General features: G+C 43.9%; 2 protein-coding genes, 1 long non-coding RNA gene and 1 pseudogene across 4 annotated transcripts in view; 3 read left to right on the top strand and 1 right to left on the bottom strand.

The window, feature by feature from the left end:
- Nucleotides 1-46238: 46238 nt before the first annotated feature.
- On the top strand, nucleotides 46239-104518 carry tecrl2a (trans-2,3-enoyl-CoA reductase-like 2a; the record flags this gene model as incomplete). The annotated part of the gene is made up of 13 exons (XM_079489472.1): nucleotides 46239-46357; nucleotides 63528-63578; nucleotides 72735-72786; nucleotides 76515-76559; nucleotides 77024-77127; nucleotides 81664-81779; nucleotides 88278-88383; nucleotides 88565-88637; nucleotides 92730-92773; nucleotides 93983-94040; nucleotides 94285-94376; nucleotides 95738-95783; nucleotides 104391-104518. Exons 1-13 carry the CDS (start codon nucleotides 46280-46282, stop codon nucleotides 104516-104518), a joined length of 993 nt encoding a protein of 330 aa, XP_079345598.1. The 5' UTR covers nucleotides 46239-46279.
- Nucleotides 104519-114391: 9873 nt separating this feature from the next.
- LOC306912744 lies at nucleotides 114392-120406 on the top strand. The gene is made up of 3 exons (XR_013788435.1): nucleotides 114392-114718; nucleotides 116209-116353; nucleotides 118927-120406. It is a non-coding gene; the product is annotated as an uncharacterized lncRNA (long non-coding RNA).
- A 10876-nt stretch (nucleotides 120407-131282) lies between these two features.
- Nucleotides 131283-144179, top strand: part of LOC306912810 (uncharacterized protein) — a gene marked incomplete at its 5' end in the record, with an annotated part of 51206 nt that continues 38309 nt past the window's right edge. Inside the window, one exon of the mRNA XM_079489266.1 lies at nucleotides 131283-131424. Coding sequence (XP_079345392.1) covers nucleotides 131283-131424 — 142 coding nt within the window. The remainder of the gene's footprint in view (nucleotides 131425-144179) is intronic.
- The window catches only part of LOC306913596 (tetraspanin-3-like), a 7472-nt pseudogene continuing 3164 nt past the window's right edge, over nucleotides 139872-144179 (bottom strand). The window contains exon 2 of the transcript in view: nucleotides 139872-141090. The product of the transcript in view is annotated as a tetraspanin-3-like (transcript). The remainder of the gene's footprint in view (nucleotides 141091-144179) is intronic.

Genomic DNA, 144179 nt, shown 5'->3' with positions numbered 1-144179 from the left:
TCTAGCGAGACATGTTATCATTTAGTGCCTTAATGGCATTAGGTATGAAGGAATTTTTTTAAATGTTACGGTTAGCTCTTGGCACTTTGTACCGTCTACCAGAGGGAAGTAGCTCGAACTCCCTGCAAATGGTATACAGACGGACTTTCCGTCGGAAACGTCCGTGCTGCGCTGTTTGAGTAAACCTCAACGAATTTTCCTTTGGCGCAGAAGCCGTTAAGTATTTTTGTTTGACCGTTTTGGCTGGTTTTTCCTTCCTTGACTTCCTTATTGACATCCCATTGTACCGCCTCCCGCACCGACGCTGGCTAGCTGCGACAGAGCAGATCAGAGGCAGGAACGTAGGGACGCGCAGCTAGCCAACCTGGTTATTTTCACCATGCAACCAAGTGTACTATTACTGGATCTCTTGTCCACCCTTCCTGACTTTTTAGTCTAGTTTTTATTTGTTGACGAAATTGTCAGTATATTTAGTCTTAGTTTGAGTCATCATAGCTTAGTTTTCATTTAGTTTCTATTTAGTTTTCGTCAGTGGAAAAAGGTAGTCGACGAACATTTTTCGTCTTAGTTTTAGTCGACGAAATCCACACTGGTGCAGCCTTGGATGTGCACACTGCAAAGATATAACATGCTTTAATGCCTTACTTTCTTTTTTTAATTTATTTATTTTTCTTCTGGTGAGGTACGTTACGGGGTGATGCAATTCGAGGCAATCTTAAGAGTCGATCTTTATATGTTCAACAAAAAAGTGTGGTAGGCTATAGAATTTGTCTGCTGGCTTTTTTTTTCTTATTTGAAAATAGGCTACTTTTGAACTTATAATGAGGTCACCAGGGGGAAAAAAAGTTTAAGCAATAAGAAATAAGTAAGAAAGAAGTAAGTATAGAAGTCTCTCAGCCACTTTGGAAGACTCTGCGATTTGCAACCTCTCTTGACCTAAAAAAAAAAGGTGCTTTGAAGTGCTCAGGGATGAGGACTGTAGGATAATTACTGTCCAGGCAGGCACTATGTACGATGTACATTACACCACAGTGACACTATGTACGATGTACATTACACCACAGTGACACTATGTACGATGTACATTACACCACAGTGACACTATGTACGATGTACATTACACCACAGTGACACTATGTACGATGTACATTACACCACAGTGACACTATGTACATATTAGCTCTGGTCCATAGCCAATGCTTCTATGATTCTGCCCTGCTTTGTCTATGCTACTTTCGCTTTTAATTCTCACATGGAACTCAGACCAGCCTCTCCTCTTTAGCGTAAATAAAAATAACGTTTTAGCTACTCACCAAAACAAAGGCGGGTTGTGTCATTAGAAAGCCTACTTTCCTTAGTGGACGCACTCTGAGCCCCCCACCACACATATGAACGGTACTTTTTGGCCAAAAAGGGATTGTGTTTCCACCGGAAAATAAATACTTTTAGTTACTCCAATGTGCCCTCTACCGATATTGCCCAGAGAACTGCCTCATAGAGAATATTTTTCCTCTGGTGTAAAAAATATCCCTTTCTGGCCAAAAAGTACCGTTTATACGTGTGGTGGGGGGCTCAGAGTGCGTCCACTATAAGGAAAGTAGGCTTTCTAATGACACAACCCGCCTTTGTTTTGGTGAGTAGCAAAAACGTTATTTTTTAAATACGCTAAAGACGAGAGGCTGGTCTGAGTTCCATGTGAGATTTAAAAGCGAAAGTAGCATAGACAAAGCAGGGCAGAATCATAGAAGCATTGGCTATGGACCAGAGCTATGTACATATATGGTGATGGACAACATGACACCACAGATTGACTCTACGTACATATATGGTGATGTACATGACACTGCAGACAGTGACTCTATGTACAGGTGATGTACATGACACCACAGACATGGCCCTTATTTATCAAAGCGGTGTACACCTAAAATTGGGTGTACACCTGGTGTACATGACACCACAGACAGTGACAGTATATATGTACATATATGGTGATGTACACGCTTCATTTCTGCTCCTCATCCGCCTCTCATTCAACATATGAACGCTTTTTGGATCATATGGTATAAATTAAAACCATAGCAATGTAAGCTAGCAAAGTAAAGCAAACTATTGCTCCGTTTTTTTCCCTCCGGGTTGTTTCCGGGGGGTGGGTTTCAGAGTAAAAGCGACCATGTCTTTCCGGCACCCCAGAGCTCCTATTTTGAAGGACACGTGCATGGCGAACGTGCCAGGATTTCAGTCCTCGCTGACAGATTGACCTCCAGACAATAGAACTATAGCGCCTTTATTCTGAAAAAACTAGAAGGCTTTCTTACCTTTATTTGTAGTTGTTACGTCCCCACCAAAGAGGTCCAGGTGTTATTTGTAGTTGTTACGTCCCCACCAAAGAGGTCCAGGTGTTATTTGTAGTTGTTACGTCCCCACCAAAGAGGTCCAGGTGTTATTTGTAGTTGTTACGTCCCCACCAAAGAGGTCCAGGTGTTATTTGTAGTTGTTACGTCCCCACCAAAGAGGTCCAGGTGTTATTTGTAGTTGTTACGTCCCCACCAAAGAGGTCCAGGTGTTATTTGTAGTTGTTACGTCCCCACCAAAGAAGTCCAGGTGTTATTTGTAGTTGTTACGTCCCCACCAAAGAGGTCCAGGTGTTATTTGTAGTTGTTACGTCCCCACCAAAGAGGTCCAGGTGTTATTTGTAGTTGTTACGTCCCCACCAAAGAGGTCCAGGTGTTATTTGTAGTTGTTACGTCCCCACCAAAGAGGTCCAGGTGTTATTTGTAGTTGTTACGTCCCCACCAAAGAAGTCCAGGTGTTATTTGTAGTTGTTACGTCCCCACCAAAGAGGTCCAGGTGTTATTTGTAGTTGTTACGTCCCCACCAAAGAGGTCCAGGTGTTATTTGTAGTTGTTACGTCCCCACCAAAGAGGTCCAGGTGTTATTTGTAGTTGTTACGTCCCCACCAAAGAGGTCCAGGTGTTATTTGTAGTTGTTACGTCCCCACCAAAGAGGTCCAGGTGTTATTTGTAGTTGTAACGCCCCCACCAAAGAGGTCCAGGTGTTATTTGTAGTTGTAATGTCCCCACCAAAGAAGTCCAGGTGTTATTTGTAGTTGTTACGTCCCCACCAAAGATGTCCAGGTGTTATTTGTAGTTGTTACGTCCCCACCAAAGAGGTCCAGGTGTTATTTGTAGTTGTTACGTCCCCACCAAAGAGGTCCAGGTGTTATTTGTAGTTGTTACGTCCCCACCAAAGAGGTCCAGGTGTTATTTGTAGTTGTTACGTCCCCACCAAAGAGGTCCAGGTGTTATTTGTAGTTGTAACGTCCCCACCAAAGAGGTCCAGGTGTTATTTGTAGTTGTAACGTCCCCACCAAAGAAGTCCAGGTGTTATTTTTAGTCGTTACGTCCCCACCAAAGAGGTCCAGGTGTTATTTGTAGTTGTAACGTCCCCACCAAAGAGGTCCAGGTGTTATTTGTAGTTGTAACGTCCCCACCAAAGAGGTCCAGCTGTTATTTGTAGTTGTTACGTCCCCACCAAAGAGGTCCAGGTGTTATTTGTAGTTGTTACGTCCCCACCAAAGAGGTCCAGGTGTTATTTGTAGTTGTAACGTCCCCACCAAAGAGGTCCAGGTGTTATTTGTAGTTGTAACGTCCCCACCAAAGAGGTCCAGGTGTTATTTGTAGTTGTAACGTCCCCACCAAAGAGGTCCAGCTGTTATTTGTAGTTGTTACGTCCCCACCAAAGAGGTCCAGGTGTTATTTGTAGTTGTAACGTCCCCACCAAAGAGGTCCAGGGGTTATTTGTAGTTGTAACGTCCCCACCAAAGAGGTCCAGGTGTTATTTGTAGTTGTTACGTCCCCACCAAAGAAGTCCAGGTGTTATTTTAAAGTGTGCCGCTTGGGATACTATTTACATTTTGAAGAGAGGGATGGAAATAAGGGAAGTAGCACTAAAACCCAATGCCCCATTGAGGGCTTATGGTAGAGGGAATAGCCAATAATGCATTTTTGCACAAAATAACACCTGGACCTTTTTGGTGGGGACGTAACAACTACAAATAAAGGTAAGAAAGCCTTCTAGTTTTTTGAGTGGTGCAACCACTCCAAGGAACAGCAATGTCCGTGTTCACCCACCCACCTATGTGACTATGTCACTATGAGCACGAGTACCAATGACTACCAAAAGTGGCGCTGTTGTGCCTGAAACAGAGAGAGAGAGATAGTGCTGCACTGCTGCCTACTAATGAGAGACAGAGAGAGAGAGAGAGAGAGAGAGAGAGAGAGGGAGAGAGAGAGAGGGGAGGGGGGGGCGGGGGCGGGGGGAGTTGCACCACTCAGTTCACACGGGTGTGATTTCTTTCAGAATAAAGGCGCTATAGTTCTATTGTCTGGAGGTCAATCTGTCAGCGAGGACTGAAATCCTGGCACGTTCGCCATGCACGTGTCACGGAAGGGAGACCTTCATCAATAAATATAACGCCGAGATGTCTTATAAATAATGTGACTTATTGGCCTATCCTGCAGGATTCATCTCCCCTTCCACTGTGTTGTACAGGATGCATCTCCCCTTCCACTGTGTTGTACAGGATTCATCTCCCCTTCTACTGTGTTGTACAGGATTCATCTCCCCTTCCACTGTGTTGTACAGGATGCATCTCCCCACTGTGTTGTACAGGATTCATCTCCCCACTGTGTTGTACAGGATTCATCTCCCCACTGTGTTGTACAGGATTCATCTCCCCTTCCACTGTGTTGTACAGGATTCATCTCCCCTTCCACTGTGTTGTACAGGATTCATCTCCCCTTCCACTGTGTTGTACAGGATTCATCTCCCCTTCCACTGTGTTGTACAGGATTCATCTCCCCTTCCACTGTGTTGTACAGGATTTATCTCCCCTCCCACAGGATTCATCTCCCCTTCCACTGGATTCATCTCCCCTTCCACTGGATTCATCTCCCCTTCCACTGGATTCATCTCCCCTTCCACTGTGTTGTACAGGATTCATCTCCCCTCCCACAGGATTCATCTCCCCTTCCACTGGATTCATCTCCCCTTCCACTGGATTCATCTCCCCTTCCACTGGATTCATCTCCCCTTCCACTGGATTCATCTCCCCTTCCACTGTGTTGTACAGGATTCATCTCCCCACTGTGTTGTACAGGATTCATCTCCCCACTGTGTTGTACAGGATTCATCTCCCCACTGTGTTGTACAGGATTCATCTCCCCTTCCACTGTGTTGTACAGGATTCATCTCCCCACTGTGTTGTACAGGATTCATCTCCCCTTCCACTGTGTTGTACAGGATTCATCTCCCCACTGTGTTGTACAGGATTCATCTCCCCTTCCACTGGATTCATCTCCCCTTCCACTGGATTAATCTCCCCTTCCACTGGATTCATCTCCCCTTCCACTGGATTCATCTCCCCTTCCACTGGATTCATCTCCCCTTCCACTGGATTCATCTCCCCTTCCACAGGATTCATCTCCCCTTCCACAGGATTCATCTCCCCTTCCACAGGATTCATCTCCCCTTCCACTGGATTCATCTCCCCTTCCACTGGATTCATCTCCCCTTCCACTGGATTCATCTCCCCTTCCACTGTGTTGTACAGGATTCATCTCCCCACTGTGTTGTACAGGATTCATCTCCCCTTCCACTGGATTCATCTCCCCTTCCACTGGATTCATCTCCCCTTCCACAGGATTCATCTCCCCTTCCACTGGATTCATCTCCCCTTCCACTGGATTCATCTCCCCTTCCACTGGATTCATCTCCCCTTCCACAGGATTCATCTCCCCTTCCACAGGATTCATCTCCCCTTCCACAGGATTCATCTCCCCTTCCACAGGATTCATCTCCCCTTCCACTGGATTCATCTCCCCTTCCACTGGATTCATCTCCCCTTCCACTGGATTCATCTCCCCTTCCACTGGATTCATCTCCCCTCCCACTGTGTTGTATTAACCCATTCATCTCCCCTTCCACTGTGTTGTATTAACCCATTCATCTCCCCTCCCACTGTGTTGTATTAACCCATTCATCTCCCCTTCCACTGTGTTGTATTAACCCATTCATCTCCCCTTCCACTGTGTTGTATTAACCCATTCATCTCCCCTCCCACTGTGTTGTATTAACCCATTCATCTCCCCTTCCACTGTGTTGTATTAACCCATTCATCTCCCCTCCCACTGTGTTGTATTAACCCATTCATCTCCCCTCCCACTGGATTCATCTCCCCTCCCACTGTGTTGTATTAACCCATTCATCTCCCCTTCCACTGTGTTGTATTAACCCATTCATCTCCCCTCCCACTGTGTTGTATTAACCCATTCATCTCCCCTCCCACTGGATTCATCTCCCCTCCCACTGTGTTGTATTAACCCATTCATCTCCCCTCCCACTGGATTCATCTCCCCTCCCACTGTGTTGTATTAACCCATTCATCTCCCCTTCCACTGTGTTGTATTAACCCATTCATCTCCCCTCCCACTGTGTTGTATTAACCCATTCATCTCCCCTCCCACTGGATTCATCTCCCCTCCCACTGTGTTGTATTAACCCATTCATCTCCCCTTCCACTGTGTTGTATTAACCCATTCATCTCCCCTTCCACTGTGTTGTATTAACCCATTCATCTCCCCTTCCACTGTGTTGTATTAACCCATTCATCTCCCCTTCCACTGTGTTGTATTAACCCATTCATCTCCCCTCCCACTGTGTTGTATTAACCCATTCATCTCCCCTCCCACTGTGTTGTATTAACCCATTCATCTCCCCTCCCACTGTGTTGTATTAACCCATTCATCTCCCCTCCCACTGTGTTGTATTAACCCATTCATCTCCCCTCCCACTGTGTTGTATTAACCCATTCATCTCCCCTTCCACTGGATTCATCTCCCCTCCCACTGGATTCATCTCCCCTCCCACTGGATTCATCTCCCCTCCCACTGTGTTGTATTAACCCATTCATCTCCCCTCCCACTGTGTTGTATTAACCCATTCATCTCCCCTTCCACTGTGTTGTATTAACCCATTCATCTCCCCTCCCACTGTGTTGTATTAACCCATTCATCTCCCCTTCCACTGTGTTGTACAGGATTCATCTCCCCTTCCACTGTGTTGTATTAACCCATTCATCTCCCCTTCCACTGTGTTGTATTAACCCATTCATCTCCCCTCCCACTGTGTTGTATTAACCCATTCATCTCCCCTCCCACTGGATTCATCTCCCCTCCCACTGTGTTGTATTAACCCATTCATCTCCCCTTCCACTGTGTTGTATTAACCCATTCATCTCCCCTCCCACTGTGTTGTATTAACCCATTCATCTCCCCTTCCACTGTGTTGTATTAACCCATTCATCTCCCCTCCCACTGTGTTGTATTAACCCATTCATCTCCCCTTCCACTGTGTTGTATTAACCCATTCATCTCCCCTTCCACTGTGTTGTATTAACCCATTCATCTCCCCTCCCACTGTGTTGTATTAACCCATTCATCTCCCCTCCCACTGGATTCATCTCCCCTCCCACTGTGTTGTATTAACCCATTCATCTCCCCTTCCACTGTGTTGTATTAACCCATTCATCTCCCCTTCCACTGTGTTGTATTAACCCATTCATCTCCCCTTCCACTGTGTTGTATTAACCCATTCATCTCCCCTCCCACTGTGTTGTATTAACCCATTCATCTCCCCTCCCACTGTGTTGTATTAACCCATTCATCTCCCCTTCCACTGTGTTGTATTAACCCATTCATCTCCCCTCCCACTGTGTTGTATTAACCCATTCATCTCCCCTTCCACTGTGTTGTATTAACCCATTCATCTCCCCTTCCACTGTGTTGTATTAACCCATTCATCTCCCCTTCCACTGTGTTGTATTAACCCATTCATCTCCCCTTCCACTGTGTTGTATTAACCCATTCATCTCCCCTCCCACTGTGTTGTACAGGATTCATCTCCCCTTCCACTGTGTTGTATTAACCCATTCATCTCCCCTTCCACTGTGTTGTATTAACCCATTCATCTCCCCTCCCACTGTGTTGTATTAACCCATTCATCTCCCCTCCCACTGGATTCATCTCCCCTCCCACTGTGTTGTATTAACCCATTCATCTCCCCTTCCACTGTGTTGTATTAACCCATTCATCTCCCCTCCCACTGTGTTGTATTAACCCATTCATCTCCCCTCCCACTGGATTCATCTCCCCTCCCACTGTGTTGTATTAACCCATTCATCTCCCCTTCCACTGTGTTGTATTAACCCATTCATCTCCCCTTCCACTGTGTTGTATTAACCCATTCATCTCCCCTCCCACTGTGTTGTATTAACCCATTCATCTCCCCTCCCACTGTGTTGTATTAACCCATTCATCTCCCCTCCCACTGTGTTGTATTAACCCATTCATCTCCCCTTCCACTGTGTTGTATTAACCCATTCATCTCCCCTTCCACTGTGTTGTATTAACCCATTCATCTCCCCTCCCACTGTGTTGTATTAACCCATTCATCTCCCCTTCCACTGTGTTGTATTAACACTTTGATTGCTACAGGATCTCGGCAGGCCTATTTTGATGTTACTACCGTTTAACATTTGCACAAAGGCAAAATTTAAAATTTTGATTTTACCATGTTCCATTCTGGAGATATTGACCTTTTTGCAACACCTGCATTTGCCTGGAACAGCGAGCAGAGTTATGGATGGTTTAAAGTCAGAGACATTGACAGGCAGATATAAAATTGAACCCAATAAATATCCTATACATCCTATACACCGAATGAAAGCCCTGAATGTGTACTTTTACGAGGAAAACAGTATACATTGATCCCATCTACAGTTAGACAGTAATTGGTTATTGAATGCAGCTTGTGCCCACCAGATAACTTCAGAGAAGACATGGACGTGAACTCCTCAATATTCACAAAATAAGGCCTATAGCGACATATAAATACTATATACCGTATGAAACAGAAGACTCTCTGCTTTCATAAGAAAAAAACTTCTACTGTAGTAATAATAAAAATCACACCCATGTGAAGTGAGTGGTGCAACTCTGTCCCATATTCTGTTCTCTGCTTATTCAATACAGCTCGCTATATACGGACTGAGGCAGAAAGTCATGTAAACCTTTTATTTACAGTTTGGTCTGTAAACTTCTACTGTAATAATAAAAATCACACCCCTGTGAAGTGAGCGTTGCAACTGTTCTGTACTTATTCACTACAGTTCGCTATATACGGACTGAGACAGAAAGTCATGTAAACCTTTTATTTACAGTTTGGTCTGTAAACTTCTACTGTAATAATAAAAATCACACCCCTGTGAAGTGAGCGGTGCAACTGTTCTCTACAGTGAATAAGTACAGAACAGTTGCAACGCTCACTTCACAGGGGTGTGATTTGTATTATTACAGTAGAAGTTTACAGACCAAACTGTAAATAAAAGGTTTACATGACTTTCTGCCTCAGTCCGTATATAGCGAGCTGTATTGAATAAGCAGAGAAAGGAATATGGGACAGAGTTGCACCACTCACTTCACATGGGTGTGATTTTTATTATTACTACAGTAGAAGTTTTTTTCTTATGAAAGCAGAGAGTCTTCTGTTTCATACGGTATATAGTATTTATATGTCGTTATATGTCGTTCATCTCCCCTTCCACTGTGTTGTATTAACCCATTCATCTCCCCTCCCACTGTGTTGTATTAACCCATTCATCTCCCCTTCCACTGTGTTGTATTAACCCATTCATCTCCCCTTCCACTGTGTTGTATTAACCCATTCATCTCCCCTCCCACTGTGTTGTATTAACCCATTCATCTCCCCTTCCACTGTGTTGTATTAACCCATTCATCTCCCCTTCCACTGTGTTGTATTAACCCATTCATCTCCCCTTCCACTGTGTTGTACAGGATTCATCTCCCCTTCCACTGTGTTGTATTAACCCATTCATCTCCCCTTCCACTGTGTTGTATTAACCCATTCATCTCCCCTTCCACTGTGTTGTATTAACCCATTCATCTCCCCTTCCACTGTGTTGTATTAACCCATTCATCTCCCCTTCCACTGTGTTGTATTAACCCATTCATCTCCCCTTCCACTGTGTTGTATTAACCCATTCATCTCCCCTTCCACTGTGTTGTATTAACCCATTCATCTCCCCTTCCACTGTGTTATCTGTCACTATATTAAATTAGTAGTGGAAGCGCTCCGAGGGCACGTGATATCGTTGTTAAATAATAAAATCACACCCGTGTGAACTGAGTGGTGTAAGGTCTTATATAGCCTGATCAGCTGTGGTCTGACGTAATGTCTGACGTAATGAAATCACACCCGGGTGAACTGGGTGACCGTAGTAACCATGCTCATTTTTTGGTACGAACAGACAGACAGACAGACACGTAAACTAACAAAGCCAGTCGTAGGAGTGGTTTACACCACTCAAAAAAGGGCGATAGTAAAAGTAGTATTGGTGTTCTGGCCTCAGTGCTTTGGCCTCAGTGTTTTAGCACCCTCTAGGGGCAGGCCAATGTATTTTGTTTCTGGTTTTCTGCACAGAGTTCTTCCTGTTAATTACTTCAGGTGCTGCCTATTGAGTGTTAGCAATCAAGGGATAATCTGCTGCAGTGCTGCTGTGCAGGGAGTCACTCAGTGTGAATTCAGCTCAGTATGAGAAGCCAGCTACATTCGACAGTCAGGCTTTTGTTTGTGCTTAAAGAGTCAAAGATTGTAAGTACATGTAGAACTTTGGTGTTGTTTGATTTGCTGCATTTGAGTACATGCTTGATGTTTAATACTGTTTGTTTCATACTCAACTGTTTTACTTACATTATGTTTTACTTACATTACATTATGTTTACTGTGTAAAGATATTACAGCATACAGTGATACAGTGATAACAAATATAATTACATCGATGTACGTTCATTTCTGTGTATTGTGTAGTATTATGGGATATTTACACATGCTCTTTTTTCTGTCTTTGGTCAGTTTTACAGTTTAACTTCTATATACAAGATTTGTCAAGATCCACTCCTCTCTGACTGCTTTTTATGGAAGGATGTTTAGCTCGCTGCATAGCCGCACACGCAATCACGCATACGTGTGGCGAGGGCAGAAGAGTAAAAAATCTAGCCATACAGCATGAGCAAGATGTCAGACGTTCCGGATGTCAGCGAAGTATCCCAACTTGGAGGTCAGGTCCGAGTGTGGACATTCTTCATCAAAATCGTCACTTCATTCCAGTAAGAGACATTCAAGCAAGGCATCATCTACACATCATTCCAGTAAGAGACATTCAAGCAAGGCATCATCTACACTTCATTCCAGTAAGAGACATTCAAGCAAGGCATCATCTACACTTCATTCCAGTAAGAGACATTCAAGCAAGGCATCATCTACACTTCATTCCAGTAAGAGACATTCAAGCAAGGCATCATCTACACTTCATTCCAGTAAGAGACATTCAAGCAAGGCATCATCTACACTTCATTCCAGTAAGAGACATTCAAGCAAGGCATCATCTACACATCATTCCAGTAAGAGACATTCAAGCAAGGCATCATCTACACTTCATTCCAGTAAGAGACATTCAAGCAAGGCATCATCTACACTTCATTCCAGTAAGAGACATTCAAGCAAGGCATCATCTACACTTCATTCCAGTAAGAGACATTCAAGCAAGGCATCATCTACACTTCATTCCAGTAAGAGACATTCAAGCAAGGCATCATCTACACATCATTCCCGTAAGGCACATGCAAGCAGCGGAGCAGCCTCACATCGTACTTCTAAGTCACATGCAAGCCAAGTTGCAGCAGAAGCACGGGCGAAGGCAGAAGCTGCACGCACGATAGCTGAATATGCCAAACGGAAAATAGACTTGGAGGTTGAAAGGACACGCATTGATGCAACACTAAATGCTTTGGAAAAGGAGGGCAAAGCTAAAGCTGCTTTAGCTGCTGCAGAGGTGCTGGAAGCTTTTGCAGAAGATGGCAGTTTCAAAAGTGAGGTGGCGTCCATCACCAGTCCCCCTTTGTCACGTTCGGTGTCAAGACAACGCACTGATGATTACGTCAAGACACACTTCAACCCCCAGCAGGAAGATGACAAACGGCAGATTGTGAGTACTTTGCAGCCACAATTGACAGTCACGTCAGGTGCCAGCCACCACATCTTGCAACCTGTCTCTTCTCAAATGCCCCAACAGTCTCATGGCTCTCAAGCCATACACCAGGCCACCCCAGCCACCCCTCACACCACGCATCCCTCTACCTCAGCCGCCCCTCATGCCATGCAGTCTACCTCAAATGCAAAGTATGAGTCTAAATAATTTCGCCCTCACGCCGTGCAACAATCCAGCTCTACCTATCATACAAACATCAAGTCTAGTCCCTACTCACCTTACGTTGACAATACACCAAGTACCCCACATAAGGTAACGGAAAGAGCTACTCCCAGATCTACAGATGTCTCTGACCTTGCTGCCTTTCTTGCTCGACGTGATCTTCTCACCACAGGGATCAAGGTTTTTGACAATCAACCAGAGAATTACATGGCATGGAGATCCACCTTCTGCAATGCAATAGAAGGCTTGAATCTCAAACCTAGTGAGGAGCTAGACTTACTTACCAAGTGGCTTGGCGGGGAGTCACTTCAGCATGCCACAAGAATCAGAGCAGTCCATGTCAACGATCCAGCAGCTGGTCTTGACATGTTATGGCGACGGTTGGATAAAAACTACGGTTCTCCAGAAGTTGTTGAGGCCTCATTATTCAAACGACTGGAGAACTCACCACAAATCTCCAACAAAGACAACCAACATCTTCAAGAGCTTGCAGATCTCCTCCTTGAGATAGCAGCAGCAAAGAATGAAGGTTATCTAACAGGTCTTGGTTTCCTTGATTCACCGAGAGGTATCAATGCTATTGTGGAGAAACTCCCACCAAACCTCCAAGAGAGGTGGGTTACTCAAGGGACTAGCTACAAGATTGATTGATTGATTGAAGAATTTATTAACAGTTTGCAGAATTACAGTACATTTCAAGCACAAACTCAATACAAAGGCTGTTAACTGTGAGTGGACGACCCAATTAAGCATTACACTTGTTTCCAATAGGGTCCACCATGTTCAAATCATCAAAACATTTAGAGACGTACAAATAGACACTTCTATAGACAGAACAGGAATTCATCATAAAGGAGGTAAAAAGGGAAAAGAAACATATACAGTGAGGGAAAAAAAAGGGGTGGGCGGTGGGGGGGATTCACGTTCAGCTCCGTTAATTTGTTTGTTTTCCTTGGAGGAGCTGCGTTGGGTCCCCAAGTCGGCTCCGTGGCCGTACCTTGAGTTGGCTGTGTGGCCGTGACCGTCTCTTGTGTTGTCCTTGCGTTGGGTCCCCAAGTCGGCTCAGTGGCCATACCTTGAGTTGGCTGTGTGGCCGCGACCGTCTCTTGTGTTGTCCTTGCGTTCGTGTTTGAGGGATTCCGATTTTACAGGGGCCAGTTTCGAATTGCAGCCGTCCGTAGGTGCCCTTTGAGAGCGGTTTTGAAGGAGTCAAGGGATTCGCATGTCTTAATGACAGTTGGTAGGGCGTTCCACATTTTGGTGGCATAGGAGCGAAAATAATTTAGTCCCTTGTTTGTGCCGAATCTGGGTTGTACATGGTTCGTTGCACTCCCTCTGGTGTTGTGGGTGTGGACTTCGTTAACATTAAGGAAGTATCTAGACAGGTACATGGGTATCTTGGTGGTGTATCGAATCTTGTGGACCAGACCCATTGCAAGATGCTGTACTCTGTCGTCGACCCTAAGCCATTCCAGCCTGTCGAAGTGGGCAGGGGTGAGGTGGGTTCGGGGGGCTAGGTCAAGTAGGAGCCTGACCAGTTTGTTTTGGGAAGTCTGGAGCCTGGTTTTAAGGGCCTTTGAGGTGCTGTGGTACCAGGAGGTGCATGCATAGTCAAAGAAATCCTGTACAAGGGCTCCTGTTAAGGTCTTCAAGGTGTTTTTGTTGACCAGTGAGGAGATCCTGTAAAGGAAACTTGTTCTATGGTTGACCTTTTTGATTACGTTGGTGGCCATTTTATCACCGGAAAGATTAGCCTCCAGGATGGAACCTAGGTAGGTAATTTCATCTTTACGTGTGATAACATTTTCACCCACTCTAACCAAGAAGCCATTTGCCTTGCTGAGATTACTATTAGAGCCAAAGAGAATGGATTCAGTTTTTCCCAGGTGTAAAGATAGTTTGTTATCAGCGAGCCAGGTGCAGATTCTACCGAGTATCTTGTTCATTATCCACCTTTTCTTATTTTGTTGACTTTGTCAACTATCATGCAGACATGAGGACAGATCCCAGCTTTACCCTTCAAGGCTCCTGCACCGCACCTCCCAAAGCTGAGAAGCCGCAAGCCCAGCCGTGGAAAGCCAGGATTCCTATCTCTGCCAATAAGACTGAGGTTGGAGCTCCCAACTCCCCAAATAGCAATACAACTTCTATGGATCCGGGCAGGCAGTGTCCCATTCATAAGAAACCTCACTCCCTTAGCAAATGTAGGGGGTTCAGAATGAAGACTTTGGATGAGAGGAAAAGTTTTCTCAAAGAGCATTCTATTTGCTACAAATGCTGCACTTCTACGAACCATAGAGCAATTGACTGCAAGACCACAATCCGCTGTTCAGAGTGCAACAGTGATCGTCACATCTCTGCTCTCCATGATGGTCCGCCTCCATGGGAGGAGAACGATCCCGTCACTTCAGAGGATGGGCATGGCGGGGAGCAAGCTGCGGAGAACTCCACTTTAACTACGTCCAGCTGCACAAAGGTCTGTGGAGAAGGCTTGCACGGAAAGTCATGTTCAAAAATGTGTCTGGTCTACGTGTATCCTAAAGGGCATCCAGAGCGTAAGAAGAAGATGTACGTGATGCTGGATGACCAGAGTAACTTGTCATTAGCCAAGTCTGCCTTCTTTAACATGTTCAACTTTCAGGGTACGGTCTCTCCTTACGTGTTCTGGCACAACAGTCACTAGCGGACGAAGAGCCTCGGACTTCATGATAGAGGCTGTGGATGGGGGAATAACTATGGCACTACCGACGCTAATTGAGTGCAATATGATTCCTAATAACCGAGAGGAAATCCCTACACCAGAAGCTGCTACTCATCATCCTCATCTTAAAGCCATTGCTTCCAAGATACCACCTCTTGACCCCTCGGCAGAGATCCTGCTGCTGCTTGGAAGGGACATTATATGTGTTCACAAGGTTCAGAACCAGTGTAACGGGCCACACAATGCGCCATATGCCCAACGCCTCGATTTAGGATGGGTAATTATTGGAGACGTGTGCCTCAGTCGAGCCCACAGACCTTCTGTGAACACTTTCAAGACTAATATCCTGGAGAATGGTCGCACCAGTTTCTTCAAGCCTTGTGAAAGTAGCATCCACGTCAGAGAGAGGTTCACAGGTGAACACCTTACACAACCTCTGGGGAAGCCAGCCCAAGATGGTCTTGGCAAGCATGTTTTCAATCACACCATTGAGGACAATAAACTGGCGCTCTCAGTCGAAGATGAGATCTCCCTCCACATTATGGACCAGGGATTCACCAAGGATGACTCCAACAGTTGGGTGGTCCCCCTCCCTTTCCACTCTCCAAGACGGGCCTTGTCTAGTAACAGGGAACATGCTCTCAACCATGTGCAGCGCATCAGGCAGTCCACACAAGCAAGTCAGTGGAATTATGTACCACCTGAGAGTCTAGCAAACACATTCTGGGATCGCTGGAAGGAGTACATGAGTATGCACATTAACCTATAAGTTAATCTACGTATGCACATTAAGCTATAAGTTAATCTACGTATGCACATTAAGCTATAAGTTAATCTACGTATGCACATTAACCTATAAATTAATCTACGTATGCACATTAACCTATAAGTTAATCTACGTATGCACATTCACCTATAAGTTAATCTACGTATGCACATTCACCTATAAATTAATCTACGTATGCACATTCACCTATAAGTTAATCTACGTATGCACATTAACCTATAAATTAATCTACGTATGCACATTAAGCTATAAATTAATCTACGTATGCACATTAACCTATAAATTAATCTACGTATGCACATTCACCTATAAGTTAATCTACGTATGCACATTCACCTATAAGTTAATCTACGTATGCACATTCACCTATAAATTAATCTACGTATGCACATTAAGCTATAAATTAATCTACGTATGCACATTAACCTATAAATTAATCTACGTATGCACATTCACCTATAAGTTAATCTACGTATGCACATTCACCTATAAGTTAATCTACGTATGCACATTAAGCTATAAATTAATCTACGTATGCACATTCACCTATAAGTTAATCTACGTATGCACATTCACCTATAAATTAATCTACGTATGCACATTCACCTATAAGTTAATCTACGTATGCACATTCACCTATAAGTTAATCTACGTATGCACATTCACCTATAAATTAATCTACGTATGCACATTAACCTATAAGTTAATCTACGTATGCACATTCACCTATAAGTTAATCTACGTATGCACATTAACCTATAAATTAATCTACGTATGCACATTCACCTATAAGTTAATCTACGTATGCACATTAACCTATAAGTTAATCTACGTATGCATATTAAGCTATAAATTAATCTACGTATGCACATTAAGCTATAAATTAATCTACGTATGCACATTCACCTATAAATTAATCTACGTATGCACATTAAGCTATAAATTAATCTACGTATGCACATTAACCTATAAATTAATCTACGTATGCACATTCACCTATAAGTTAATCTACGTATGCACATTAACCTATAAGTTAATCTACGTATGCACATTAAGCTATAAGTTAATCTACGTATGCACATTAACCTATAAATTAATCTACGTATGCACATTCACCTATAAGTTAATCTACGTATGCACATTAACCTATAAATTAATCTACGTATGCACATTCACCTATAAGTTAATCTACGTATGCACATTAACCTATAAGTTAATCTACGTATGCATATTAAGCTATAAATTAATCTACGTATGCACATTAAGCTATAAATTAATCTACGTATGCACATTCACCTATAAATTAATCTACGTATGCACATTAAGCTATAAATTAATCTACGTATGCACATTAACCTATAAATTAATCTACGTATGCACATTCACCTATAAGTTAATCTACGTATGCACATTAACCTATAAGTTAATCTACGTATGCACATTAAGCTATAAGTTAATCTACGTATGCACATTAACCTATAAATTAATCTACGTATGCACATTAAGCTATAAGTTAATCTACGTATGCACATTAACCTATAAATTAATCTACGTATGCACATTAACCTATAAGTTAATCTACGTATGCACATTAAGCTATAAGTTAATCTACGTATGCACATTAACCTATAAATTAATCTACGTATGCACATTAAGCTATAAATTAATCTACGTATGCACATTAAGCTATAAATTAATCTACGTATGCACATTAAGCTATAAATTAATCTACGTATGCACATTAACCTATAAGTTAATCTACGTATGCACATTAACCTATAAATTAATCTACGTATGCACATTCACCTATAAGTTAATCTACGTATGCACATTCACCTATAAGTTAATCTACGTATGCACATTCACCTATAAGTTAATCTACGTATGCACATTCACCTCTAAGTTAATCTACGTATGCACATTAACCTATAAATTAATCTACGTATGCACATTAAGCTATAAATTAATCTACGTATGCACATTCACCTATAAGTTAATCTACGTATGCACATTCACCTATAAGTTAATCTACGTATGCACATTCACCTATAAGTTAATCTACGTATGCACATTCACCTATAAGTTAATCTACGTATGCACATTAACCTATAAATTAATCTACGTATGCACATTAAGCTATAAGTTAATCTACGTATGCACATTAACCTATAAATTAATCTACGTATGCACATTCACCTATAAGTTAATCTACGTATGCACATTAACCTATAAGTTAATCTACGTATGCACATTAACCTATAAGTTAATCTACGTATGCACATTAACCTATAAATTAATCTACGTATGCACATTCACCTATAAGTTAATCTACGTATGCACATTCACCTATAAATTAATCTACGTATGCACATTCACCTATAAGTTAATCTATGTATGCACATTCACCTATAAGTTAATCTACGTATGCACATTAACCTATAAGTTAATCTACGTATGCACATTAACCTATAAATTAATCTACGTATGCACATTAACCTATAAATTAATCTACGTATGCACATTAAGCTATAAATTAATCTACGTATGCACATTAAGCTATAAGTTAATCTACGTATGCACATTAAGCTATAAGTTAATCTACGTATGCACATTAAGCTATAAATTAATCTACGTATGCACATTAAGCTATAAGTTAATCTACGTATGCACATTAAGCTATAAGTTAATCTACGTATGCACATTAAGCTATAAATTAATCTACGTATGCACATTAACCTATAAATTAATCTACGTATGCACATTAAGCTATAAGTTAATCTACGTATGCACATTAAGCTATAAGTTAATCTACGTATGCACATTAAGCTATAAATTAATCTACGTATGCACATTAACCTATAAGTTAATCTACGTATGCACATTAACCTATAAATTAATCTACGTATGCACATTAAGCTATAAGTTAATCTACGTATGCACATTAAGCTATAAATTAATCTACGTATGCACATTAAGCTATAAGTTAATCTACGTATGCACATTAAGCTATAAGTTAATCTACGTATGCACATTAAGCTATAAATTAATCTACGTATGCACATTAACCTATAAATTAATCTACGTATGCACATTCACCTATAAGTTAATCTACGTATGCACATTCACCTATAAGTTAATCTACGTATGCACATTAAGCTATAAATTAATCTACGTATGCACATTCACCTATAAGTTAATCTACGTATGCACATTCACCTATAAATTAATCTACGTATGCACATTCACCTATAAGTTAATCTACGTATGCACATTAACCTATAAATTAATCTACGTATGCACATTCACCTATAAGTTAATCTACGTATGCACATTAACCTATAAGTTAATCTACGTATGCATATTAAGCTATAAATTAATCTACGTATGCACATTAAGCTATAAATTAATCTACGTATGCACATTCACCTATAAATTAATCTACGTATGCACATTAAGCTATAAATTAATCTACGTATGCACATTAACCTATAAATTAATCTACGTATGCACATTCACCTATAAGTTAATCTACGTATGCACATTAACCTATAAGTTAATCTACGTATGCACATTAACCTATAAATTAATCTACGTATGCACATTAACCTATAAATTAATCTACGTATGCACATTAAGCTATAAATTAATCTACGTATGCACATTAAGCTATAAATTAATCTACGTATGCACATTAAGCTATAAATTAATCTACGTATGCACATTAACCTATAAGTTAATCTACGTATGCACATTAACCTATAAATTAATCTACGTATGCACATTCACCTATAAGTTAATCTACGTATGCACATTCACCTATAAGTTAATCTACGTATGCACATTCACCTATAAGTTAATCTACGTATGCACATTAACCTATAAGTTAATCTACGTATGCACATTCACCTATAAGTTAATCTACGTATGCACATTAACCTATAAATTAATCTACGTATGCACATTAACCTATAAATTAATCTACGTATGCACATTAACCTATAAATTAATCTACGTATGCACATTCACCTATAAGTTCATCTACGTATGCACATTCACCTATAAATTAATCTACGTATGCACATTAACCTATAAATTAATCTACGTATGCACATTAAGCTATAAATTAATCTACGTATGCACATTAAGCTATAAATTAATCTACGTATGCACATTAAGCTATAAATTAATCTACGTATGCACATTAAGCTATAAGTTAATCTACGTATGCACATTAACCTATAAATTAATCTACGTATGCACATTCACCTATAAGTTAATAAAGTTATTAATAAAGTTAAAGACTGTTTGTTTGTTTGTTGTTTTTTTGTTTTTGTTTTTTTTGTTTTTTGTTTGTCTTTGTCTTTGTCTTTGTCTTTGTCTTTGTCTTTGTCTTTGTCTTTGTTTTTTGTTTTGTTTTTGTTTTCATTTTAAATTCCTCTTACAACTGTACAATGTATTAAGGATAGGCACTAATAAGCTCCCAGCTTCCGCCTATACCTTTTCGATCATGTCATATGAGTTTAAAACATTCATCTTGTAATGTACTGCATAAGATCGAAATAAACCATTCATTCATTCATCTACGTATGCACATTAACCTATAAATTAATCTACGTATGCACATTAACCTATAAATTAATCTACGTATGCACATTAACCTATAAGTTAATCTACGTATGCACATTCACCTATAAGTTAATCTACGTATGCACATTAAGCTATAAGTTAATCTACGTATGCACATTAAGCTATAAATTAATCTACGTATGCACATTAACCTATAAGTTAATCTACGTATGCACATTAACCTATAAGTTAATCTACGTATGCACATTAACCTATAAATTAATCTACGTATGCACATTAACCTATAAATTAATCTACGTATGCACATTAAGCTATAAGTTAATCTACGTATGCACATTAAGCTATAAATTAATCTACGTATGCACATTAACCTATAAATTAATCTACGTATGCACATTAACCTATAAATTAATCTACGTATGCACATTAACCTATAAATTAATCTACGTATGCACATTAAGCTATAAGTTAATCTACGTATGCACATTTCAAAATGTCTTCTAAATGATTTAGAATCTAAATCATGACAGTTTTCTGAAATACCTCTGTTTCTATATCAGTGGTGCTCAATATTTCATGTCAAGAACCCCAAAACTTATATGTATTTGGCCGCCGACCCCCATCTGAAAACATGTAGTCGTCGTCGTCGTCGTCCCCCCCCCCCCCCCCCCAAGCTCGTAGATCCTATGAGCTTGTAGATCTGCTATTTTTCAATAGCTAAAGTATAACATAATGCTTAAAGGTATATTCAGTGATTTCACTTAATTTAAATATCACTTATTTTTTCTTTTTTTTTGGATAATCCTCCCTACTATAGAGTGTGCTGACCTTTATACGGAGTTCCTCCCTGTCCCCAGTGAGCCCCTGGGGTAAAAGAACAACAACCCTAGTTTCAGTTTTGGTGGCGGGTGACGACAAAAGCCTTCATCCAATCAGGATGGGAGGGGCCTTCCTCCAATCATGATCGAGTGGGGGCACAGGCATGTGCACCATGGTGCACATGCCTGTTGAACACTGTAGAGTGTGTGCATGTGCACATTTTGTTACCGGGGTGGACTGGGTGGTTTTCCAAATCACCCAAATCACTGAATGCTCCTTTAAATCACCAAAAGGGGTTCCCGCCCAAAATGGGTTGTTAGTATCCATTGTTTGCTAATGAGAATGTGTTGACAAATAGGCCCGTGTGTGTGCGCGTTAAATTTCAATTTAATGCATTTTTTTGCCTCGTGCAATGTTTGAACATTTCCCATCATGTGTGTGCTGCAGTGGCATAAAACTGAACGGATACTGCATGCGTTTCACCGACAATCTGAACGAAAAGCAATCAATCAATCTGATTGATTGATTGATTTTTGCCTGGCAGTCAAAGGAGTTCATGGTCATTTAACAGCGTTAAAATAATAGTTGTTTGGAGTTAACACTAGAGAAAGTACAGTAGGAATGCTAGAGGTTTCAACACCAAAGTACAGCGCAGCGCGATGCATTGGTTGCTTGTACATCCGCTGTTTTCGATACTTTTTTCTTCAAAAGTGCCCTTTTAGGGAATCTCAGCCCCTGCCTCTCTACCATTCTCTGCACGTCGCTGCACTCACACGTACCCTTTCACGCCCCGCCCCCAAAGCAAAGCAAAGCAAAGTTCTTTGTTTACCCAGGGTGAATGGACTAAGCTCGAGATGCTTGTTTACAGCCAGACCCTGCTCATAGAACATTTCATGGTAGGGGTTCAATGCCTTGCTCAAGGGCACTTCAGCGGTGGTAATTTTAACGTGCCGGTCCGGGGATTCGAACTGGCGACCTTTCGATAACAAGACCGCTCCGCAAACCGTTCGGCCACCGCTGCCCCACCCCCGGGGGTCAAATGCAATATATGAAAACAGCACCCAACAACATTAGCATGCATGCGCACGCACACACACACCCAGCCACGCACACACCCAGCCACGCACACACCCAGCCACGCACAGCCTACATGTGCATATATTTATTTATACCCCTCACATATTCATGGCCAGGGTATTCCATCTTCATCTTGGATTTCCCCGACCGTTTTCACTATAACATCATAAAGGTGTCGCTTCCATTTCAATGTCAAGCTCTGACTCTCAAAGCATAGCGCACGCACGCACACACTTGTTTGCACGCACGCGCATGCACGCACGCACGCACGCACGCACGCACGCACGCACGCACGCACACTCACACACTAGCACGCGCACGCCCACACAAAGGTGTCGCTTCCATTTCAATGTCGAGCTCTGAAGCTCAAAGCACAGTGCGCACACACTCAGCAGTAACACGCGCATGCAAGCTTGCACACTTGTGCGCACACACGCGCAACACACACACACACACACGCCCAGAGAACAAAGGCTCCCATATAGAAGGAGACATCTTGCTGGGCCCGCAGCAGTCATCACACGCTCCACTCCCTCCCCCTCCTCCACTCCCTCCTCCTCCTCCTCCTCCACTCAGCCCCCCCCCCCCACCCTCCACTCCACTCCCTCCTCCTCCTCCTCCAATGGGCCCCTCTGCCCTCCAATGGGCCCCCTGCCCTCCAATGCGCCCCCCTGCCCTCCAATGGGCCCATTGGATGGGCCCCTCTGCTCTCCAATGGCCCCCCTGCCCTCCAATGGGCCCCTCTGCCCTCCAATGGGCCCCTCTGCACTCAAATGGGCCCCTCTGCCCTCCAATGGGCCCCTCTGCCCTCCAATGGGCCCCTCTGCTCTCCAATGGGCCCCTCTGCCCTCCAATGGGCCCCTCTGCCCTCCAATGGGCCTCTCTGCCCTCCAATGGGCGCCCTGCTCTCCAATGGGCCCCTCTGCTCTCCAATGGGCCCCTCTGCACTCCAATGGGCCCCTCTGCCCTCCAATGGGCCCCCCTGCCCTCCAATGGGCCCATTGGATGGGCCCCTCTGCTCTCCAATGGCCCCCCTGCCCTCCAATGGGCCCCTCTGCCCTCCAATGGGCCCCTCTGCACTCAAATGGGCCCCTCTGCCCTCCAATGGGCCCCTCTGCTCTCCAATGGGCCCCCTGCCCTCCAATGGGCGCCCTGCTCTCCAATGGGCCCCTCTGCTCTCCAATGGGCCCCTCTGCACTCCAATGGGCCCCTCTGCTCTCCAATGGGCCCCTCTGCTCTCCAATGGGCGCCCTGCTCTCCAATGGGCCCCTCTGCTCTCCAATGGGCGCCCTGCTCTCCAATGGGCGCCCTGCTCTCCAATGGGCCCCTCTGCTCTCCAATGGGCGCCCTGCTCTCCAATGGGCCCCTCTGCTCTCCAATGGGCCCCTCTGCACTCCAATGGGCCCCTCTGCTCTCCAATGGGCCCCTCTGCTCTCCAATGGGCCCCCTGCCCTCCAATGGGCGCCCTGCTCTCCAATGGGCCCCTCTGCTCTCCAATGGGCCCCTCTGCACTCCAATGGGCCCCTCTGCTCTCCAATGGGCCCCTCTGCTCTCCAATGGGCCCCTCTGCACTCCAAAGGGCCCCTCTGCTCTCCAATGGGCCCCTCTGCTCTCCAATGGGCCCCCTGCCCTCCAATGGGCGCCCTGCTCTCCAATGGGCCCCTCTGCTCTCCAATGGGCCCCTCTGCACTCCAATGGGCCCCTCTGCCCTCCAATGGGCCCCTCTGCTCTCCAGTGGGCCCCGCGGTACTTTCCACCACTGCTAATGACCCAGAGCCTATAGAGCGTCGCAGTCCCGCCCCTTACCATGGACCAGGAAATGATTCCCCATTCAATTCCCATTCAACGCAATTCATTGAGGGCTTATGGTAGGGGAAATAGCCAATAAGGAGCTTTTGCACAAAATAACACCTGGACCTCTTTGGTGGGGACGTAACAACTACAAATAACACCTGGACCTCTTTGGTGGGGACGTAACAACTAGAAATAACACCTGGACCTCTTTGGTGGGGACGTAACAACTACAAATAACACCTGGACCTCTTTGGTGGGGACGTAACAACTACAAACAACACCTGGACCTCTTTGGTGGGGACGTAACAACTACAAATAACACCTGGACCTCTTTGGTGGGGACGTAACAACTACAAATAACACCTGGACCTCTTTGGTGGGGACGTAACAACTACAAATAACACCTGGACCTCTTTGGTGGGGACGTAACAACTACAAATAACACCTGGACCTCTTTGGTGGGGACGTAACAACTACAAATAACACCTGGACCTCTTTGGTGGGGACGTAACAACTAGAAATAACACCTGGACCTCTTTGGTGGGGACGTAACAACTAGAAATAACACCTGGACTTCTTTGGTGGGGACGTAACAACTACAAATAACACCTGGACCTCTTTGGTGGGGACGTAACAACTACAAATAACACCTGGACCTCTTTGGTGGGGACGTAACGACTACAAATAACACCTGGACCTCTTTGGTGGGGACGTAACAACTACAAATAACACCTGGACCTCTTTGGTGGGGACGTAACGACTACAATGAAAGGTAAGAAAGCCTTTTAGTATGGAATTCTCCTTTAACGCATTTCTTGAGGCAAAAATACATTTACAAGATCATTTTGATTAAAAAAAATAAAAAAGTGCCCCTCTAATTAGTGAACAATATTAAAATATAGGCTTAATTGTGTTTATAGTATATATATATATATATGTATATATATATAGTTCCTTTTGTACTTTATAGTAGCCTATAAACACAATTAAGCCTATATTTTAATATTGTTCACTAATTAGAGGGGCTTTTTTAATTTGAAAATCAAAATGATTATAGTATGATTATTATATGATTATATATATAGTACATAGTTTATAGTATATAAGCTAAAGCAGATTCCTCCCAGGGCCTTTAGAGGGCGCTGAGCGCTCTCTAAACACAGCAGACCTTAAGCCATTTTGACCTGGGAACGATTCTACAAAATAATGTCTTCTAAATCCTGACAGTTTTCTGAAAAACCCAAGTTTCTATGTCTGTGGTTCTCAACTATTTCATGTCAAGGACCCCCAAGATTATATGCAATTGGCCACCAATCCCTATCTGAAAATATGTTGTTGTTGTTCCAGGGACACCCCAGAAGCAATGATTTGAGTTAAAAACGTTTGCAAAGAATCTGACATTTTTTTAATGTTTTTTTTGTGGCTTTCGCCTTTATTTTATATTTTTATGGAGGGACAGACAGTAGGCTGACAGGAAATGGGGAGAGAGATGGGGGGGGTGACATTCAGTAAAGGCCGTCGGGATCGGGAGTCGAACCCGCGGCACACTGCCAGACTGGATTACCAGCCAAGGTGCCTGGACCGCTGAGCCACGGACCAGGCCTGGACCGCTGAGCCACGACCCAGCATGGACCGTTGAGCCACGGCCCAGGATGGACCGTAGAGCCACGGCCCAGACCTGGACCGATGAACCTCAGCCCCACATTTTCCAGAACGGCCTGTTACAGCGCCACCATGAGGCAGATTTTCACATTGTTATACCTATAGCTGCACCGATCGGCGTGAAACGTTGCAGGCACACTCCCTAGAGGCCAAGGACAAACCTTTGACCTGCATCTTTTACATCTGCCTTTTATAGCGCCACCAGGAGGCCGACTTTTGTAAATCAAATTTTTTGATATTACTCCTCCAGATTCTGTCCAAAAATCTCACAAATCGTTACACAGTATCTCTATAGTCATGTGCTCAAGACGGATCTGTCCGATATTTCATATTCCATCCTAATTGGCTAACATTGGCTTGCAAAGTTTGCAGGATTGAACCCGTTTTGATTGCCCCGGTCAGTATGCAAATGCGGGGTGAGTTTACACCACGTCTTTTTTTTAATCGTTGTTATTCTTTATTATTATATTTATTATCTTTGTTATTCTCCCTTTAGATGCAGGTCTCCCACACAGAGAATCCAGACTGGACAATACAATATACGCAGTGATACCAAAAAAAAATCGCTGATCTACAGGCTTACAGTGCATCGCGTTGGGACGAGTAGTGAGCTTGTAGATCGGCAATGTTTGGTGAAGACATTTGGTGTAGACCAAGACTCAGATTCAGATCCAGTAGTAGCCTACGGCAATAACAGAGTCCATATATTTATTTGAAAATACTTTTTAAGTACTTAAATTCATGCAGTTGTTTCAAAGTCAGTTTCAAAGTGTTGTTTATGTCAACAGTGTAAAAATGGCTCACGATTGAAGGGAAGTAAAACGTGTAAAGAACGGACTTATTGGTCTTTGTGAAATGAAATGAAATGAAATGAAATCTATATTTACCCAGGGTATCTGGGCTAAGCTCAAGAACTTGTTTCCAGCCAGGCCCTGCTCATAGAACACATTTCATCGTAGTGGTTGATGCCTTGTTCAAGGGCATTTCAGCGGTGGTAATTTTAACGTGTCGGACGGCTGGTTCGAACTGGGAACCTTCCGGTATCTAGACCGCGCCGCTATCCGTTCGGCCACCGCTGCCACAGTCAGTATGTTGTTGTTTAATCTGGAGTTCAGCTGGAGAGAAGTGCTTGTTGCTGCTGTCAACACGTGAGGGAATGTTTTAAGCATATTGTTATACTCGACATGAAATAGTTTGAGAACCTCAGGTCAAAATGGCTTCTGTTGCTGTCTCAAACTGGGACGCACTGATCAGGTTGTCCAGCAGAGGGCAGTCACACTCCACATTGATGGAAGTGGTCTGTTAGAGATTAGAGTGGAGCTCCACTCACCCTTGATGATGTCAGCGGTAGTGAATACTAGTGCTATATAGTATACTTATTCATAGAGAATAGTGAATACTAGTGCTATATATTATACTTATTCAAAGAGATTAGTGAATACTAGTGCTATATAGTATACTTATTCAAAGAGATTAGTGAATACTAGTGCTATATAGTATACTTATTCAAAGAGATTAGTGAATACTAGTGCTATATATTATACTTATTCATAGAGATTAGTGAATACTAGTGCTATATAGTATACTTATTCAAAGAGATTAGTGAATACTAGTGCTATATATTATACTTATTCATAGAGATTAGTGAATACTAGTGCTATATAGTATACTTATTCATAGAGATTAGTGAATACTAGTGCTATATAGTATACTTATTCATAGAGATTAGTGAATACTAGTGCTATATATTATACTTATTCAAAGAGATTAGTGAATACTAGTGCTATATATTATACTTATTCAAAGAGATTAGTGAATACTAGTGCTATATAGTATACTTATTCATAGAGATTTGTGAATATTAGTGCTATCAACGGTCCGACACGTTAAAATTACCACCGCTGAAGTGCCCTTGAGCAAGGCATTGAACCACTACGATGAAATGTTCTATGAGCAGGGCCTGGCTGGAAACAAGTTCTTGAGCTTAGCCCAGATACCCTGGGTAAATATAGTAATCATTTCATTTCATTTCATTTCATTTCATTTCACTTATTCATAGAGATTAGTGAATACTAGTGCTATATAGTGTACTCATTCATAGAGATTAGTGAATATGCCTATACTGAAGTTAATTGATTGAATTTAGTGGATTGAAAGAAAGTCATCCCCAACTATACACGATTTAAAACCTCATGATTCTAAATGACCGTATAAGGCCTTATATGTGTAATAACAATTGATCCCATTAACCAACCAAGTTAGCCTTTTATGAAAGCCAAACCCTTTCAAACATAATTATATATTATGTCCTTATATGGAGACAAACACTGTAACTAATGACCACTGGTGGAAAAAGTACTCAATTGTTTTACTTAAGAAAAAGTACCAATACTGCAATTTAGAACTACTTTGTTTATTTATACAAGTAAAAGTACGGAATTGAAAATGTACAAAATGTACATTGAAAAGTACAAAAGTATCGGCATCAATATGTACTTAAAGTACTAAAAGTAAAAGTACTCATTGTGCAGAATGTGCCATTTCACAAGTTCAAAATGTGTACAAAATCTATTGAAAATAGAACATTTTCAAATGGACGAAATGTATAGGGTCGAAGTGGTTAATGTATGTTTTCTAATGAAATTTAAAATCTCCAAAGTACCTAGTAACTAAAGTTTTCAACACATTATGGCTCTGAGATGTAGTGGAGTAGAAGTAAAAAGTACTGGAAATTGGAAATACTCAAGTAAAGTACAAATACCTCAAAATTGTACTTAAGTACAGTACTTAAGTAAAAGTACTTTCCACCACTGCTAATGACCCAGAGCCTATAGAGCGTCGCAGTCCCGCCCCTTACCATGGACCAGGAAATGATTCTCCGTTCATTTTCCTCATAGACATTTCAGAAAGTATTTATTTAAAGACGTTTACGCCGCGGACAAAGCCAACTCGAGTCGTGACAAATCATGACAACAAACAAAATTTTTGGGGCCGAAAAGATAATTAGAAAGAAGAAAAAAACGGCAGGTTACAACACTTTTTTTGTTGTTTTTCTTCTTTGTAATTATTTGTTTGGTCCAAAATATTGTTTGTGTTGTCATGAGTTGTCACGACTCGAGTTGGCTTTTTCCGCGGCGTAACCGTCTTTAAATAAATACTTTCTGAAATGTCTATGAGGAAAATGCATTGGGATTCATTTCCTGGTCCAGGGTAGGAGGCGGGACTGCGACGCTCTATATGGAAGCATAACAACTGCCAGCATTCAAATGAAATGAAATGGCAAAATACGAAAAGTCAGTTGAAATGAGAGAGAAATACTTTTTAATCTTCAGGTCTTTAAAGGAGAATTCCATACTAGAAGGCTTTCTTACCTTTCTTTGTAGTTGTTACGTCCCCATCAAAGAAGTCCAGGTGTTTTTTTGTGCAAAAACTCCTTATTGGCTATTTCCCCTACCATAAGCCCTCAATGAATTGCATTGAATTGAATGGGAATTGAATGGGGCTATGCGGGGTGTTGTGCTAATTTGCTTATTTCCATCAAAATAAGTAGTAAAGTGTGCCGCTTGGGATATTATTTACATTATGAAGAGAGGATATATACAAAATAATAATAATTTTGAGCGATGGAAATAAGCCCCATTCCCCAATTCAACGCAATTCATTGAGGGCTTATGCTAGGGGAAATAGCCAATAAGGAGCTTTTGCACAAAATAACACCTGGACCTCTTTGGTGGGGACGTAACGACTACAAATAACACCTGGACCTCTTTGGTGGGGACGTAACAACTACAAATAACACCTGGACCTCTTTGGTGGGGACGTAACAACTACAAATAACACCTGGACCTCTTTGGTGGGGACGTAACAACTACAAATAACACCTGGACCTCTTTGGTGGGGACTTAACAACTAGAAATAACACCTGGACCTCTTTGGTGGGGACGTAACAACTAGAAATAACACCTGGACTTCTTTGGTGGGGACGTAACGACTACAAAGAAAGGTAAGAAAGCCTTTTAGTATGGAATTCTCCTTTAACGCATTTCTTGAGGCAAAAATACATTTACAAGATCATTTTGATTAAAAAAAATGCCCCTCTAATTAGTGAACAATATTAAAATATAGGCTTAATTGTGTTTATAGTATATATATATATATATATATATATATTTATATATATATATATATATATATATATATATATATATATAGTTCCTTTTGTACTTTATAGTAGCCTATAAACACAATTAAGCCTATATTTTAATATTGTTCACTAATTGGAGGGGCATTTTTTGAAAATCAAAATGATTATAGTATGATTATTATATGATTATAATATAGTACATAGTTTATAGCATATAGTATACTATAAAGGACAAAAGTGAATATAATTGTGTGCATATATATGACCGAATGAAAAAGCTAAAGCAGATTCCTCCCAGGGCCTTTAGAGGGCGCTCTAAACACAGCAGACCTTAAGCCATTTTGACCTGGGAACGATTCTACAAAATAATGTCTTCTAAATCCTGACAGTTTTCTGAAAAACCCAAGTTTCTATATGTCTGTGGTTCTCAACTATTTCATGTCAAGGACCCCCAAGATTATATGCAATTGGCCACCAATCCCCATCTGAAAATATGTTGTTGTTGTTCCAGGGACACCCCAGAAGCAATAATTTGAGTTAAAAACGTTTGCAAAGAATATATATTCAAATATTTGCGCCACATTTTCACGACTTTTCAAAAAATAGCAAATCTACAAGCTCGTAGCGCGCCACTCGGTGCCGCGCTATGAGCTTGTAGATCTGCTATTTTTCAATAGCTAAAGTTTAACATAATGCTTAGAACACCAAAATGGGTTCCCGCCCAGGATGGGTTAAGCCATACATGCTGGGCAACTGGCGGCCCGTGGGCCACATGCGGCCCCAATCTTTACTTAATGCGGCCCTCGACTAATATCAGAATACTGAATATTATTTACTCCAGCTGTCACAATTGCATGGTCAACGTCACATGGCAGGGTTTGTGTGTGTGTGTGGAGCCTGCCTGGTCAACGTCACATGGCAGGGTTTGTGTGTGTGGAGCCTGCCTGGTCAACGTCACATGGCAGGGTTTGTGTGTGTGTGTGTGTGTGTGTGTGTGTGTGTGGAGCCTGCCTGGTCAACGTCACATGGCAGGGTTTGTGTTTGTGTGTGTGGAGCCTGCCTGGTCAACGTCACATGGCAGGGTTTGTGTGTGTGTGTGTGTGTGTGTGTGTGTGGAGCCTGCCTGGTCAACGTCACATGGCAGGGTTTGTGTGTGTGTGTGTGTGTGTGTGTGGAGCCTGCATGGTCAACGTCACATGGCAGGGTTTGTGTGTGTGTGTGTGTGGAGCCTGCCTGGTCAACGTCACATGGCAGGGTTTGTGTGTGTGTGTGTGTGTGTGTGTGGAGCCTGCCTGGTCAACGTCACATGGCAGGAAGAGGAGACACATGCAAGACGGTGTTGCTTGGTATGTATCTTTTCATAGGGGAAGCTTTTGCCTTTGCAAATTCCCCAAAATCAAATGTGCCCAATCGTGGGTTTCCCTTTCTTTCTACCATCTTCTACTATCTCTGCATGGCTGTTAGGACACCCATCTCTCTCTAAAAATCACACCCGTGTGAACTGAGTGGTGCAACCCCCCCCCCCCCCCCCCCCCCAGTGCAACAGTGCAGCACTATCTCTCTCTCTGTTTCTGGCACAACAGCGCCACTTTTTCCCCTACTGGTACTCATGGTCACACACATAGGTTAACACACAGTCACATAGGTTAACACACAGTCACATAGGTTAACACACAGTCACACAGTCACATAGGTTAACACACAGTCACACAGTCACATAGGTTAACACACAGTCACACAGTCACATAGGTTAACACACAGTCACATAGGTTAACACACAGTCACACAGTCACATAGGTTAACACACAGTCACACAGTCACATAGGTTAACACGGACATTGCTGTTCCTTGGAGTGGATGAGAGAGAGAGAGATGGGTGTCCTAACAGCCATGCAGAGATAGTAGAAGATGGTAGAAAGAAAAGGAAACCCACGATTGGGCACATTTGATTTTGGGGAATTTGCAAAGGCAAAAGCTTCCCCTATGAAAAGATACATACCAAGCAACACCGTCTTGCATGTGTCTCCTCTCCCTCCCATGTGACGTTGACCATGCAGGCTCCACACACACACACACACAAACCCTGCCATGTGACGTTGACCATGCAGGCTCCACACACACAAACCCTGCCATGTGACGTTGACCATGCAGGCTCCACACACACACAAACCCTGCCATGTGACGTTGACCAGGCAGGCTCCACACACACAAACCCTGCCATGTGACGTTGACCATGCAGGCTCCACACACACAAACCCTGCCATGTGACGTTGACCAGGCAGGCTACACACACACACACACACACACACACAAACCCTGCCATGTGACGTTGACCAGGCAGGCTCCACACACACACAAACCCTGCCATGTGACGTTGACCAGGCAGGCTCCACACACACACACACACACACAAACCCTGCCATGTGACGTTGACCAGGCAGGCTACACACACACACACACACACACAAACCCTGCCATGTGACGTTGACCATGCAGGCTCCACACACACACACACAAACCCTGCCATGTGACGTTGACCATGCAGGCTCCACACACACACAAACCCTGCCATGTGACGTTGACCAGGCAGGCTCCACACACACAAACCCTGCCATGTGACGTTGACCAGGCAGGCTCCACACACACACAAACCCTGCCATGTGACGTTGACCAGGCAGGCTCCACACACACAAACCCTGCCATGTGACGTTGACCAGGCAGGCTCCACACACACACACCCTGCCATGTGACGTTGACCATGCAGGCTCCACACACACACACCCTGCCATGTGACGTTGACCATGCAGGCTCCACACACACACACACAAACCCTGCCATGTGACGTTGACCAGGCAGGCTCCACACACACACACACACACACACACACAAACCCTGCCATGTGACGTTGACCAGGCAGGCTCCACACACACAAACCCTGCCATGTGACGTTGACCAGGCAGGCTCCACACACACAAACCCTGCCATGTGACGTTGACCATGCAGGCTCCACACACACACAAACCCTGCCATGTGACGTTGACCAGGCAGGCTCCACACACACACACACAAACCCTGCCATGTGACCTTGACCAGGCAGGCTACACACACACACACACAAACCCTGCCATGTGACGTTGACCAGGCAGGCTCCACACACACACACACACAAACCCTGCCATGTGACGTTGACCATGCAGGCTCCACACACACAAACCCTGCCATGTGACGTTGACCAGGCAGGCTCCACACACACACACACAAACCCTGCCATGTGACGTTGACCAGGCAGGCTCCACCGAGCCTGAAATAAGATCTTCTGCAGTATATATACTTTAATAGAGACTGTAACTCAATGCTCCGTTCGTCCTGTTCAAGGAAGGCTCCGCCTTGACGTTCACAAGCGGCCGCTATAGTATCTTGTATCCAGATCCATCCGGGTTGTGGCTATAGATGGATCCACGTGAGCATACCGTAGGAGGCCTTAGCTATGTTTCACCAGTTTCAATTGAAACGGGCCTCCACCCTCAGGGGGGCCTCCGAGCTACGACTGAACGTCAGGCGTCAGTCAGTCAACCCCCGCCACTCTTGGCCCTCTCTATCTCGCTCACTCACTGCCTTGCTCTCTCCCACAATGTTAAGTTACACCTATTTTATGTTAATGACCTGCAGGGTAAAATGTGCAGCATTGGGAGGTAAAGGGAAGACTCTTTAATCGTGAAGGGACGACGGGATGAGGAGAGGTGGTGTTGTTGTTGCCATTTGTCTAGAGTAATGGGAGTAATGGGAGGTAAAGGGAAGACTCTTTAATTGTGAAGGGACGACGGGATGAGGAGAGGTGGTGTTGTTGTTGCCATTTGTCTAGAGTAATGGGAGTAATGGGAGGTAAAGGGAAGACTCTTTAATTGTGAAGGGACGACGGGATGAGGAGAGGTGGTGTTGTTGTTGCCATTTGTCTAGAGTAATGGGAGTAATGGGAGGTAAAGGGAAGACTCTTTAATTGTGAAGGGACGACGGGATGAGGAGAGGTGTTGTTGTTGTTGCCATTTGTCTAGAGTAATGGGAGTAATGGGAGGTAAAGGGAAGACTCTTTAATTGTGAAGGGACGACGGGATGAGGAGAGGTGTTGTTGTTGTTGCCATTTGTCTAGAGTAATGGGAGTAATGGGAGGTAAAGGGAAGACTCTTTAATTGTGAAGGGACGACAGGATGAGGAGAGGTGTTGTTGTTGCTGCCATTTGTCCAGAGTAATGAAGGGACGACGGGATGAGGAGAGGTGTTGTTGTTGCTGCCATTTGTCCAGAGTAATGGATGCGTGTGATATTGAACAGTCAAACTATTGTATCAATACGGCTGTATCAACAACATCATTATGTCATACGTAGGTATATGGGTATTTTTGGTCTTGAAACGGGCCTCCAGATTCCTAAGGCCGCCCCTGCACGTGAGACAGATTGCATTCATACCTGCCGTGCATTCATACTGCATTCATACATTTTTGGCCCAGACCGATCCCACTATCGTGCAGATAGCAGAAACTCTTTACCGCCCGCTCCGTCGAGGCACACACAAACAAACAAGCCCCCAATGCCACCACTTTTACAGAACAACATACATGATACAAACCAACAGACAACTACACAACCCTTTGTTGCTCTCACAAGAATGATGCTGGCAAAAGGATTCAGGATAGAAGAGGGTTTATTTTATCACTCACTGATATACAGGAACAGTGACATTATCATGTTAAGATTGTAGTGTCATACATAATGTTCAAAAGATTGTGTGGCTTTGAGTCCATTAATTAGTAACCTATGTTCACTGTCCCATTGGAATGAACAGACTTATATGTTCACTGTCCCATTGGAATGAACAGACTATGTTCACTGTCCCATTGGAATGAACAGACTATGTTCACTGTCCCATTGGAATGAACAGACTATGTTCACTGTCCTATTGGAATGAACAGACTATGTTCACTGTCCCATTGGAATGAACAGACTATGTTCACTGTCCCATTGGAATGAACAGACTATGTTCACTGTCCCATTGGAATGAACAGACTATGTTCACTGTCCTATTGGAATGAACAGACTATGTTCACTGTCCCATTGGAATGAACAGACTATGTTCACTGTCCTATTGGAATGAACAGACTATGTTCACTGTCCCATTGGAATGAACAGACTATGTTCACTGTCCCATTGGAATGAACAGACTATGTTCACTGTCCTATTGGAATGAACAGACTATGTTCACTGTCCCATTGAAATGAACAGACTATGTTCACTGTCCCATTGGAATGAACAGACTATGTTCACTGTCCCATTGGAATGAACAGACTATGTTCACTGTCCCATTGGAATGAACAGACTATGTTCACTGTCCCATTGGAATGAACAGACTATGTTCACTGTCCCATTGGAATGAACAGACTATGTTCACTGTCCCATTGGAATGAACAGACTATGTTCACTGTCCCATTGGAATGAACAGACTATGTTCACTGTCCCATTGGAATGAACAGACTATGTTCACTGTCCCATTGGAATGAACAGACTATGTTCACTGTCCCATTGGAATGAACAGACTATGTTCACTGTCCCATTGGAATGAACAGACTATGTTCACTGTCCCATTGGAATGAACAGACTATGTTCACTGTCCCATTGGAATGAACAGACTATGTTCACTGTCCCATTGGAATGAACAGACTATGTTCACTGTCCCATTGGAATGAACAGTCTATGTTCACTGTCCTATTGGAATGAACAGACTCCAGACTATGTTCACTGTCCCATTGGAATGAACAGTCTATGTTCACTGTCATATTGGAATGATCAGACTATGTTCACTGTCCCATTGGAATGAACAGTCTATGTTCACTGTCATATTGGAATGATCAGACTATGTTCACTGTCCCATTGGAATGAACAGTCTATGTTCACTGTCCTATTGGAATGAACAGACTATGTTCACTGTCCTATTGGAATGAACAGACTATGTTCACTGTCCTATTGGAATGAACAGACTATGTTCACTGTCCCATTGGAATGAACAGACTATGTTCACTGTCCTATTGGAATGAACAGACTATGTTCACTGTCCTATTGGAATGAACAGACTATGTTCACTGTCCCATTGGAATGAACAGTCTATGTTCACTGTCCTATTGGAATGAACAGACTATGTTCACTGTCCCATTGGAATGAACAGTCTATGTTCACTGTCCCATTGGAATGAACAGACTATGTGCACTGTCCTATTGGAATGAACAGACTATGTTCACTGTCCTATTGGAATGAACAGTCTATGTTCACTGTCCCATTGGAATGAACAGACTATGTTCACTGTCCCATTGGAATGATCAGACTATGTTCACTGTCCCATTGGAATGAACAGTCTATGTTCACTGTCCTATTGGAATGAACAGACTCCAGACTATGTTCACTGTCCCATTGGAATGAACAGTCTATGTTCACTGTCATATTGGAATGATCAGACTATGTTCACTGTCCCATTGGAATGAACAGTCTATGTTCACTGTCATATTGGAATGATCAGACTATGTTCACTGTCCCATTGGAATGAACAGTCTATGTTCACTGTCCTATTGGAATGAACAGACTATGTTCACTGTCCTATTGGAATGAACAGACTATGTTCACTGTCCTATTGGAATGAACAGACTATGTTCACTGTCCCATTGGAATGAACAGACTATGTTCACTGTCCTATTGGAATGAACAGACTATGTTCACTGTCCTATTGGAATGAACAGACTATGTTCACTGTCCCATTGGAATGAACAGTCTATGTTCACTGTCCTATTGGAATGAACAGACTATGTTCACTGTCCCATTGGAATGAACAGTCTATGTTCACTGTCCCATTGGAATGAACAGACTATGTTCACTGTCCTATTGGAATGAACAGTCTATGTTCACTGTCCTATTGGAATGAACAGACTATGTTCACTGTCCCATTGGAATGAACAGACTATGTTCAATGTCCCATTGGCATGAACAGACTCCAGACTATGTTCACTGTCCCATTGGAATGAACAGACTATGTTCACTGTCCTATTGGAATGAACAGACTATGTTCACTGTCCCATTGGAATGAACAGACTATGTTCACTGTCCCATTGGAATGAACAGACTATGTTCACTGTCCTATTGGAATGAACAGACTATGTTCACTGTCCCATTGGAATGAACAGACTATGTTTACTGTCCCATTGGAATGAACAGACTATGTTCACTGTCCCATTGGAATGAACAGACTATGTTCACTGTCCCATTGGAATGAACAGACTCCAGACTATGTTCACTGTCCCATTGGAATGAACAGACTATGTTCACTGTCCCATTGGAATGAACAGACTATGTTCACTGTCCTATTGGAATGAAAAGTCTATGTTCACTGTCCCATTGGAATGAACAGACTATGTTCACTGTCCCATTGGAATGAACAGACTATGTTCACTGTCCTATTGGAATGAACAGTCTATGTTCACTGTCCCATTGGAATGAACAGACTATGTTCACTGTCCCATTGGAATGAACAGACTATGTTCACTGTCCCATTGGAATTAACAGACTATGTTCACTGTCCTATTGGAATGAACAGTCTATGTTCACTGTCCCATTGGAATGAACAGACTATGTTCACTGTCCCATTGGAATGAACAGACTATGTTCACTGTCCTATTGGAATGATCAGACTATGTTCACTGTCCCATTGGAATGAACAGACTATGTTCACTGTCCTATTGGAATGAACAGTCTATGTTCACTGTCCCATTGGAATGATCAGACTATGTTCACTGTCCCATTGGAATGATCAGACTATGTTCATTGTCCCATTGGAATGAACAGACTATGTGCACTGTCCTATTGGAATGAAAAGACTATGTTCACTGTCCCATTGGAATGAACAGACTATGTTCACTGTCCCATTGGAATGAACAGACTATGTTCACTGTCCTATTGGAATGAACAGACTATGTTCACTGTCCCATTGGAATGAACAGACTATGTTCACTGTCCCATTGGAATGAACAGACTATGTTCACTGTCCCATTGGAATGAACAGACTATGTTCACTGTCCCATTGGAATGAAGAGACTATGTTCACTGTCCCATTGGAATGAACAGACTATGTTCACTGTCCCATTGGAATGAACAGACTATGTGCACTGTCCCATTGGAATGAACAGACTATGTGCACTGTCCCATTGGAATGAACAGACTATGTTCACTGTCCCATTGGAATGAACAGACTATGTTCACTGTCCCATTGCAATGAACAGACTATGTTCACTGTCCCATTGGAATGAACAGACTATGTTCACTGTCCCATTGGAATGAACAGACTATGTTCACTGTCCTATTGGAATGAACAGACTATGTTCACTGTCCCATTGGAATGAACAGACTCCAGACTATGTTCGCTGTCCCATTGGAATGAACAGACTATGTTCACTGTCCCATTGGAATGAACAGACTATGTTCACTGTCCCATTGGAATGAACAGACTATGTTCACTGTCCCATTGGAATGAACAGACTATGTGCACTGTCCTATTGGAATGAACAGACTATGTGCACTGTCCCATTGGAATGAACAGACTATGTGCACTGTCCCATTGGAATGAACAGACTATGTGCACTGTCCCATTGGAATGAACAGACTATGTTCACTGTCCTATTGGAATGAACAGACTATGTTCACTGTCCCATTGGAATGAACAGACTATGTTCACTGTCCCATTGGAATGAACAGACTATGTTCACTGTCCCATTGGAATGAACAGACTATGTTCACTGTCCCATTGGAATGAACAGACTATGTTCACTGTCCCATTGGAATGAACAGACTATGTTCACTGTCCCATTGGAATGAACAGACTATGTTCACTGTCCCATTGGAATGAACAGACTATGTTCACTGTCCCATTGGAATGAACAGACTATGTTCACTGTCCCATTGGAATGAACAGACTATGTTCACTGTCCCATTGGAATGAACAGACTATGTTCACTGTCCCATTGGAATGAACAGACTATGTTCACTGTCCCATTGGAATGAACAGACTATGTTCACTGTCCCATTGGAATGAACAGACTATGTTCACTGTCCCATTGGAATGAACAGACTATGTTCACTGTCCCATTGGAATGAACAGACTATGTTCACTGTCCCATTGGAATGAACAGACTATGTTCACTGTCCCATTGGAATGAACAGACTATGTTCACTGTCCCATTGGAATGAACAGACTATGTTCACTGTCCCATTGGAATGAACAGACTATGTTCACTGTCCCATTGGAATGAACAGACTATGTTCACTGTCCTATTGGAATGAACAGACTATGTTCACTGTCCCATTGGAATGAACAGACTCCAGACTATGTTCACTGTCCCATTGGAATGAACAGACTATGTTCACTGTCCCATTGGAATGAACAGACTATGTTCACTGTCCCATTGGAATGAACAGACTATGTTCACTGTCCCATTGGAATGAACAGACTATGTGCACTGTCCTATTGGAATGAACAGACTATGTGCACTGTCCCATTGGAATGAACAGACTATGTGCACTGTCCCATTGGAATGAACAGACTATGTGCACTGTCCCATTGGAATGAACAGACTATGTTCACTGTCCTATTGGAATGAACAGACTATGTTCACTGTCCCATTGGAATGAACAGACTATGTTCACTGTCCCATTGGAATGAACAGACTATGTTCACTGTCCCATTGGAATGAACAGACTATGTTCACTGTCCCATTGGAATGAACAGACTATGTTCACTGTCCCATTGGAATGAACAGACTATGTTCACTGTCCCATTGGAATGAACAGACTATGTTCACTGTCCCATTGGAATGAACAGACTATGTTCACTGTCCCATTGGAATGAACAGACTATGTTCACTGTCCCATTGGAATGAACAGACTATGTTCACTGTCCCATTGGAATGAACAGACTATGTTCACTGTCCCATTGGAATGAACAGACTATGTTCACTGTCCCATTGGAATGAACAGACTATGTTCACTGTCCCATTGGAATGAACAGACTATGTTCACTGTCCCATTGGAATGAACAGACTATGTTCACTGTCCCATTGGAATGAACAGACTATGTTCACTGTCCTATTGGAATGAACAGTCTATGTCCACTGTCCCATTGGAATGAACAGACTATGTTCACTGTCCCATTGGAATGAACAGACTATGTTCACTGTCCTATTGGAATGAACAGTCTATGTTCACTGTCCCATTGGAATGAACAGACTATGTTCACTGTCCCATTGGAATGAACAGACTATGTTCACTGTCCCATTGGAATGAACAGACTATGTTCACTGTCCTATTGGAATGAACAGTCTATGTTCACTGTCCCATTGGAATGAACAGACTATGTTCACTGTCCCATTGGAATGAACAGACTATGTTCACTGTCCCATTGGAATGAACAGACTATGTTCACTGTCCTATTGGAATGATCAGACTATGTTCACTGTCCCATTGGAATGAACAGACTATGTTCACTGTCCTATTGGAATGAACAGTCTATGTTCACTGTCCCATTGGAATGATCAGACTATGTTCACTGTCCCATTGGAATGATCAGACTATGTTCACTGTCCCATTGGAATGAACAGACTATGTGCACTGTCCTATTGGAATGAAAAGACTATGTTCACTGTCCCATTGGAATGAACAGACTATGTTCACTGTCCCATTGGAATGAACAGACTATGTTCACTGTCCTATTGGAATGAACAGACTATGTTCACTGTCCCATTGGAATGAACAGACTATGTTCACTGTCCCATTGGAATGAACAGACTATGTTTACTGTCCCATTGGAATGAACAGACTATGTTCACTGTCCCATTGGAATGAACAGACTATGTTCACTGTCCCATTGGAATGAACAGACTATGTGCACTGTCCCATTGGAATGAACAGACTATGTGCACTGTCCCATTGGAATGAACAGACTATGTTCACTGTCCCATTGGAATGAACAGACTATGTTCACTGTCCCATTGCAATGAACAGACTATGTTCACTGTCCCATTGGAATGAACAGACTATGTTCACTGTCCCATTGGAATGAACAGACTATGTTCACTGTCCTATTGGAATGAACAGACTATGTTCACTGTCCCATTGGAATGAACAGACTCCAGACTATGTTCACTGTCCCATTGGAATGAACAGACTATGTTCACTGTCCCATTGGAATGAACAGACTATGTTCACTGTCCCATTGGAATGAACAGACTATGTTCACTGTCCCATTGGAATGAACAGACTATGTGCACTGTCCTATTGGAATGAACAGACTATGTGCACTGTCCCATTGGAATGAACAGACTATGTGCACTGTCCCATTGGAATGAACAGACTATGTTCACTGTCCTATTGGAATGAACAGACTATGTTCACTGTCCCATTGGAATGAACAGACTATGTTCACTGTCCCATTGGAATGAACAGACTATGTTCACTGTCCCATTGGAATGAACAGACTATGTTCACTGTCCCATTGGAATGAACAGACTATGTGCACTGTCCTATTGGAATGAACAGACTATGTTCACTGTCCCATTGGAATGAACAGACTATGTTCACTGTCCCATTGGAATGAACAGACTATGTTCACTGTCCCATTGGAATGAACAGACTATGTTCACTGTCCCATTGGAATGAACAGACTATGTTCACTGTCCCATTGGAATGAACAGACTATGTTCACTGTCCCATTGGAATGAACAGACTATGTTCACTGTCCCATTGGAATGAACAGACTATGTTCACTGTCCCATTGGAATGAACAGACTATGTTCACTGTCCCATTGGAATGAACAGACTATGTTCACTGTCCCATTGGAATGAACAGACTATGTTCACTGTCCCATTGGAATGAACAGACTATGTTCACTGTCCCATTGGAATGAACAGACTATGTTCACTGTCCCATTGGAATGAACAGACTCCAGCCTATGTTCACTGTCCTATTGGAATGAACAGACTCCAGACTATGTTCACTGTCCCATTGGAATGAACAGACTATGTTCACTGTCCCATTGGAATGAAAATACTCCAGACTATGTTCACTGTCCTTTTGGAATGATCAGACTATGTTCACTGTCCTATTGGAATGATCAGACTATGTTCACTGTCCTATTGGAATGATCAGACTATGTTCACTGTCCCATTGGAATGAACAGACTATGTTCACTGTCCCATTGGAATGAACAGACTATGTTCACTGTCCCATTGGAATGAACAGACTATGTTCACTGTCCCATTGGAATGAACAGACTATGTTCACTGTCCCATTGGAATGAACAGACTATGTGCACTGTCCCATTGGAATGAACAGACTATGTTCACTGTCCCATTGGAATGAACAGACTATGTTCACTGTCCCATTGGAATGAACAGACTATGTTCACTGTCCCATTGGAATGAACAGACTATGTTCACTGTCTCATTGGAATGAACAGACTATGTGCACTGTCCCATTGGAATGAACAGACTATGTTCACTGTCCCATTGGAATGAACAGACTATGTTCACTGTCCCATTGGAATGAACAGACTATGTTCACTGTCCTATTGGAATGAACAGACTCCAGACTATGTTCACTGTCCCATTGGAATGAACAGACTATGTTCACTGTCCCATTGGAATGAACAGACTATGTTCACTGTCCTATTGGAATGAACAGACTCCAGACTATGTTCACTGTCCCATTGGAATGAACAGACTATGTTCACTGTCCCATTGGAATGAACAGACTATGTTCACTGTCCCATTGGAATGAACAGACTATGTTCACTGTCCTATTGGAATGAACAGACTCCAGACTATGTTCACTGTCCCATTGGAATGAACAGACTATGTGCACTGTCCCATTGGAATGAACAGACTATGTTCACTGTCCCATTGGAATGAACAGACTATGTTCACTGTCCCATTGGAATGAACAGACTATGTTCACTGTCCTATTGGAATGAACAGACTCCAGCCTATGTTCACTGTCCTATTGGAATGAACAGACTCCAGACTATGTTCACTGTCCCATTGGAATGAACAGACTATGTTCACTGTCCCATTGGAATGAAAATACTCCAGACTATGTTCACTGTCCTATTGGAATGATCAGACTATGTTCACTGTCCTATTGGAATGATCAGACTATGTTCACTGTCCTATTTGAATGAACAGACTATGTTCACTGTCCCATTGGAATGAACAGACTATGTTCACTGTCCCATTGGAATGAACAGACTATGTTCACTGTCCCATTGGAATGAACAGACTATGTTCACTGTCCCATTGGAATGAACAGACTATGTGCACTGTCCCATTGGAATGAACAGACTATGTTCACTGTCCCATTGGAATGAACAGACTATGTTCACTGTCCCATTGGAATGAACAGACTATGTTCACTGTCCTATTGGAATGAACAGACTCCAGACTATGTTCACTGTCCCATTGGAATGAACAGACTATGTTCACTGTCCCATTGGAATGAACAGACTATGTTCACTGTCCTATTGGAATGAACAGACTCCAGACTATGTTCACTGTCCCATTGGAATGAACAGACTATGTTCACTGTCCCATTGGAATGAACAGACTATGTTCACTGTCCCATTGGAATGAACAGACTATGTTCACTGTCCCATTGGAATGAACAGACTATGTTCACTGTCCCATTGGAATGAACAGACTATGTGCACTGTCCCATTGGAATGAACAGACTATGTTCACTGTCCCCCATTGGAATGAACAGACTATGTTCACTGTCCCATTGGAATGAACAGACTATGTTCACTGTCCCATTGGAATGAACAGACTATGTTCACTGTCCTATTGGAATGAACAGACTCCAGACTATGTTCACTGTCCCATTGGAATGAACAGACTATGTTCACTGTCCCATTGGAATGAACAGACTATGTTCACTGTACAGTACAGTACAGTACAGTACAGTACAGTACAGTACAGTACAGTACAGTACAGTACAGTACAGTACAGTACAGTACAGTACAGTACAGTACAGTACAGTGTTGTTTTTGTCATAGTCTCTGAAATACTGTAGTTTTTTTTTGTTTGTAATTTATAATTTTTATCCCACAATTTTGCAACCCAGTTTTTTCACCCAGTGCAAATACTGTAGTTTTTACCTTATTTTTTTTCACCTGGAATGTTTTAGTGTTAGTCTAGTTTTAGTCGACTAGATATCATAAGATTTTAGTCGACTAAATCTACAGTTGATTTAGTCGACTAAAATGCGTTTTGGCGGGCCTTGATGCCGTCGAAATGGCTGTTTTTACACTTGATGAAAATAGCCGATCTACAAGCTCAGGCTGCGACGCGTTGGTGAGCTTGTAGATCGGCTATTTTCAGCATGCAGCCAAGTGTAAAATGACTTATACTGGATCTCTTGTCCACTAGACCCTTCCTAACATTTTAGTCTAGTTTTTATTCAGTTTCCATTTAGTTTGTCAGTATAAAAAGGTAGTCGACAAACATTTTTCGTCTTAGTTTTAGTCGACGAAATCAACACTGGTACAGTATGTGTCAGAATATACCCTACTGTTACTTAACCACATTGATTGATTGATTGATTGATTGATTGTTTGATTGATTGATTGATTGATTATCCAGAGAGATCCAGTATAGAACAAAAAATAAGTCATTTTTCATGTTTGGTCGTGTAAATCATGTCATGTCGACTAAAACGAACACGAAAAATGGTCGTCGACTACCTTTTTTCACTGACAAACTAAATGGAAACTAAATTAAAACTAAGCTGTGGTGACTAAAACTAAGACTAATTATACTGACAATTTCGTCAACAAATAAAAACTAGACTAAAATGTTAGGAAGGGACTAGTGGACAAGAGATCCAGTATAAGTCATTTTACACTTGGTTGCATGCTGAAAATAGCCGATCTACAAGCTCACAACGTGTGGCGCTGCGACGCGTTGTGAGCTTGTAGAACGGTGTGAGTGTAAAAAAGTGTAATTTCGACGGCATCAATGCCCGACAAAATGCATTTTAGTCGACTAAATCAACAAGATTTAGTCGACTAAAATATTACGATATTTAGTCGACTAAAACTGGACTAACACTGAAACATTCCAGGTGACTAAAATGTGACTTAAGACTAAATGAAAGCTATATTCGAGAAGACCACATGACTGAAACTAAAATAGACATTTGCAGTCCAAATAAACACTGGATGTCAGCTGACATCCTCCCCCATGCATGGCAGCCCCCCCGCCCCCCCCCCCCCCCTGCCTGGGATCAGCTTCCTGCCGACTCAGCATAGCACGTCCATCAGGGCCTCGGAGTGACTGTTGCCACGTCTGCTGATTATAAGCAACTTAATTGGGGTTGGTTTCTCTGTCAGGCTATACTGTATAGTCACTTGTAAATATTGGCAGTTGTGGCTTACGTTTCCTTTTTGGTGGTGGTGGTTGGGGGGTGGGGGGGGGGGGTTGTTTCCTAAAGTGTAGTTGCTTGTTTGGGCTATATTTACTTGTCCCCCCCCCCCCGTCCCCCCCCCACCCATCCAGGGAACCCCCAAATAGAAGTTTTCACTTTTGCACTTTAAAAAAAATATTAACTAGAGGTACGTGTCAGAGGCAATTTAAAAGTTTATCCTGTGAGCATTTAACCCACCGCTGTCTGTCTGAATATAAAAAAAGGGGAAAAAAAGAAAAATAAATGAAAAAAGAAATGAATAAAAAGAAATGAAAGCATAATTACAACTCTTTCACTGCCAACGGTTCTTTAATTCGCCCAAAGTGGTTTGTCCTTTTTTAATCACTTTTAAGTAGTCAAGGGGATATTTATGTGTCCCAGCACCCCCCCCCCCCCCCCCCCCTCTCTCTCTCTCTCTCTCTCTCTCTCTCTGTGTGTGTGTGTGTGTGTGTGTTTTTTTACTCTAGTCATCATGGTTGGACGTCCAGACACGGTGCCTAAATTACTCCCCCACCCCCCCACCCCCTCACCCCAAAGTTCAAAAACCGAGTCCGGGGCAGGAGGAGATGAGAGGAGAGGAGATACACGGACAGTGAGGGGGGAGTGCACGAGGGGAGTAGAATCGAGTCGCCTCACCGTCGGTGATACCCTGACCCTGTCTCTGGACTATCGCTCTGTCCACTGGATGGTGTGACAGACAGACAGACAGACAGACAGACAGACAGACATGGGATACCACTCTGAGAGAAGGGGTGGAGTGGACAAGAGGTCAGCCCCCTCGGGGGGCATTGTCGCGGAGAGGAGAGGGACCACTTGGCTGTGCGCCATGAGCAACGTGTGTGGACTGACCCTGAGGGGAGCGGGAGCGGCCGGCGGCAGCAGGAGCAGGCCCACCTTCTTTGAGGTAAGACTAGTTTTAACCCATTGTGACCTGGGAACGACTCTACTGTAAATGTCTGCTAAATCCGGACAGTATTCTGAAAAACCTCATGTTTCTGCAGTGTCAGTGGTTCTCAAAAGATTCCATATCAAGGAGCCTCAGAATTATATGTATTTGGCTACCAACCCCCATCTGAAAAGATTTTGCAAGATTTTGCAAGATTTTACAAGCTTGTAGCGGAGTGCCGCGCTATGAGCTTGTAGCGCGGCTCTCGGTGCCGCGCCGCGCTATGAGCTGCTATTCTTCAATAGCTAAAGTATAACATATTGCTTAAATAGTAGAACCCCCACAAATTCAAGGTATACCAAAAGTCTCTGAACTTGGTTGATCTGCTTTTGGCTTCTGTGGCCCAAATAATACATGGAATGACCTGCAAACGACATTAAAATTGACCACACTGGTCGTTGTAAAACCTTGGTGAGCAACACAGACCCCCACAATATGTAACTGTTTTAAACCCTGGTGAGCAACACAGACCCCCACAATATGTAACTGTTTTACACCTTGGTGAGCAACACAGACCCCCACAATATGTAACTGTTTTAAACCCTGGTGAGCATACAGACCCCCACAATATGTAACTGTTTTAAACCTTGGTGAGCATACAGACCCCTACAATATGTAACTGTTGTAAAACCTCGGTGAGCACACAGACCCCACAATATGTAACTGTTTTAAAACCCTGGTGAACACACATACCCCCACAATATGTAACTGTTTTAAACCTTGGTGAGCAACACAGACCCCCACAATATGTAACTGTTTTAAACCTTGGTGAGCATACAGACGCCCACAATATGTAACTGTTTTAAACCTTGGTGAGCAACACAGACCCCCACAATATGTAACTGTTTTAAACCTTGGTGAGCACACAGACCCCCACAATATGTAACTGTTTTAAACCTTGGTGAGCACACAGACCCCCACAATATGTAACTGTTTTAAAAGCCTGGTGAGCAACACAGACCCCCACAATATGTAACTGTTTTAAAACCCTGGTGAGCATACAGACCCCCACAATATGTAACTGTTTTACACCTTGGTGAGCACACAGACCCCCACAATATGTAACTGTTTTAAAACCTTGGTGAGCAACACAGACCCCCATAATATGTAACTGTTTTAAAACCTTGGTGAGCACACAGACCCCCACAATATGTAACTGTTTTAAACCTTGGTGAGCAACACAGACCCCCACAATATGTAACTGTTTTTAAACCTTGGTGAGCACACAGACCCCCACAATATGTAACTGTTTTACACCTTGGTGAGCATACAGACCCCCACAATATGTAACTGTTTTAAACCTTGGTGAGCACACAGACGCCCACAATATGTAACTGTTTTAAACCTTGGTGAGCAACACAGACCCCCACAATATGTAACTGTTTTAAACCTTGGTGAGCAACACAGACCCCCACAATATGTAACTGTTTTAAACCTTGGTGAGCAACACAGACCCCCACAATATGTAACTGTTTTAAAAGCCTGGTGAGCAACACAGACCCCCACAATATGTAACTGTTTTAAAACCCTGGTGAGCACACAGACCCCCACAATATGTAACTGTTTTAAAACCTTGGTGAGCAACACAGACCCCCACAATATGTAACTGTTTTAAAACCTTGGTGAGCACACAGACCCCCACAATATGTAACTGTTTTAAACCTTGGTGAGCACACAGACCCCCACAATATGTAACTGTTTTAAACCTTGGTGAGCAACACAGACCCCCACAATATGTAACTGTTTTAAAACCCTGGTGAGCAACACAGACCCCCACAATATGTAACTGTTTTAAACCTTGGTGAGCAACACAGACCCCCACAATATGTAACTGTTTTAAACCTTGGTGAGCACACAGACCCCCACAATATGTAACTGTTTTAAAACCTTGGTGAGCAACACAGACCCCCACAATATGTAACTGTTTTAAAACCTTGGTGAGCACACAGACCCCCACGATATGTAACTGTTTTAACCTATTTAGGCCTGACGTCGGAAAAAAAAACGTTGGCTCTGAAAGAATATATATTCAAAATTCTGTGCCGCATTTTTACGGTTTTTCAAAAATAGCAGACCTACAAGTTCATAGCGCGCCACTCGGTGGCGCGTTATGAGCTTGTAGATCTGCTATTTTTCAATAGCTAAAGCATAACATAATGCTAACACCAAAAGGGGTTCCCGTCTAGAATGGGTTAAAACCTTGGTGAGCACACAGACCCCCACAATATGTAACTGTTTTAAACCTTGGTGAGCAACACAGACCCCCACAATATGTAACTGTTTTAAACCTTGGTGAGCACACAGACCCCCACAATATGTAACTGTTTTAAACCTTGGTGAGCACACAGACCCCCACAATATGTAACTGTTTTAAAACCTTGGTGAGCACACAGACCCCCACAATATGTAACTGTTTTAAAACCTTGGTGAGCACACAGACCCCCACAATATGTAACTGTTTTAAACCTTGGTGAGCACACAGACCCCCACAATATGTAACTGTTTTAAACCTTGGTGAGCACACAGACCCCCACAATATGTAACTGTTTTAAACCTTGGTGAGCACACAGACCCCCACAATATGTAACTGTTTTAAACCTTGGTGAGCACACAGACCCCCACAATATGTAACTGTTTTAAACCTTGGTGAGCACACAGACCCCCACAATATGTAACTGTTTTAAACCTTGGTGAGCACACAGACCCCCACAATATGTAACTGTTTTAAACCTTGGTGAGCACACAGACCCCCACAATATGTAACTGTTTTAAACCTTGGTGAGCAACACAGACCCCCACAATATGTAACTGTTTTAAACCTTGGTGAGCACACAGACCCCCACAATATGTAACTGTTTTAAACCTTGGTGAGCACACAGACCCCCACAATATGTAACTGTTTTAAACCTTGGTGAGCACACAGACCCCCACAATATGTAACTGTTTTAAACCTTGGTGAGCAACACAGACCCCCACAATATGTAACTGTTTTAAAACCCTGGTGAGCAACACAGACCCCCACAATATGTAACTGTTTTAAACCTTGGTGAGCAACACAGACCCCCACAATATGTAACTGTTTTAAACCTTGGTGAGCACACAGACCCCCACAATATGTAACTGTTTTAAAACCTTGGTGAGCAACACAGACCCCCACAATATGTAACTGTTTTAAAACCTTGGTGAGCACACAGACCCCCACGATATGTAACTGTTTTAACCTATTTAGGCCTGACGTCGGAAAAAAAAACGTTGGCTCTGAAAGAATATATATTCAAAATTCTGTGCCGCATTTTTACGGTTTTTCAAAAATAGCAGACCTACAAGTTCATAGCGCGCCACTCGGTGGCGCGTTATGAGCTTGTAGATCTGCTATTTTTCAATAGCTAAAGCATAACATAATGCTAACACCAAAAGGGGTTCCCGTCTAGAATGGGTTAAAACCTTGGTGAGCACACAGACCCCCACAATATGTAACTGTTTTAAACCTTGGTGAGCAACACAGACCCCCACAATATGTAACTGTTTTAAACCTTGGTGAGCAACACAGACCCCCACAATATGTAACTGTTTTAAACCTTGGTGAGCACACAGACCCCCACAATATGTAACTGTTTTAAACCTTGGTGAGCACACAGACCCCCACAATATGTAACTGTTTTAAACCTTGGTGAGCACACAGACCCCCACAATATGTAACTGTTTTAAACCTTGGTGAGCACACAGACCCCCACAATATGTAACTGTTTTAAACCTTGGTGAGCACACAGACCCCCACAATATGTAACTGTTTTAAACCTTGGTGAGCACACAGACCCCCACAATATGTAACTGTTTTAAACCTTGGTGAGCAACACAGACCCCCACAATATGTAACTGTTTTAAACCTTGGTGAGCACACAGACCCCCACAATATGTAACTGTTTTAAACCTTGGTGAGCACACAGACCCCCACAATATGTAACTGTTTTAAACCTTGGTGAGCACACAGACCCCCACAATATGTAACTGTTTTAAACCTTGGTGAGCAACACAGACCCCCACAATATGTAACTGTTTTAAACCTTGGTGAGCAACACAGACCCCCACAATATGTAACTGTTTTAAACCTTGGTGAGCAACACAGACCCCCATAATATGTAACTGTTTTAAACCTTGGTGAGCACACAGACCCCCACAATATGTAACTGTTTTAAACCTTGGTGAGCAACACAGACCCCCACAATATGTAACTGTTTTAAACCTTGGTGAGCAACACAGACCCCCACAATATGTAACTGTTTTAAACCTTGGTGAGCAACACAGACCCCCACAATATGTAACTGTTTTAAACCTTGGTGAGCAACACAGACCCCCACAATATGTAACTGTTTTAAACCTTGGTGAGCACACAGACCCCCACAATATGTAACTGTTTTAAACCTTGGTGAGCAACACAGACCCCCACAATATGTAACTGTTTTAAACCTTGGTGAGCAACACAGACCCCCACAATATGTAACTGTTTTAAACCTTGGTGAGCAACACAGACCCCCACAATATGTAACTGTTTTAAACCTTGGTGAGCACACAGACCCCCACAATATGTAACTGTTTTAAACCTTGGTGAGCAACACAGACCCCCACAATATGTAACTGTTTTAAACCTTGGTGAGCAACACAGACCCCCACAATATGTAACTGTTTTAAACCTTGGTGAGCACACAGACCCCCACAATATGTAACTGTTTTAAACCTTGGTGAGCACACAGACCCCCACAATATGTAACTGTTTTAAACCTTGGTGAGCATACAGACCCCCACAATATGTAACTGTTTTAAACCTTGGTGAGCAACACAGACCCCCACAATATGTAACTGTTTTAAACCTTGGTGAGCAACACAGACCCCCACAATATGTAACTGTTTTAAACCTTGGTGAGCAACACAGACCCCCACAATATGTAACTGTTTTAAACCTTGGTGAGCAACACAGACCCCCACAATATGTAACTGTTTTACACCTTGGTGAGCGTACAGACCCCCACAATATGTAACTGTTTTAAACCTTGGTGAGCAACACAGACCCCCACAATATGTAACTGTTTTAAAACCTTGGTGAGCATACAGACCCCCACAATATGTAACTGTTTTAAAACCTTGGTGAGCAACACAGACCCCCACAATATGTAACTGTTTTAAAACCTTGGTGAGCATACAGACCCCCACAACATGTAACTGTTTTAAAACCTTGGTGAGCAACACAGACCCCCACAATATGTAACTGTTTTAAACCCTGGTGAGCAACACAGACCCCCACAATATGTAACTGTTTTAAAACCTTGGTGAGCACACAGACCCCCACAATATGTAACTGTTTTAAACCTTGGTGAGCAACACAGACCCCCACAATATGTAACTGTTTTAAACCTTGGTGAGCACACAGACCCCCACAATATGTAACTGTTTTAAACCTTGGTGAGCAACACAGACCCCCACAATATGTAACTGTTTTAAACCTTGGTGAGCACACAGACCCCCACAATATGTAACTGTTTTAAACCTTGGTGAGCAACACAGACCCCCACAATATGTAACTGTTTTAAAACCTTGGTGAGAAACACAGACCCCCACAATATGTAACTGTTTTAAAACTTTGGTGAGCAACACAGACCCCCACAATATGTAACTGTTTTAAACCTTGGTGAGCAACACAGACCCCCACAATATGTAACTGTTTTAAACCTTGGTGAGCAACACAGACCCCCACAATATGTAACTGTTTTTAGACCGTTTTGAAATTTTGTCTTGGCTTTTATTTGCCACCTATGTAATTCACATGTATACCTTTTGTTCATATTTCATACTATATGTTGATTTTATCGACTAAAACTGACGAAAAATGTGCGTCGACTATACCAGGAAAACTAAATAAAAACTATAAGCCATGAAGACTAAAACTATGACTAATTATATAGACAGATAAAACCTAGACTAAAATGTCATGTCAGAGAGGGACTAGTGGAGAAGAGATCCAGTAGAACTAAGGCCTGTTTTACACTGGCAGCCAAATCTAGCCTGAATGTAGCCTGAATCAGATCTGTGTCACTTCAAGATAGAAATCCGATTTGCTTAAATAAGTCTAAATGCAGACAGGTCACATGGAATCCGATCTTTTCAAATGTGACTTGAGTCACATAGGCCGGCTTTAGACTGCAGTCACATAAAGTCAGATCCGATTCAAATCCGATTTTTTTCTCAAGTCCGATCTTTTGGCCCGGTCATTTCACACTACCGTTTGCAAGTGACCAGATCCGATCTGTGCATTCAGACTGATTTTAACAACTCAACGCAAAGCCGCCCTGCATCGACATATCTGCTTTGGTTACCGTGGTAACCAAAGTTTTTTTCCGGTTTGCAATGCCGGCCCGTCAGCCCGTTGATCAATATCACTCACACACACACACACTCACACGAGAGTCATTACTGTATTCTTTGGACCCACATTAATGAATGAAATGATGAAAGAATGAAAGAACCCCCCCGCAGTACAATAGGCCTATCTCACAGCCCGCTTTTCACGCCCACTTCCGCTAAATAGTGGTGTCATTAACATGAGCATTTACACGTTTTTTTCTTACCTTGAGAAAACAAAAGTTGTAGACTTCTTAAATTACCTCTGTTAACATGTAGCGTCTATGGAGTGACGTCACGCTATCACCACTAACCCCGAAAGGGGGCGTATTAAGGGGGGCGGGGAAATTCTGTGAGATAGGCTTATTGCACAAATGAACCTCAGCTGCGTGGATCTCAGCTGATTTCATTCCACAGTGGCGAGGCGCACAAACTGATGCCTTTCATCATAACATTTAAATATTAAAACGGAGGAAGTAAACACATATGTTTAGCTGTACATTAGCTATCCAACTTCATTTAACTTTGCCATTGTTTAATATGTGGATAAGAGCATGGGATTGTCTGTGAGGGAAGGTTTTTGAAACATCGGGTTTCATGGATCATGTGCGCTGCGGCTGCTGCGGCCTCGTTATTAAACACTACGTAATTAATGTTCACTGCATTAACATCAAGTTCCATATGTTGTCCACCATGTCCACGTAATGTTACAGTTAGGCTACCTGGCTACAGGCTTATTTTTTCACAAACATGTTTAGTTGTAGACTTGTAGGCCTAGCCTATATATTCCATCGCGCGCCGTGCATCATTGATTATGTTGTCCAAAAGAACAGATCTGCAAACTATCAACACACCATGAAACGGCGTGTCGACAGCTTGTATGTCTGTTTTTTGGGGGGTAGCCGACCCGACGCACGTTACGCATTGGAACAAGCCATGGGTTTGAGAGGCTGATTGAAACTTACAGTATTAGATATTTAATAGCATATTTAAAGTTGTCACTTGTCTTTTTGGCATCGGGACTACGAGCTCTCATTTCTATTTTAACCAACAACAATCTCACATTCCTTCGGAATTCCAATAACTTCTTCATATCGCTTCAAATAAGAACTGTGTTCCAAAAATAAACAAATGATCACAGCGGTTTGACTCACATGGATATAAAGAATCAACTGACTGAGAGAAAACGCGAATGTTACTGCCGCCAAATTATTAACATTTTCGCTAGAAATAGACTTTATCAAATATGAGTGACTGACTGTTGTAACGATACAGAGACACCTCCCCGACAATATTCTTTGACAGTTTATTTATTTTTGAACCACAATGCTTATATGAGACTATTAAAAATGGAACTTCTGTGACCCTGGACTAGGGGATGAGAAGTGACGTCAGGACTTTGGTACACTACGGCTCCGCCCTATAGAGCGTCGCAGTCCCGCCTCCTACCCTGGACCAGGAAATGAAACCCAATGCATTATTCTCATGGACATTTCTTAAAGTATTTATTTAAAGACGGTTACGCCGCGGACAAAGCCAACTCGAGTCGTGACAACTCATGACAACACAAACAATATTTTGGACCAAACAAATAATTACAAAGAAGAAAAACAACAAAAAAAGTGTTGTAACCTGCCGTTTTTTTCTTCTTTCTAATTATTTGTTTGGTCCAAAATATTGTTTGTGTTGTCATGAGTTGTCACGACTCGAGTTGGCTTTGTCCGCGGCGTAACCGTCTTTAAATAAATACTTTAAGAAATGTCTATGGGAAAAATGCATTGGGTTTCATTTCCTGGTCCAGGGTAGGAGGCGGGACTGCGACGCTCTATAGTGCTGACATAATGAAGAGACATTATTCCTATAAAACAAACGTGTGTTGCACTATTGTTTTCCTCTCTTTTCTGTCCTGTCGCTTGTTTTCTTTTGCTCTCGTTTGGTTGTTTTTCTCTGTCTCTTGTTTAATACTTAAATTAAAATACTACTCGCGCTCTGTAGCCTAATGACGTCATGTTAGTAGCGCTCGGGTCGCGCTGCGGGTGACGTTTGGACAGCTTGATATGTGACTCAGCTTCATGTGGTCGTTGCAATCAGACTGAGACAGATCTCCTCAGATCGGATTTAAATCGGATTTGAAACCACCTCTGGATGTGACTCAAGTCATATTTGAAAAAATCGGATTCCATGTGACCTGTCTGCATTTAGACTTATTTAAGCAAATCGGATTTATATCTTGAAGTGACACAGATCTGATTCAGGCTACATTCAGGCTAGATTTGGCTGCCAGTGTAAATCAGGCCTATACAGAGAGGAGAACGGCTACACACGGTCCTATCTGCAATGTCAGATAGTTGTTGGTTAAAATAGAAAGGAGAGCTCGTAGTCCCGATGCCAAAAATACTTTTTAATGTAGGCCTATTGTATAATGACTCTCGTCAGAGGTAAATGAAATCATGCAAAGGACATACAATGAGTGCTGGCATTTTCTTCACCTCAACTTATATCTCGAGCCTTGAACCTAGAAGGATTGTGTTTTAACCTGGAGTGCTGCGTGTTGTCTGCTACGGCAGTTATACTTGTTTCTCAATGTATTGTATAATAAAACATATTTTTGGCATCGGGACTACGAGCACCTCCCTACCGTGTGCGCTACTAATTTCTTTGTTAGATTGTTGTTGGTTACCACGGTAACCAAAGCAGATATGTCGATGCGGGGCGGATACATGGCGGCTTTGCGGTGAGTTGTTAAAATCAGTCTGAATGCACAGATCGGATCTAGTCACTTGCAAACGGTAGTGTGAATGACTGGGCCAAAAGATCGGATTTGATCGGATCGGATTTGAATCGGATTTGACTTTATGTGACTGCAGTTGTGGCAGCGGTGGCCGAACGGATAGCGGAGCGGTCTTGATACCGGAAGGTCGCCAGTTCGAATCAGCGGTCCGACACGTTAAAATTACCACCGCTGAAGTGCCCTTGAACAAGGCATCGAACCACTACGATGAAATGTGTTCTATGAGCAGGGCCTGGCTGGAAACAAGTTCTTGAGCTTAGCCCAGATACCCTGGGTAAATATAGTAATCATTTCATTTCATTTCAGTCTAAAGCCGGCCTAAAAGACAAGTCATTTCATGCTTGGTCGCAATGCTGAAAATAGCAGATCTACAATAAGCCCCCAAGCATGCAAGTCTAAAATCAGTCATTACCACATCATCGAGCAAGCCAAAATACATTTTAGTTGACTAACTCAACTTTAGATTTTGTCGACTGAAATCGTATGATATTTGGTTGACTGAAAGAGTAAACACTAAACATTCCAGGTGACTAAAACGTGACTAAAACGACAGGAAAAAAATTCAAAAGATTAAAACCTTTGCTGCCAAAAACAACACTATAGTTTATACCAGCACGAGTAGGCCAACGTCCTTTGAGGTTAGTCTGGGCAGTGTATTGTGTTGTGGAAAAAGTACTTAATTGTTTTACTTATAAGTAAAAGTATCAATGGGATGTAGAACTATATACTCTATATACTACAAGTAAAATTCAGAATTTACTTGAGTAAAAGTGCAAAAGTATATGACAACAAAATGTCCTTAAAAGTACGAAAAGTAGAAAGTACTTACTATGCAGGATAATGACAATTTAGGCATTTATCAGATGCTCTTAATCCAGAGCGATTTACATTAAGCAAGAACAAAAAGCATGGCAATACATACATAAAAAGTAGTTATCATGAAACATGCGTAAGCTAAGAACGTAACAGAGGGTACCTAGGGTAGGTACCCTCACAAAACATGCCGTAATCCTGGTCTCTAAACTACCTCCCCCTGGCCAGCCGAGGCGCCTGATGGAGGGGAAAGGAACTGGTCAGAATAACGTGTTCCTTCCACACGCTACGTCCGGCCGGGGAAACTGTCAGGTGAAAAGAAGCAGCGTGGACTCCTCATGCATAGAAGGGAGCATGAGGTCAGTCCACTGCCCCCCCAGGTTGGCAGAGGAAGTGTAGCGCCCAGGATTACATTAGATAATTGGCACTGGGTGAAAAAATGGGTTACAAAATTGTGGGATAAAACATAAAAAAATGAAGAAAAAAAAAGAACGCAACAGTGGAATATATCTATATAATGAAACTATACATATAAACTATACATATATACTACTATATATACTATATATATATACTATATATTGTCCCATTTCAAGTTGTCATTACAAATGTCTACAAATATCTTTTTGAAAATATCAGATCTAATATCAGCTCGTTATACTTTAGCTATTGAAAATGTGGCGCAAATCTTTGAATATACAGTATATTCTTTCACAGTGAACGTTTTTAACTCAAATCTTTGCTTCTGGGAGGTCACTGGAACAACATATTTTCAGATGGGGGTCGGCGGCCAATTACATATAATTTCTGGGGTCCTTGACATGAAATATTGAGCACCACTGATATAGAAACATTCAGAAAACTGTCAGGATTTAGAAGACATTTTTTTAAATTTCGACGTCAGGCCTAAATGGGTTAATGGGTTGAAATAAATATAATGTAGGCTGAATAATAACTTCAAGAGATCTGCTTTTACTTTAACGATGGGTTAAACAACGTTGTGGATGAATTGGAAGCGAGTTGTTTAACGATGGGTTAAACAACGTTGTGGATGAATTGGAAGCGAGTTGTTTAACGATGGGTTAAACAACGTTGTGGATGAATTGGAAGCGAGTTGTTTAACGATGGGTTAAACAACGTTGTGGATGAATTGGAAGCGAGTTGTTTAACGATGGGTTAAACAACGTTGTGGATGAATTGGAAGCGAGTTGTTTAACGATGGGTTAAACAATGTTGTGGATGAATTGGAAGCGAGTTGTTTAACGATGGGTTAAACAACGTTGTGGATGAATTGGAAGCGAGTTGTTTAACGATGGGTTAAACAGCGTTGTGGATGAATTGGAAGCGAGTTGTTTAACGATGGGTTAAACAACGTTGTGGATGAATTGGAAGCGAGTTGTTTAACGATGGGTTAAACAACGTTGTGGATGAATTGGAAGCGAGTTGTTTAACGATGGGTTAAACAGCGTTGTGGATGAATTGGAAGCGAGTTGTTTAACGATGGGTTAAACAACGTTGTGGATGAATTGGAAGCGAGTTGTTTAACGATGGGTTAAACAGCGTTGTGGATGAATTGGAAGCGAGTTGTTTAACGATGGGTTAAACAACGTTGTGGATGAATTGGAAGCGAGTTGTTTAACGATGGGTTAAACAACGTTGTGGATGAATTGGAAGCGAGTTGTTTAACGATGGGTTAAACAACGTTGTGGATGAATTGGAAGCGAGTTGTTTAACGATGGGTTAAACAACGTTGTGGATGAATTGGAAGCGAGTTGTTTGTTGTCTTCTAGCCACTTTTTGAAACTTAGGAATCTGCAAAGTTCTCAGTGCGTGCATTCTTTTTCACCCAGTATTTTGTGCATGCGTGCGTGCGTGCGTGCGTGCGTGCGTGCGTGCGTGGAAAAAGTACTCCCATTTCTTTCATAAATAAAAGCAGTAGGCCTACTGCAATGTAGGCGTAGTCTGTCACAAGTAAATGTCCGGAATGTAACATTTAAATATAGGCATATAAAAGTAAAATTACAAAAGGATTGGCATCAGAATGTAATTAAAGTATACCACAAATGCAGAAAGTGTATCAAACAAAGCTATGAAAAATAATTTGAAATTTTGGAAAGTATACTTTCAAATTACCAAAATGTATATAGGGCTGAAATGGTTAATGTATAGGTCTACTGTACTCTATGTGTTGTAATAATAATCAATCTGCAAAGTAAAAGTACAATATTTGCCTCTGAGATGTAGTGGAGTAACAAAAACAACCAATACCACATAGCAGCTTTAAGTACAGTACTCAGTGGTAAATGTATATACTAGGTCTCATGACAGTCAGCAAAGTATAAAATCCAGATGTTTGTTAAACTCCTTGACATGTTGCGTCTTACTCCCCACTACTGCTACAAGCTACATATATGTATCGCGTGTCAGCTAGCAGCAGGTTGTGTGCATGGGTATATTCTTAAACACATTTCACTTCTCAGCGAGAGAGCTGACCTCTATAGGGCTAATTTATAGCTTTGCTCTGGCATTTACAACACACACATGCAGGCCCAGGAAATGAATCCCAATGCATTTTTCCCTCATAGACATTTCAAAAAGTATTTATTTAAAGACCTTTTAAGCGTCGTACGAAGCCAACTCGAGTCGTGACAAATCACGACAACAAACACAATATTTTGGACCAAACAAATAATTACAAAAAAGAAAAACAACAAAAAAAAGTGTTGTAACCTGCCGTTTTCTTTCTACTTTCTAATTCTTTGTTTGGCCCAAAACATTGTGTTTATTGTCATGATTTGTCACGACAAGAGTTGGCTTTGTCCGCGGCGTAAACGTCTTTAAATAAATACTTTCTGAAAAGTCTATGAGGAAAATTAACGGGGGTTTCATTTCCGGGTCTCTCGAGGGGGCGGGACTGAGACGCTCTATAGCTGTCAGGATGATACCATGTTCTCTCCTGTCCTGGTACCATATGATACCATGTTCTATCCTGTCCTGGTACCATATGATACCATGTTCTATCCTGTCCTGGTACCATATGATACCTTGTTCTCTGCTGTCCTGGTACCATATGATACCTTGTTCTCTGCTGTCCTGGTACCATATGATACCATGTTCTATCCTGTCCTGGTACCATATGATACCATGTTCTATCCTGTCCTGGTACCATATGATACCATGTTCTATCCTGTCCTGGTACCATATGATACCTTGTTCTCTGCTGTCCTGGTACCATATGATACCTTGTTCTCTGCTGTCCTGGTACCATATGATACCATGTTCTATCCTGTCCTGGTACCATATGATACCATGTTCTATCCTGTCCTGGTACCATATGATACCTTGTTCTCTGCTGTCCTGGTACCATATGATACCATGTTCTCTGCTGTCCTGGTACCGTATGATACCATGTTCTCTGCTGTCCTGGTACCATATGATACCATGTTCTCTGCTGTCCTGGTACCATATGATACCATGTTCTCTGCTGTCCTGGTACAGTATGATACCATTTTCTCTGCTGTCCTGGTACCAAATGATACCATTTGTTCTGTCCTGTCCTGGTACCGTATAGCCATAAGAGGCCTTACCTATGTGGGGGGGGGGACCTCCACCCTCATGGGGGGCCTCCACCCTCAGGGGGGCCTCCACCCTCAGGGGGGGCCTCCACCCTCAGGGGGGGGGACCTCCACCCTCAGGGGTGGACCTCCACCCTCAGGGGGGGGACCTCCACCCTCAGGGGGGGGACCTCCACCCTCATGGGGGGCCTCCACCCTCAGGGGGGCCTCCACCCTCAGGGGGGGCCTCCACCCTCAGGGGGGGGGACCTCCACCCTCGGGGGGGACCTCCACCCTCAGGGGGGACCTCCACCCTCATGGGGGACCTCCACCCTTAGGGGGGACCTCCACCCTCGGGGGGGACCTCCACCCTCAGGGGGGCCTCCACCCTCATGGGGGACCTCCACCCTCAGGGGGGGACCTCCACCCTCAGGGGGGACCTCCACCCTCAGGGGGGGCCTCCACCCTCAGGGGGGGACCTCCACCCTCAGGGGGGGCCTCCACCCTCAGGGGGGGACCTCCACCCTCAGGGGGGGGACCTCCACCCTCATGGGGGGCCTCCACCCTCAGGGGGGGCCTCCACCCTCAGGGGGGACCTCCACCCTCAGGGGGGGACCTCCACCCTCAGGGGGGGGGACCTCCACCCTCATGGGGGGCCTCCACCCTCAGGGGGGACCTCCAACCTAAGGGGGGGGCTCCACCCTCAGGGGGGCCTCCACCCTCAGGGGGGACCTCTTTATTTGTATCAATACGGCTGTATCAACAAAATAATTATGTCATACGTAGGTATATGGGGGGCCTCATATTTGGTCTTGAAACAGGCCTCCAGATTCCTAAGGCCACCCCTGCGTATAGCTGTCAGAAAGCATTACATGTAACTCTGTAAGCCTCCCTGTCACTATTCTCTATCAATCATACTTTAGTATGTATGTATTTATACAGCCAATAGGGTTGGGAGGTTATGGGGAGTTAGTATTTATGGTGTATTTACAGCCAATGGGTGGGAGGTTATGGGGAGTTAGTATGTATGGTGTATTTACAGCCAATGGGGTGAGAGGAGGTTATGGGGAGTTAGTATGTATGGTGTATTTACAGCCAATAGGGTTGGGAGGTTATGGGGAGTTAGTATGTATGGTGTATTTACAGCCAATGGGGTGAGAGGAGGTTATGGGGAGTTAGTATGTATGGTGTATTTACAGCCAATAGGGTTGGGAGGTTATGGGGAGTTAGTATGTATGGTGTATTTACAGCCAATGGGGTGAGAGGAGGTTATGGGGAGTTAGTATGTATGGTGTATTTACAGCCAATGGGGTGAGAGGAGGTTTTGGGGAGTTAGTATGTATGGTGTATTTACAGCCAATGGGGTGAGAGGAGGTTTTGGGGAGTTAGTATGTATGGTGTATTTACAGCCAATGGGGTGAGAGGAGGTTTTGGGGAGTTAGTATGTATGGTGTATTTACAGCCAATGGGGTGAGAGGAGGTTTTGGGGAGTTAGTATGTATGGTGTATTTACAGCCAATGGGGTGAGAGGAGGTTATGGGGAGTTAGTATGTATGGTGTATTTACAGCCAATGGGGTGAGAGGACGTTATGGGGAGTTAGTATGTATGGTGTATTTACAGCCAATGGGGTGAGAGGAGGTTATGGGGAGTTAGTATGTATGGTGTATTTACAGCCAGTTGTTCTTTATGTGTGTACGAAGCCTGAATCCATCCATCCGTCGGTCTGCTCTGTAGCCACTGCTGACCAGCATCTGGAGTGCTGTCAGAGCAGATTCGTGGCGTCCTTTGTGTGTGTGTGTGTGTGTGTGTGTGTGTGTGTGTGTGTGTGTGTGTGTGTGTGTGTGTCTGTGTGTCTGTGTGTCTGTGTGTGTGTGTGTGTGTGTGTGTGTGTGTGTGTGTGTGTGTGTGTGCGCGTATCTGTGTGTGTGTGCACACCACCACTGCACCGCTCTGATTATAACCCGACAGAACCGGGAGACCATCTGTGTGTCGTGTTATATTTTAGAACCGGGAGACCATCTGTGTGTCGTGTTATATTTTAGAACCGGGAGACCATCTGTGTGTCGTGTTATATTTTAGAACCGGGAGACCATCTGTGTGTCGTGTTATATTTTAGAACCGGGAGACCATCTGTGTGTCGTGTTATATTGATTGGATTCTCAATGTTTCGTTGAATACTTTGGACGTTCAAAAAAATTGCAGATATACAGTACAAGCTCGCAGTGCAGCACAAAGTGACGCTGCGAGCTTGTAGATCTGCTATTTTGGAGGTAAAAAAACATGAAATGTTTTGCAAATCTGTGATTATAATACCTTTTAAAGTGAACCCACAGGACCACGGCCATGGTGCCGGCCCGGTTCCGGCGTGCCGCCCCGCGTCCGAAACTGTAGAGACATTAGAGTTACCTGCATGTGGGGGTCCCGGGTCCCCGGAACATCCAGACCCCCAGGAACGCGCCCAGGGGGCGAGGGCCGATTCCGGCGAGCTGCCCCACGTCCAAAATGGTTGAGAAATGACAGAGTTACCGTGTGGGGGTCAGGTGGTGAAAAACAACCATGCTGTTTTCGTGCTCAGACCCACCCACCCAGCCACCCACCCAGCCACCCACCCAGCCAGCCACCCAGACACCCACCCAGACACCCACCCACCCAGCCAGCCACCCAGACTCCCACCCAGCCACCCAGACACCCACCCACCCAGCCATCCACCCAGCCACCCACCCAGACACCGACCCAGCCACCCAGACACCCACCCACCCAGCCAGCCACCCAGACACCCACCCAGCCACCCAGACACCCACCCACCCAGCCATCCACCCAGACACCCAGCCACCCAGCCAGACACCGACCCAGCCACCCAGACACCCACCCACCCAGCCAGCCACCCAGACACCCACCCAGCCACCCAGACACCCACCCACCCAGCCAGCCACCCAGACACCCACCCAGTCACCCAGACACCCACCCAGCCAGCCACCCAGACACCCAGCCACCCACCCAGACACCCACCCAGCCACCCAGACACCCACCCAGACACCCACCCACCCACCCAGCCACCCAGACAGCCACCCACCCACCCAGCCAGCCACCCAGACACCCAGCCACCCACCCAGCCACCCAGACACCCACCCACCCAGCCAGCCACCCAGACACCCAGCCAGCCACCCAGACACCCACCCAGCCACCCAGACACCCACCCACCCAGCCAGCCACCCAGACACCCACCCAGTCACCCAGACACCCACCCAGCCAGCCACCCAGACACCCAGCCACCCACCCAGACACCCACCCAGCCACCCAGACACCCACCCACCCACCCACACACACACATAGCTCCGTAAGGGAGTGGTTGCACCACTCAAAAAGACCAGCGCTGTGCAAGCCTATACGTTACAACAGGACGAGAAGACGCATCCCTACCTAGTGGTGAAGACTCGTTATCCTGATTGGGAGAGTTTGACTAGAGACATGGCCTGCCAGACAGACCACCGTGCAGCGCTTAATCCAGCTAATCCATTTAAGTCTGAACAAGGATTGTTTTATTTTATGCTAACGTATGTCTTCTGTGTTTGACAGGTTGAAGTCCTCGATTCCAAGACGAGGAATCAGCTTTGTTTTGTAGATAAGGTACGTTTCTGTATGGTTGCATCTCTCTAAAGTCTCATTCATAGTCTGGATTTTCAGATACAGGGACAGGGTGATACAGGGACAGGGTACAGGGTGATACAGGGACAGGGTGATACAGGGACAGGGTGATACAGGGACAGGGTGATACAGGGACAGGGTACAGGGTGATACAGGGACAGGGTGATACAGGGACAGGGTGATACAGGGACAGGGTACAGGGTGATACAGGGTACAGGGTGATAACACCCTGTGTAATTAGGAGAGAGAACTCCTACAGGGTGTACGAGTGAAACTGGAATCGTTGAAACAAAAAGATTTGCCTGTTCAAGATTAACCATGCAGGTATAGACAGATTAACCATGCAGGTATAGACAGATTAACCATGCAGGTATAGACAGATTAACCATGCAGGTATAGACAGATTAACCATGCAGGTATAGACAGATTAACCATGCAGGTATAGACAGATTAACCATGCAGGTATAGACAGATTAACCCTACAGCCATAGACAGATTAACCATGCAGGTATAGACAGATTAACCATGCAGGTATAGACAGATTAACCATGCAGCCATAGACAGATTAACCATGCAGGTATAGACAGATTAACCATGCAGGTATAGACAGATTAACCATGCAGGTATAGACAGATTAACCATGCAGGTATAGACAGATTAACCATGCAGGTATAGACAGATTAACCATGCAGGTATAGACAGATTAACCATGCAGGTATAGACAGATTAACCATGCAGGTATAGACAGATTAACCATGCAGGTATAGACAGATTAACCATGCAGATATAGACAGATTAACCATACAGGTATAGACAGATTAACCATGCAGGTATAGACAGATTAACCATGCAGCCATAGACAGATTAACCATGCAGGTATAGACAGATTAACCATGCAGGTATAGACAGATTAACCATGCAGGTATAGACAGATTAACCATGCAGGTATAGACAGATTAACCATGCAGCCATAGACAGATTAACCATGCAGGTATAGACAGATTAACCATGCAGGTATAGACAGATTAACCATGCAGGTATAGACAGATTAACCATGCAGGTATAGACAGATTAACCATGCAGGTATAGACAGATTAACCATGCAGGTATAGACAGATTAACCATGCAGGTATAGACAGATTAACCATGCAGGTATAGACAGATTAACCCTACAGCCATAGACAGATTAACCATGCAGGTATAGACAGATTAACCATGCAGGTATAGACAGATTAACCATGCAGGTATAGACAGATTAACCATGCAGGTATAGACAGATTAACCATGCAGGTATAGACAGATTAACCATGCAGGTATAGACAGATTAACCATGCAGGTATAGACAGATTAACCATGCAGGTATAGACAGATTAACCATGCAGGTATAGACAGATTAACCATGCAGGTATAGACAGATTAACCATGCAGGTATAGACAGATTAACCATGCAGATATAGACAGATTAACCATGCAGGTATAGACAGATTAACCATGCAGGTATAGACAGATTAACCATGCAGATATAGACAGATTAACCATGCAGGTATAGACAGATTAACCATGCAGGTATAGACAGATTAACCATGCAGGTATAGACAGATTAACCATGCAGGTATAGACAGATTAACCATGCAGGTATAGACAGATTAACCATGCAGGTATAGACAGATTAACCATGCAGGTATAGACAGATTAACCATGCAGGTATAGACAGATTAACCATGCAGATATAGACAGATTAACCATGCAGGTATAGACAGATTAACCATGCAGGTATAGACAGATTAACCATGCAGATATAGACAGATTAACCATGCAGGTATAGACAGATTAACCATGCCGGTATAGACAGATTAACCATGCAGGTATAGACAGATTAACCATGCAGGTATAGACAGATTAACCATGCAGGTATAGACAGATTAACCATGCAGGTATAGACAGATTAACCATGCAGCCATAGACAGATTAACCATGCAGGTATAGACAGATTAACAATGCAGGTATAGACAGATTAACCATGCAGGTATAGACAGATTAACCATGCAGGTATAGACAGATTAACCATACAGCCATAGACAGATTAACCATGCAGGTATAGACAGATTAACCATGCAGGTATAGACAGATTAACCATGCAGGTATAGACAGATTAACCATGCAGGTATAGACAGATTAACCATGCAGGTATAGACAGATTAACCATGCAGGTATAGACAGATTAACCATGCAGGTATAGACAGATTAACCATGCAGCCATAGACAGATTAACCATGCAGGTATAGACAGATTAACCATGCAGGTATAGACAGATTAACCATACAGCCATAGACAGATTAACCATGCAGGTATAGACAGATTAACCATGCAGGTATAGACAGATTAACCATGCAGCCATAGACAGATTAACCATGCAGGTATAGACAGATTAACAATGCAGGTATAGACAGATTAACCATGCAGGTATAGACAGATTAACCATGCAGGTATAGACAGATTAACCATGCAGGTATAGACAGATTAACCATGCAGGTATAGACAGATTAACCATGCAGGTATAGACAGATTAACCATGCAGGTATAGACAGATTAACCATGCAGGTATAGACAGATTAACCATGCAGGTATAGACAGATTAACCATGCAGGTATAGACAGATTAACCATGCAGGTATAGACAGATTAACCATGCAGGTATAGACAGATTAACCATGCAGGTATAGACAGATTAACCATGCAGCCATAGACAGATTAACCATGCAGGTATAGACAGATTAACCATGCAGGTATAGACAGATTAACCATACAGCCATAGACAGATTAACCATGCAGGTATAGACAGATTAACCATGCAGGTATAGACAGATTAACCATGCAGCCATAGACAGATTAACCATGCAGGTATAGACAGATTAACCATGCAGGTATAGACAGATTAACCATGCAGGTATAGACAGATTAACCATGCAGGTATAGACAGATTAACCATGCAGGTATAGACAGATTAACCATGCCGGTATAGACAGATTAACCATGCAGGTATAGACAGATTAACCATGCAGGTATAGACAGATTAACCATGCAGGTATAGACAGATTAACCATGCAGGTATAGACAGATTAACCATGCAGCCATAGACAGATTAACCATGCAGGTATAGACAGATTAACCATGCAGGTATAGACAGATTAACCATGCAGGTATAGACAGATTAACCATGCCGGTATAGACAGATTAACCATGCCGGTATAGACAGATTAACCATGCAGGTATAGACAGATTAACCATGCAGGTATAGACAGATTAGCCATACAGCTATAGACAGATTAACCATGCAGGTATAGACAGATTAACCATACAGCTATAGACAGATTAACCATGCAGGTATAGACAGATTAACCATACAGCCATAGACAGATTAACCATGCAGGTATAGACAGATTAACCATGCAGGTATAGACAGATTAACCATACAGCTATAGACAGATTAACCATGCAGGTATAGACAGATTAACCATGCAGGTATAGACAGATTAACCATGCAGGTATAGACAGATTAACCATGCAGGTATAGACAGATTAACCATGCAGGTATAGACAGATTAACCATGCAGGTATAGACAGATTAACCATGCAGGTATAGACAGATTAACCATGCAGGTATAGACAGATTAACCATGCAGGTATAGACAGATTAACCATGCAGGTATAGACAGATTAACCATGCCAGTATAGACAGATTAACCATGCAGGTATAGACAGATTAACCATACAGCCATAGACAGATTAACCATGCAGGTATAGACAGATTAACCATGCAAGTATAGACAGATTAACCATGCAGGTATAGACAGATTAACCATGCAGGTATAGACAGATTAACCATACAGGCATAGACAGATTAACCATACAGCTATAGACAGATTAACCATGCAGGTATAGACAGATTAACCATACAGCCATAGACAGATTAACCATGCAGGTATAGACAGATTAACCATGCAGGTATAGACAGATTAACCATACAGCTATAGACAGATTAACCATGCAGGTATAGACAGATTAACCATGCAGGTATAGACAGATTAACCATGCAGGTATAGACAGATTAACCATGCAGGTATAGACAGATTAACCATGCAGGTATAGACAGATTAACCATGCAGCCATAGACAGATTAACCATACAGCCATAGACAGATTAACCATGCAGGTATAGACAGATTAACCATGCAGGTATAGACAGATTAACCATGCAGGTATAGACAGATTAACCATGCAGCTATAGACAGATTAACCATACAGCCATAGACAGATTAACCATGCAGGTATAGACAGATTAACCATGCAAGTATAGACAGATTAACCATGCAGGTATAGACAGATTAACCATGCAGGTATAGACAGATTAACCATGCAGGTATAGACAGATTAACCATGCAGGTATAGACAGATTAACCATGCAGGTATAGACAGATTAACCATGCAGGTATAGACAGATTAACCATGCAGGTATAGACAGATTAACCATGCAGGTATAGACAGATTAACCATGCAGGTATAGACAGATTAACCATGCAGGTATAGACAGATTAACCATACAGGCATAGACAGATTAACCATACAGCTATAGACAGATTAACCATGCAGGTATAGACAGATTAACCATACAGCCATAGACAGATTAACCATGCAGGTATAGACAGATTAACCATGCAGGTATAGACAGATTAACCATACAGCTATAGACAGATTAACCATGCAGGTATAGACAGATTAACCATGCAGGTATAGACAGATTAACCATGCAGGTATAGACAGATTAACCATGCAGGTATAGACAGATTAACCATGCAGGTATAGACAGATTAACCATGCAGGTATAGACAGATTAACCATACAGGCATAGACAGATTAACCATACAGCTATAGACAGATTAACCATGCAGGTATAGACAGATTAACCATACAGCCATAGACAGATTAACCATGCAGGTATAGACAGATTAACCATGCAGGTATAGACAGATTAACCATACAGCTATAGACAGATTAACCATGCAGGTATAGACAGATTAACCATGCAGGTATAGACAGATTAACCATGCAGGTATAGACAGATTAACCATGCAGGTATAGACAGATTAACCATGCAGGTATAGACAGATTAACCATGCAGGTATAGACAGATTAACCATGCAGGTATAGACAGATTAACCATGCAGGTATAGACAGATTAACCATGCAGGTATAGACAGATTAACCATGCCAGTATAGACAGATTAACCATGCAGGTATAGACAGATTAACCATACAGCCATAGACAGATTAACCATGCAGGTATAGACAGATTAACCATGCAAGTATAGACAGATTAACCATGCAGGTATAGACAGATTAACCATGCAGGTATAGACAGATTAACCATGCAGGTATAGACAGATTAACCATGCAGGTATAGACAGATTAACCATGCAGGTATAGCCAGATTAACCATGCAGGTATAGACAGATTAACCATGCAGGTATAGACAGATTAACCATACAGGCATAGACAGATTAACCATACAGCCATAGACAGATTAACCATGCAGGTATAGACAGATTAACCATACAGGTATAGACAGATTAACCATGCAGGTATAGACAGATTAACCATGCAGCCATAGACAGATTAACCATGCAGGTATAGACAGATTAACCATGCAGGTATAGACAGATTAACCATGCAGGTATAGACAGATTAACCATGCAGGTATCGACAGATTAACCATGCAGGTATAGACAGATTAACCATGCAGCCATAGACAGATTAACCATGCAGGTATAGACAGATTAACCATGCAGGTATAGACAGATTAACCATACAGCTATAGACAGATTAACCATGCAGGTATAGACAGATTAACCATGTAGGTATAGACAGATTAACCATGCAGGTATAGACAGATTAACCATGCAGGTACAGACAGATTAACCATGCAGGTATAGACAGATTAACCATACAGGTATAGACAGATTAACCATGCAGGTATAGACAGATTAACCATGCAGGTATAGACAGATTAACCATGCAGGTATAGACAGATTAACCATGCAGGTATAGACAGATTAACCATACAGGCATAGACAGATTAACCATGCAGCCATAGACAGATTAACCATGCAGGTATAGACAGATTAACCATGCAGGTATAGACAGATTAACCATGCAGGTATATACAGATTAACCATGCAGGTATAGACAGATTAACCATACAGGTATAGACAGATTAACCATACAGCCATAGACAGATTAACCATGCAGGTATAGACAGATTAACCATACAGGTATAGACAGATTAACCATGCAGGTATAGACAGATTAACCATGCCGGTATAGACAGATTAACCATGCCGGTATAGACAGATTAACCATGCAGGTATAGACAGATTAACCATACAGCCATAGACAGATGAACCATGCCGGTATAGACAGATTAACCATGCAGGTATAGACAGATTAACCATGCAGGTATAGACAGATTAACCATGCAGGTATAGACAGATTAACCATGCAGGTATAGACATATTAACCATGCAGGTATAGACAGATTAACCATGCAGGTATAGACAGATTAACCATGCAGGTATAGACAGATTAACCATGCAGGTATAGACAGATTAACCATGCAGGTATAGACAGATTAACCATACAGGCATAGACAGATTAACCATACAGCCATAGACAGATTAACCATGCAGGTATAGACAGATTAACCATACAGGTATAGACAGATTAACCATGCAGGTATAGACAGATTAACCATGCAGCCATAGACAGATTAACCATGCAGGTATAGACAGATTAACCATGCAGGTATAGACAGATTAACCATGCAGGTATAGACAGATTAACCATGCAGGTATAGACAGATTAACCATACAGGCATAGACAGATTAACCATGCAGCCATAGACAGATTAACCATGCAGGTATAGACAGATTAACCATGCAGGTATAGACAGATTAACCATGCAGGTATATACAGATTAACCATGCAGGTATAGACAGATTAACCATACAGGTATAGACAGATTAACCATACAGCCATAGACAGATTAACCATGCAGGTATAGACAGATTAACCATACAGGTATAGACAGATTAACCATGCAGGTATATATTTTTATTTCGAACATATTAAAACATAAAAGAACAGGCAATGGAAATAAAGGAAGAACTAGATTTAAAATAATAATAAAACAAGAAATAAAACAAGGTATATCTAATATCCTTATAATTTATGTTCGAAAAAGGGATAGGAAGAAGTTTAGTTAAAAACTTATCGGGTCCTACCCCTTCTTTGTGTATCAAAAAATAACATAAAATAAATAGTCAAGCATATACTGTATACAAGACAGTCAAGGGTCAAGGTTGACCCTTGAGGACATACATTTTTACACTCACATTTTAAAACATATGCGTACACACTGTATCCAGCTATTCTATCCTATATATATATTTATTATATCTTTTTTAAACATTTTTTTAAACTTATTCCATGTTTCACATCGTTTCAATTCATCCCTGCATTTATTCCACAGGATAACCCCTTTCACTGAAACACAGTGGTATTTTGCATTGGTCCTCACTAACGGCTGATTAAACATACATACCCCTCTCAGATCATAATGACTCTCTCTCTTCTGGAACAACCTCTGGATGTTGTTTGGTAATAATTTGTTTTGTGCTTTATACGTTAATTGGACTGTTTTCATGTCAACCAGATCTTTAAATGTAATGCTTTTAAATTGATAAAGAGTTGGTTTGTTGGTTCTCTGTAGGCAGTTTTATTTACAATTCGTATTGCTCTTTTTTGGAGGATAAATATTGATTTAGTATTTGTTTTATATGTGTTTCCCCACACTTCCACACAGTATGTTATGTATGGCAATATAAAAGAATTGTATAGCATATATAGTGAACTTTTATTTAAGAAATCTTTGACTTTATATAGTATTGCTATTGATTTGGCTATTTTAGTTTTTATATAATTTATATGAGGCTTCCAACATACTTTATTATCTATTATTACTCCAAGGAATTTGACTTCATCCACTTGTTCAATTTCCATTTTGTTTATTGTAAGTTTTTTATTTGTATTAGTTATACGATTTCCAAATATTATGTATTTAGTTTTACTTAAATTTAGTGTCAATTTATTAAAATCAAACCAACTCTTTAACCTTTTTAGTTCCTGTTCCACCGTCTCCAGAAGTTGTTCCAGGTTATCTCCACTACAGATCAAATTAGTATCATCTGCAAATATTATTGTTTTCATTAGTTTTGAAACCTCACACATATCATTTACATACAAGATGAAGAGCAATGGACCCAACACGGAACCCTGAGGAACCCCACATTCCACATCTAATACTGTTTTCTGTTTTGCAAATAACTACTTACCCAGGAGAGGGCTAATCCTCTAATTCCATATTTTTCTAATTTATATAATAATAAGTCATAATGTACCGTATCAAATGCTTTACTAAGATCAAGAAAAACTCCTATTGCATAATCTTTATTTTCTAGTGCCGTAGTTACTGTCTCAACAAATTCCATTAGTGCATGAGATGTTGTCCTATTTGCCAGAGACAGATTAACCATACAGCAGATTAAGATGTGGTTTATAGAGTAATGCAGCCATATAGACAGTGGGAGAACATCTCCACGCCCCACATTTGCTCTAAGAAATATGCTATATTATGTGCTTAAAGTATCAAAATGAAAAGTATAAGAATACACTAGCATTACAAACATTGTATTTTTGTATAGCATAGATCTACAAGCTCACAACACATATCATTGTGAGCTTGTTGCTATTTTCATAATGGCCTATAGCTAGTTAGTACAAATCTGCAAAGTAACTAAGTAATACTTTTCATATAATTGTAGTGGAGTAAAAACTATAGGCCAATATATGATTTGCCTCTGACATGTAGTGGAGTAAGGTATAAATTATGTGACAATATATATTCAAGAGTAAAATAACGTTGAAGTCGTTCTCCACACTATACTGGTTGAGTAGTAAACGTTCTTTGTTAATTCCACCAGAGGAAATGACTATAACCACACTTGTACGTTTTGCATTCCATGCAGTTGGAGCCTCACACCACCATAGCAGAAATCAAGACACTTTTTCACAGATCAAGTGAGTGTTCATTCTTTTTGTCCGTGTCATGTGAAAGCAGGGAACCGTTGCTTCAAATTGACATATTGGTTGTTCAGTTTGACCCACCAGTTTTGGAGATGTGGCTTATAGAGTAATGTCTTGCAGAGAAACAGAGAGTTGGCTTGAAACAGGCTTGAAAGGTTCACTTCTGTGGACTCTAACATTACACCTAGCTACATGTTTAAGCATTTATTTCATATTTACATGTCTTCTGTGGTCTCTAACATTACACCTAGACCTAGCTACATGTTTAAGCATTTATTTCATATTTACATGTCTTCTGTGGTCTCTAACATTACACCTAGCTACATGTTTAAGCATTTATTTCATATGTACATGTCTTCTGTGGTCTCTAACATTACACCTAGCTACATGTTTAAGCATTTATTTCATATTTACATGTCTTCTGTGGTCTCTAACATTACACCTAGCTACATGTTTAAGCATTTATTTCATATTTACATGTCTTCTGTGGTCTCTAACATTACACCTAGCTACATGTTTAAAGGGGAAAACCACCCATTTTCAACATTTTACTATGTCATTAATATACCTTAGAGCTGTTGTGTGGAAATAATCAAAAAGTCCCCCCATTTTGTGTTTCCTAGAACTGTAATTATGAAAAAAATCATTAACATGGTGAAACACATCTTGATGATGTCATCAAGATGTGTTTCACCATGTTAATGATGTTTTTCAGACCTCTAGTTCTAGGAAACACAGAATGGGGGAACTTTTTTATTATTTCCACACAACAGCTCTAAGGTATATTAATGACATGGTAAAATGTTGAAAATTAGTGGAATGCCCCTTTAAGCATTTATTTCATATTTACATGTCTTCTGTGGTCTCTAACATTACACCTAGCTACATGTTTAAGCATTTATTTCATATTTACATGTCTTCTGTGGTCTCTAACATTACACCTAGCTACATGTTTAAGCATTTATTTCATATTTACATGTCTTCTGTGGTCTCTAACATTACACCTAGCTACATGTTTAAGCATTTATTTCATATTTACATGTCGATTTCATCAGACATGCTTTAGTATGTGAAGAGTCTGCCTGTACTATTAACTCATTTTGGATTAAAAAAACAAACCGTTTTTCTCCTCCTGAACAGTTAGTCTTGTTTTCTCCTCTCCTGAACAGTTAGTCTTGTTTTCTCCTCTCCTGAACAGTTAGTCTTGTTTTCTCCTCTCCAGAACAGTTAGTCTTGTTTTCTCCTCTCCTGAACAGTTAGTCTTGTTTTCTCCTCTCCTGAACAGTTAGTCTTGTGTTTCTCCTCTCCTGAACAGTTAGTCTTGTTTTCTCCTCTCCTGAACAGTTAGTCTTGTTTTCTCCTCTCCTGAACAGTTAGTCTTGTTTTCTCCTCTCCTTTACAGTTAGTCTTGTTTTCTCCTCTCCAGAACAGTTAGTCTTGTTTTCTCCTCTCCTGAACAGTTAGTCTTGTTTTTCTCCTCTCCTGAACAGTTAGTCTTGTTTTCTCCTCTCCTGAACAGTTAGTCTTGTTTTCTCCTCTCCTGAACAGTTAGTCTTGTTTTCTCCTCTTCTGAACAGTTAGTCTTGTTTTCTCCTCTCCAGAACAGTTAGTCTTGTTTTCTCCTCTCCTGAACAGTTAGTCTTGTTTTCTCCTCTCCTCAACACTTAGTCTTGTTTTCTCCTCTCCTGAACAGTTAGTCTTGTTTTCGCCTCTCCTGAACACTTAGTCTTGTTTTCTCCTCTCCTGAACAGTTAGTCTTGTTTTCTCCTCTCCTGAACAGTTAATCTTGTTTTCTCCTCTCCTGAACAGTTAGTCTTGTTTTCTCCTCTCCTGAACACTTAGTCTTGTTTTCTCCTCTCCTGAACACTTAGTCTTGTTTTCTCCTCTCCTGAACAGTTAGTCTTGTTTTCTCCTCTCCTGAACAGTTAGTCTTGTTTTCTCCTCTCCTGAACAGTTAGTCTTGTTTTCTCCTCTCCTGAACACTTAGTCTTGTTTTCTCCTCTCCTGAACAGTTAGTCTTGTTTTCTCCTCTCCTGAACAGTTAGTCTAGTTTTCTCCTCTCCTGAACAGTTAGTCTTGTTTTCTCCTCTCCTGAACAGTTAGTCTTGTTTTCTCCTCTCCAGAACAGTTAGTCTTGTTTTCTCCTCTCCTGAACAGTTAGTCTTGTTTTCTCCTCTCCTGAACAGTTAGTCTTGTTTTCTCCTCTCCTGAACAGTTAGTCTTGTTTTCTCCTCTCCTGAACAGTTAGTCTTGTTTTCTCCTCTCCTGAACAGTTAGTCTTGTTTTCTCCTCTCCTGAACAGTTAGTCTTGTTTTCTCCTCTCCTGAACAGTTAGTCTTGTTTTCTCCTCTCCAGAACAGTTAGTCTTGTTTTCTCCTCTCCTGAACAGTTAGTCTTGTTTTCTCCTCTCCTGAACAGTTAGTCTTGTTTTCTCCTCTCCTGAACAGTTAGTCTTGTTTACTCCTCTCCAGAACAGTTAGTCTTGTTTTCTCCTCTCCTGAACAGTTAGTCTTGTTTTCTCCTCTCCTGAACAGTTAGTCTTGTTTTCTCCTCTCCTGAACAGTTAGTCTTGTTTTCTCCTCTCCTGAACAGTTAGTCTTGTTTTCTCCTCTCCAGAACAGTTAGTCTTGTTTTCTCCTCTCCTGAACAGTTAGTCTTGTTTTCTCCTCTCCTGAACAGTTAGTCTTGTTTTCTCCTCTCCTGAACAGTTAGTCTTGTTTACTCCTCTCCAGAACAGTTAGTCTTGTTTTCTCCTCTCCTGAACAGTTAGTCTTGTTTTCTCCTCTCCTGAACAGTTAGTCTTGTTTTCTCCTCCCCTGAACAGTTAGTCTTGTTTTCTCCTCTCCTGAACAGTTAGTCTTGTTTTCTCCTCTCCTGAACAGTTAGTCTTGTTTTCTCCTCTCCTGAACAGTTAGTCTTGTTTACTCCTCTCCAGAACAGTTAGTCTTGTTTTCTCCTCTCCTGAACAGTTAGTCTTGTTTTCTCCTCTCCTGAACAGTTAGTCTTGTTTTCTCCTCTCCTGAACAATTAGTCTTGTTTTCTCCTCTCCTGAACACTTAAAGTGTTGTTTGTTAGTCTTGCCACCATGACTGTCTCTGTATCAAAAAGAGTCACATTTCACGCCAAATATACTGTTCGGTCTCGCTATGCAAATGTTTTTTTATCAACTAAAACTAAGAAAAAAAATGTTCGTTGACTACCTTTTTCCACTGATGAAACTAAATGAAAACTACATTAAAACTAAATGGAAACTAAATGAAAACTAAGCTGTGGTGACTAAAACTAAGACTAAATATACTGCCAATTTCGTCAACAAATAAAAACTAGACTAAAATGTTAGGAAGGGACTAGTGGACAAGAGATCCAGTATGAGTCATTTTACACTTGGTTGCACGCTGAAAATAGCAGATCTACAAGCTCACAACGTGTCACAGTTGTTCTATTTGGTTCTATTTTGTTGTTCTATTTTTCTACTGTTCTATTTTGAAGGAATCCCGGCGCTGATTGTGTTAATATTAATGATTTAAACATTAACTGATGTATAGTTGGAAGTATGGAAAAAATTATTATTAGAAGCTTCTGGTAATGTTGACGATAAAGTTGTCACGTTATGTGTGTGTGTGTGTGTGTGTGTGTGTGTGTGTGTGTGTGTGTGTGTGTGTGTGTGTGTGTGTGTGTGTGTGTGTGTGTGTGTGTGTGTGTGTGTGTGTGTGTGTGTGCAGATCCCCATTGGTATCCATCTAGACAGGCCCTAAAGCTTTACCCAAGTGAGTACACACATGTGTGGTGATTACCTCACAATGATTCATCATAGAATACAGTCTAGTCTCTCTCTCTCTCTCTCTCTCTCTCTCTCTCTCTCTCTCTCTCTCTCTCTCTCTCTTATTGGTACTCTCTCTCTCTCTCCCTCTCCCTCTCCCTCTCCCTCTCCCTCTCCCTCTCTCTCTCTCTCTCTCTCTCTCTCTCTCTCTCTCTCTCTTATTGGTACTCTCTCTCTCTCTCTCTCTCTCTCTCTCTCTCTCTCTCTCTCTCTCTCTCCCCCTCTGTCTCCTCTCTCTCTCTCTCTCTCTCTCTCTCTCTCTCTCTCTCTCTCTCTCTCTCTCTCTCTCTCTCTCTCTCTCTCTCTCTCTCTCTACGGGCCTCCGAATAAAGAATAAAGAAAGAATAAAGAATATTGTTTATATAACTCAATCGTTGTGTCTTTGCGTGTGCGTTTGTTTTTGTGCTCCAGACGGCAAAGCCCTGTCAGATGAAGACACCTTACAGTCTCTACCGGTCGGAACCACAGCTACCATGTACTTCACAGACCTGGGACCGCAGCTAGGGTGGCCCATGGTAAGAACTAAACGCACCCTATCTCTACAGCTAGGGTGGCCCATGGTAAGAACTAAACGCACCCTGTCTCTATCTCTACAGCTAGGGTGGCCCATGGTAAGAACTAAACGCACCCTATCTCTACAGCTAGGGTGGCCCATGGTAAGAACTAAACGCACCCTATCTCTACAGCTAGGGTGGCCCATGGTAAGAACTAAACGCACCCTGTCTCTATCTCTACAGCTAGGGTGGCCCATGGTAAGAACTAAACGCACCCTATCTCTACAGCTAGGGTGGCCCATGGTAAGAACTAAACGCACCCTGTCTCTATCTCTACAGCTAGGGTGGCCCATGGTAAGAACTAAACGCACCCTATCTCTACAGCTAGGGTGGCCCATGGTAAGAACTAAACGCACCCTATCTCTACAGCTAGGGTGGCCCATGGTAAGAACTAAACGCACCCTGTCTCTATCTCTACAGCTAGGGTGGCCCATGGTAAGAACTAAACGCACCCTGTCTCTATCTCTACAGCTAGGGTGGCCCATGGTAAGAACTAAACACACCCTATCTCTACAGCTAGGGTGGCCCATGGTAAGAACTAAACGCACCCTGTCTCTATCTCTACAGCTAGGGTGGCCCATGGTGAGAACTAAACGCACCCTGTCTCTATCTCTACAGCTAGGGTGGCCCATGGTGAGAACTAAACGCACCCTGTCTCTACAGCTAGGGTGGCCCATGGTAAGAACTAAACGCACCCTATCTCTACAGCTAGTGGTTTACTTTAAGATAGGTTACTGGTTTAACACCCATGCACTTTAAGTGTATGGGGTCATCTCCTCTCCTCCTATATATTCCAGGTGTTCCTATCAGAGTGTATGGGGTCATCTCCTCTCCTCCTATATATTCCAGGTGTTCCTATCAGAGTGTATGGGGGGTCATCTCCTCTCCTCCTATATATTCCAGGTGTTCCTATCAGAGTGTATGGGGTCATCTCCTCTCCTCCTATATATTCCAGGTGTTCCTATCAGAGTGTATGGGGTCCTCTCCTCTCCTCCTCCTCCTATATATTCCAGGTATCAGAGTGTATGGGGTCCTCTCCTCTCCTCCTATATATTCCAGGTATCAGAGTGTATGGGGTCCTCTTCTCTCCTCCTATATATTCCAGGTATCAGAGTGTATGGGGTCCTCTCCTCTCCTCCTCTATATATTCCAGGTGTTCCTGTCAGAGTGTATGGGGGCCCCTCCTCTCCTCCTCCTATATATTCTAGGTGTTCCTATCAGAGTGTATGGGGGCCCCTCCTCTCCTCCTCTATATTCCAGGTGTTCCTGTCAGAGTGTATGGGGTCCTCTCCTCTCCTCCTCCTATATATTCTAGGTGTTCCTATCAGAGTGTATGGGGGCCTCTCCTCTCCTCCTCTATATTCCAGGTGTTCCTGTCAGAGTGTATGGGGTCATCTCCTCTCCTCCTCTATACTCCAGGTGTTTCTATCAGAGTGTATGGGGCCTCTCCTCTCCTCCTCTATATATTCCAGGTGTTTCTATCAGTGTATGGGGTCATCTCCTCTCCTCCTATATATTCCAGGTGTTCCTATCAGAGTGTATGGGGTCCTCTCCTCTCCTCCTATATATTCCAGGTGTTCCTATCAGAGTGTATGGGGTCACCTCTCCTCCTCTATATATTCCAGGTGTTCCTATCAGAGTGTATGGGGTCGTCTCCTCTCCTCCTCTATATATTCCAGGTGTTTCTATCAGAGTGTATGGGGTCACCTCTCCTCCTCTATATATTCCAGGTGTTCCTATCAGAGTGTATGGGGTCCTCTCCTCTCCTCCTATATATTCCAGGTGTTCCTATCAGAGTGTATGGGGTCCTCTCCTCTCCTCTCCTCCTATATATTCCAGGTGTTCCTATCAGAGTGTATGGGTTCACCTCTCCTCCTCTATATATTCCAGGTGTTCCTATCAGAGTGTATGGGTTCACCTCTCCTCCTCTATATATTCCAGGTGTTCCTATCAGAGTGTATGGGGTCCTCTCCTCTCCTCCTCCCCCTCCTATATATCCCAGGTGTTCCTATCAGAGTGTATGGGGTCCTCTCCTCTCCTCCTCCTATATATTCCAGGTGTTTCTATCAGTGTATGGGGTCCTCTCCTCTCCTCCTCCTCTATATATTCCAGGTTTTCCTGTCAGAGTGTATGGGGTCCTCTCCTCTCCTCCTCCTCCTCCTATATATTCCAGGTGTTTCTATCAGAGTGTATGGGGTCCTCTCCTCCTCCTATATATTCCAGGTGTTCCTATCAGAGTGTATGGGGCCTCTCCTCACCTCCTCCTATATATTCCAGGTGTTCCTATCAGAGTGTATGGGGTCCTCTCCTCACCTCCTACAGTATATATTCCAGGTGTTTCTTTCAGAGTGTATGGGGTCCTCTCATCTCCTCCTCCTCCTCCTATATATTCCAGGTGTTCCTATCAGAGTGTATGGGGCCTCTCCTCTCCTCCTCCTCCTATATATTCCAGGTGTTCCTGTCAGAGTGTATGGGGTCCTCTCCTCTCCTCCTCCTATATATTCCAGGTGTTCCTGTCAGAGTGTATGGGGTCCTCTCCTCTCCTCCTCCTATATATTCCAGGTGTTCCTGTCAGAGTGTATGGGGTCCTCTCCTCTCCTCCTCCTATATATTCCAGGTGTTCCTATCAGAGTGTATGGGGCCTCTCCTTACCTCCTCCTATATATTCCAGGTGTTCCTGTCAGAGTGTATGGGGTCCTCTCCTCACCTCCTATATATTCCAGGTGTTCCTATCAGAGTGTATGGGGTCCTCTCCTCTCCTCCTCCTCTATATTCCAGGTGTTTCTATCAGAGTGTATGGGTCCTCTCCTCACCTCCTCTATATTCCAGGTGTTTATATCAGAGTGTATGGGGCCTCTCCTCTCCTCCTCCTCCTATATATTCCAGGTGTTCCTCTCAGAGTGTATGGGGTCCTCTCCTCCTCCTATATATTCCAGGTGTTTCTATCACAGTGTATGGGGCCTCTCCTCTCCTCCAGGTGTTTATATCACAGTGTATGGGGCCTCTCCTCTCCTCTCCTCCTCCTATATATTCCAGGTGTTTCTATCAGAGTGTATGGGGTCCTCTCCTCTCCTCCTCCTCCTCCTATATATTCCAGGTGTTTCTATCACAGTGTATGGGGCCTCTCCTCTCCTCCAGGTGTTTATATCACAGTGTATGGGGCCTCTCCTCTCCTCCTCCTATATATTCCAGGTGTTTCTATCAGAGTCTATGGGGTCCTCTCCTCTCCTCCTCCTCCTCCTATATATTCCAGGTGTTTATATCAGAGTGTATGGGGTCCTCTCCTCCCCTCCTCCTCCTCCTCTATATTCCAGGTGTTTCTATCAGAGTGTATGGGGTCCTCTCCTCCTATATATTCCAGGTGTTTCTATCAGAGTGTATGGGGCCTCTCCTCCTCCTCCTATATATTCCAGGTGTTCCTATCAGAGTGTATGGGGCCTCTCTTCTCCTCCTCCTCTCCTATATATTCCAGGTGTTTATATCAGAGTGTATGGGGTCCTCTCCTCTCCTCTCCTCCTCCTCTCCTATATATTCCAGGTGTTTATATCAGAGTGTATGGGGGCCTCTCCTTATCTCCTCCTCCTCCTATATATTCCAGGTGTTTATATTTAAAACACCTGGAATATGTGTATGGGGTCCTCTCCTCTCCTCCTATATATTCCAGGTGTTCCTGTCAGAGTGTATGGGGTCCTCTCCTCTCCTCCTATATATTCCAGGTGTTCCTGTCAGAGTGTATGGGGTCCTCTCCTCCTCCTCTCCTATATATTCCAGGTGTTCCTGTCAGAGTGTATGGGGTCCTCTCCTCTCCTCCTCCTCTCCTATATATTCCAGGTGTTCCTGTCAGAGTGTATGGGGTCCTCTCCTCCTATATATTCCAGGTGTTCCTGTCAGAGTGTATGGGGCCTCTCCTCACCTCCTCCTCCTCCTCTATATTCCAGGTGTTTCTATCAGAGTGTATGGGGCTCTCTCCTCACCTCCTCCTCCTATATATTCCAGGTGTTCCTGTCAGAGTGTATGGGGCCTCTCCTCTCCTCCTCCTCCTCCTCCTCCTACTATATATTCCAGGTGTTTCTATCAGAGTGTATGGGGCCTCTCCTCCTCCTCCTCCTCCTCCTCTATATTCCAGGTGTTCCTGTCAGAGTGTATGGGGCCTCTCCTCTCCTCTCCTCCCCCTCCTCCTCCTACTATATATTCCAGGTGTTTCTATCAGAGTGTATGGGGCCTCTCCTCTCCTCCTCCTCCTCCTCTATATTCCAGGTGTTCCTGTCAGAGTGTATGGGGCCTCTCCTTACCTCCTCCTCCTCCTATATATTCCAGGTGTTCCTGTCAGAGTGTATGGGGCCTCTCCTTACCTCCTCCTCCTCCTATATATTCCAGGTGTTCCTGTCAGAGTGTATGGGGCCTCTCCTTACCTCCTCCTCCTCCTATATATTCCAGGTGTTCCTGTCAGAGTGTATGGGGCCTCTCCTTACCTCCTCCTCCTCCTATATATTCCAGGTGTTCCTGTCAGAATGTATGGGGCCTCTCCTCACCTACCTGCTCTTCTATTTCCGCGTTCCGTACATCTACCCGCCCGGCCACGCCTTCACGTCCAGCCCCTACACCGTCGTCACGTAAGTCACGAAAGAAAATCACACCCGTGTGAAGTGAGGGGTGCTAATATATTAAAATGATTGTAATGGTGATGTAAAACAAACGGTGCCGGCCTGGGCCGTGGCTCAGCGGTCCAGCCTGGGCTGCGGGTCAGCGGTCCAGGCACCTTGGCTGGTAATCCAGTCTGGCAGTGTGCTGCGGGTTCGACTCCCGATCCCGACGGCCTTTACTGCATGTCTTCCCCCCATCTCTCTCCCCCATCTCCTGTCAGCCTACTGTCTGTCCCTCCATAAAAATATATAAAATAAAGGCGAAAGCCGCAAAAAAAACGGTTGATGGCGTCAACACAAACATTAAACGCCATTAACAATAAAGAGACAATATGATGTAAATGAGGCACATTATGACGTTAAATGTTCCCTTCATTGTCAATGGCGTTTGACAAACAAACATTGAACTAAAAACAAACCTGTGTATAGGAGGGGCTAAAGCACCTGGACCACACACAGATGTTATCGACCGATCAATGAATCACCACATTATGTTTGTTTATCAAGACCATGCGATGGACAACATTTCCTACATACTGCCTATAACCGCCAGTAGGCCACTATAGGAAACCCTAACCCTATAACCGCCAGTAGGCCACTATAGGAAACCCTAACCCTATAACCGCCAGTAGGCCACTATAGGAAACCCTAACCCTATAACCGCCAGTAGGCCACTATAGGAAACCCTAACCCTATAACCACCAGTAGGCCACTATAGGAAACCCTAACCCTATAACCGCCAGTAGGCCACTATAGGAAACCCTAACCCTATAACCACCAGTAGGCCACTATAGGAAACCCTAACCCTATAACCGCCAGTAGGCCACTATAGGAAACCCTAACCCTATAACCGCCAGTAGGCCACTATAGGAAACCCTAACCCTATAACCGCCAGTAGGCCACTATAGGAAACCCTAACCCTATAACCGCCATTAGGCCACTATAGGAAACCCTAACCCTATAACCGCCAGTAGGCCACTATAGGAAACCCTATAACCGCCAGTAGGCTACTATAGGAAACCCTAACCCTATAACCGCCAGTAGGCCACTATAGGAAACCCTAACCCTATAACCACCAGTAGGCCACTATAGGAAACCCTAACCCTATAACCGCCAGTAGGCCACTATAGGAAACCCTAACCCTATAACCGCCAGTACGCCACTATAGGAAACCCTAACCCTATAACCGCCAGTAGGCCACTATAGGAAACCCTAACCCTATAACCACCATTAGGCTACTATAGGAAACCTTAACCCTATAACCGCCAGTAGGCCACTATAGGAAACCCTAACCCTATAACCGCCAGTAGGACACTATAGGAAACCCTAACCCTATAACCACCAGTAGGCCACTATAGGAAACCCTAACCCTATAACCGCCAGTAGGCCACTATAGGAAACCCTAACCCTATAACCGCCAGTAGGCCACTATAGGAAACCTTAACCCTATAACCACCAGTAGGCCACTATAGGAAACCTTAACCCTATAACCGCCAGTAGGCCACTATAGGAAACACTAACCATATAACCACCAGTAGGCCACTATAGGAAACCTTAACCCTATAACCGCCAGTAGGCCACTATAGGAAACCCTATAACCGCCAGTAGGACACTATAGGAAACCCTAACCCTATAACCACCAGTAGGCCACTATAGGAAACCCTAACCCTATAACCGCCATTAGGCTACTATAGGAAACCCTAACCCTATAACCACCAGTAGGCCACTATAGGAAACCCTAACCCTATAACCGCCAGTAGGGCACTATAGGAAACCCTATAACAACCAGTAGGCCACTATAGGAAACCCTAACCCTATAACCGCCATTAGGCCACTATAGGAAACCCTAACCATATAACCGCCAGTAGGGCACTATAGGAAACCCTAACCCTATAACCGCCAGTAGGCCACTATAGGAAACGCTAACCCTATAACCGCCAGTAGGCCACTATAGGAAACCCTAACCCTATAACCGCCAGTAGGACACTATAGGAAACCCTAACCCTATAACCACCAGTAGGCCACTATAGGAAACCCTAACCCTATAACCACCAGTAGGACACTATAGGAAACCCTAACCCTATAACCACCAGTAGGCCACTATAGGAAACCCTAACCCTATAACCGCCAGTAGGCCACTATAGGAAACCCTAACCCTATAACCACCAGTAGGCCACTATAGGAAACCCTAACCCTATAACCACCAGTAGGCCAGTATAGGAAACCCTAACCCTATAACCACCAGTAGGCCACTATAGGAAACCCTAACCCTATAACCGCCAGTAGGCCACTATAGGAAACCCTAACCCTATAACCACCAGTAGGCCACTATAGGAAACCCTAACCCTATAACCGCCAGTAGGCCACTATAGGAAACCCTAACCCTATAACCGCCAGTAGGCCACTATAGGAAACCCTAACCCTACAACCACCAGTAGGCCACTATAGGAAACCCTGACCCTATAACCGCCAGTAGGCCACTATAGGAAACCCTAACCCTATAACCGCCAGTAGGCCACTATAGGAAACCCTAACCCTATAACCGCCAGTAGGCCACTATAGGAAACCCTAACCCTATAACCACCAGTAGGCCACTATAGGAAACCCTAACCCTATAACCGCCAGTAGACCACTATAGGAAACCCTAACCCTATAACCACCAGTAGGCCACTATAGGAAACCCTAACCCTATAACCACCAGTAGGCCACTATAGGAAACCCTAACCCTATAACCGCCAGTAGGACACTATAGGAAACCCTAACCCTATAACCGCCAGTAGGCCACTATAGGAAACCCTAACCCTATAACCACCAGTAGGCTACTATAGGAAACCCTAACCCTATAACCACCAGTAGGCCACTATAGGAAACCCTAACCCTATAACCGCCAGTAGGCCACTATAGGAAACCCTAACCCTATAACCGCCAGTAGGCCACTATAGGAAACCCTAACCCTATAACCGCCAGTAGACCACTATAGGAAACCCTAACCCTATAACCGCCAGTAGGCCACTATAGGAAACCCTAAACCTATAACCGCCAGTAGGCCACTATAGGAAACCCTATAACCGCCAGTAGGCCACTATAGGAAACCCTAACCCTATAACCGCCAGTAGGCCACTATAGGAAACCCTAACCCTATAACCGCCAGTAGGCCACTATAGGAAACCCTAACCCTATAACCGCCAGTAGGCCACTATAGGAAACCCTAACCCTATAACCGCCAGTAGGCCACTATAGGAAACCCTAACCCTATAACCGCCAGTAGGCCACTATAGGAAACCCTAACCCTATAACCGCCAGTAGGCCACTATAGGAAACCCTAACCCTATAACCGCCAGTAGGCCACTATAGGAAACCCTAACCCTATAACCGCCAGTAGGCCACTATAGGAAACCCTAACCCTATAACCGCCAGTAGGCCACTATAGGAAACCCTAACCCTATAACCGCCAGTAGGCCACTATAGGAAACCCTAACCCTATAACCGCCAGTAGGCCACTATAGGAAACCCTAACCCTATAACCGCCAGTAGGCCACTATAGGAAACCCTAACCCTATAACCGCCAGTAGGCCACTATAGGAAACCCTAACCCTATAACCGCCAGTAGGCCACTATAGGAAACCCTAACCCTATAACCGCCAGTAGGCCACTATAGGAAACCCTAACCCTATAACCGCCAGTAGGCCACTATAGGAAACCCTAACCCTATAACCACCAGTAGGCCACTATAGGAAACACTAACCCTATAACCACCAGTAGGCCACTATAGGAAACCCTAACCCTATAACCGCCAGTAGGCCACTATAGGAAACCCTAACCCTATAACCGCCAGTAGGCCACTATAGGAAACCCTATAACAACCAGTAGGCCACTATAGGAAACCCTAACCCTATAACCGCCAGTAGGCCACTATAGGAAACCCTAACCCTATAACCGCCAAAAATAGCTCGTAGCGGGGCACTCGGTGCCGCGCTATGAGCATGTATATCTGCTATTTTTCAATAGCTAAACCATAACATAATGATTAAAACACCAAAAAGGGTCCCGCCCAGAATGGGTTAAATCGTCAGATAACACCCGAAACCGCTACCGCATCACAACCACTGCATGTGGGATACTTACCTATCGCTGTCACAGTGTACCTATCGCTGTCACAGCTTACCTATCGCTGTCACAACTTACCTATCGCTGTCACAACTTACCTATCGCTGTCACAACTTACCTATCGCTGTCACAGCTTACCTATCGCTGTCACAGCTTACCTATCGCTGTCACAACTTACCTATCGCTGTCACAACTTACCTATCGCTGTCACAACTTACCTATCGCTGTCACAGCTTACCTATCGCTGTCACAACTTACCTATCGCTGTCACAGCTTACCTATCGCTGTCACAGCTTACCTATCGCTGTCACAGTGTACCTATCGCTGTCACAGCTTACCTATCGCTGTCACAGCTTACCTATCGCTGTCACAGTGTACCTATCGCTGTCACAGTGCACCTATCGCTGTCACAGTGTACCTATCGCTGTCACAGTGTACCTATCGCTGTCACAGTGTACCTATCGCTGTCACAGCTTACCTATCGCTGTCACAGTGTACCTATCGCTGTCACAGCTTACCTATCGCTGTCACAGTGTACCTATCGCTGTCACAGTGTACCTATCGCTGTCACAGTGTACCTATCGCTGTCACAGCTTACCTATCGCTGTCACAGTGTACCTATCGCTGTCACAGCTTACCTATCGCTGTCACAGTGTACCTATCGCTGTCACAGCTTACCTATCGCTGTCACAGCTTACCTATCGCTGTCACAGCTTACCTATCGCTGTCACAACTTACCTATCGCTGTCACAGCTTACCTATCGCTGTCACAGCTTACCTATCGCTGTCACAGCTTACCTATCGCTGTCACAGCTTACCTATCGCTGTCACAACTTACCTATCGCTGTCACAGCTTACCTATCGCTGTCACAGCTTACCTATCGCTGTCACAACTTACCTATCGCTGTCACAACTTACCTACCGCTGTCACAACTTACCTATCGCTGTCACAGCTTACCTATCGCTGTCACAGCTTACCTATCGCTGTCACAGCTTACCTATCGCTGTCACAACTTACCTATCGCTGTCACAACTTACCTATCGCTGTCACAACTTACCTATCGCTGTCACAGCTTACCTATCGCTGTCACAGCTTACCTATCGCTGTCACAGCTTACCTATCGCTGTCACAGCTTACCTATCGCTGTCACAACTTACCTATCGCTGTCACAGCTTACCTATCGCTGTCACAACTTACCTATCGCTGTCACAACTTACCTATCGCTGTCACAACTTACCTATCGCTGTCACAGCTTACCTATCGCTGTCACAGCTTACCTATCGCTGTCACAACTTACCTATCGCTGTCACAACTTACCTATCGCTGTCACAGCTTACCTATCGCTGTCACAGCTTACCTATCGCTGTCACAACTTACCTATCGCTGTCACAACTTACCTATCGCTGTCACAGCTTACCTATCGCTGTCACAACTTACCTATCGCTGTCACAACTTACCTATCGCTGTCACAGCTTACCTATCGCTGTCACAGCTTACCTATCGCTGTCACAGCTTACCTATCGCTGTCACAGCTTACCTACCGCTGTCACAGCTTACCTATCGCTGTCACAGCTTACCTATCGCTGTCACAACTTACCTATCGCTGTCACAGCTTACCTATCGCTGTCACAACTTACCTATCGCTGTCACAGCTTACCTATCGCTGTCACAGCTTACCTATCGCTGTCACAACTTACCTATCGATGTCACCGCTTACCTATCGCTGTCACAACTTACCTATCGATGTCACAACTTACCTATCGCTGTCACAGCTTACCTATCGCTGTCACAACTTACCTATCGATGTCACCGCTTACCTATCGCTGTCACAACTGACCTATCGCTGTCACAACTTACCTATCGCTGTCACAGCTTACCTATCGCTGTCACAGCTTACCTATCGCTGTCACAGCTTACCTATCGCTGTCACAGTTTACCTATCGCTGTCACAGCTTACCTATCGCTGTCACAGTTTACCTATCGCTGTCACAGCTTACCTATCGCTGTCACAGTGTACCTATCGCTGTCACAGCTTACCTATCGCTGTCACAGTTTACCTATCGCTGTCACAGCTTACCTATCGCTGTCACAGCTTACCTATCGCTGTCACAGTTTACCTATCGCTGTCACAGCTTACCTATCGCTGTCACAGTGTACCTATCGCTGTCACAGCTTACCTATCGCTGTCACAGTTTACCTATCGCTGTCACAGCTTACCTATCGCTGTCACAGTGTACCTATCGCTGTCACAGCCTACCTATCGCTGTAACAACTTACCTATCGCTGTCACAGCTTACCGACAAACTATCTCAGCGTACCGACATCTCTCCGTCGTGTGTGTGTGTCTCTCTCTCTCTCAGACTGGCCTGTGTCTGTCACACCTGTCACTACGTGAAGAGGCTCATCGAGACCATCTTTGTGCATCGTTTCTCGCGCGGGACCATGCCTCTGAGGACCACCGTGAAGGTAAGACCCTCTGAGGACCACCGTGAAGGTACAAGGACCATGCCTGATATTTCCCCATGTTTATTCAAATATACCGGCCGATGATACCAGGAGGCCGAAAATATCGGGACATCGATCATTTCAAGTAAAGAACCCTCGTGGATGGACTCTAACACAATGTTGTCTCTGTTCCGGATTATAGAACTGCATTTACTACTGGAGCTTCTCAGCATGGCTGGCCTACTATATCAACCACCCTCTGTACACACCTCCATGTGAGTTACACCACCCTCTGTACACACCTCCATGTGAGTTACACCACCCTCTGTACACACCTCCATGTGAGTCACACCACCCTCTGTACACACCTCCATGTGAGTTACACCACCCTCTGTACACACCTCCATGTGAGTTACACCACCCTCTGTACACACCTCCATGTGAGTTACACCACCCTCTGTACACACCTCCATGTGAGTCACACCACCCTCTGTACACACCTCCATGTGAGTTACACCACCCTCTGTACACACCTCCATGTGAGTTACACCACCCTCTGTACACACCTCCATGTGAGTTACACCACCCTCTGTACACACCTCCATGTGAGTTACACCACCCTCTGTACACACCTCCATGTGAGTTACACCACCCTCTGTACACACCTCCATGTGAGTTACACCACCCTCTGTACACACCTCCATGTGAGTTACACCACCCTCTGTACACACCTCCATGTGAGTTACACCCTCTGTACACACCTCCATGTGAGTTACACCACCCTCTGTACACACCTCCATGTGAGTTACACCACCCTCTGTACACACCTCCATGTGAGTTACACCACCCTCTGTACACACCTCCATGTGAGTTACACCACCCTCTGTACACACCTCCATGTGAGTTACACCACCCTCTGTACACACCTCCATGTGAGTTACACCACCCTCTGTACACACCTCCATGTGAGTTACACCCTCTGTACACACCTCCATGTGAGTTACACCACCCTCTGTACACACCTCCATGTGAGTTACACCACCCTCTGTACACACCTCCATGTGAGTCACACCCTCTGTACACACCTCCATGTGAGTCACACCACCCTCTGTACACACCTCCATGTGAGTCACACCCTCTGTACACACCTCCATGTGAGTTACACCACCCTCTGTACACACCTCCATGTGAGTTACACCCTCTGTACACACCTCCATGTGAGTTACACCCTCTGTACACACCTCCATGTGAGTTACACCACCCTCTGTACACACCTCCATGTGAGTTACACCCTCTGTACACACCTCCATGTGAGTTACACCCTCTGTACACACCTCCATGTGAGTTACACCCTCTGTACACACCTCCATGTGAGTTACACCACCCTCTGTACACACCTCCATGTGAGTTACACCACCCTCTGTACACACCTCCATGTGAGTTACACCACCCTCTGTACACACCTCCATGTGAGTTACACCACCCTCTGTACACACCTCCATGTGAGTTACACCACCCTCTGTACACACCTCCATGTGAGTTACACCCTCTGTACACACCTCCATGTGAGTCACACCACCCTCTGTACACACCTCCATGTGAGTTACACCCTCTGTACACACCTCCATGTGAGTTACACCACCCTCTGTACACACCTCCATGTGAGTTACACCACCCTCTGTACACACCTCCATGTGAGTTACACCACCCTCTGTACACACCTCCATGTGAGTTACACCACCCTCTGTACACACCTCCATGTGAGTTACACCACCCTCTGTACACACCTCCATGTGAGTTACACCACCCTCTGTACACACCTCCATGTGAGTTACACCACCCTCTGTACACACCTCCATGTGAGTTACACCACCCTCTGTACACACCTCCATGTGAGTTACACCCTCTGTACACACCTCCATGTGAGTCACACCACCCTCTGTACACACCTCCATGTGAGTTACACCACCCTCTGTACACACCTCCATGTGAGTTACACCACCCTCTGTACACACCTCCATGTGAGTCACACCACCCTCTGTACACACCTCCATGTGAGTTACACCACCCTCTGTACACACCTCCATGTGAGTTACACCACCCTCTGTACACACCTCCATGTGAGTCACACCACCCTCTGTACACACCTCCATGTGAGTTACACCACCCTCTGTACACACCTCCATGTGAGTTACACCACCCTCTGTACACACCTCCATGTGAGTCACACCACCCTCTGTACACACCTCCATGTGAGTTACACCACCCTCTGTACACACCTCCATGTGAGTTACACCACCCTCTGTACACACCTCCATGTGAGTTACACCACCCTCTGTACACACCTCCATGTGAGTTACACCACCCTCTGTACACACCTCCATGTGAGTTACACCACCCTCTGTACACACCTCCATGTGAGTTACACCCTCTGTACACACCTCCATGTGAGTTACACCACCCTCTGTACACACCTCCATGTGAGTTACACCACCCTCTGTACACACCTCCATGTGAGTTACACCCTCTGTACACACCTCCATGTGAGTTACACCACCCTCTGTACACACCTCCATGTGAGTTACACCCTCTGTACACACCTCCATGTGAGTTACACCACCCTCTGTACACACCTCCATGTGAGTTACACCCTCTGTACACACCTCCATGTGAGTTACACCACCCTCTGTACACACCTCCATGTGAGTTACACCACCCTCTGTACACACCTCCATGTGAGTTACACCACCCTCTGTACACACCTCCATGTGAGTTACACCACCCTCTGTACACACCTCCATGTGAGTTACACCACCCTCTGTACACACCTCCATGTGAGTCACACCACCCTCTGTACACACCTCCATGTGAGTTACACCACCCTCTGTACACACCTCCATGTGAGTCACACCACCCTCTGTACACACCTCCATGTGAGTTACACCACCCTCTGTACACACCTCCATGTGAGTTACACCACCCTCTGTACACACCTCCATGTGAGTTACACCACCCTCTGTACACACCTCCATGTGAGTTACACCACCCTCTGTACACACCTCCATGTGAGTCACACCACCCTCTGTACACACCTCCATGTGAGTTACACCCTCTGTACACACCTCCATGTGAGTTACACCACCCTCTGTACACACCTCCATGTGAGTTACACCACCCTCTGTACACACCTCCATGTGAGTTACACCACCCTCTGTACACACCTCCATGTGAGTTACACGCACGCATGCACGCACGCACGCATGCACGCACGCACGCATGCACGCACGCATGCATGCACGTACGCACGCATGCACGCACGCACGCGTGCACAGACGCACGCACGGCTGGCCTACTATATCAACCACCCTATAGGTTAGGCACGTATGCAGCAAAAGTAGCAGCTCGACAAGCCCAAAAGCACATTGGAAGCTAGAAGCTCGTTTATAGACAGAACAATCCAGACTAGCTCTCTCTCACCTCTGTCATATACTGTTGCAATCCAGACTAGCTCTCTCTCCCCTGTGTCATTTACTGTTACAATTTGACAAAATAGTCCAAATAGTTTATTTTATTGAAATTGCTTGTGTGCAAAAACCTGACGGCACGCTTTTCAATTAGATAAACATCATTGTAATTAGATTAAAAAAAATTCGCTTCCGATCCGGTCCCGATACCTCAATTTCTGTGTTTGCCAATACCGAATACCGATACCAGTGTCGTGATCTCATGTTGTGTTTATAGCTATCTAGCTATATATCTTGTGTTGTGTTTATAGCTATCTAGCTATATATCTCGTGTTGTGTTTATAGCTATCTATAGCTATATATCTGGTGTTGTGTTTATAGCTATCTAGCTATATATCTGGTGTTGTGTTTATAGCTATCTAGCTATATATCTGGTGTTGTGTTTATAGCTATCTAGCTATATATCTGGTGTTGTGTTTATAGCTATCTAGCTATATATCCTCAGTCAAACATACACTTGCAGTTTGGGCAACTCCAAAGCAAACTCCACATGTCCCAACATTGTATTTACCTGCCATAGTGTCAACCCCATTACGGATTCGGATCGGTGGTTAGACTGGCATATTCGCCGATACCGATATGACCAAATAAGGGCCGATCCGATACTTTTCCCGATACCGATACAGTATCACTAATATTGTAATGATACATTATATATATATCTGTGATTTTTTTAGCGGACCCCCGCCCTGGCTATGCGTCGCGGACGCCCACTTTGAGAACCGCGTTGTGTGGGGGACGCAGTTTCCGTCGTCCACTGAGACTGCTGGGAGGGGGGGGGGGGGGGCACTCTACATGATTTCATGATCTGAATTCAGCTGATTAAACGTCCTTTCTCTACAGCGTACGGAGACCTCCAGGTCAACTATGCACTGGTCATATTTGTGGTATGTTTGCACTTTACCGCTGACGACAGGTACCTACCCTAGGGGACACGGGGAGAACATGTGAGGGTACCTACCCTAGGGGACACGGGGAGAACATGTGAGGGTACCTACCCTAGGGGACATGGGGAGAACATGTGAGGGTACCTACCCTAGGGGACACAGGGAGAACATGTGAGGGTACCTATACCCTAGGGGACACGGGGAGAACATGTGAGGGTACCTACCCTAGGGGACATGGGGAGAACATGTGAGGGTACCTACCCTAGGGGACACGGGGAGAACATGTGAGGGTACCTATACCCTAGGGGACACGGGGAGAACATTTGAGGGTACCTACCCTAGGGGACACGGGGAGAACATGTGAGGGTACCTACCCTAGGGGACACGGGGAGAACATGTGAGGGTACCTACCCTAGGGGACACGGGGAGAACATGTGAGGGTACCTACCCTAGGGGACACGGGGAGAACATTTGAGGGTACCTATACCCTAGGGGACACGGGGAGAACATGTGAGGGTACCTATACCCTAGGGGACACGGGGAGAACATGTGAGGGTACCTACCCTAGGGGACACGGGGAGAACATTTGAGGGTACCTACCCTAGGGGACACGGGGAGAACATGTGAGGGTACCTACCCTAGGGGACACGGGGAGAACATGTGAGGGTACCTACCCTAGGGGACACGGGGAGAACATGTGAGGGTACCTACCCTAGGGGACACGGGGAGAACATGTGAGGGTACCTACCCTAGGGGACACGGGGAGAACATGTGAGGGTACCTACCCTAGGGGACACGGAGAGAACATGTGAGGGTACCTACCCTAGGGGACACGGGGAGAACATGTGAGGGTACCTACCCTAGGGGACATGGGGAGAACATGTGAGGGTACCTACCCTAGGGGACACAGCGAGAACATGTGAGGGTACCTACCCTAGGGGACATGGGGAGAACATGTGAGGGTACCTACCCTAGGGGACACGGGGAGAACATGTGAGGGTACCTATACCCTAGGGGACACAGGGAGAACATGTGAGGGTACCTATACCCTAGGGGACACGGGGAGAACATGTGAGGGTACCTATACCCTAGGGGACACGGGGAGAACATGCAAACTCCACACAGATTATTATTATTATACTCCAATTATTATCATTCAGTTTAATTCTGGTTTCTGACTGTTTGTTTCTCTTTGGTATGACTATAAAGTTATGTGAGATGGGGAACTTCTCCATCCACTTGGCCCTCAAGAACCTCAGAGGGGACGGTAAGATAATTTACACAGGAAATAAAATAAGAAAAAAAGATGAAATATCGAAGCTACACGTACAGTTTCTGCCCGACAGAGACGACGTATAATGTCACCAGCAGTAGTTGTGATCTTGTAGATCAGCTATTTATTTTATTTATTTATTTTAGAGAGAGGGGGGGGGGGGGGGGGGGGGGTAATGTTATTACCATTACTTGGATTAAATCTAAAGTTGTTGTTTTTTTCTATTCATGTTTTGCAGGAACCAATAAGTGCAGGACATTTCCTAATCCAACTAAGAATCCCTTCACGTGGCTCTACTTTTTTGTGTCCTGCCCAAACTACACATATGAGGTACAGTACCACGACTACAGTTTATTTAATACAGTATGCACATCAACACTGTGTAGTACAATATTGATTGATTGCATTGTTTGGAGACAGTATACATGGAGCCTGTCCTGCTGGCACAAAAGTAAAAGCTTTAGTTGGTTTGGCAGACATGACACACTAACGGTCTTGCTGGTCATCACAGCTGGTGTGTCAGTATTGGTCAGCAGGACACCCAGTTGGATTAAGCTGGTCAATCTGGTCGGGCCAGATGGCTGGCAAGACCAATTCACATCAGCAAAGCAAGCTAGTGAAGTGCCTGGTGCTGGGAGTCTGGTGCAACGCACAGGTCCTGGGCCTGGTGAGAGCAGGAGTCTGGTGCAACGCACAGGTCCTGGGCCTGGTGAGAGCAGGAGTCTGGTGCAACGCACAGGTCCTGGGCCTGGTGAGAGCAGGAGTCTGGTGCAACGCACAGGTCCTGGGCCTGGTGAGAGCAGGAGTCTGGTGCAACGCACAGGTCCTGGGCCTGGTGAGAGCAGGAGTCTGGTGCAACGCACAGGTCCTGGGCCTGGTGAGAGCAGGAGTCTGGTGCAACGCACAGGTCCTGGGCCTGGTGAGAGCAGGACTCTGGTGCAACGCACAGGTCCTGGCTGTACTCCGGGTGAGAGCAGGAGTGGACGTAGGAGGGGCCCGGGCAGGAGTCAACCCACAGAGGCTAGTCCTTCCACGCGCCAGAATTCCCTGATGGGCTGATCGAGGGTATAGCTACTGGGACGTATGTCGGGATTTGATCAACCCCGGCTGGGTCGCCTGAGTGAGGGGTATGATGTTGGTAGACCCGAAACCCCGTTGACCTCAGGATACATCACTGAGGATACGTCCCAGGTGCATCCATGCGATGTATTTTTAGTTTTATTTTTTATTATTTTTTATTATTTTTAATGGAACTGTAACACTAAAATATATCTATGCTGTCCAAAATGTAAAACTTTCAGGAAATGAAGAAAACCATATATTTTGAAAACAAAGCAATACTGCATGCCTCATTAGTTGGTGCATATTGTCAATTACTTCCATGAGAGGGGGAGAGGTGGTGGAGTTAGTTGCTTTAGCAGACAGTGTGAGGGTCAAATGGAGTTAAGAGGTTTTGTCTTTGGGCAACTCCAAAGCAAACTCCACATGCCCCAACATTTGATTTACCTGCCATAGTGTCAACCCCCTTACCCCTGTGTGGGATCGCTGGTTAGACTGGAATATTCACAGACACCTATATGACCCGATATGACACATAAGGGCCGATACCGATACAGTATTGGGACACCTCTAGTCTAGGTTGTCCTTTAACCCACCTGTCTGTCCATCTGTCCATCTGTCCATCTCTCTAGGTGGGAGCGTGGGTGAGCTTCTCTGTTATGACGCAGTGTTTACCAGGTACAAGACCAGTCAATGCAGCGCACGCACGCACGCACGCACGCACGCACGCACGCACGCACGCACGCACGCACGCACGCACGTTTCCTTAATTTTATCAGTTTTCATCTGAAGTGTTTTAGTCGAGTCAAATACCATGAGATTTTAGTCGGCTAAATCTAATCTACAGTCTGTTTTGTCGACTACATTGTGTTTTGGCGCCTGACTTTACACTTGGTTGCACACCGAAAATAGCCGATGTGCAAGCTCACGACGCGCCACGAGTCGCGAGCTTGTAGATCCACTATTTTCAGAGCGACATTAAAACGATGTCTTTTAGTTCATTGTCTTTTAGTTCTACTGGATCTATTCCCCACTAGACTGGAACTGTAGACTGGAACTCACCTACTGTATGACTGGAACTGTAGACTGGAACTCACCTACTGTATGACTGGAACTGTAGACTGGAACTGTAGACTGGAACTGTAGACTGGAACTCACCTACTGTAGACTGGAACTGTAGACTGGAACTCACCTACTGTATGACTGGAACTGTAGACTGGAACTCACCTACTGTAGACTGGAACTGTAGACTGGAACTGTAGACTGGAACTCACCTACTGTATGACTGGAACTGTAGACTGGAACTCACCTACTGTAGACTGGAACTGTAGACTGGAACTCACCTACTGTATGACTGGAACTGTAGACTGGAACTCACCTACTGTAGACTGGAACTGTAGACTGGAACTCACCTACTGTAGACTGGAACTGTAGACTGGAACTGTAGACTGGAACTGTAGACTGGAACTGTAGACTGGAACTCACCTACTGTAGACTGGAACTGTAGACTGGAACTGTAGACTGGAACTGTAGACTGGAACTGTAGACTGGAACTCACCTACTGTAGACTGGAACTGTAGACTGGAACTCACCTACTGTAGACTGGAACTGTAGACTGGAACTCACCTACTGTAGACTGGAACTGTAGACTGGAACTCACCTACTGTAGACTGGAACTGTAGACTGGAACTGTAGACTGGAACTGTAGACTGGAACTGTAGACTGGAACTCACCTACTGTAGACTGGAACTGTAGACTGGAACTCACCTACTGTATGACTGGAACTGTAGACTGGAACTCACCTACTGTAGACTGGAACTGTAGACTGGAACTGTAGACTGGAACTCACCTACTGTATGCTTTTTATGGCATAGGCAGCTCCCGGCAGGATCCGCCAGGAGAAACTAGACACAGCTGCAGGACAATTAGACTAATTAATTAGAGCGACAGAGAGAGAGAGGAGTGTGTGTGTGTGTGTGTGTGTGTACGTGTGCGTGTGTGCGTCAATTTAACAAAGGTGCAGACGATCAGAAATCAGCAGAGAGTGAGCGACGTTTGCGCTACTGTATGCCAAATTGAAGTGGACTGACTCGGCGCCAGACATTTTTTTTCCTCCCTGGAAATAAAAAGGTCTGTGTTTCCGAGGCTAATTCCCCACTGCTCCCTCTCAAACACTTTAGTCTAGATTTAATTGCGTGCGTGCATGTGTTTGGTCCGACGTACTAACAGTCCGACACCCTATACCCAAAACCAAAAACCTAAACCTGACCTCACAGGGAATCCACGAGTTTGTTTTAACCTGCCACGCATGTGTCTTAACCAGCCACGCATGTGTCTGAACCGGCCACGCATGTGTCTTAACCTGCCACGCATGTGTCTTAACCTGCCACGCATGTGTCTTAACCGGCCACGCATGTGTCTTAACCGGCCACGCATGTGTCTTAACCGGCCGCGCATGTGTCTTAACCGGCCACGCATGTGTCTTAACCAGCAACACATGTGTCTTAACCAGCCAGGCATGTGTCTTAACCGGCCACACATGTGTCTGAACCGGCCACGCATGTGTCTTAACCTGCCACGCATGTGTCTTAACCTGCCATGCATGTGTCTTAACCTGCCACACATGTGTCTGAACCGGCCACACATGTGTCTGAACCGGCCACGCATGTGGGTGGTGGGTGGCAAAGCCTTCATCCAATCAGAATGAGAGGGGCCTTCATCCAATCATGATCGACTGGGGGCGGGCCTTGGTGCACATGCTGTTGGCCTGTTGCACTTTCCCCCACTGTAGAGCGTGCATGTGCACATTTTGTTACCGGGGCGGACTGGGTGGTTTTCCAAATCACCCAAATCACTGAATGCTCCTTTAACCGGCCACGCATGTGTCTTAACCGGCCATGCATGTGTCTTAACCGACCATGCATGTGTGGAGCCATGGGTGAGTCTTAACCGGCCACGCATGTGTCTTAACCAGCCAGGCATGTGTCTTAACCAGCAACACATGTGTGGAGCCATGGGTGAGTCTTAACCGGCCACGCATGTGTCTTAACCAGCCACGCATGTGTCTTAACCAGCAACACATGTGTGGAGCCATGGGTGAGTCTTAACCGGCCACGCATGTGTCTTAACCAGCCACGCATGTGTCTTAACCAGCCACACATGTGTCTTTACCAGCCAGGCATGTGTCTTAACCTGCCAGGCATGTGTCTTAACCTGCCAGGCATGTGTCTTAACCAGCAACACATGTGTCTTAACCTGCCAGGCATGTGTCTTAACCAGCAACACATGTGTCTTAACCAGCCACACATGTGTCTTAACCAGCCAGGCATGTGTCTTAACCAGCCAGGCATGTGTCTTAACCTGCCAGACATGTGTCTTAACCAGCCAGGCATGTGTCTTAACCTGCCAGACATGTGTCTTAACCAGCCAGACATGTGTCTTAACCTGCCAGGCATGTGTCTTAACCTGCCAGGCATGTGTCTTAACCTGCCACGCATGTGGCTTAACCTGCAAGGCATGTGTCTTAACCAGCCACGCATGTGTCTTAACCGGCCACGCATGTGTCTTAACCGGCCAGGCATGTGTCTTAACCAGCAACACATGTGTCTTAACCTGCCACGCATGTGGCTTAACCTGCAAGGCATGTGTCTTAACCAGCCACGCATGTGTCTTAACCGGCCACGCATGTGTCTTAACCGGCCAGGCATGTGTCTTAACTAGCAACACATGTGTCTTAACCGGCCAGGCATGTGTCTTAACCAGCAACACATGTGTCTTAACCGGCCAGGCATGTGTCTTAACCTGCCAGGCATGTGTCTTAACCAGCCACGCATGTGTCTTAACCAGCAACACATGTGTCTTAACCTGCCAGGCATGTGTCTTAACCAGCCACGCATGTGTCTTAACCAGCCAGGCATGTGTCTTAACCGGCCACGCATGTGTCTTAACCGGCCACGCATGTGTCTTAACCGGCCACGCATGTGTCTTACCAGCCACAGCATGTGTCTTAACCTGCCAGGCATGTGTCTTAACCAGCCAGACATGTGTCTTAACCTGCCAGACATGTGTCTTAACCAGCCAGACATGTGTCTTAACCTGCCAGACATGTGTCTTAACCAGCCAGGAATGTGTCTTAACCAGCCAGACATGTGTCTTAACCAGCCAGACATGTGTCTTAACCAGCCACACATGTGTCTTAACCTGCAACACATGTGTCTTAACCTGCCAGGCATGTGTCTTAACCAGCAACACATGTGTCTTAACCAGCCACACATGTGTCTTAACCAGCCAGGCATGTGTCTTAACCAGCCAGGCATGTGTCTTAACCTGCCAGACATGTGTCTTAACCAGCCAGGCATGTGTCTTAACCTGCCAGACATGTGTCTTAACCAGCCAGACATGTGTCTTAACCTGCCAGGCATGTGTCTTAACCTGCCAGGCATGTGTCTTAACCTGCCACGCATGTGGCTTAACCTGCAAGGCATGTGTCTTAACCAGCCACGCATGTGTCTTAACCTGCCAGACATGTGTCTTAACCAGCCAGGAATGTGTCTTAACCAGCCAGACATGTGTCTTAACCAGCCAGACATGTGTCTTAACCAGCCACACATGTGTCTTAACCTGCAACACATGTGTCTTAACCTGCCAGGCATGTGTCTTAACCAGCAACACATGTGTCTTAACCAGCCACACATGTGTCTTAACCAGCCAGGCATGTGTCTTAACCAGCCAGGCATGTGTCTTAACCTGCCAGACATGTGTCTTAACCTGCCAGGCATGTGTCTTAACCTGCCAGGCATGTGTCTTAACCTGCCACGCATGTGTCTTAACCTGCCAGGCATGTGTCTTAACCAGCAACACATGTGTCTTAACCTGCCAGGCATGTGTCTTAACCAGCAACACATGTGTCTTAACCAGCCACACATGTGTCTTAACCAGCCAGGCATGTGTCTTAACCAGCCAGGCATGTGTCTTAACCTGCCAGACATGTGTCTTAACCAGCCAGGCATGTGTCTTAACCTGCCAGACATGTGTCTTAACCAGCCAGACATGTGTCTTAACCTGCCAGGCATGTGTCTTAACCTGCCAGGCATGTGTCTTAACCTGCCACGCATGTGGCTTAACCTGCAAGGCATGTGTCTTAACCAGCCACGCATGTGTCTTAACCGGCCACGCATGTGTCTTAACCGGCCAGACATGTGTCTTAACCAGCCACACATGTGTCTTAACCTGCAACACATGTGTCTTAACCTGCCAGGCATGTGTCTTAACCAGCAACACATGTGTCTTAACCAGCCACACATGTGTCTTAACCAGCCAGGCATGTGTCTTAACCAGCCAGGCATGTGTCTTAACCTGCCAGACATGTGTCTTAACCTGCCAGGCATGTGTCTTAACCTGCCAGGCATGTGTCTTAACCTGCCACGCATGTGTCTTAACCTGCCAGGCATGTGTCTTAACCAGCAACACATGTGTCTTAACCTGCCAGGCATGTGTCTTAACCAGCAACACATGTGTCTTAACCAGCCACACATGTGTCTTAACCAGCCAGGCATGTGTCTTAACCAGCCAGGCATGTGTCTTAACCTGCCAGACATGTGTCTTAACCAGCCAGGCATGTGTCTTAACCTGCCAGACATGTGTCTTAACCAGCCAGACATGTGTCTTAACCTGCCAGGCATGTGTCTTAACCTGCCAGGCATGTGTCTTAACCTGCCACGCATGTGGCTTAACCTGCAAGGCATGTGTCTTAACCAGCCACGCATGTGTCTTAACCGGCCACGCATGTGTCTTAACCGGCCAGGCATGTGTCTTAACCAGCAACACATGTGTCTTAACCGGCCAGGCATGTGTCTTAACTAGCAACACATGTGTCTTAACCGGCCAGGCATGTGTCTTAACCAGCAACACATGTGTCTTAACCGGCCAGGCATGTGTCTTAACCTGCCAGGCATGTGTCTTAACCAGCCACGCATGTGTCTTAACCAGCCACGCATGTGTCTTAACCAGCCAGGCATGTGTCTTAACCGGCCACGCATGTGTCTTAACCGGCCACGCATGTGTCTTAACCGGCCACGCATGTGTCTTACCAGCCACAGCATGTGTCTTAACCTGCCAGGCATGTGTCTTAACCAGCCAGACATGTGTCTTAACCTGCCAGACATGTGTCTTAACCAGCCAGACATGTGTCTTAACCTGCCAGACATGTGTCTTAACCAGCCAGGAATGTGTCTTAACCAGCCAGACATGTGTCTTAACCAGCCAGACATGTGTCTTAACCAGCCACACATGTGTCTTAACCTGCAACACATGTGTCTTAACCTGCCAGGCATGTGTCTTAACCAGCAACACATGTGTCTTAACCAGCCACACATGTGTCTTAACCAGCCAGGCATGTGTCTTAACCAGCCAGGCATGTGTCTTAACCTGCCAGACATGTGTCTTAACCAGCCAGGCATGTGTCTTAACCTGCCAGACATGTGTCTTAACCAGCCAGACATGTGTCTTAACCTGCCAGGCATGTGTCTTAACCTGCCAGGCATGTGTCTTAACCTGCCACGCATGTGGCTTAACCTGCAAGGCATGTGTCTTAACCAGCCACGCATGTGTCTTAACCTGCCAGACATGTGTCTTAACCAGCCAGGAATGTGTCTTAACCAGCCAGACATGTGTCTTAACCAGCCAGACATGTGTCTTAACCAGCCACACATGTGTCTTAACCTGCAACACATGTGTCTTAACCTGCCAGGCATGTGTCTTAACCAGCAACACATGTGTCTTAACCAGCCACACATGTGTCTTAACCAGCCAGGCATGTGTCTTAACCAGCCAGGCATGTGTCTTAACCTGCCAGACATGTGTCTTAACCAGCCAGGCATGTGTCTTAACCTGCCAGACATGTGTCTTAACCAGCCAGACATGTGTCTTAACCTGCCAGGCATGTGTCTTAACCTGCCAGGCATGTGTCTTAACCTGCCACGCATGTGGCTTAACCTGCAAGGCATGTGTCTTAACCAGCCACGCATGTGTCTTAACCGGCCACGCATGTGTCTTAACCGGCCAGGCATGTGTCTTAACCAGCAACACATGTGTCTTAACCGGCCAGGCATGTGTCTTAACTAGCAACACATGTGTCTTAACCGGCCAGGCATGTGTCTTAACCAGCAACACATGTGTCTTAACCGGCCAGGCATGTGTCTTAACCTGCCAGGCATGTGTCTTAACCAGCCACGCATGTGTCTTAACCAGCAACACATGTGTCTTAACCTGCCAGGCATGTGTCTTAACCAGCCACGCATGTGTCTTAACCAGCCAGGCATGTGTCTTAACCGGCCACGCATGTGTCTTAACCGGCCACGCATGTGTCTTAACCGGCCACGCATGTGTCTTACCAGCCACAGCATGTGTCTTAACCTGCCAGGCATGTGTCTTAACCAGCCAGACATGTGTCTTAACCTGCCAGACATGTGTCTTAACCAGCCAGACATGTGTCTTAACCTGCCAGACATGTGTCTTAACCAGCCAGGAATGTGTCTTAACCAGCCAGACATGTGTCTTAACCAGCCAGACATGTGTCTTAACCAGCCACACATGTGTCTTAACCTGCAACACATGTGTCTTAACCAGCCAGACATGTGTCTTAACCAGCCAGACATGTGTCTTAACCAGCCAGGCATGTGTCTTAACCAGCAACACATGTGTCTTAACCTGCCAGACATGTGTCTTAACCAGCCAGGCATGTGTCTTAACCTGCCACGCATGTGTCTTAACCAGCCACGCATGTGTCTTAACCGGCCACGCATGTGTCTTAACCGGCCAGGCATGTGTCTTAACCAGCAACACATGTGTCTTAACCGGCCAGGCATGTGTCTTAACCAGCAACACATGTGTCTTAACCGGCCAGGCATGTGTCTTAACCAGCAACACATGTGTCTTAACCGGCCAGGCATGTGTCTTAACCTGCCAGGCATGTGTCTTAACCAGCCACGCATGTGTCTTAACCAGCAACACATGTGTCTTAACCTGCCAGGCATGTGTCTTAACCAGCCACGCATGTGTCTTAACCAGCCAGGCATGTGTCTTAACCGGCCACGCATGTGTCTTAACCGGCCACGCATGTGTCTTAACCGGCCACGCATGTGTCTTACCAGCCACAGCATGTGTCTTAACCTGCCAGGCATGTGTCTTAACCAGCCAGACATGTGTCTTAACCTGCCAGACATGTGTCTTAACCAGCCAGACATGTGTCTTAACCTGCCAGACATGTGTCTTAACCAGCCAGGCATGTGTCTTAACCAGCCAGACATGTGTCTTAACCAGCCAGACATGTGTCTTAACCAGCCACACATGTGTCTTAACCTGCAACACATGTGTCTTAACCTGCCAGACATGTGTCTTAACCAGCCAGACATGTGTCTTAACCAGCCAGACATGTGTCTTAACCAGCCAGGCATGTGTCTTAACCAGCAACACATGTGTCTTAACCTGCCAGACATGTGTCTTAACCAGCCAGGCATGTGTCTTAACCTGCCACGCATGTGTCTTAACCTGCCAGGCATGTGTCTTAACCGGCCACGCATGTGTCTTAACCAGCCAGACATGTGTCTTAACCTGCCAGGCATGTGTCTTAACCTGCCAGGCATGTGTCTTAACCTGCCACGCATGTGTCTTAACCTGCCAGGCATGTGTCTTAACCGGCCATGCATGTGTCTTAACCGGCCACGCATGTGTCTTAACCGGCCAGGCATGTGTCTTAACCAGCAACACATGTGTCTTAACCAGCAACACATGTGTCTTAACCGGCCAGGCATGTGTCTTAACCTGCCAGGCATGTGTCTTAACCGGCCACGCATGTGTCTTACCAGCCACAGCATGTGTCTTAACCAGCAACACATGTGTCTTAACCGGCAACACATGTGTCTTAACCTGCCAGGCATGTGTCTTAACCGGCCAGGCATGTGTCTTAACATGTGTCTGAACCAGCAACACATGTGTGGAGCCATGGGTGAGTCTTAACCCGCCACGCATGTGTCGGCCTGTTGAATGTCGGACTGCTTGTTAAGTATGTCGGTCCAATTAATGTATGTGTGCCTCGGTTTCATTTGTTGACGCCGGAATATCGCCAATATCTTCAGTCTCAGTTTTAGTCATCGTCATAGCTCAGTTTTTATTTAGTTTTCATCAGCGAAAGAAGGTAGTCCGTCGGCAGACGGCCGACGGACATTCTTCGTCATAGTTTTAGTCAACAAAATCAACACTGCTTTTTTGTTTCTGTCTCCCTCACAGTGGCGCTGTACTCGTTCTTGGGCTTCGTCCAGATGACCATCTGGGCCAAGGGCAAGCACCAAATCTACAGCCGCGAGTTCAGCGAGTACCCCCGGCTGCGTGTGGCCATCATCCCCCTGGTCCTCTGAAGAATACCGCCCCCTAGTGGCCATCATCCCCCTAATCCTCTGAAGAATACCGCCCCCTAGTGGCCATCATCCCCCTGATCCTCTGAATGGAAGAATACCGCCCCCTAGTGGCCATCACCCCCCTGATCCTCTGAATGGGAGAATAACGCCCCCTAGTGGCCATCACCCCCCTGATCCTCTGAATGGGAGATAACCGCCCCCTAGTGGCCATCACCCCCCTGATCCTCTGGAAGTGCAGTCTTCAGTGTAGCCCCCCCTCTCCTCTCTGGAACTCTCTCCCCATGGAGAGTAGACCCTTCTGGGATAGAGTCTTCAGTGTAGCCCCCTCTCCTCTCTGGAACTCTCTCCCCATGGAGAGTAGACCCTTCTGGGATAGAGTCTTCAGTGTTGCCCCTCTCCTCTCTGGAACTCTCTCCCCATGAGTAGACCCTTCTGGGATAGAGTCTTCAGTGTTGCCCTCCCTCTCCTCTCTGGAACGCTCTCCCCATGGAGAGTAGACCCTTCTGGGATAGAGTCTTTAGTGTAGCCCCTCTCCTCTCTTCAGTGTAGCCCCCTCTCCTCTCTGGAACTCTCTCCCCATGGAGAGTAGACCCTTCTGGGATAGTCTTCAGTGTAGCCCCCTCTCCTCTCTGGAACTCTCTCCCCATGGAGAGTAGACCCTTCTGGGATAGTCTTCAGTGTAGCCCCCTCTCCTCTCTGGAACTCTCTCCCCATGGAGAGTAGACCCTTCTGGGATAGAGTCTTCAGTGTAGCCCCCTCTCCTCTCTGGAACTCTCTCCCCATAGAGAGTAGACCCTTCTGGGATAGTCTTCAGTGTAGCCCCCTCTCCTCTCTGGAACTCTCTCCCCATGGAGAGTAGACCCTTCTGGGATAGTCTTCAGTGTAGCCCCCTCTCCTCTCTGGAACTCTCTCCCCATGGAGAGTAGACCCTTCTGGGATAGTCTTCAGTGTAGCCCCCTCTCCTCTCTGGAACTCTCTCCCCATGGAGAGTAGACCCTTCTGGGATAGTCTTCAGTGTAGCCCCCTCTCCTCTCTGGAACTCTCTCCCCATGGAGAGTAGACCCTTCTGGGATAGAGTCTTCAGTGTAGCCCCCTCTCCTCTCTGGAACTCTCTCCCCATGGAGAGTAGACCCTTCTGGGATAGTCTTCAGTGTAGCCCCCTCTCCTCTCTGGAACTCTCTCCCCATGGAGAGTAGACCCTTCTGGGATAGTCTTCAGTGTAGCCCCCTCTCCTCTCTGGAACTCTCTCCCCATGGAGAGTAGACCCTTCTGGGATAGTCTTCAGTTTAGCCCCCTCTCCTCTCTGGAACTCTCTCCCCATGGAGAGTAGACCCTTCTGGGATAGTCTTCAGTGTAGCCCCCTCTCCTCTCTGGAACTCTCTCCCCATGGAGAGTAGACCCTTCTGGGATAGTCTTCAGTGTAGCCCCCTCTCCTCTCTGGAACTCTCTCCCCATGGAGAGTAGACCCTTCTGGGATAGTCTTCAGTGTAGCCCCCTCTCCTCTCTGGAACTCTCTCCCCATGGAGAGTAGACCCTTCTGGGATAGTCTTCAGTGTAGCCCCCTCTCCTCTCTGGAACTCTCTCCCCATGGAGAGTAGACCCTTCTGGGATAGTCTTCAGTGTAGCCCCCTCTCCTCTCTTGATCTTGGGAGGGAAGCCATACCGGTCTCATGAATTGAGTGCATGTGTTTGGTCCGACTAGTCATTGGTCCGAAACACGACAACCTGCACCTCACACCCTAACCATAACCCAACCCACCTCACACCCTAACCATAACCCAACCCACCTCACACCCTAACCATAACCCAACCCACCTCACACCCTAACCATAACCCAACCCACCTCACACCCTAACCATAACCCAACCCACCTCACACCCTAACCATAACCCAACCCACCTCACACCCTAACCTAACCATAACCGCAAGCACGGGAGCGGTCGCTAGTCCGAGGTGCGGACGCATGTGGAACCAATGCTCCGTCGGACCATAGTATGCCTCCCTCATGAATTCACATCTACAAACTCAGAATGGCTATTTTCTAATGGCCGGAATATAGGGCTGAAGTTGTTCATGTATGTTTTGTAATAATAATAATCAAACTCTACAAAGTACAGTAACTAGATATCATGTTGTCATGGCTTGATTCTAGGGTTAAAATAATTTATATTAATATTGTTCTTGCATTAAAATCTCTTTTGTGAAAAAAATGAAATGCAGATTTTTCAGTGGAACCACAAAACCTCGGCCACCGCTATGATTTTTTTCTACTCGGTCTGTGTCTCATATGGGCAGTTCAGAAACCGTCCTCCAGTGACATCATCATTAGGCAGATCTTTTTTGAATCAACATTTTTTTACAAAAATGTTTAGATTTGTATTATCGTGAGAACGATGGCTTCCATTTTCGCATTGCAACTTTTCAGGACTAGAAAGCCTGCAGTTTCTATTAGCTTGTATTCCCCATCGATGATGTCACTGGAGGACAGTTTCTGAACTGCCCACAGCCCTCCTATGAGACACAGACCGAGTAGAAAACAATTGCACCATTTTTTCATCATTATTACCTGGAACAACATATTATCAGATGGGGGTCCCTGGAACAACATATTATCAGATGGGGGTCCCTGGAACAACATATTATCAGATGGGGGTCCCTGGAACATCATATTATCAGATGGGGGTCCCTGGAACAACATATTATCAGATGGGGGTCCCTGGAACAACATATTATCAGATGGGGGTCCCTGGAACAACATATTATCAGATGGGGGTCCCTGGAACAACATATTATCAGATGGGGGTCCCTGGAACAACATATTATCAGATGGGGGGTCCCTGGAACAACATATTATCAGATGGGGGTCCCTGGAACAACATATTATCAGATGGGGGTCCCTGGAACAACATATTATCAGATGGGGGTCCCTGGAACATCATATTATCAGATGGGGGCCCCTGGAACAACATATTATCAGATGGGGGTCCCTGGAACAACATATTATCAGATGGGGGTCCCTGGAACAACATATTATCAGATGGGGGTCCCTGGAACAACATATTATCAGATGGGGGTCCCTGGAACAACATATTATCAGATGGGGGGTCCCTGGAACAACATATTATCAGATGGGGGTCCCTGGAACAAAATATTATCAGATGGGGGTCCCTGGAACAACATATTTCCAGATGGGGGGTCCCTGGAACAACATATTTCCAGATGGGGGGTCCCTGGAACAACATATTATCAGATGGGGGTCCCTGGAACAACATATTATCAGATGGGGGTCCCTGGAACAACATATCAGATGGGGGTCCCTGGAACAACATATTATCAGATGGGGGTCCCTGGAACAACATATTATCAGATGGGGGTCCCTGGAACAACATATTATCAGATGGGGGTCCCTGGAACAACATATTATCAGATGGGGGGTCCCTGGAACAACATATTATCAGATGGGGGTCCCTGGAACAACATATTATCAGATGGGGGTCCCTGGAACAACATATTTCCAGATGGGGGGTCCCTGGAACAACATATTTCCAGATGGGGGGTCCCTGGAACAACATATTATCAGATGGGGGTCCCTGGAACAACATATTATCAGATGAGGGTCCCTGGAACAACATATCAGATGGGGGTCCCTGGAACAACATATTATCAGATGGGGGTCCCTGGAACAACATATTATCAGATGGGGGTCCCTGGAACAACATATTATCAGATGAGGGTCCCTGGAACAACATATCAGATGGGGGTCCCTGGAACAACATAATCATCAGATGGGGGTCCCTGGAACAACATATTATCAGATGGGGTCCCTGGAACAACATATTATCAGATGGGGGTCCCTGGAACAACATATTATCAGATGGGGTCCCTGGAACAACATATTATCAGATGGGGGTCCCTGGAACAACATATTATCAGATGGGGGGTCCCTGGAACAACATATTATCAGATGGGGGTCCCTGGAACAACATATTATCAGATGGGGGTCCCTGGAACAACGTATTTCCAGATGGGGGGTCCCTGGAACAACATATTTCCAGATGGGGGGTCCCTGGAACAACATATTATCAGATGGGGGTCCCTGGAACAACATATTATCAGATGAGGGTCCCTGGAACAACATATCAGATGGGGGTCCCTGGAACAACATATTATCAGATGGGGGTCCCTGGAACAACATATTATCAGATGGGGGTCCCTGGAACAACATATTATCAGATGGGGGTCCCTGGAACAACATATTATCAGATGGGGGTCCCTGGAACAACATATTATCAGATGGGGGTCCCTGGAACAACATATTATCAGATGGAGGTCGGCGGCCAAATACAGATATTTTTGGGCGTCCTTGACATGAAATATTGAGCACCACTGACAGAACCATGAGGTTTTAACCCTGTGAGAACCACTGACATAGAACCATGAGGTTTTAACCCTGTGAGAACCACTGACATAGAACCATGAGGTTTTAACCCTGTGAGAACCACTGACAGAACCATGAGGTTTTAACCCTGTGAGAACCACTGACATAGAACCATGATGTTTTAACCCTGTGAGAACCACTGACATAGAACCATGATGTTTTAACCCTGTGAGAACCACTGACAGAAACATGAGGTTTTAACCCTGTGAGAACCACTGACAGAAACATGAGGTTTTAACCCTGTGAGAACCACTGACATAGAACCATGATGTTTTAACCCTGTGAGAACCACTGACATAGAACCATGATGTTTTAACCCTGTGAGAACCACTGACAGAAACATGAGGTTTTAACCCTGTGAGAACCACTGACAGAAACATGAGGTTTTAACCCTGTGAGAACCACTGACAGAAACATGAGGTTTTAACCCTGTGAGAACCACTGACAGAAACATGAGGTTTTAACCCTGTGAGAACCACTGACAGAAACATGAGGTTTTAACCCTGTGAGAACCACTGACAGAAACATGAGGTTTTTCAGAAAACTGTCAGGATTTAGGAGACATTTTGTAGAATCGTCCTTGGGTGTAAATGGGTTGATAACTTGTAGTCTGTGTCAGTTCAGAGTTGATTTCATTATCGAACCGGATCAAACTGTTTGTTGGCGTTCTGATGTGCAGCAGTGGTTCCGTAGCGGCCCAGAACCGGCAGCACCCAGAGGTTTACTTTGACATTTACCGCAGACGATATCATTAGGAAGATCGAGTCATCATCATTTACTGCAGACGACATCATTAGGAAGATCGAGTCATCATCATTTACTGCAGACGACATCATTAGGAAGATCGAGTCATCATCATTTACTGCAGACGACATCATTAGGAAGAGTCATCATCATTTACTGCAGACGACATCATTAGGAAGAGTCATCATCATTTACTGCAGACGACATCATTAGGAAGAGTCATCATCATTTACTGCAGACGACATCATTAGGAAGAGTCATCATCATTTTTCGACCGCGGTCGAGATCATGGATTTCACAACACCACGCCAGACTTCCCGGTCCTTCATTGCCATCCCCAGTTCCTGCTTTACTGATGCATGTGTCCCTATAGCGATGACATCATGTGTCCCTATAGCGATGACATCATGTGTCCCTATAGCGATGACATCATGTGTCCCTATAGCGATGACATCATGTGTCCCTATAGCGATGACATCATGTGTCCCTATAGCGATGACATCATGTGTCCCTATAGCGATGACATCAGGGAACGACAGTTTTCTACCTCTGGTCTGCTTTGAGGCAGGACTCCAGAGAAGAAGGGAAGATATAACCTCATTGTCAGCTCTGTGGCAGTGGCCGGCAAACTGTGTTCTTCTGGATCGGACTAGTGAAGAAACACGGGGAAGGTTGCCCGTATATTAGATCAGTCGATGGGTGGACTAGTGAAGAAACACGGGGAAGGTTGCCCGTATATTAGATCAGTTGATGGGTGGACCAGTGAAGAAACACGGGGAAGGTTGCCCGTATATTTGATCAGTCGATGGGTGGACCAGTGAAGAAACACGGGGAAGGTTGCCCGTATATTTGATCAGTCGATGGGTGGACCAGTGAAGAAACACGGGGAAGGTTGCCCGTATATTAGATCAGTCGATGGGTGGACCAGTGAAGAAACACGGGGAAGGTTGCCGTATATTAGATTAGTCGATGGGTGGACCAGTGAAGAAACACGGGGAAGGTTGCCGTATATTAGATTAGTCGATGGGTGGACCAGTGAAGAAACACGGGGAAGGTTGCCCGTATATTAGATTAGTCGATGGGTGGACCAGTGAAGAAACACGGGGAAGGTTGCCGTATATTAGATTAGTCGATGGGTGGACCAGTGAAGAAACACGGGGAAGGTTGCCGTATATTAGATTAGTCGATGGGTGGACCAGTGAAGAAACACGGGGAAGGTTGCCGACTGCCGTATATTAGATTAGTCGATGGGTGGACCAGTGAAGAAACACGGGGAAGGTTGCCGACTGCCGTATATTAGATTAGTCGATGGGTGGCTCTTGCATGACAGATTTTGCGCTCTCATTACAGTGTTGTTTTCGTCGACTAAAACTATGACGAAAGGTCGACTACCTTTTTTCACTGACAAAAACTACATAAAAACTAAATGCAAACTAAGCCATGATGACTAAAACTATGACTAAATATACTGTCGATTTAGTCAAATAAAAACTAGACTAAAATGTTAGGAAGGGACTAGTGGACAAGAGATCCAGTATAAGTCATTTTACACTTTGTTGCATGCTGAAAATAGCTGATCTACAAGTACTTGTAGATCAGCTTGTTGTGAGCTTGTAGATCAGCTATTTTCAGCCAGTGTAAAATCAGTCATTACGACGGCATCAAGGCCCCGCCAAAGCACATTTTAGTCGACTAAATTAACTGTAGATGTAGTCGACTAAAATCTCATGATATTTAGTCGACTTAACACTAAAACATTCCAGGTTCTGCTATAGGCCTACTTCTTAAAACATTTCTTAATTCATGTATGGACATTTCTTGTATTGATCTTTTGCGTGCGTGCGTGCGTGCGTGCGTGCGTGCGTGCGTGCGTGCGTGTGTGTGCGCGCATATATCCCTTGGACGCGGTGTGCACTAGTGAAAATAGCAAACCTCTTCATTCTTCCTTTAGGCTGAATGGCAGGAATGTTGTGTTTGGAGTTGGACACGTCAAAGTTGTTTCTAAAGTGTTTATTTGGTCTTGTTTCTAAAGTGTAGTTGTTTACTTGGTCTTGTTTCTAAAGTGGATGTTTATTTGGTCTTGTTTCTAAAGTGTAGTTGTTTATTTGGTCTTGTTTCTAAAGTGTAGTTGTTTATTTGGTCTTGTTTCTAAAGTGTATGTTTATTTGGTCTTGTTTCTAAAGTGTATGTTTATTTGGTCTTGTTTCTAAAGTGTAGTTGTTTATTTGGTCTTGTTTCTAAAGTGGATGTTTATTTGGTCTTGTTTCTAAAGTGTAGTTGTTTTATTTTTTGGTCTTGTTTCTAAAGTGTAGTTGTTTATTTGGTCTTGTTTCTAAAGTGTATGTTTATTTGGTCTTGTTTCTAAAGTGTAGTTGTTTATTTGGTCTTGTTTCTAAAGTGGATGTTTATTTGGTCTTGTTTCTAAAGTGTAGTTGTTTTATTTTTTGGTCTTGTTTCTAAAGTGAAGTTGTTTATTGTAATTATGTTGTAATTATTAAAACCAGTGGCATGGCTGCCAAGTTTCAGAAAAAATGTGGCCTTTTGTAACATTGATTTAGAGGAATACAGACATCCCACCCTAGAAAGAAAATCACACCCGTCTGAAGTGAGTGATGCAACTCCGTGTGGGGGTCCCCGGGGGGCCTCCCCGGAAGTTCCAGACCCACAGGATCGAGCCCAGGGTGCCGGTTCCGGCAAGCCGCCCCACGTCCAAAACGGTAGAGAAATGACAGCGTTACCATGTGGGGGTCCCTGGAACATCCAGACCCCCAGGAACGCCCCCGGAAGGCCGGGCCGGTTCCGGTGTGCTGTTTTCATGCTCAGACCCAGCCAGCCACACACATAGCTCCGTAAGGGAATGGTTGCACAACTCAAAAGATTCCTAAAATAGGCCTATATGAACATATATTTTTATATGCCACATCAACATATTTGTGGATATATTGTTTTTGCTTAAACTGCAAAGGAAAATGATATCTGCATATGATGCTGAATAATAACCCACATTTTGAATAATAGCATTTAACAAAATGAGTGAAAGAGTTGCACCAGGTGAAGAGATGCTCCTATTGGCCATATGGTGCACCAGGTGAAGAGATGCTCCTATTGGCCATATACCTTTTCCATGTGTGCCTATGTCTCCTATTAAATATCCATATTGGTTTACATGATTTCCCCATGCCCACACTAAGTTGTGGTCTCTCTCTCTCTCTCTCTCTCTCTCTCTCCCCCTCTCTGAATAGAGACAAACGGGGACTACACATTTCACGCCCCCAAATGAGACAGCGGCCCCACTTCTGGTCCGTTTCAACTGTGTACTGCAGCTGCCAATGCAATCCCTATGAGAGGCATCATGAAATACCCTAATTTCACAGGTTCATTACTGAGGCTATAGCGATTTTGTTTGTGTTCTAATAAAGTGTCCCATATGTTTGATTTGTCCTTTTCAATGTCACATCCCTGCCATCTCAATATACATCCTACAATGTACTATAATATACTCCATCAGTTTGTGAAAAGTGCTAGCATTGTAAATCTCAAGTCAAAGTGGTCGCACGGTATATACGTCACGGTTGCATCCCTTGAGGTTTTCAATACCCAGATATATTTGTTGTATTTCGTTTTATATGCATTTGTTGAAAATGATCTAAACAGCATCTTGCAAGTCTATTATTAATACTCATCTGGAGAATTCACTAGGTAGTTGAAAATGTCAGGATGTCACTCCTCCATTTAGCTGGGTTATTTTCCCATGCAACTATTCAGCAAAGTTAATTATACAACAAGTTGACAGCGGTAAAACACACCGTCGGAGCTCCGTGGTAGGTAGAACATATATAGTAAGCCCGTGACATGTTCAAAATATAGACATGAATAACAAAGTCAGTCGGGATCGGGATGTATATTGAGAATTCCACTCTTCAAAGTCAGCGCTCGTAGCCTCGTAAAGGCAGTGACGTCCTTAAAAGCGACAGGTTCTCTGTCTGCCGTCTCCCCTCTGCTCCGTTAACATTATGGGTAACTCATTCAAGTGGTAAATTAAATGTGAAATACATCCTCTAATGAGAAAACAACAATATGTGTTGACAAAGACACATACATTTGGAAAACATATTTTTATTCAAATCAATATAGTCTTCAGTTAATTTCATATTATTTTAAAAGTAGGCTAACTACAGTTGAATTTCAATGGACTTCTATGGGCTGGCCTGCAGTATCCGTGCCAACGGACCAGAAGTGGGGCCGCTGTCTCATTTGGGGGCGTGACATTTGTAGTCCCTGTGTGTCTAAGAGCGTCGCAGTCCCTCCCCCTCTCAGAACGGACGCCGGGACCAAGGACAGTCTAAGAAGGATAAGACGCGAAGACCGTACGGGCGACGCCATGTTGCTTTGGAAGGAAAGAAACATGCGCAATGGGCTATATGCAGCCAACACTTCCGCGTTCAGCTTCCTTGGTCTCAACTGCGCATGTTTCTTTCCTTCCAAAGCAACATGGCGTCGCCCGTACGGTCTTCGCGTCTCATCCTTCTTAGACTGTCCTTGGCCGGGACCAGGAAGTATTTTCCCATTCATTTTCCTCATAGACATTTTGAAACGTATTTATTTAAAGACCTTTTAAGGCTCGTACAAAGCCAACTCGAGTCGTGAGAAATCATGACAATAAACTACATTTTTTGCACCGAATAAATAATCAGAAAGAAGAAAAAAGGGGCAGGGTACAACACTGTGTACATACTTTTTGTCCAAAATGCTGAAACTACACTCCCATGAATCATTGCGACTGACGTTCACTTCCTGGAAAAAGTTGCCCGCGTGAGTCGTGCACTGGAGTCGTCAGTCGTGTAGTGTTTTCTTTTATATCTAGTCTACATTAAAAAGTTTATCAGTCGTGTGTGTACCATAATTATGGGGCAGTGCTTTGTTCCCGACTGCAACCACCGGCCTGGGGTCAATACTTGCAGTTTCCACTGTTTCCCGAAGAACAAGTCGGCGTTCACATTATGGACGAGACGTATACGGTAGGTCCACGTTTTAACTTATAATTTCATTTTCATGTAAATTTGTGATCTAGTTACGTTGTTTACGTTGTTAACACTATGTTAATATGTGAACTAACACTATGTTAATATGTAAACTATCACTGAGCTGCATAGGATAAGCAGCTGTGGCGCAACTGTACAATTACATAGATGTTATGATCTCATTTTATTTAGTATTAGTTCGTTCCACCCCCATTATTTCAGTGTTTTCGGTCAAATTTGCCTGTTAAAATAACACAACACATAAAATAATTTCTCAAACCAATGGTCAACATGAGTCTCCCCAGTCCAGTGATTATTAGCTCCTTTCGGAACCCTACGTTAAAGTTTCTGACATTTTGATGACTTTATGTAGGGTTCCTTCTCACCGGATTCAAGCGACATGGGATGCAATCTGATTTCCCCTGACTTAGCCCTGTGCTGCGGTGTGGGTGTCACGCTGACATATTCCAAACGAAGCATATGAACGCTATAGGAGACAACGAACCATCTGACCCCCCCCGCGAACGGCTCAGAAGCCGTTAAGTATTTTTAATGTTTGTACGACCGCTTTGGCAGCTCTGAAATTCTCTCTTCGGTCCCTCCTTGTTGACATCTCGGTTGGCTAGCTGCGCCTACGGTTGGCTAGCTGCGCCTACGAGGCGTGTAGGGAGGCGCTGCTAGCCAACCGAGATGCCGAGAGGCGGTACAATGGGATGTCAACAAGAGAGAATTTCAGAGCTGCCAAAACGGTCGTACAAACATTAAAAATACTTAACGGCTTCTGAGCCGTTCGCGGGGGGGGTCAGATGGTTCGTTGTCTCCTATAGCGTTCATATGCTTCGTTTGGAATATGTCAGTGTGACACCCACACCGCAGCACAGGGCTAAGTCAGGGTAAATCAGATTGCATCCCATGTCGCTTGACGCCGGTGAGACCGGACCCTACGCAGTAGGGGTCCAAAGGAGCTCAACCCGGGGGGTCCGGAGACGGGCTAAGTGATTATATACAAAGAACACTGAACATTTGTCATGATAAGGTCTTGAGGCAATCAGATAAACACAAGGTTTTAAGTTTTCATATACATAATCATTCAACATTACAGTATTAATTATTCCTATACCTACACAAATAGGGATACTAATGACTTATATAAACATCTACAGCTCATTTATTCATTCATTCATTCATATTGATTAAAAATAACATGGCTTTTTTCTGAATGAGACTCTGCTGTCTTGATATATTAATGCTTGTTTTATGTAAAACAATTTGAATTGCATTGTTGATTTGTGCTATAAAATACATTTCCCTTGCCTTACAGCTCAAACATCTCTCAAACTGTTCGTTTTTTATCAGTATTTACTGTATTAATTTGGTAGCTAGACCAGTTATTTGCCATATTATGATTGTATATATTACTTTATTATGCCTGCGATAACTAAGATTGTATCCTTTTTCTTTTTTCTTATTCTTTTTTTCCCCCCCAGGCGTGGGAACATGGTTCCCAATAAAAATTCGAGGGTGTGCAGCTGCCACTTTACGGAGGGACTTCAGAAGGGTCCAAAATGTTTTCCTGGGCGTGGAAGGAAAGGGAGCCTGGCTGTGGAGCAGCACCCACCCATGGAGAGCATTGTATGTTGCACATCTTATTTGTACATTATACAGTATCTCACAAAAGTGAAACACCCCTCGCATTTCTGCAAATATTTAATTATATCTCTTCATGAGACAACACTGAATAAATTACACTTTGATACAATGTAAAGTAGTCTGTGTACAGCTTCAGCTTGGATGTTCTTCCCAGCTAAGTCCTGCCCTATGCGGGAGCTAACTATCTCCGTAGACAACGCCCTGGTAAAGTCTGTCCCGACAGCCAGGAACCTTGGTGTTGTCCTGGACAGTCAGCTCTCGTTCAAAACACACATCACAGCTGTCACTCGATCCTGTAGGTTTACACTCTACCACATACGACGAATTAGACCGTTCCTCACCCAGGAGTCAGCCCAGCTCCTAATCCAGACAACAGTCTTGGCAAAACTTGACTATTGTAACTCCCTCCTTACTGGCCTACCGGCATGTGCACTTAAGCCCCTCCAACTGATCCAAAATGCCGCAGCCCGCTTGGTCTTCAACCAGCCAAAAGTCTCACACGTCTCCCCCCTTCTCCGCTCCCTCCATTGGCTCCCGGTCGCTGCCCGCACAGAATACAAAACTCTGATGCTGGCATTCAAAGCAACCAAAGGCATGGCTCCCCCTAGCCTCAATTTGCAACTCTATATTTTTTTACAATGGGATGAATATAGAGTTGCAATACCCTCCATTGACTCCCCACTCATCATATTGCGTTTGCGATCTGCTGGTCTTAAACGACGTTAAACTCACCAACATTGCAGCTGTAGTCCAAGCTTGAATTATCCTCTTTCAATCTGCCGAGCTTGTTTTTCATAAAAATCCCCCGTAGACATGTTATGAGCTACTTTCTGTCCAAAATATTCCACAAGTGATATTCCTGCCGTAATATTCAACCTGCCGTAAAACAAGACGTGTGGGAGAGCGCTTGTTTAATAGAATCTTACCTGCGCAGGTAAGACACCCAAAGAAGAGGCCGACGCAGCGAGACGCCTCGTCACGCACGGCCTTCTATTAAACAAGCGCTCTCCCACACGTCTTGTTTTACGGCAGGTTGAATATTACGGCAGGAATATCACTTGTGGAATATTTTGGACAGAAAGTAGCTCATAACATGTCTACGGGGGATTTTTATGACAAACAAGCTCGGCAGATTGAAAGAGGATAATTCAAGCTTGGACTACAGCTGCAATGTTGGTGAGTTTAACGTCGTTTAAGACCAGCAGATCGCAAACGCAATATGATGAGTGGGGAGTCAATGGAGGGTATTGCAACTCTATATTCATCCCATTGTAAAAAAATATAGAGTTGCAAATTGCGGCTAGGCTCCCCCATATCTCACAAGTATGATCGTACCCTACAAACCCTCCCACGCACTCAGATCAGCCAATGCAGGGAAGCTGGAGGTACCTTCACTAAAAACGCCAGGACAACGCTCCACACGTCCCCAAACTCTTCTCCCTTCTGGCTCCAAAACTATGGAATGCACTTCCCATCACAGTCAGAACTGCAGCCTCACTCCCAATCTTCCGCCGTAGTCTGAAAACCCACCTCTTCAGACTCCACCATGGCCCGTAGCACTTGCCCTAGCCTAGCCCCTTAGATAGCACATTATGTAGACTTAGATAGTATTTTAAACAGACCTATAGCTTGTTACGTAGACAGCTCTAGAATTGCATTTTATGTAGTCATAGCACTTTATAGTACACATGTATAATATATTATATAGTATAGTATGTATAGTTTACATAGATACTCCACTGTTACGTTCTTAGTTTACGCATGATTCATGATAACTACTTTTTATATATGTGATGTATGCCATGCTTTTGTTATTGCTTAATGTAAATCGCTCTGGATTAAGAGCGTCTGATAAATGCCTAAATTGTAATTGTAAAATTGTAAATTGGATATCAGTGTAGATTTTATTTCCCCCTCAAAATAACTAAAAACACAGTCACTAATTCCAAACTGCTGGCAACAAATTTTGTGTGGCCACCATTACTTACCAGCACTAGCTTCACCCTCCTGGGCATGGAGTTCACCAGAGCTTCACAGGTTGCCACTGGAATCATCTCCCACTCCTCCATGATGACATCATGGAGCTGGCGGATGTTAGAGACCTTACTCTCCTCCACCTTCTGTTTGAGGATGCCCCAGAGATGCTCAATAGGATTTAGAGTAGCATGGAGTGGGAACTCCATGCCCAGGAGGGTGAAGCTAGTGCTGGAAAGTAATGGTGGCCACACAAAATATTGACACTTGGGCCACTTTGGACATTTTCACTTAAGGGTGTACTCATTTTGTTGTCAGCAGTTTGGAATTAATGGCTGTGTTTTTAGTTATTTTGAGGGGAAAATAAAATCTACACTGATATCCAAGCTGTACACTGACATTTCTTCAGTTTTGCCTCATGAAGAGATATGATCAAATAATTGCAGAAATGCGAGGGGTGTACTCACTTTTGTGAGATACTGTATATTTGCCCACCTTACTGATGGTGTTCCCTTGACTGTGATGTCTTTCCATCATGTTATAAGTTTATAACTACTTTTTTCCCCGTTGTACTGTGGAAGAGGGACTGCTTGTAGCGGAACACCCACCCATGGATGGCAGTCCATCCGTGGAAGAGGGACTGCTTGTAGCGGAACACCCACCCATGGAGGGTAATCCACCCGTGGAAGAGGGACTGCTTGTAGCGGAACACCCACCCATGGAGGGTAATCCACCCGTGGAAGAGGGACTGCTTGTAGCGGAACACCCACCCATGGAGGGTAATCCACCCGTGGAAGAGGGACTGCTTGTAGCGGAACACCCACCCATGGAGGGTAATCCACCCGTGGAAGAGGGACTGCTTGTAGCGGAACACCCACCCATGGAGGGTAATCCACCCGTGGAAGAGGGACTGCTTGTAGCGGAACACCCACCCATGGAGGGTAATCCACCCGTGGAAGAGGGACTGCTTGTAGCGGAACACCCACCCATGGAGGGTAATCCACCCGTGGAAGAGGGACTGCTTGTAGAGGAAGGTTTGCATAGTGACCGACGTGTTCCAAAACGTGAAAGTTTCAGGTACTCTGCATCAACCATTAAGGAAATTGTCCTTAGAATGGAAACTGGCCTCCCAGACAGAAGTATATTTAACATCTTCGTTGGCTACACAAAGAGGTTTGAAGAGTCCATTGTCTATCATCACGGCTGGAAGGTCACATGCATGTCTTTAGAAGACCAGATACTAATCACTCTCATGAAGCTCCGTCAAAACTACACCATGTTGCATCTTGCTCAGCTCTTCCAGTGTGGCGCCACTACTGTGAGAAATGTAGTACTTACATTCATCCATGTTCTCCACAAGTTGTGGTTCAAGGACATCATGTCCACTGTGCCAAGACAAGTTTACCCGCCTCGTTCCGGAAGTATCCCAACTGCAGAATGGTCATCGATTGCACAGATGTTAAGATAGCTGCGCCATCCTCCATGTACCTCAAGAAGCACACATACTCATCATACAGAGGGATGCATTCATTTAAAATCCTGCTAGGTGTGGTGCCAAATGCTGTCATAACTTACTGCAGCAAATTGTATCCTGGGTCAGTTTCTGACAAGGCCATAGTGGCTAACAGTGGGATCCTGAATGTCTTCAAACCAGGTGATCTTATACTAGCAGACAAAGGTTTTCTAATCCGAGATATTGTGCCAGAAGGAGTCAGTGTGAACATCCCACCATTTCTGACTCACGGCAAGATGACAGAGAGTGAGATCAAACTTACTAAAGACATTGCACGGTCCAGGATCCATGTTGAAAGAGCAAATGCTCGTTTGAAAGATTTTAGAATCTTGCATAACCTTCCTCACACCTTGCGAAGCCATGCCGACGTGGTGGTGCAACTCTGCTGTGCTTTGGTTAATCTCCAAAAGCCCTTGATCAAAGAAGTTGCAGTTCATTTGGAATAGAAAAGATGCAACATGGTGTAGTTTTGACGGAGCTGTCTCAGAGGCACTTGCCTGTCGGCCAAGTACAGGTCATGTTCTACTTGCCCTCAGGTCATAGGCACCTGCCCCAAAAATATCGTTAATTACCATTCATTTTAACTTGTATTATTAGTGTTTTTTCTTTTTTTCCCCTCTTTTTTTTAATGTAATTTGGTTACATGTGTATATACTCTGTTACAGACCTGTAAGGGTCTTATTTGGTTCCATGTGTTACACTCTCAGGGTTACAGGCCTGTAAGGATGGACCCTTGCAGGTCTGTAACCCTGAGAGTTCCATGTGTTACACTCTCAGAGTTAGACTTAAGGGTCCATTTGGTTACATGTGTATATACTCACGGTTACAGGCCTGTAAGGATGGACCCTTACAGGTCTGTAAACCTGAGAGTTCCATGTGTTACACTCTCAGAGTTAGACTTAAGGGTCCATTTGGTTACATGTGTATATACTCACGGTTACAGGCCTGTAAGGATGGACCCTTACAGGTCTGTAAACCTGAGAGTTCCATGTGTTACACTCTCAGAGTTACAGACCTAAGGGTCCATTTGGTTCCATGTGTATATACTCTCAGGGTTACAGACCTGTAAGGGTCCATTTTGTTAATGTGTATATACTCAAGTTACAGACCTGTAAGGGTCCATTTGGTTCCATGTATTACACTCTCAGGGTTACAGGCCTGTAAGGATGGACCCTTACAGGTCTGTAAACCTGAGAGTTCCATGTGTTACACTCTCAGAGTTACAGACCTAAGGGTCCATTTGGTTCCATGTGTATATACTCTCAGGGTTACAGACCTGTAAGGGTCCATTTTGTTAATGTGTATATACTCAAGTTACAGACCTGTAAGGGTCCATTTGGTTCCATGTGTTACACTCTCAGGGTTACAGGCCTGTAAGGATGGACCCTTACAGGTCTGTAAACCTGAGAGTTCCATGTGTTACACTCTCAGAGTTACAGACCTATGGGTCCATTTGGTTCCATGTGTTACACTCTGTTACAGACCTGAAACGGTCCATTTGATTAAAAGTTCCATGTGTCATTATTCATGTGCTGTGTGGCAAGTAAAATAAAAGGGTCACATTCAAATCACTGTTTATGTCCGTCATGTTCACACTTCCCATGTTTCTAGTTGGACATTTCAGTCAGTTGAGACATCTTCACCTTTCATTTGAGATATGCCATGGATATGTGGGCCTACCAGAGGAAGAATTATCGCACTTTGATTCACTAAATTGACTAACTCCAGTTCTATTTCTGAGAAGGCTGTATTTTGTGAAAACAAGCTGAATTTGATTGATCACAACTACATACCAGAACATCATATCCACTCAAATCTTAAACTATAGGATATGATAAATAGATGGACATGGCCGTGACCCATGACCCCTGGGCACTGAAGGCGTTAAGTACAGTCCAGGTTTCAGTGAACATTTTTCCTTCCTTGAACACAAACTGAAAAATCTAACACTACCCGGGGGGGGAAATATGAACAGGCATCCATGAGCGACCACATTAAAAGTGATGAAATGTAGAGGAAAGTAGCACAGAAAAAACTACAGAGTCCTCTCAAGTGCGCTTCCTACTGTATTAATTTTACTGTGGGCAACAGTAAAAACAGTGAAGATAAGAACAATGAAGAATATAAAAGAACAATATAAAACAATAGAACAATATAAAACAATAGAACAATATAAAACATAACAATATAAAAGAACAATATAAAATGTCTAGCAGCAACGGACAAAAAATAGTGCAACAGAACAAAGTGCAACAATACAATCAACCTAAGTCCTCTCAAGTGCGCTTCCTACTTCATTTTACTGTGGGCAACAGTAAAAACAGTGAAGATAAGAACAATATAAAGAACAATATAAAACAATATAAAACAATAGAACAATATAAAACAATAGAACAATATAAAAGAACAATATGAAATGTCTAGCAGCAACAGGGACAAAAAATAGTGCAACAGAACAGTGCAACAGAACAATCAACCTAAATAAAATAATAATAAATTAACTATGTACAAGTTCAGCTAACTACTGCAGATTTGGCAACATATTTTTCTTGTAGAAGGCCTCTAAGATGCCCATCTTAGCCTGCCAGGACTCATCCCGTTCAATGGTCGTAATGACACACTGCTTCAGGGTCCAGGTGGTGAAATAGCAGGTGGTCTTCTGGGCCAAATGCAGCTGACCCTGAACCTGGTGCCAATACTGGTGGTTCTCCTTCAGCCGGTAGGTGCCATCTTCCACCTGGTTCGAAAATGAATTCCAACATAATTGATTACCTGATTTTACATGATTATCCATGACAAGATTATAAATAATAATTAGCCAACATAGTTGTCGTCTACTTTTACAGGGTGTCAAAATCCATAGTGAAAACAGGGTATAGACAAAAAAATAAACCAAAAAAAAACTTAATGTAATAATAAATGTATTTACCTGTTTAAGGTAGAAGGACTTCTGCTTTGCTGCTTCCTCTACAGTATGGTCCCTCCAGGTATATGGACACTTGACCTCAATGAGGTCTGTGTCACCCACCAGGCCATCAGGGGAGGCACCCAGAATGCCACTGCGACTCAGCCACAAACCGGACCCTCTCACCTTGTTCAATTGAAAGGACACATAATGGAAATAAGCAAGCACTCATGCTTTTGTCAGTATTGTACACATGAATCAGGGGTTGACACTATAAGCTCTCAGAGGGAAGTACTGGTAACAAAAGGTCATGCCCACTTGCCCGAAAAGTAAATTGTCCATTATAAAATGATATGTAAAATTTCAATTACTGTTCAATTTAACAGTAATTTTGTGTACTTTTTGGGACTTTGAGATAAGAAATGTCATACCAATTTGTTTATGCCAAACACCTACATAGCTATGAATATGATTATGAATATTTATCAAGTACTGGGTTCGAATACTATGTCCACCTCTGGTGTCAACACCTGCATGTGTTCGTGTATATGCAATTTTGGCAATAAAAACAGAAATCAATCAATCACCTTCATGCCTGTCTGTTTTTCGAAAGCATTTATTCCCTCCTGCTCATTGGCAATGCCCCACTGGATGGACAGTACTCCGTCCAGATGTTTGCTCTGGCACACCTTTGAGATGAGGGAAGGGGTGACACGCTTTGCTAAAAGCACAGAGCCAAAGTTACTGGCTGTCAGCCTACCCTTTCTCATGGAATGCCAGAGCTCACTGTCTTTCTGTCCTACTGTAGCAGTCTGGATGGCCATGATCTGCTCCACTGTCAGATTCATTGCTGCTAGGATGCCATCACTGCCCAGATGTTGGTTGGTGGCAATGATGGATCCAGCAGTGAGGTCCAGCAGGGGTTCATGCGGGTTCACAGTCTCAGGCTCAGGCTGGAGGATCCAGGATATCCCTGTCCACCGGCCTTGGAACTGATGCCGCAGCCACTCGTGGTCATCCGTGTTTGGGTCACGGGCTGGAGATGCAGCAGAAAAAGGTCTTCCACTGCCTTGACCTAAACAGTAGAACAGGTTGACAGTTTCACATATCTTGGACTCACTTTTGGACAAAAGACAACATGTAATCAGGACAGGAACCACTTTTGGGGTTCTTGTTGCTATCTACAGTATATAGCAACAATCGGCCTCAGTGCTAAATGGGTTAAGATCACTATCTCCCTATTGCCCCTTATCTTCTGTTATTACTGTACAAAAGCATTATTCAACCTCTTCTGTTGTATATTTCTGCATGTTTTTACACTATACTGTCTATGCCTAACAGGAACAAACTTCAACATTACCTGTCTTGTTTCCAAGATTATCGGAATCCCCACACCTACATTTTCTGATATGAACAATAAGTGCACCACACGCTTCAATAACAAATTACACTGATCATACTCTGTAACATTACTTCAACCTCATGCTATCTGGGCAAAGACACAGAACATTGAAGTGGAAAAAGGTTGGCTTTAGCAGGAGTTTTGTCCCCTCAGCCATTGTGGCATTAAACAATCTGCCTACAGTATTATTGTCTTGTTGATATGTTGTGCTTTATGGTTATGTGTTGTGTCTTGTTGTGAACAAACCTGTGAGGACAAATGTCCCTTCAGGGACAATTATTATTATTATTATTATTATTATTACCTCATCAGGCAATTTAGGTTTTTTTCCACTGGCACTCTACATCCGTGGAACTGAGGTTGTGGATTCCCCAGATCATAAGTGCAGCAGCATGGCTGCATTTATGCGCGCCACGGGGACAGTCACAGTCAGTACTGGTAATGACTCCAGAGTCACCAGTGGAAATCTACAGAAGGGAGAGTACAGTAGATTTGATATCACAGCTTCAATGTTTGATACTTGATAACAAAAATAAATCACAGCTTCAATGTAATGGATAGCATATGTTCTTAAAATAATCATTACATTTTATATAAATCCAAAGTTGCCTCATGATTTAAATAACAACTTCACAAATGTATTTTCTGTTACTCCACTTCAATTAATTGAAAACTTTAGTTACCAGGCAGTTAGTTACTTTGTAGATTTTGGTTATTATTACAAAATATACACTTCAGCCCTATTAGCCAATCTACAAGCTTACAACATTGTTTTGTGATAAATTGTATACAATTTACAATTTAGGCATTTAGCAGACGCTCTTAATCCAGAGCGACTTACATTAAGCAAGAACAAAAAGCATGGGAATACATCACATATAAACAGCATTTATCAAGAAACATGCATAAGCTAAGAACGTAACTAGAACATATCTATATTAATGACACTATACATATAAGCTATACATATATATTATACTATGCTGTACTGTTATTGTGCTGTCTACATGACATGCTATAGGTCTGTTTCAAATGCTATCTAAGTCTAAAAAAGTGCTGTCTAAGGGGGTAGGGTAAGTGCTATGTGCTATGTATACATACTAGAATTTCGCGGGCCTTCGGCCCGCTCATCCCAGAGTTGCGTTGCCCCGCGTTGCGATACAGAAGTCCACAGATACAGAAGTCCACAGTGACACGCGTTTTATGCAGCTGTTTTGTGTTGCAGCGCGTGCGCGCGCGCGCGTGTAGTGTTGTTGTTCTTATCCATATATGCGCCTCGGTTGGTCCCGTTTGTTCCACGCCAGGTGTCGATGCAGTCGTTTGCGCAATTTGCGTGTTTGCATTATGTTAAGTGTGTAGGCATACCATATTCTGAATGAGCAAAAAGAGGACACATGCGCGCGTGCATGTGGATGTGGACATGCGCGTGCACGTCGTGCATGTGCATGTGTCGTGCGTGGGCGGTTCTGTTAAATTCAGATGTCAAAATAATCTGTAGCCTAACATTAAATTGATCAAATATGCTCTATATTAGTTATGTATTTTTTGAAAGCAGTGGCTCTCAAAGGTGTGATCCAGGGACCCTCATGGTTCCTTGAGGGGGTTCCAAATGGACCCATTATAGGTCTGTAACTCTGAGAGTGTACAAATGGATCCAAGTGGACCCTACAGGTGTGTAACTGTGAGAGTGTACAAATGGAACCAAATGGACTGTTTTATAACTTTTAACTCTGATACTGTACAAATGGAATGAAATGGGACTCTTATGGGTCCATTTGGTTTTACTGTCAGAGTTATGGGGGTCCTTGAAATTAAAAAGGTTGAGAACCTGTATGCAATGGCGTATGTCTTGTAAAAAGAGAGACCAGCCTATTCTCCATCATATGTTATGCTTTGCTAGGTTGTACAAAATAATATTGGGTCAGTGTAATTTGCAGGAGTCACCGCGCGCACAGCTGCCTTGTCTGTGTTGACATGACATGGGCTTGCAGGACAGAACTTTTATTTGTGACAGACACATAGTTGCTTTGCAGACAATACAATCTGCTTCTCATTGGTCAGTCACAAAGCTAAGAAAACAATGTGAGAGAAAAGGTAAGGACTGGAAAGCGCTGTCTTTGTCTCTGTGTTCCTACGTGAAGACGTGTGTGCTCTGTCTCTCTCTCGCTCTCTTCTCTCTCCTCCCTCTCTGGGGTGTGTGTGTGTGTGTGTGTGTGTGTGTGGGGGGGGAGTAGTTGCGCTGCCTTCGACAGTGCTATACTTCTCCAGCAGCGGTGCAGAACCGAGAGAGTGACACATTGTTGTGGATGTAAACGGCGCAACGTGTAGCTCTAAAGTAGTTTGGATTGTGTAGTCGCAGCGGTGCTACAAAGTGAATGTTACAATTCGCACGGTGATATTGTAAGTCGCAAATGCGAGTACGTAGTGGCACTGGCGAGCCCTGTGTAGTGTAGTGCCATTGTCGCGGCATCGCGAGGCGATCCAAATTCCCCCCCCCCCGCGCACGCACGCACGCACGCACACACACACTGTACGTAGCTGTTTGTTGTTGCAGCGCGCGCGTGTGCGTGTAGTGTTGTTGTTGGTATCCATATATGCGCCTGGGTTTGTCCCGCTTGTACCACGCCAGGTGTCGACGCGGTCGTGTTAGCATTATGGTAAGTGTCCAAGTTAGAATCAGAGTGTGCGCTGTGTAGTTCTTCTTCTTCTAGTAAACAGAAGCCGTGTGTGTGTCACACCAAAAGTGGTGACCTATAGAATCCTGTACATAGAAGCATCACGCAATCGTCTCCCTCCCTGTGTGGGTCACGTGGTGGGCTGTGAGCCAATGGGAGAGGGAATGTAGTGTTGGCAGGTCCGCGTATTGTAAGCGAGTGGTAGTGTGTGTAAGTAGCGTGTTGAATGGCATTTTTTCTGTGCTTGTTTTCATAGACGTGGCAACAAATTAGGCGGGGGTGTCGGTGCTTGTGGCGTGTTTGTGTTTATTATTGATATTGATATTGTTTGCGAGTGTGGACGGGAGCCGGCTTTAGTGGCAGTGCGATGACAATTTTTACGCGGCTGGTGTCGAGTGTGGCCGTGCGGCGCGACATGAGGAGATAGGGAACCAACGACGCGGAGGGTAAGTGTGTGACGTGTTAGTGTGTTGTTGCAGTGTGTGTTGCAGCGTGTTGCAGCGTGTCAGTGACGTAGTAGCTGGTGCCTTGTGTTCCTGTGCGTGCGCTTGGGCACATGTTTTCAAATGTATAATAGATAATACCTTGTGAAACATGACATTCTGCACAATGAGTGCTAGAAATAACTTCTGATTACCTTGACTGTACTTAACAGAGTATTTCTACATTGCAATATTGATACTTTTACTTAAGTAAAACAAATTGAGTACTTTCACCACCACTAACCATTAGAATATTTATGTCTGTCTGTCTGTCTGTCTGTCTGTCTGTCTGTCTGTCTGTGTGTGTGTGTGTGTGTGTGTGTGTGTGTGTGTGTGTGTGTGTGTGTGTGTGTGTGTGTGTGTGTGTGTGTGTGTGTGTGTGTGTGTGTGCGCGTGTGCGTGTGTGTGTGTGTGTGAGAGAGGGAGATCTCCTGCTGTACACTACTGTATTTTAACATCAGTCATAATGGTGGTACTTCTGGGTGGTACTGGTGCTTGTGTTCTCCCCTGCTGTTTATTGATTCATTCATTCATTAATTCGTAATTCCCACTATGACATGAATTGTTTGAGTCAGTTTGATTTATGTAGAGAGATAAACGTTAGTTTACTCTGAACTTACCACAACTTTGAAAGTCATGTTCTTCATACTGGCTCTGACAGAGCCAATAAACTGGCCTTGCGAAAAAGAACATGCCAGGACATGGCCAGACGCGTAGTGATTTTCACCTCTGCGGACACTCTTTTCTTCGTCTTTAAAATAGCGCAACATATTCGATAAAGAAATCATATTGCCTCACTGTAAATAGAATTAGAATAGTGTTCTAATCTATGGCCGGTCAACAGGGGGCAGTAACGATTTCCACGGGAACCGCAACCTCCACCAATCACAGACGTCGACATCACCGGATGTTTGTACTTTAGCATTCTGGGTAATGTAGTACTTCTCCATGAGATCGCGCATAAAGATTGTTTTTGCTAAAACTAGAGTGATAGCATGCATGCTTGGGGTTTCTACAGGAGCATATAGAACCAGTTTACAACCACGACCACAATGGTAAGTGTACATTGAATTGTTACGATATTATGGCTGATACTAAAATTCCCTATGGGCAACATGAATGGGAATTTTACTTCTGGGTCTGGCTCTGACGTCACTGCGAAGCTGAACTAACGAGTCGCGATGCGGCCCCTCCCCCTTCACACATACATACACACACACACACACACACACACACACAGTCACACACACACACACACACACACACACACCGGCTTGGCTTTTTTTGGCACATTATATGCCCCCCTCTGCGTGCGTATTGTGCGTGCGTGAGAAATGGTGGGTGTGGCGTGAGTGCGTGTGAAAGACGTGTCATGCGTGAGTCTCACGCTGAATGCGTGAGAGTTGGCAGGCCTGACAGTGGTTCTCGTGAGAGTTGGCAGGCCTGACAGTGGTTCTCGTGAGAGTTGGCAGGCCTGACAGTGGTTCTCGTGAGAGTTGGCAGGCCTGACAGTGGTTCTCGTGAGAGTTGGCAGGCCTGGCAGGCCTTTAAGGCATTCCCCTCCCCCTCCAGTCCCCCCCTCCCCTCCTCTCCCCTCCCCCTCCTGTTTGTAACTTCTGGGAGCTCACAATTTACAACGTGTTGAAACGCTTAAGGCGTAGTGAAACGGAAATGGTGGACATTTTATTTTGAAGTTTCAGACGGTCTCAAGTTGAAACACCGCTATGAAGTTTCTGAACCGTCGCATCCCTTCAGGGAATGGGACGGTAGCTAGGGACGGGTAGCTATGCTACGCAGGACAGCGTGTGGATGTTTGTTTACAAATCAGATAGTCGGCCAGCTTTACCAGTTTACACTTAAAGGAGAATGTCGCCCTAAAACAGTTTTATTACCTTTAGCTGTCATCCTACAGTCCTTTAAAGACGTGCAGAGGTGTTTTCATCCACATTGGTCCTTTCCTGGCTTCTCCCCCAGACTCCTATAATCCATTTTCAGCTTAGAATGGAAGCCGACGGGACATAGGTTACTAACCCTATAATGTTTTCAGATACATTTTTAGCGTGATGATTAAGTTGAAACCGAGTAATACACTCTCTGGATGTTATCTTGAATGGGAATAAAAACGGGAGATGTCTGTAATCAGTAGCAGCTGTGCAGCCTGTGCTGGACGGATGCGGAGATATGGGGAATTAAACTGGTGAGCTTCATTTTTATTGGCTTTTATCGATGTGGGCCTCGACACGTCATCACGCAGCACGTTTTCGTTTTCAGGAAGTAATAAAACATATATTTTTATGGACTTTTGATATAAAAACACACAAAAATGAGAATTTTCACATTTTTTTGGCATCCATTGTTAGGTATGCCCATATGATGACCATGGATATGGTCTAAAAGTGTGAAAAACGTATTTTTCATTTCACTACACCTTTAAACCCCATGAAGTGAACTGGGGCTTGAAATGAAATGAAATTAAATCTATATTTACCCTCAAGAACTTGTTTCCAGCCAGGCCCTGCTCATAGAACACATTTCATCGTAGTGGTTCAATGCCTTGTTCAAGGGCACTTCAGCGATGGTAATTTTAACGTGTCGGACGGCTGATTCGAACTAGGAACCTTCCGGTATCAAGACCGCGCCGCTATCCGTTCGGCCACCGCTGCCACAGCTTCAGAATGGGGACAACAAATAGGGACAAGTCCTGGACTGGTAGAGACTTTAGTTGTCACTGTGCAATACTTTAAAACAGTCGTCATGTGATGTTGCACACATTGCCTAAAAATAGCTCTTATTTGCGCCGCCCCTCGTTGAAAACAATGTATTTCCAACTCCAGCTTAATTGTCCCTCTCCATCCAGGCTCGGTTTTCTTTTCTGCCCCTCAATGTCGCAACTCTTAATTCTAGAGGGCTCTGCATCGCATCGAATGGGAGCTAGGGGGAGTGTCCTAGAGGTTAGGCTCTAGGGTCCGAGAGGCTAGTAGGGGTGAAGGTTCACAGCAGAAGCCCAATGAAGCTTTTATGAACCTCTGAACCAGTTGAACCAATTGGTTCAAAAATGTGTTAAGCTTTGAAGCTTCAGTGAATAGTGACATCTGCTGGCGAAATGCTAGACTGCATTTAATTTAGGCAGTAGAAGACAGTGAAACACTTACTACAGGACACAGCAAAACTTTAGTAAATAAACCTATATTATCAGATTAGAAATTGTGAAATCTTAGAAGGAATGTACTCTACAAATAAAGACTTGAAGTTGATTACTATTTGGGCAACATGTGAGCTTTATCCTCTAATTCATGGACCTGGATTGAGTGTGTCTAAATGCCTAAACTGTAATTAAACATTGAAATAAAAGAAAATAAACAAACATAAACACACAATAGTGTTTTGTATGGAGCAGTGTGATATGTTTGTAGGATGGGGAAATATTTGACACATCTAATGTATTGCTAATGGCAAATTAATACATTCATGTCAGATTTAATTTAATACGTTGTATTGCACAGATGCACATCGCAATGTTGATTAAACGTATTGATTAAATAACGCTTAGTTACAAATATAGATGTGCCACTTTCGTCTACTGTATTGCATCAAAATATTTGCAGTACCCCAGCCAAGGTTTGAACTGACGACCCTCCGCTTACGAGTCCAGCACGCAACAGACAAGCCACAGCAGTAATTTACTGATAGGGTTTTCCTGTAGGTTTTATCATGGTTGCGCAAGCCGATCCGTGGCAAAGTATTGAACCAGTTCCTAGACCAGTTCGAGGAAATGAACCAGTTACTGCTTCGGACGTCATTGGTCACGTGACTTTTGCTTCGGACGTCATTGGTCACGTGACTTTTTCCCTACTGAAGCAAGCTTCGAAGCACTGGTTCATATGCAAATGAAGGCGGGGTTTGAAGCTTGTGTCGGAGCTTCAGTATCAGACGCCCATCACTACAGAAGAGCACAACAACATGGAGGTCCTCCTGTCGTCTTTGTTCTTCGCGGTAAACAGCAGAGTTCTAACGGCATTGAGGCCGAAGATCATCATGCAGATAAATTTTTACGTGCTGTTGGTGCTGGTTCTGTGGAGCAGCTGTAACACACCTGGGACAGGTACGCTATATGTACACTTACATTCACACTGTTACTAAAACCCTTTACTTTTTAACACTACTGGAAGGAAAACAGGGTGTGGTTTTAAAAAGTTCCTTCCAAATGGAGTCAATGTGGTTTATATTGATTTATACAGCTGTGTATCATTGTGTGACTGTCTGGATATTTACTTTACTGAAGAGGCTTAACATAAAAGGTTAAAATGTGGATTTTTGTATGTATTTTTTTTTTTTTTTTTTTTTCGACGGAGAGCCTTCAATCCACCGTGAGTCTGTACCATCTGGCTGAATAAGGCTCATAGTGATTTTTGTGAAGGTATACATGTCTAGAGTTAGAAAATATGTGATAGCATTGCACCCGTGGTAGCTTTATGAGTGCTATCATGCATTTTATTTTATAACACTAGGCGAAAATTGCATGGATCAATATGAAAAAAAATAATAATACACCCCCCAAAAATGATAGAAAAGGTTTAAAAATTGGTTCTGGTACCTCTAGGCATGCTTAAGAATATACTGAAAATATAGGAAAATATATGTTCTGGAAAGGCGTCATTTTCAAGATGGCGTCCAATATGGCTGCCAGGAGCTTAACATGGCTATAACTAATACTAATTCATCATTATTTGGGGGTTTAGGACTAAAGGAATGTGGCTGAATCAGTGAAAGTGATCAGTTAATTATAGGGATGTGCCGATGAGACATTTTGGCCGATATCGATATCCGATATAATTAATTGCTGTTATGGCCGATAACCAATATTACCAATGTCGATCATTTTGTCCATTCTGAAAAATCCATGTAACAGGGTGTCTGCACTGCAGGCTTAGGCAAGTCACATCTAACTTAAATACCTTTATAATATTGTGAGCTTGTAGATCTGTTCAAACTGTTACTTTGGGCTTGTTTATCTGTAAAGACAGACCGATTCATTAATTTCATTTCATTTTTTTCATTTTTTTATTACTATTTTGAAAAACATTTTTACAAGCTCACAGCAAAAATGCCCAAAGAGTTTAGGTATAATAAGGCAAGGTAGGGTATTTTTGGTCTTCATCCAAATAAGTAGCAGAGATTTGCTCAATGAAAACCCTCGCCCTGATAATGTTTAACTTTTTCCTGATGTTATTACGATTAGACGTATTTAAAGAGTGATCTAACGCCCCTATTTTCAGCTTTGAAGGTGACTGAGTGTGTGACATGTGTGACAGGACAGATAACACAACACAGTTTGCAATGGGCGTCACTGAGGCTGGCACTTAGGTGATTCATAAGACGTCCTGGTACCGCTAGGCACAATGTTATGTACTCTGACTGCTGGCTGGTAAACTCTGCATCCTGGTTCTTATCATCTCTCCACTGTGTACAGTCACATGAGATCTAAATGACCTGACTGCCTTATTGGTTATTGCCTTGTTGGTCCACAATGTGCTTCTGCATTTGTTTTTATTGTCTCCACAATAAAAAGGCATGGGGAGAGTATGTTTTGCACTCCGTTCGTGTGTCCGTCCGTCCGTCCATCTATCTGTCCGTGTAGCTAATCTCCAGCACACACTCCCTGGATGCCAACAATGAAAAAAAGAAGGAAAGAAAGAGAAATGATGGCGAATGGGAGGCCGACTGGCCAACCGGGGCCCACCGATCGCCACCGCAGCCCCCAATGACGTGTTTTGACCCAGCGGCGAGGACCGGGGGGCATTTTGTCTCCCTTATGTTAAAATATAAATGAGAAAAGACAAAGGAAATAAACGTCCAAAAATAATAATAATAATGATCTTTCATAATCCTTAACTTATGTTTATGTTCGAAAGTCGGGCAGATACTGGCACTGAGGAGGATATTGGAAGGGGTATGGGAGCGCAACCTGTCAGCGGTGATCACATTCATTGACTTCCAAAAGGCTTTCGACACCATCCACCGGGGGAAACTCATGAGTATTCTACGTGCCTACGGAGTTCCAGAAAAGTTGGTCCAGATGATAGAGTCAAGCTACAGCCAGACTCGAGCCAAGGTCCAAGTTCGGCCTCAAGCTCAATACCAAGAAAACAAAGGTAATGACAGTCAACACAAAACCATTGCCACTGCAGAAATGTGGACCTCTTCTATGGGGACCTACCACGGGTCACGGACAAAGTCAGAGAGAGAAGGATGAGGCTGGCAGGGCACTGCGTCAGGTACCCAGAACTTGAGGCAAGTAAATTGACTATGGGAGCCAAACCCAGGGCAAAGCCAAGGGGGGGAAAGAAGCGTACCACCTATGTAGACATGCTGCGGCGCGACAACTCTGCAGAGCTCAATAACCTGATGTTGGATAGGACATTGTGGAGGGCAGCGATCCAGGAATCCTGAGTTGGTGTTGGCTAGACCTCACTCTCGCAGTTACTATGTTCGAAAAAGGAGTAGGGAAAAGTTTATTGAAAAACGTAATCGGTCTGATTAATCAAACTGATGCCGATTAATCTAAAAACAACTCAAATCGTCCGATACCGATGTGTTTGCCGATTAATCTCCCATCACTAGTTAATTATGTATTGCCAAATCCAAAATGGTGTCCATACCACACCCAAAGTGATGTTCTATTGTACTGCATTATGTAAAAACAATACAATTACAAAATGAACAGAATAACTGTCACATAAAATCAATTTCTTATAAGTAGGTCAATCTTATGTGCTAAAGGTCAGGTCAATGTCTGTCTCATAAGCAGGTGTGTCCAAGCATGCAGCAGATACAGTATGGTCACTGGTTGACATGCACAGTATTCACCTTACCATTGATATGCAGCTGTTTGTTGTTGTAACCTACAGCAGGGGTATTCAACTAGATTGAACTGTAGAATGATGGTGTGTGGGGGGCCGCACAGCGTGCACGCTTTACTGAAAATGTGGGGGTTCTCAAAATGCATTTGTGCTCAAACACAAAGATGTATACATTTGTGCACAGTAATGAGCAGGATAATATGACTATACAGCTATATGTTACCATAGAATAGATGTAGACCTATTTGACAGTGCATAAACATAATTGCCATGACATTAACGACCTTCAATGGGACAGTCCTGTGCAACCTCATATCCATGTGCAAAGGCAAGATCAGAGCACAAAATACTTTGCTGGCAGGGAACTTCCCAGACTACCCTGATGTGCTGGGTGAGTTGGGTGTCACAATGTAACAATCTGTTGCTGCTGTTGTACCACGACAGTTGTACTCATATACAAGTGGAATGTGGCAGACCACCAAGCTCAATTTGAAAGTTCAGGTGATGTCACACAATTTGGATGGGAGATCCTGTAGTGGCAGAAAATACTACACTGCCTGGAGCAAGGCTTCCACCTGTTGATTGTCTGTCAAGATGACCTATTCTTACCCAAGACCCATGTTTGACCATATCCACTGACCACACCTCAAATGTATTTGTGTTCCTTCACTGTGTATAAGAGAGACTCATGACGACAGCGAGGGAGGCTTGCATCCGTGCACCTCCCTGGGCTGGTACAGACCACTCCTTGTAATAAACGTGACATTGTTTCAGTCCACTCTCTACCTCGATTATTTCTTAAAGTCTCTGTTAGGAGTATTAATAATCCCATCACAATTATGGCGCAGTGAGCAGCGTGTTTCTACTGTCCGTCAGCATTCTCTTTTTCAGATGATAGCGCTGTGCATATGGGTCTGAGATGCTGGTCCGACAGGGACAACACCTAAACGAACTTTGGGGTAAGAGTGTTTTGACTCAATGTACAACATTTTGTATTTTGGGGCTGTATCGTTAGAGATACAACCGTACAAAGTACTAGTTCATCGTATTCATCGTAGTTAAAGGAGCTGGTGACAGTCCCTCCTCATCGTATTTCATCGTTGCCGAGTGGTAACAGTCTTTTATAGACATTTATATAGTATTTAAAGGAGCTGGTGACAGTCCCTCCTCATCGTATTTCATCGTTGCCGAGTGGTAACAGTCTTTTATAGACATTTATATAGTATTTAAAGGAGCTGGTGACAGTCCCTCCTCATCGTATTTCATCGTTGCCGAGTGGTAACAGTCTTTCATAGACATTTATATAGAGAAACTATAGCCTATATCAGTAGGATAGGGAATAGCATAGGAAATCATACAGACAGCGTCCACCGTTATTTTCTTTCTTTTCTCTCCTGTTGGGACCAAACAGCCCACAGGGAAGATTAAAAGAGAATGGTGAAACAGCAAATTGTATATGAGAGTGATTCATAGGTTCTGATAACGCGTAAGACTCGAGCAGCAGGTATGAATGTGGAATGTGGAATGTTGAGTATGGAATGGAAGTGTGTGGGACGTACGTGTGGATGAACGGAAAATACTATTTTTGTGAAAAGTCAAATGGTGATTTCCTAGTATAAATGTGGCGTTGTGAACAAGTAAGTATGAAGAATGTAGTCCTGGTATTTTAGTTAAGTGTCACCACCCATGGTTAGTAGGACAGCAGTTAGCAGTTGTCAGCGGCAGACTCAAAATAGCAGGTCTACCCAGTAAGTGCTGTCTTGTATTTAAAGTAATTAACAAACAGTAACGTGGTTAGCTGATCATCATGGTCATATATATTATCTTATTACGTCTTATTATAAAATAATGACAATATAACAATTTCCCAGAGTCACGGCAAGTTGAGTGTAATTGGGCTTTGTCACTCTCTATATTTGGACTAAATAGATAGGCAAAATTATACTCAAAGCATGAAATGTATAGGTAGTAAGTAACTCCTTACAATAGGCAATATTTGTAACTGTCATCACATTTTTTCCCAGTCAAGACAGGAACCCCTGTTTTTGTTTTTCCTAGGAACCTTTCGTTTTTGTCGCTATACAGAATATATCGGTATGGCATTTTTTGTGGAAAGATTAGAGAGGTCCTCAGGGAACTTAAGATCAGATTCAAGTAAGGGACATTTTTCAGGACAGGCAGTTCAGAAAGTAGCCCCGTTCTTCTCCCCTACCATTGACAGCAGCTGCTCTGAGTGGACACACTTGGGACGGGTCGAGCTGGGGAGTCGGGTGAGTGTGAATAAGTCTATTATTACAGTAATATGAGTGGTGGAGAAAGGTTCTGAAATGTGTTACTTATACATACACGATATAGGAATACTCTGTAGCAAGTAAATGTCCAGAATTCAAATGTAGGCTTAATAGTAAATTAGTGTTGGCTGTGGCTGTATTTAAGAAACTATAAAACTAAAACAATTTAGCAGAATGTCTCATTTTTAATTATAAAATAACTGTAAAATAAGCAGATCTACGAGCTCACAATGTGTTGTTCTTGTAAATTAGTTATTTGCAACATGGAAAAAATGTATATAGGGTTGGAGTGGTTAATGTATGATTTGTAATAACCATAATCTACACAGTAACCAGTAATTACAGTATTCAACTACATGCGTATTACGGTCCCATATACGGACAGGTCATCCATTAGGGAAGACATGGTTTGAAGTTGTGTTGAGTTGATCATATGGACAAGCGCAATTCCCTCATGAGAAAACTTGAAGTGAGACACAGAACTCATACGTTAGTGTGAGTGACGTGCAATTAGATATGTAAAGGGTATTATTGGCCAAGCTGATTCACCAGACATATAAATGAGTAGTACTGTGTTTTGCGTAACCTGGGTACTGCTGGACCATTGAGTGCACCGCTTGTCACATCGCACGATTGCTAAAAGAGAGGTCAATAAGTCACATGTACAGTCAGTAGACTGCTTCCGCACTTTGATGTTTGAACGATATATGCATGTGTTGGTTTGGGGCCCAACACACGGGAAAGGACTGTTTTCCGAAAAGTGACATTTTGTGAACATGGACGTGAGTGACAGGAGGCACTCGGACAGAGGGACAATGGAGGATTTTGTGAAAAAGGAAACATTCCAGGCTTGATGGACTAATGATTGTTCTTTTTCCTTTCATGTGATTGAACGGGGCATCTCTTGAGGCGGTGTGCGATTGTGATTTGGTGGTTTACGTTGGTGGTCTCGCAGTGACTGGGTGAGTAAAGTGGCATATGAGCCTAAGTGCTATTTCTTGTCAGCATTATGGATAAGCTCCCCTGGGCCACGGTCTCTTGGCGTCATTCATGGTGTTGATTTCGTCACCTCCGTTGGTGCATGGTGACGGCGTTGACATTGTTGGTGCCTAAAAGAAGCAGTTTTGCGACGTGGGTAACAGGATACTGTCTTTTGGCTTGTGAGTTGAGATGACATGCAGTATAGTATTTACGTGAACCAGCACTATGCCTATTGCTAGCTGACATGTCATATTTGTTTTAGATGAGATACTGGTGATTTGATTTGGATAAGGAATGGCATGTCGATATGATCATACAACTGTCCTATAGTCAATAATATATCAGACAATTGAATGAGGGGAGGTTAAGGACTCACTCATTTTGTAGTAAATTGGTCTTGATTCAAACGTAATATTAATGAACAAATAGGTCAAATCAGACAACCCCACAGCCAAATAGGGGATGATTCCCTATGTAATGTTTAATGCAGAGTGGTCAATTGCCACTCAGAGACATCATGCAAATAGGGATAAAGAATTGGCATGAGCACACAAGGTTCGACTTTATACATTGACTAATTATGTAGATTTAAAATGCGTAAATACTACTGTAGCACCCTTAAACAAAATAGGTAATTCACAACATAGATATGGAACAGTAAAGTAAGAAATAAGTTGTTGTCACCAACAGTGGATGGCATGACGTCATGTCTCCCTCCCATGCGTGCCCAGGAGCACTGAAGAATATATATAACACAGGCAGATAGATACCGTATACTACTGAGTATCTCATATTGTAAGTAAGACTCACATATCAAGGGGTACCTAAATCATTGGGCTTGACTAAGTTCACCAGCCCCCCCAACGCCTAAGGCAAGACAGCATAGGCATTTTCAGTTAATGTGTGGGACACGCAAAATGTAAACTTGTCCGCAGAAATAGCCTGATCACAGCTCATAGTGTTCAGTTTTCAGTTCAGTTTAGTTTCTCTAATTTAAGGAGAGTTTCACAGCATGACATGTCACTTACGCCAACCAGGTGTCCATTTGCACCCCTCATTCCAGAGTAGCAGTGTGATTGACAGGCATCAGTGTTTGGGGGGGGGGGGGGCAAGAGAAGGTCCCCTAATAGTTGGATAATTCACACACATGGCAAATGCCCTGTTGGCTCATTTTTGTAGTCAACATTTACCTAATACCTCTCCTACCTCACTTTATTCAGCTAGAGATCGTGGTCAGGCATTTCACTTAACTATATTCTTGATTCCAAGCAGTGATGTAAATAGATTATCAATGTAATGAGTCCTGGGATGCAGGAATGGTTTTGTAAATAAGTCAGGGGGATCTATCAGTCCCATGTCAACAACGTTAGGAGTTATATTTTGCCATTTTTACAAAGTGACAGGGACCTGTCCATACAATTATGTGCCGGAGGAGGACTTTAGAAGGAAGGATTTTTATTATCTGGACTTTCCATCAAACAATCAAGCAGCAAGCATACTGGTCAATTAATTAAGACGCATACACATTTGTATGATAAGCTATGAGGTTCAATTTGAATGTCTAGTTGATCATGGTGTTTATTTATATATCAATAAATATATCAATAATAGTGTAAACCTACAGCAGAGTCATGTAAATACTATTTTAACAAAGAGAGTTATGTAAATACTATTTTAAGTTACGAGTCATGTAAATACTAGCATTTTATTTTAAGAAATCAGTTGAGTGAACCCGTGGATCAGCTATTTTCAATGAACAAGATTTAACAGTTAAAAACCATTTAACCAAGTCGGCCTTCCTACTTACCGGAGAAAGTTTATTGTTAGTGTGTGTTTTTCAAAATGTATTCCTAGATGTGTTTATCCTTAGTTTATTTCTTTATAGATGTGAGATCATTTTATTTGAAGTTAGGAAAAAAAATGTACCGAAAGATAGAAAAGGATTTTAAAAATAGCAGATCTGCGTGCACAAAACATACCTAGCACGTTGTTTCAATTATAGATAGACTGGCAGGAGGAAGTGACGAATAGGGTAAAATAGCTTAGTGTTAATAGGATGTTGATGCTGTTAAATAGCTTAGGTAATATTAAAAATGTTTAAAGTAAAGCGATGGTTCTAGCAATTATGAGCAATTCTATGGATGAATTCTACCTATATCCGACAGAAGTGCTCAGAGGGGGGACATGTATAGTTTAAGAAGTGTATAGTTTATGAAGTATAGTTTAAGTTGAACATAATTTAATTCAAATTCATTTTAAGCATTGGAACATAATTTATTCTTGAGTCTATGGCGACATATTGTCAAACCTCTAAAACTACATTCAGTAGGCTGCTGAAACAATAAACAAACAAAACCTCTACGGCAATTTAGATTGCATGACAAATTGTAGATGTACCGAGTAGAATTGTGGGCCCACATTTGTCTGAAAGATCTGATGAGTAAATTAATGTTATTTCAAAGGACCTGGCCTCATGTCGCCTATTTTGCTGTTTACAGTAACAGAACACGTACTGCTTGTGAAGAGTTGGTTCCACTCAAACCAGTAGTAATAGCAGTAATTCAGATACAGGTACAGGGGAGACTAGACTACACATGGGGAAGTTTTTTCACTCAAGTACTACACTATATTTAAATATTTATAAAATACTGCAAAACCATACACACACACATAGTGCAAACTGACATATGAGGAAAGTACCCAGTCCACATATTCTATACAGTATAAGGTCCAGCGACCACATTCTAACTTACCTCAAACAAAGGGTAAAACGTAGGTAGTCACAGCAGCAGATTACATGTAAAATCTCATTCCCCATTGACCATTCAAATAATTTGGCCAATAGCTTTTTGAAAAACAAAAGGTAAAAGGAAAAAAAAAAAGGTAAGATGTTAGTGTATGTAAAATAGTTTGTTTTCATGTTCTCGGTCAAAACCGGTTTAAGTCACTCTTAGTGCACGTCTGTGAACGTATTATTGTTAGAAGGAAACTTTATGCGTAGGTTCCCCCAGTGATGAGTAGTTCGTAGGCGGGGTCTCGGCTCCACCTGCAGAGTACCACACATGCACACAGCATCCCCAGCATCTGAATTGCAGCAAATGTTAGTGCAGCCCAGATGACATACATCATGATCTTTTTTAGTTTCTTCACAACTAGAACTTCACATCCCTCCGGGTAGAGGTCTTCAGTATGAGCAAGAGATCCAGTGCAGGCTTCTGTATTACTTTTGCAGCAGCTAATGGGGACGCTGTTGTTTTTAGTTTCATTAAACCAGCGAGTGTTCATCCAATCCGAGTAATTGTGGATTCCGCAGCACTGAAGCTGTCTCTGCACATAGTCGATGGCACGGCTCGGGGCATCACTGTTGGTGCCACTGTACTCGTCATACACGTTCCGGATGGAACCGTTAACCTCATCTTCAACCTTTGCTCTGTAAATATATCCAAGAACCACCACAGCCACTTCCGTCATGAACACCAGCAGAAGGATGATTTGCAAGTCCACAGTAGCTCTCTCGTACTGTAGCACAGCATCCAATGAGTCCAATAATGAACAAGAGGGCTCCGACAGCAATGATGGTCACAGCAGGGATAAAGACATATTGTCCTGGCCCGCTGACATCCCGATACCGACCGACTGAACCCCTCAAAAACAATCAAGGACAGGGGGGAGCAGTTGTCACAGAGACTTTGTCCAAGGAAGCTATTTCCATTCATTCCATATCCAGAACCTCATCCTCATCGGGGGACTGGGGCACAGCACTCAGAAATAGACACATATTCTTCAACAGTACATGTGCAGCGACGCTGGACACCTGATGAACTGAAAGACATCATGAAGGACCTTCCAGACCACAAAGTCAACATGGAGCGCTGGTGTGCAGCTGTTAGACTTGATTGAGATGTATGAGCCATCGGCAAGAATGCTCGAATCTGTATTTCGCAAAGTCTTTGGATTAAAATGGCTACATCTCAGGGAACATTTTGATGTGAATGGAGCACAAAATCACATTGTCACTGGACAGCTGCTGGATCACGGTGGTCTTTTTGACAGCATCAAAGCAGCATTTCCAGTACCCACTGATTGGCCAAAAATTCACAGCACTAAGCAATGGCCTGATGAAACCTGTGACACCTACAGAAATAGACTGGAGAACTGCTTTCAGAAGCACTGTGGGGTGCCACTAGACAACCCCGCTTACAATGACTTGTTAAAAACCTCCTTGATCAATGGCCTGCTCCCTGCAATCTACAGTGTTATGACCTCTTGCATTGGCTGGGAAACCCGACCTTTGACTGAGGTGTGGGGTCACGCATTGCATGCTGAGAGGAACGCACTCTCACAGGACTTCATGAAAAAGAAGAAATTGGAGACAGCACAGCTGATGTTCTATGAGAACACTGTCAGCAACCTACCAACCAAGTTAAGCAGACAGGTGGGGCCCAGCCGGGGGTCAAGTGGCGACCTATGGGTTAGGCCACTACACAGATTTGGTGTGATATGGAGCGAAGTAGAATGAAGACCTACGCAGTGGCAAGTGTGGAGAATGAATGGCCCGGGTATGTGTGGAATGTGATGTTTATCGAGTAGGCCTATAAGTAAGTAAAATGTTTTAAGGTATCACTGTGTACAACAGTGTTATTTTTAGGTGAAGTCATTCTAATGAAAATTGTTCTTTCCTACTTTCCAGGACTGGATGGTGAATCAATGAGATGGTCTAAATGTGTTGACAATTTAATGAATATCTTCCTTTCCCAGTGTGCATGGCATGGTTAATATGGCGATATTGACTAACTCACTAAAAACTTAGAATAACTCATCTAGGAAGAGTGTTGTGATACAATGCAATTACAGGAGGAAGGACAAAGGGAAAAATGAGTATCTATAGACATTACACCGACAAGGTAAGAACCCACTCACTCCCACACGATTTCATACATTATTGAAATATTTGTATTGACAGGAGGATACTAGTAGTGATGAAATACAGTGTAAAGATGCAATAATGTGTAACCTGTCAATGTAGCTAATAACCATAAGAGAGGGAGTTAACCATAAATCAGACTGTGAAAGATTGTGATCAACTGTGATCAAGATAGATCTTAATAAATTCCTAATTATGTATTATCATCTGGGGAAAAGTATAGAACAAATGTTTTAGAATAGGGGTAGTGTGTTGTTTTGTTTTTTTCCAGCTCTGAAATCCAATAAATTAAGAGAAACATATCAGGAGATGTGTTTGAACAAGGAAAAAACAAACAAACAAATGAAGACAACCAGAGAAAGCACTGAAAGGATTTGGGTTTGTATGATGGGTAAATATACACACATACAGTGACGTCAGTCTAGTGTTATATGAATTACAATTTAGGCATTTAGCAGACGCTCTTAATCCAGAGCGACTTACATTAAGCAATAACAAAAAGCATGGCATACATCACATGTATAAAAAGTAGTTATCATGAATCATGCGTAAACTAAGAACGTAACATTGGAGTATCTATGTAAACTATACATACTATACTATATAATATATTATACATGTGTACTATAAAGTGCTATGACTACATAAAGTGCAATTCTAGAGCTGTCTACATAACAAGCTGAAGCTGAAGACAATTAATGTAAAATAATAATAATAATAATAATAATATTGAAATGAATTTTGTATAACCACTTTTTTAACCACGGTGGAAATAATTCAAGTGAACAAAATTACCTGCAAGTTGTTCTCCCTCTAAGAAAACCTGACAGACATATAAATATGTCACATGGGCCAGTGACACCAATGAGAGCCAAGCCACATCATCATGTCCGTCCAGAGACTCCAGACGTCCCTACACGGCCCACACGCATTCGATCCCCGCAGTCACCCCCCAGTGACAACGATGGGAGCCGGATAAAGACGAAATACTGGGCCCACCATGGGGAAAAAAGACTAAAATGCCATGCCACAACGTGTGACAGAAACATAAGGAGAGGAGAACATTTGCATGGAGGAAAGAACCACGGAAAAAGACTACACCTGATGCTGGCTTATGAGTGATCGCTCAAGACAAATCGAGGGTCGTAGGTTGGAATTTCCCAATAAGAAGGAAAAGGGTTTTCGCCCCTACCAGCCATCAGAAGTTGTGTGTAATAAAAAGAAAATTATCATGTGGGTGAACATTGAATACACTTAAATGTAAACCTTTCTTACTCTAGGAGATAGTCCATATATAAGTCATCTTTTTGTAGTAAATTTGCAGACAGTATAGTATCTCATGTTCCTTGGTATAAATTAATATTAGGAATTTTAATTTACAACGAGAAATAGGATGGACTGTAGTGGCAGAAAATACTACACTGCCTGGAGCAAGGCTTCCACCTGTTGATTGTCTGTCAAGATGACCTATTCTTACCCAAGACCCATGTTTGACCATATCCACTGACCACACCTCAAATGTATTTGTGTTCCTTCACTGTGTATAAGAGAGACTCATGACGACAGCGAGGGAGGCTTGCATCCGTGCACCTCCCTGGGCTGGTACAGACCACTCCTTGTAATAAACGTGACATTGTTTCAGTCCACTCTCTACCTCGATTATTTCTTAAAGTCTCTGTTAGGAGTATTAATAATCCCATCACAATCCACATTTTGCTAAGGGTGACCTGACACCTGATGAGATGTTGAAGCTACAAATGAGAAGTGATGTTGATAATAAAGAGGATATACTTTTGACAAT

This window comes from Electrona antarctica (genome assembly GCF_951216825.1).
Source record: "Electrona antarctica genome assembly, chromosome: 20".
In the NCBI taxonomy this organism is placed as follows: domain Eukaryota; kingdom Metazoa; phylum Chordata; class Actinopteri; order Myctophiformes; family Myctophidae; genus Electrona; species Electrona antarctica.
This window is presented reverse-complemented; position numbering and strand designations above follow the sequence as displayed.